This window comes from Dipodomys merriami, unplaced genomic scaffold (genome assembly GCF_024711535.1).
Source record: "Dipodomys merriami isolate MVZ:Mamm:240054 unplaced genomic scaffold, mDipMer1.0.p SCAF_5, whole genome shotgun sequence".
In the NCBI taxonomy this organism is placed as follows: Eukaryota; Metazoa; Chordata; class Mammalia; order Rodentia; family Heteromyidae; genus Dipodomys; species Dipodomys merriami.
The window spans coordinates 13,038,210-13,182,388 of record NW_027206068.1 but is presented as its reverse complement, the minus strand read 5'-3'; the positions used below and the strand labels follow the sequence as shown (position 1 = coordinate 13,182,388).

Here is a 144,179-nt window from a genome sequence, read left to right as displayed (position 1 = left end):
CACTATTTTATTCAAGGACAGAAGCTGCAGGGGTAGGGAGCTGGCACTATTTAGAAAACTTGGCATAAATTCTACTCTCACTCTGCTTGTGCTGCTGGAGATTTTAAACATGAGGCTTAATGTATTTTTTTTGGACACTCTTATTCTATGCTCTTCACAAACATTTGTGTGCTCATGAGAGTAATCAAGACCAAAGGATTTGGCATAGTGAGTTTCATCAAAATATAACTTCCTGAGCCTGGTGTGGTGCACAAGCCTATAATCCCAGCACTCAGGAGACTAGAAGCAGGAGGACCAAGTCTTCCTTAGTGAAGAATTCAAATGAATAGGTCTGGTCTCTTGATTTAGTCTTCTCTCTCTCTCTCTCTCTCTCTCTCTCTCTCTCTCTCTCTCTCTCTCTCTCTAGTAATATAGTTTGGGGGCTTTTTATGGATGGAGAAACATTGGGGAAGTAGCACCATAAATATCAGAACTTGTATAAAGTACTCTTTTTTTTTAACTACCTATGTTAAGCAAAACATTCCATGACATTCTCTTCTTCCCTCTGTTTTATTCAACTGCCCTAAAAATCAGGTCTGTGTAAGATTCTCTTTTGATAGTTTTCTTGGACCTAATAATGATGTTTTGCTTTCTTCTAAACCCAGGGCTTCAGGTATACTAGGCAAGTAGTATATTTCCAGCAACATTTCCAGCCTTCCATTTCCAGCCTTCACAGTGAACAAAATCTTCCCTTAGTTTTCATATCTCTCTTTGACACTGTTTCTTAGTTGGGGAGATATTTGATATTATCCAGAGATATTTGATTGTCACAACTTGGCATTGTGTGTGTGTGTGTGTGTGTGTGTGTGTGTGTGTGTGTGTGTGTGTGTGTGTGTATGGGGTTGCTACTAAGCATATGGTCGGAAGAGACAGGAGATGCTGCAAAAATACAGGACCTCCCCTATAACAAAGGCTAGTCTGGTTAGACACCAGTGGCTACTTAGGAGGCTGAAACCTGAGGATTGCAGCAATTGGGAAATGCCATCTTAGGATGTATCATTCCCATCAACACCCATCTGCTAAGGTGGAGCACCTGGCTATTTCTGTCTATCACATTACTACTCAAAGGGTGTCCAATCTAGGAGGCCTAAGAGGGCTTTATTGCAAGTGCTCTAGTTCTTAGTATTATTTTAAGACAAGAGATAATAGATTTTCTTTTAGCTTCCTCATAAAGCTAGAGTTATTGATTGTAAGTGACTCCCAATTTGTTCATCACAAACTACTAACATTCATGTTTTGATTTTTTTTTAAAATTTTGTTCAGGTCCCTGAGGCTTGAACTCAGTGTCTGGGTGGTGCCTTTAAGCTAGTGCTGTATCACTTGAGCCACATATATATATATATATATATATATATATATATATATATATATATATATATATATATATATATATAAAATTTGTATTGAAGATGAGTCTCACAAACTTCTCTACCAGGGCTGGCTTCAAATCACAATCCTTAGATTTCAATCTCCTGATCAGCTAAGATTACAAGTATGAGCCACTGGTGCCTGGCTGCATTTTTAGACTTTTTTTTTTTTGCTATGTGGTGCTGAGGAATCGAACCCAGGGCCTCATGCATGCAAGGCAAGCGCTCTACCACTGAGCCACCTTCTCAGCCCCATTTTTAGACTTTTGAGACAGTCTTATTATGTATCTTAGGCTGGTCTCAAACCACAACCCTCCTGCCTTAGCCTCCTGAGTCTTGGGATTTCAGGCATGAACCACCACACCTTATTAGTGGCATTCTTTATCAGAGCTTGCTGAAGCTTGCCCAAGTTGGCTAAGGGACCATCACATCTATGGCCTGGCTTGAGTCCATAAACCATACAAAGGTGATTCTCACAACCTGTTTTCCCAACAAACAGCTTTAGTCTTCACTAGGGGCCCTTAGCTTGACTAAAGTCCATTCACCAATTAGCTGAAGAAGGAAAAAAGAGAAAACACCTGGCAAAGAATTGAGATCAAACATCAGTAATTATGTTCCATCTCTAGAGTTTTGACATCGACCAGCGTATTCTAACTTTAGATTCCAAGGGAGCAAGGCAAATCTGAAAACATTCCATTCTTCTACTGGCAAAATGCAAAGCAGCCCTGTGCAGTGCTTGGGAGTGACTCTCTGCCTGTAGTTGGTGGTGTGACCCTTTCACACTCAGGGCAGTCCCACCAGGGCGAGAACATGTTCAAGCAATCCATGCTGTCTGCACAAGGTGATGGCACTTTTCTCTCAAGGGCAGTGATTGGGTAGAGACACCAGAGTCTTGCGGGGGAGGGGTTAGTATCGCGAGAGCTGACAGGGCTGCCTACCTCTCAAGTTGGAGGTGTCCAAGTGCTCTTTTTCATTGTCTTATTCACATGGGCATTTCTCATCTTACACTTCCTTGCATAAAAAAAATACAGCACGTGACCTGTAGTGACAAACAGTATGGAGATGAAGACCAGCATGCCAAACTGCTGTGGCCTCGGGGCCAGCAGGACGAGGACGAAATGAATGAGATCCATAAGGTAGTTCAGAGAGCACTGCACGCCGTTCACAGCCCCTCGCTCTGCTTCTGGAATGTTCTCCTGGAGAAGTTGAGTCACAGTGAGATCAAATGACCAGAGACCTGTAGGACAGCAGTTCCAGGGAAGAATAAATGTGAGTAGGTGAAGAGGACTGGCTAGAGTGATTGCCTTGGTCAGTGTAACTCTGCTGCTCGTCTGGGGAACAGAACTAGATACTCACTCGCTGGAGGATTCCATAGGAGCACTGTAACATGTGCAGCTCTGTGTCTGGCCTTCCTGCATGGGAGTTACTCTCAAAATTTGATGTGTTATAAATTGCTTTGGCTTTGTTTTCTGTGTTTTGAGACAAGAGCTTGCTATATAATTTGAGCTGCCCTTCAGATCTTCCTGCCCCAGCCTTCTGCGTGCTGAGATGATAGACGTGATGCCAAACCCAGCTAAGTGATCTTTGTGAATCACCATCACATCAACCATTATCATATAGGCCCCAACTTCAGCTTAGATGAATTTATTTTTTCCACTTTATTGCAAAATGTTTAGAGACCAAAATCTTGGGATTCAAATCAACTTCAATTCCAGATTTTTCCCCCCCATTTACTCCTGCCTTAGCAGATGAGAAATTGAGCTCCTGACATCTTTCTCCTTTTTTTTTTTTTCACCAGTATTAGGGCTTGAACTCAGGGCCTGGGTGTTGTTTCCTAAGTTTTTCACTCAAGGCTGGTGTTCTACCACTTGAGCCACAGCTTTACTTCCAGCTTTTTGGTGGTTAACTGGAGATAAGAGTCTCATGGTCTTTTCTGCCTAGGCTGGCTTCAAACTGTGATCCTCAGATCTCAGCCTGCTGAGCAGTGAGGACTACAGGTGTGAGCCACCAACCCCTTGTTTCTCCTTCCTATTTTCAAGCATGAAAGGCTACTCATCCAAAGGCTACATTATCATGTTTCTGAAGCAGCCACCAGGACCTGGTTTCCTAGCCAGGATTCCTCTGGCTTTTCCCAAGACTTAGCAGTGGTCTTGGTCCCAGAACTTAGTTCTGGACTTGAATCATTTAGAGGTAATATGCTAGGTCCTCCAGTATCCACCTTTACAGAGAGTTGGCTGGACCCTCTGTTCTCCCAGACAGTTCTAGTTACCCTGCTGTGGCCCCCACCGCATTCCTTACCCAGTCCCTCACCTTCTGGGCTATCCTGGCCTCACTGGAAGCCCCACACTCTCCAAATGGCTCTGCTGAAACCCATGTCCCACACAGCCCAGCTTGGATTACAGCAGAGCCCAGCTGTAAATTCCTTACCCCTGGCCTTTAGCAGGCATGGCTTACAAAATCAGAGACGATTTGTACAATGCTACAATGGTACTACGTGCAGTGCTCCAGGAAGTGAGGGCTAATTATGCACCGAGAATTCTTTCTAAATCAAGGGCATAGAGTTACTGTTCTTAGATGTTAAAAGAAGGGAAGAGGCTTTTAAGCAATGTGCCATTCCTATTGTAGGCAGAAGCAAGTTTGCTTCCATTAGAGTAGAAAAACCACTTCACTGAGCAAAGTCCCAGTGGAGCCTATGCCTGGAGGATACATGGTAAAGACAAGGCTGGCCACAGCGCAACATTGAGAGGACCAGGCATCCATGGCTACCAGGCATGGAAGCTGGCCTTGCCAACAGAGGCATAGCTACTGCATCCTTCTGGGCACCAGTAGTCTGTTTTGTTTTTGTTTTTTTTTTTGTTGTTGTTGGCAGGTCAACACCACACCACCAACCCTAAGGTCATTTATAATCCTAATAGAAACACAGTCTTAAGCATTACCATTTAACACTGTGATTCTCTGTGACTCAGTGCCCTGCCCCTCCCCCAAAGTAGCCCTAGTAAAGCATCAAAATCACAGCTAAAATACAGGGCTGACAGTGGTGACTGAAGATGAGTGTTCCAACCTGTTTTTAACATGTATCTTGTGTTGTCTAAGCACATTACCTATAGGAGTTATCTTGGCAGCTTCTCAGGACCCCCTGGTAGGGAGGTATGTTTGCCCATTACCCGATTACAGATCAGGAAATAGTGAACGAGGCATCCTGGCTGCAGGTCTTGACTGTATCAGCATCAAGAGGAACAAAGCACAAGTGGTTCATGCCTGTAATCTTACTACTCTAGAGGATTGTAGTGTGAAGCTAACCTGGAGAGAAAAGTAAGACTATCTCCAGTTAACCAGCAAAAAAGTAGAACTGGAGGCATGGCTCAAGTAGTAGAGCACCAGCCATGAGCAAGAAAGCTGGGCTGGAGACCAGGAGTTCAAGTCTAGTGTATACATGCACACATACATACATACACACATACATACATACATACATATATATACACACACACATACAGAGTATCAAGAGAGACCTATGTCTTTGGAATTCTCATGCAGGACACAGTGAGAAAAATGCTACTGCCACAGCAAAGGCCAAACTTTCCCAGACTGCAGGCTCTACAGATGCACCCATGTTTGCCAGATGTGGTCATTTCCTTTGCATCAGGAAAGCCAGGGATCTTGGTGGACTGCAGTTCCTGGTAGACTGTTTTGTTTTCCCTTTACAGTGAAATCCTTAATCACATTATAATATGCATTGTATAAATCTTAAGTGGCCAATCTAGTTTTTTATGAGATGAAAAGGTAGACAGACAAATCAAATGCAATAGAAAAGATCATCCTCTCATTAGGTACCTCACTGAAACTATATGTAAGCCAAATACTCTCTAGGTGAAAAAAAATAGGTTTCTAAGTCAGTTGTCTGGTACAATTTCTTTTACATTTCCTTTCCAACAGAGGAATGTGGTTCCAAGCCTAGCCCGTGGTTTTTTGTTTTGTTTTGTTTTTGTTTTTGTTTTTGTAGGTCATGAGGCTTGAACTGTGGGTCTAGGTGCTGTCCCTCAGCTCTTCAGCTCGAGGCTAGCGCTCTACCACTAGAGCCACAGCACCACTTCCTGCTTTTTCTGCTTATATGGTGCTGAGGAATCAAACCCAGGGCCTCGTGCATGCAAGGCAAGTGCTCTACCACTGAGCCACCTTCCCAGACCTTTAGCCTATGTTTTTAAAACTGCTTGATATGGGCCTTCAAAACTCTCATTTCCTCTCTTCTAATCTACAGAACAAGGGATTCATGAATCCATGTTGCAGACATCAGGAATACAATCCTCCCATCCTCCACCATGGCCTCGAGACAAAGAAGATGCTCTAAGACCCTGGGACTTTGTGCTGCATCAGTGCCTGATGTGGTACCCGGGTGAGTATGTGACAAAAGCTTATTGATGGATGGGAAAGACATGCTTGGTCTTCGATCCACATCCTTCACTACCTGCCACCACACTTGGCACTCCTCTGTTTCTGACCTGAGGAAAGGGTGGGAAAGCCCGTGGGGCTGAACTATGCTGTCAGGGAGGGCCTTTGAAGGTGGTGACTTTGCAATTGGATAGTGGGAGACAGGCTTGGGCAAAATAAATGGTACCATTTGAGCTAGGTATAGTGGCTCACTATCACATTGTCCCATCACATTGGAGGCTGAAGCAAGAAGATCTTGAGGTCAAAGTCAGCTTAGGCTACATAATGAGACCCAGTTCACAAAACAAAACAAAACAAAAATATATTTAAGAGATGATACTGTTAGGGTACAAACCCAATTATGTCAAAGAACAAGGCCCAGACCTCCTTTTGTTGTTGTTTTGTGCCAGTGGGGTTTGAACAGGGTCTGGGCACTATCCCTGAGCTCTTTTACTCAAGGCTAGCACTCTATCCCTTGAGCCACAGCTCCACTTCCAGCTTTTTTGTAGCTTAGTGGAGATAAGAGTCTCATGGACTTTCCTGTCCAGACTGGCTTCGAACAGTGATCCTCAGATCTCAACCTCCTGAGTAGCTAGGATTACGGGTATGAACCAACAGCACCCAGTGAGATTTTTTCCATCTCATGATTACTTGATTACATTGATTACAAGAGCTTTTAGTTGCTTTCTGTCACCACCATTTCTCCCCAACAAGTCATTATTGGAGTTGCCAAGCATTGAAGGTCCAATAGTTTTTTATTTAATTTTTTTTGTCAAACCTAGGGCTTGAACTCAGGGCCTGAACTCAGACACTGTCACTGGGATTTTTTTGGCTTATTTTATGTTTATATTTTGTTTTTTGTGGGTTTTTTCTCTCAAGGCTAGCACTCTACCACTTTGAGCTACAGCTCTACTCCATTTTTCTCATGGTTAATTGGAGATAAGAGTCTCATGGACTTTTCCTGCCCATGCTGTTTCCAAAGCCGTGATCCTCAGATCTCAGCCTCCTGAGTAGCTAGGATTACAAGTATGAGCCACTGGCACCCAGCTAGTTTTTCATTTTGTTTTATTAAGCACTCTAATGAAAGCAGGTACATTCCCACCACTAGAAATGAAGGATACAGTAGACAGCAAAGTTCAGAACCCAGGTCTGTGGGGCAGACAAGCTTGTAGCCTCAGTGTCAGGCACCCTATCTTTGAGAAGATTGTCCATCTCCCTCCCCCAAGCAGCATCTTCTCCATGAAATTGCTCTTTCTTCTCTCCTCATCCTAATTCCACCAATATTCAACAGATTTAGGTCAAAACAAACCTTCCACATATACACCATCTGCAGTAGGTAGCATGTATATGCTTGATGCTCAGCAAGTACAATTTTTCAAGTGTGTGTGTGTGTGTGTGTGTGTGTGTGTGTGTGTGTGTGTGTGTGTGTGTGTGTGTGTGTATGCTTGTGCACATGTGCTGGTAATGGGGCTTGAACTCATACCCTTACTTTCCTTTTTCACTCAGGACTGGCATTCTACCACTTAACCTGCACCTCTACTTCTGGATTTCTGGTGATTCATTGGAGATTAGGGTCTCACAGATTTTTGTGCTGAGGCTGACTTCCAACCTTCATCCTCAGATCTCAGCCTCCTGAATAGTTAAGATTATAGGCGAGTGCCAGCAGTGTCTAGCTTACATTCTTTGCAATTTCCAAATCTTTTGCACCTCCACTGTGCACCTCTGGAGCGTCAATGCATGCCCAAACTTGTCCTCCAGGGGCCTTTGATCAGCCTCCCCTACACCAGAAGAAGGCCTCAAGATCCAATTTGGAGTCCCTTGTGTGTGTTTTCCCTTCTCTAACATAGCCCCTCTTGGCCATCGTGCTAACTGTTGTTAGTTACTTACTTACTGGTCTCTAGTTCAGATGGAGAACCCCACAGGACTAAGACCTTGCCTGTATCTCCACCATGTGTGAGAGAATTCTTGTCATATAATAGGCTCTCAGTGGATGATGAAGACTCACACTGGCATAGTGGTTAAGGCTATCACATGCATGGATGGTAAGTTAGCAACATCACAGGCTGCACAATCCCCACCACACACAGCCCACTGCTTACCAATTCTTGCCAGGATCACACCTGAGAAGAGCAAAATGATGGAGATGTAAGACTCAGGCTGCTCAGGGTCCTGCTGTCCATTAAACAGAACGGTGCTGTTGGTCCAGTGGATGGAAGAACGGTCCGGAAGGATGGGTTGGTTCAGGTTTCTTTCAAAGGAGTACACATGTACCTGGTCCTCTTTTAGCAACTCATGGTTTGAAGAAGAATTCTTGTTTAATGGAAGTGAGAAGACAGCCATATCAAAAGGACTTCCAGGAGCAAAGACAGAAAACACACAGAGCGTTAGACATCCTACATGAAGCCAGCTGGAAATGATGCCTGTGGTGACAAGACCATAATGACCCCGGAGCCGGGTGAAGAGAATTGTGCCCAGCAGGCCAGATAAAGCAGAGAGAGCTGTGAGGATGCTAAGCAGAGACCCTCCGATCCCTTGGGTGTAGGCATAGCCAGTGGTGATGCAGTCAAAGCCCAGGACTGTCATGTAGAGGAATGCCAGGCCCAGGCCGGCCAGGAACACGCTCTGCCTGCAGTATGTCTCCCAGCCCTCACGGCATGTGCGGAGCAGCCTACGCATGGTTTGAAGGCAAAGGCGAAACCCACTGGCTGTATTCCACTGTCCTTCAAGGTTAGATCTGTGGTCTTTCGGTTTGTCTAAAGATCTGGATTTGTGGATGAAACCGGCAGTAGTTTCCCAAAAGTCTGTTTCACCTACAATAAAATTGAATAGTAACCCCTTTATACAATTACTAATAATCACACACACACACACACACACACACACACACACACACACAAATCAAACTGAGGCAAACTTGAAGGCCACACCCTGCTATATCCTTCATCCTATCCTTGCCTCATCTGTTTCTGTATTGAGCAGTTCCTACACACTCATGTCTTCCTGTCACCAAGTCTCTGTGTCAGTCTACCTAAAGAGTTCTGTGTAGGTCCTGGAATGTAAGGGGTAGGCTGTGAAAGATCCCTGGTCACAACTTTCACAATGAGTGACATAGGTGCTAAGTAAACAGCCCAGCTTGCCAGGCCATTGATGAGACAATATTCTCTCCCTGCCTCTTCTCTGTGTTTGTGCTGGTCCTGAGGTTTGAGGTCAGGGTCCCTGAGCTTTTTTTTGCTTGAAGCTAGTGCTCTACCATGTGAGCCATATCTTCACTTCCAGCTTTTGGGTGGTTAATTGCAGATAAAAGTCTCAGGGACTTTTTACTTAGGCTTTGAACTGAGGTTTTCAGATCTCTGCCTCCTGACTAGCTTGGATTACAGATGGGATCACCAGTGCCTGAACCTATTTCTGAGCTCCCTCCCACAGTCTCTCAGCAAGTCCCCTCATGCAAAAACTTCTGTGTCACCTCCCATTCCTCCACTAAGTTTCTTGGGGTCTCATTCCAAATAGCTCATCCTCACCCAAAGTTTCAAGAGGAGTTCTTGAGACCACCCAAATGAAGACACAGTACCCCATCAAGAGAGCTGGCATGGGAAACGGAGGTTGGGCAGAGACCTGGGGGAAAACTTGATGTGTTTGAAATTTGTGAATGAGCCCCCAGAAGCAGTGAGAGGTATTTCTTTGAGCTATTATATAGAAGAAGCATATACTTATATGGAGATGTGTGTGTGTGTGTGTGTGTGTGTGTGTGTGTGTGTGTGTGTGAATATCTTTCAGTCTCTTAGGTTATGTCAGACAATGACTATAAGACTGAAAATATATAACTATTGGTGAGAATGATTCCACATAAATGAAGCTAACATCAGCAAAAGTTGAAGCTGACAGGAATCTGAGGGAGGAGAATGTACACGCAGCCAAATACATTACAGTCTGAGAATGAGGTAGTAGGGATAGATTTTCATTACAGGAATTAATTTTTTGCCTGGGCAAGTTGGGGAAAAATCTAGTAAAATAACAAAAGCAATAAAAAAATAGCTAACATTGACAAGATTTACCACATGTCATAAGGCTTTGCATAGACCGTCCTAGTTGATTGTCACAATATCTTGATGAAAACAGTTTCATTGCTGTACTTTACAGACAGACAGAGAATCTAAATAAATTAACCTCACAATGTCATGGAGGCAGTGCATGAGCAGCTAAGAAGGCAAGGGCTTAGGTATCCATCTATCAGCTAAATAGGTATATCTATCTATTTATCTGCACTAATACCCACATGTTTCATTCATGAGGTTGGGTTTTGCTAGGCCTTAATTCAAAACAACCAGGGAGAAAAGAGAATTATTTGTAAAGGGAACTTGAGTCAGAAGCAACTCCTGTACTATGTTGGACCAGTAAAAGGGCAATGTTGTTGATAGTCAGTGATGGTTCCTATGTCGTTGAGAACAAGGATTCTCAATCATCAAATTATCCTGACCAAAGAGTACCCACATTCCTTTCTCCTTAACACACTTGCCTTTCTGTGGTGTGTGTGTGTGTGTGTGTGTGTGTGTGTGTGTGTGTGTGTGTGTGTGTGTGTGTTTGTGTATGTATGTGTGTGTGTGTGAATGTGTGTGTATGCGTGTGTACGTATGCGTGTGTGCGTGTGTGGGCTTAAACTCAGGGCCTAGGTACTGTTCCATAGCTTTTTCCACTCAAGCCTAGAGCTCTGCCACTTGATCCACACCTCCACTTCTGGATTTTTGGTGGTTCATTGGAGATAAGAGTCTCATAGACTTTTCTGTAGGTTGGCTTCAAATCATGATCCTCAGACCTCAGCCTTCTGAGTAGCTAGAGTGACAGGCATGAGCCACCAACATCCAGCCTTCTCTTACTCTAGCATCTTTGATGAAGATGATTATGAAGGAAATAAGAAGGAGTAATCTGCCCTCCAGGACCATAGGATAGGTTGTATATGTTGTACATTACACAAGCCCTAGAGTACTATTTACAATACAGTCTGTCTGAGTAGACTTAGGCAATGCACAATCTGTGTAATTATACAAAATAGCATTGCCTGTCCCCATCAATAAGATCAGTCCTATGACCTGTACAACCAGTGGCATGGCCATTTATCATTTCTCATACATTATCTCATTGGCTTCTCATTTATCACTGTGTCTAGCACATTTCATACCACACGTTAAGCATGTGATTGGACACAAGCTCTGGAAAGCAAAAGGGAAATGCTTACAACAAGAATAAGGAACTAAACAAGAGTTCTCTCTGAATTTGCATTACCTTGGATGTTCACAGCTTCCTGTGGCCGTTCTAGAAAATGCCCCCCTGAGCGTTGCTGGGGTTTTACAGCCAATTGGGGAACTAGTTGATAAACCCTGGACAGAAATAGAAACTCCACAAGAAGTGAAAGCAAGTTCCATCCAAGAATGAAACCACAACCAATTACATGAGATGCCCACGTCATCACCTGTCCCACGGACAGGGGGGCAAATATACTGATGACCTGGTCCAGACGCCGGACGGCTGCATTCATCCCTGGAATGAGAGGAGGAAACATGGCGACTCAATGGATGTACACATCCACAGGTGAATTTACCACCACATATTGGCCAGACTTTCCATTGCTACAGGGTAAAAGATATTGAGAACCAGAAAGACTCTTTGGTTTAACGATAGATTAGGATTCAAACCTGAAAAAACAACTTTGAGATCAGCTCTGGTGGACTAGAACAAGTGGCAGATTAGTAAACTGAGGAACAGAGAGACTAAGTTGCTTTGATTGATTGATTAATTGATTGATTGTGCTGGTACTGAGGATTGAACTCAGGGCCTGGATACTGTCCCTGAGCATTTTTGCTCAAGGTTAGCACTCTACTATTTGAGTCAGTCCTTTGCTTCTGGCTTTTTGCTGATTAATTGGACAGAAGGATCTCAGACTTTTCTTCCCAGGCTGACTTTGAATCATAATCCTCAAATCTCATCTTCCTGAGTAGTTCACATTACAGGTAAGAGCCACTAGTGCCTGGCTAGAGCTAATCATTCTAACTCACATCTCATTGCACTTCACTTACCTTAACAAGGACAATGTTAATAGCCACTATTATGCCTAGTATAGAAATGGGGGGGTAGGGGAACAAGGGAAAAGGAAAGATGAGAATGAGTTGAATTCTTGCTCTGTGCCAGGTACCAAGTTCTAAGCCCTTTATGTAAATTTACTCATTTAGTCCTCATAGCTCAAAGAAATCAATAGAATTTACTCTTAACAAGTCAGGAAGTTACAGTACACGGTGGCACATGCTCCAGGTCTCAGAGAAGGAAATTGGTAGAGCTGAGATTCAAACCTAGTAGTCTTACTCCAAAGCTTGTTTTCTTAAGTATTCCACCATCATTGAAGACTATTTACAAGTTCATTTTCTAAAAATGATAATGACCTGGAACTAGATTCTGTGCTTTACCTTAGATTTCTTTAAAATTAATTAGCAGAGGATAGGAAGCTTTTCTTTACCCAGAGAAAGAGGACATAAGAAGCACCAACACGAGCTCTCACTCTCATAATTGCTTTATTTTGGGTAGTGTTATTTAAGCCACAGAACATCCACATCCGTAAAGTTTAAAAGGAAACATGATTATAAGGGGCTTCTATTCTCTGTGAGACATACACTTTCATCGACTCCCTCTTAATAGCTTCCTTTATGTTGCCCATCAAAACTAGCACAGCACCAAGTGTACAAATACAGGGTAGGGTGAAATCGTCAGCTATAAGTGGGCAATTAGAAGATACTACAATGTGAGCCTCCCAAGTCTTGCAAATGGAAGACAAAGTAAAGATGGTGTCGTACTCTTCCATTGAACACCTTTCCTGGAAAATAATTCTACCTCGGCTGTCTGTTATAACCAACAATCAATCACTTTTTAAGGATAATTTTTGTTTGAAAGGTAAAGCTTTTCACTGCCAGAATTTTAACACCTTAAAATAATTTATTTTTTAGATTTTTGACTTGCCAAGGAACTCTTGCAAATAAAAAGCTCCTCTCAGCCAGACATGGTGGTGCCTGCCTGTAATCCCAACACTCAGGAGGATCAGACAGGAGGGCTATGAGTTGGAGGCCAGCCTGAGCTACATGATGAAATACTGTCTCAAAAAGAAACAGAAAAGAAAACAGATTGCTACCCTGACACACAGTATTATTCTTCAGTAATTAGCAGTGAGCCATTTCTTACTCATTTCCTCTGCAGAAATATTGTTAAACACTTAACAAATAGCAGAAGCCATAAACTCCTTCCTTCCCCAAAGTGAGCTCCAGGGCGGGAAGGAGGGGGGTTGGTGTGTGTGTGTGTGTGTGTGTGTGTGTGTGTGTGTGTGTGTGTGTGTGTGTGTGTGTGTGTATGCATGTGTGTACTACATTAGATGTGCATACGTGTGCATGTTGTGTTGCATGTGAATAGCATATGTGTAGTATGTATATATGTTTATGTGTAAAGTGTGTATATATCCATGTGTCTGTGTGCTTGTGTGTGGTATGTATGTGTATATATATTTGTATATGTGTATGGCATGTGTATATGTGAGTGTGGTAGGGGTATATATTCTGTGGGTTGTATACGTGTGGCATGCATTTATGTACATATCAATATATGTGCATGTGTGTGGTCTATTTGTGAGTGTGTCTGGTATTGTATGTGTATGGCATATACTTATGTGCAAGTGTGTGTTCACTTGCTCCATTCTTTGGAGAGTCGGGCCTGGAGAAGTTAGTAACTTGTCCCAGATAACAAGTAACATGCAGCTGTGAGATGCTTGGCTTGTTTAAGCTGAATTCAGACCCAGATCTGGTTGGCTCCAAATTCTATTTTCCAGACTATGATCCTGCCTCTTAGGAGGTAGCCACACTGTTCTGAGTGGCTCCTCAGCTAATCTGAGGATGGGCCAGGCTCACCAGCCAGCTGGCCTCGGTTGTCACCCGTGAGGCTCACAATCCAGTCCCTCTGAATGGTGATGGTCAGCGCCGTGCCAGCCAGATTTGCCATGGCAGCCAGGGTGATCACCGAAGCGTAGCACACTACCTACCGAAGGAGGGAAAGGAGAGTTTGGAGGCCTTTCCAGCCCACTGTGACACTTTGTTATTTATCTGCCCCCTTGAGCAGCATGTAAATGAACACAAAGACCCTTGCGAGAAAAGGATCGAAGTAAGTCTGAAGCTTAACATTCACTAAAGCTAAGCATTTTCTTCCCCATATACCATTACACCAGATCCCTTGTTAATTCATACCCTGCAGACAGATTCTGCAAGTCTGTTCTGTTGCTTCCATGTCTGAGAGATTTGATTCACAAATTAGAAGTCGGAGGGTGGGGGTGGGGGAGGCATTGGAAGATTAGCCAGCTCCCATGCCAGGGAGCAGGTGGTGCAGAGACGATGGAGGTTTGGTGTGTGTCTGACACTGGTGCTCATGGCACAGGAGGGGAGAGAGACACTCACCGTGAGCCAGCCACGCCAGATTTGCTCCATCTCCCTTTTGTAGGAGAAGACAAGCATCAGAACCACGCAGCAGGCCGTGACAGAGGCATTCTGAATGAAGAGCGAGGCATGAGCAACTGCAAACAGAAACAACACCCAAGATTTGCTCTTGGTTTTAGGAGGCAGGACACAGCTACATGGATATCTAATAAGAGCCACTTCAGTTGACCAGATCCCAGTGGTGACCCTGGCTGGTTCTTCATCAGCAATCACAGGCTTAGGTTGAAAAGCCTTTGCAATCCAATTTAAAAAACAAAAACAAAAACCAGCTTTGTAAGTGAATTAAAACGTACTTGGAAAGCTGGGCACCCAGTGGCTCACACCTGTAATTTTAGCTACTCAGGAAGCTGAGATCTGAGGACTGCAGTTTGAAGCCAGCCCAAGGAGGAAAGTTTATGAGATTTTATCTCCCATTAAGCAGCATAAAAAAAAAGCCAGAAGTGGAACTGTGGCTCACATGGTAGTGCACCAGCCTTGAGCAAAAGAGCCAAGGGACAAAGGTACGGCCCAGGGTTCAAGCCCCAGTACTGCTACCAAAAAAAAAAAAAAAAAAGAATCTTTTCAGAGAAAGATGATATGAGAAACCAGATTCAAGCAAAATTAGAGAATTTGAAATCTTCTACTGCTTGTGATCCTTCTGGATGTAGCTTGTACTATAGTTATCAATTGGGCCTAAAGGGCAACATTCCAGATTTTAATTAAGTTGGGCTTTTCCATGGTGAGGTTCCAACTAATGCCTTTTCTAGCTCCTGAGTAATGTAAAAACAAAACAAAATACCATGATAACTAGTAATCAAATGAATAGACCAGGACTGAGGCATGGCTCATGTGAGAGAACTGCTTGCTTAGCAAAATGTGAGGCCCTGAGTTCAAATCCCATTATCATTCCCAAAAGAGAGAAGATATGACCAAAAGTGAAAAGAAAACAATTTGAGCAAATAAATATCAATTCTAGTTTAGATATGCCATCTGGTACAAAAGACATGATTTACACACAGAAAGTCTGAAATTAAAATAACTCAGATATTATACATAAGTAATATAAGAACATTTACAAGAAAGCATGTTGTGCCAGGTGTAATAGTGCACTCCTAGAAGTTCAGTATTGGAAAGGCTGAAGCAGGAGGAACATGAATTCAAGGCCAGTTTGGGCTTCATAGTGAGACTGTGTCGCAAATATATACATGCATACATACATACAAATATACAGACAGACATACACATATACACACAAATGTTTTTCAGTAATGTAATATTTAAAATGTTCACTCGGTAGTAATCTAAACAACAACAGTAATACTTCTTAAAGGCGAGAGGTGTAGCTCAGTGGTAAAACACCTGCTTAGTATATGTGAGGCTCTGGATTTGATTCCTAATAGCACAAAAAATAAATAGATAAGATTTAAAAAACACATTAAAATACTTGAAATGTGGCTAGGAGTATAGGTTAGGAAGCACAAGGGCCTGGATCAACCCTAGTACCAAACATACACTTATTATATAGCACTGTAGTATAAATATGTCACAGAGTTATATAGTTCCTTCTATGGCATTTTTTGCATAGAATTTTAAAGTTATGCCTACTGCAGTTTAGCTCAGCTCTATTATTTTGTTTCACTAAATAAAACAAATCTCCACAGCTAGTGAGGTCAGAATGTACCACATAATTACATGTATCAGGCAGAAGAATATTACCTTTATTTCTCGGCTTCCTGTCAATCCAGTCACCAATTAAGACCCCAAATATTAACACAGATCCAGCCACCACTAAGCCGAACACTGCCGTTAGAAGGAGGTTTTGTCCGTACAGTTCTATCAGGAACACAGACATGGCAAAGTGCCACATTCGGTCTCCCTGCAGGCAGCAGAAGCAAAGCACACGGTCATCACCAACTAAACTAGATGGAAGCAAGTTAAAATCCAGAACCATGCATTTGTTCCAAAGAACTCAAAACAAAGAAGGTAAAAACTATTTCTTCATGCAGTACAATTATAATTTACCAGTATGCAAAATACATATAACTTGAAAAAGCCCTATTTTTAACAAATGTTTTTAAAAATCTTAAATGCGCCAAAGAGTCAACCAGCTAATGAGAAAAACACCAAACAAACAAATATGTAGGAGAATAAAAGTAGAGAAGGTTTTCTGGAGAATAATCTGCTGATGAGAAGCAAAAACTCTGAAGTAGGCCTGCAGTTCTATGGACCACAGACAAAACAAGCGCATCCTACCCTTAGAGTAAAGAGGGGTATTAGAAGAAAACCTGCTTTCCTAGTCATGATACTTCATCTTCAGGGTCCAGAAAATCCAAGCCTTGAACTAGGATTAATTCTTGAGTTGAACAGCATTATCATTTCCACCAGCAATTGAAGTTTTGTTTTTGTTTTTGTTTTTTCTTTGTTTGGTGCTGGTACTAGGGCTTGAACTCAGGGCCAGAGTGATATCTCTTAGTATTTACTCAAAGCTGGTGCTCTACCACTTGAACCACAGCTCCATTTCTGTCTTGTTAGGTTAATTGGAGATCAGAGTTTCAGGGATTTCCTGCCAGGTTGCCTTCAAGCTGCAATCCTCAGATCTCAGTCTCTTGAGCACCTAGGATTATAGGTGTGAACAGCAGTGCCCAGTAACGATTGCAGTTTCAATCATAGGCAAATGACTGTAACCTTCTATACATCTGAGGGGCCATTCACTAAAGGGAGAAGCTGTTATTTTTGGCCTCAAAGTCCTCCAGCAATAATTCTAAAAGGTGAGATCTAACCAAAGATACCCACTCACATAAGGAAATGGAGCACCAGGAGTAAAATCCAACTAGATAACAGCCAGCAGAGATTGGTCTATTGAGAGCTCTAGTATCTGAATTATCAGACCTGAACTATAAAATCTTAATGCTTACTTACTCTATCTAAAGACATAAATGCCAACTCTGGAAATCTGATCAGGGAATTAGAAAGTACAGAGTGACATGGCCAGTTTCCAAGAAATAGATACAAATTTTAGGACTAATATATATACATATGTATGTATATATATATATATATATATATATGTCCCAGAATATATATATATATTATATAAATATATGTATGAATCACAATAAAAACTTAAAACTAAAACCTCAGTACATAGAAGCTGGGTATACTGGTACATGCCTTAATCCCAGCATTCAGGAAGCTGAGGCAGGGGGACCACGACTTCTGTACCAGATTGAGCTATGCAGTGAGCTCCTGTTTCCAAAAAGAGTGTGGGAATAAACATTGAACAGCAAATGAAACCCAAAGGATAGAAGAAAGGCAGTAATAAAGGTAAGAGCAGAAGACTGAGGGTATAGCTCAGTGGTAGGGCGCTTGTCTAAAATCTAAGCAAGGGCCTGGGTTTTCATCTCCAGTACCATACACATTCAAAAAAGGTCAGACTATCCAGAAAATGGAAACAAGGGTTTTGCTGGTGGTGTTTGTTTTTGCTTTTGGTTTTTGTTCTTTAGTTGGGGCAAAGGGGAAGGCACAGGAAGGGAAGGGTGAACAAATGCAATCATGCTATTCAGTATACACTAGGTGAAGAATGAACTATGTAACTTGTGTGCATGAATGGGAGAGGGAAACCAGTACAAAGTGAAGGGGTAATATTGTCCCCAAAAGAAATGTACATATTACCTGACTTATGAGATGGTAGCCCCTCTGTACTACACCTTAATAATAATAGAATTATATTTTTAAAGGTAAGAGCAAAAATTGTAACTAGAAATTGAACTAGAAAAATAAAGATAATACAAAAAAGAATCAATAAAGTAAAAAAGAAACAACAACACCTGATTGTTCAGAAAGATGAATTAAACCAGCTGTGCAATGAAATACTATATAGTAATGAGAAGTAGCAAACCAGGGATACTTACAACAACATGGGTATACCATGCTGAGCAAAAGACAAAAGGCAAAAATAGAATATTATATAGTCAGATTTCCCAGATATAAAGTTCAAAGACTAAACTTCATCAGTAAAGGATGTCTACAACAGTAGTAAAACAAAAACAATTAAAACACACACACACACACACACACACACACACACACACACACACACACACACAAAAGAAAATCAATGAAGCCAATGCTATAAAATGAGGCCCAGCCAGGTGCCGGTGGCTCACGCTTGTAATCCTAGCTACTCAGGAGGCTGAGATCTGAGGATCGCAGTTTAAAGACAGTCTGGGCACGAAAATCCGTGAGACTTTTATCTCCAGCAAAAACCACCAGAAAACAGGAAGTGGTTCTGTGGCTCAAGTGGTAGACAGCTAGCCTTGAGCTGAAGAGCTAAGGGACAGTGCCCAGGCCAAGAGTTCAAGCCCCATGACCAACCAAAAAAAAAAAAGTGGTCCAGCTGGGCACTGGTGGCTCATGCCTGTAATCCTAGCTACTCAGGAGGCTGAGATTTGAGGATCACAGTTCAAAGCCAGCCTGGGCAGAAAAGTTTCTGTGAGACTTTTATCTCCAATTAACCACTCAAAAACCACAAATGGCACTGTGGCTCAAGTGGTAGAGTGCCAGCCTTGAGCACAAAGAGGCTCAGGGACATTACCTAGGCCCTGACCCCAAGCTGACCCCACCCCCCAAATAAGGCCCATGGTTACTTTTTCTGGCTGAGGAAGGCGATGGGGTGTCCTGGAGGTTGGCTATGGCCTAGCTCCTTGCTGGGGTGGTTCCTTGGTATCCACTTTAACAGTAGGTATCACAATCAGCCTTCCTATGTGCTTTATGCATTTTTCTGTCTGCTCTATAAGCAGAAACATACACACATTTTGCATCCACTATTCTGAGAAATTCTCATATCCTTAATATTACAATTTTCTTAACCATCTAAAACTATAAATTGCATTTTCTTCATCTTACCCAGATCGATAAGGCACAGCTTACATAAATCAAAAATCTTGGACTCATGAGGTAGGTCAAAGTTGCTCCTAAAACACATATCCAAATCACAGGTGTTATTATTCTAAAACATTATCTGTATATATATTTATTTACTTAAGCAAAATTTCCCCAGTAATGCAGAGAAAATTAAATGCTGTTTCACATAACTTTGCATTTGGAAAATAGCCCCATGCTAAATACAAATACAGGTGACAGAAAAGGATAGTTTGCCCAACCAGAGGTTCCTCAGGACTTTTATTTTGTTTCCCTTTGGCTCAAGTGGTAGAATGCTAGCCTTGAGCAAAAAGAAGGTCAGGGACAATGCTGAGGTCCTGAGTTCAAGCTCCATTACTAGTACACATTCTCTCTCTCTCTCTCTCTCTCTCTCTCTCTCTCTCTCTCTCTCTCTCTCTCTCTCTCTCTCCTTCTCTCTCCTCTCCCTGTGTCTCTCTTTCTGCTACCTCCACTACTACTTGTCCCTCTCTCCCCCCACTTTGGCCTCAGCCCACCTACAATCTATCTTTATCATAGCAGCCTGAATGACACCATTAAAAACCTATATCAGGCCATGCAACTCTGTTCAAAACCTCTCACAGGTCTCATCTCATCCAGGAAAAATCCAGTCCTTCCAGGATCTGTTTCTTCTGCTTATTGTTCTTACCCTATCCTTTGCTGCTGTCTTGTCCCCACAGATTGTGCATCCACACACTTGCCTCACCCTCATTCTTGAAAGCACACAGCTCAAACCCATCAGCCCCACCTACTCAGTCAGGTCTTTACTTAAAGAGTTGTCATTTAAGTGCAATATTCTCTGACAACTCAGCTGAAACTTGTATATTGGAGCTGGACATGGTAGTGTTACCTGTACGTAGTCCCAGCTACTCAGGAGGCTGAGATAGCAGGATCACTGAAGACCAGCTAAGGCAACCATAAGAACCTTTCTCAAAAAAAAAACCCAAATATATAAAAATCATGTACCTCTACCAACACTAAATAATGGAACTTTCTGCAATGGTGGGAATTCAGCCTCAGGGCTGAACAGAGTAGCCACTGCCTGGCCACTGAGGACAGGAATTGTCATTGGAGTGACTGAGAAACTACATTTTTAATTAAATCCCAATGTAGCCATACAAGGTCAGCATCTATATTAGCTCCTTTTATTGACTTCTTCCTTACCATTTGTTAACTAAAAACTATGTGATTTCTTTATAATTCACTCTATCTTGCTTACACTTTGCTCTTGTTGCTAGGAAGTAAACTCCATGAGGAGGAAGAAAGCCTTTGTTTTGTTTCCTCCCATACTCCCAGCATGCAGGACCATCCTGGTTCATGATATATACTTGAAAAATGTTTGTTAGGTGAGTGAAAAGAGATCAGTAGAAGAACCTACAACTTCTGGTCCAGGTTTGCTCTGTGAATTTGCTCTAAATCTAAATCTAAATCAGATGCTCTACAGTTCTCTGGCCCTTTTCATTGGCTTGTCCCTCCTTTCAGACACGGTTAGCTAGTTTCCCAGTCGTGTATCTGTCCCTTCACCTCAACACACGACTCTACTGTAGAAGTTAGCTCATCAGTGACGCTTGAAAGCAGCCTTGGCTCTAGCTGCATCTCTTTTTAGTTTATCAGATGCAACAAACGGCCAAGAGACAGAGTAGATCAGGCTTTTTCTGGGCTCAGCATCTAGAGAACAACAGGACACTTCAGAGCAGCACTCTGCGGTCAACCATCGTAATGAGGTAGACCTTAACCACGAAGCTCACATACTAAACACCATCAGACAAGTGGACTGGAAATGAGGGGCTTCTGGATGCTCAAGGACCTTTTGAATGTAGTCATTCCTTTTTATTCCTTTCCAGAATACACAACTGTGCTCACTCCCTCTCCCTCACATCTTTTATCAAAGAAAGTTACTCACCTACGTGTGTGTGTGTGTGTGTGTGTGTGTGTGTGTGTGTGTGTGTGTGTGTGTGTGTGTGTGTGTGTGTGTGTGGGCGGCTGCTGGGGCTTAAAATCAGGCCCTGGCCTTCTTAGTTAGCTTTTTCCACTCAAGGCTACTGCTCTACCACTTGAGCCACAGCTCCACTTCTGTTTTTTAGATGGTTAATTGGAGAAAAGAGTCTCGCAGCCATTCCCACCCAGGCTGGCTTCAAACCACATTCCTCAGATCTCAGCCTTCAGAGTAGCTAGGATTACAGGAGTGAGCTCACTATGCCCCATTACATTTCTGACACTTCTGGCATTTTGGTGGTTAATTGGAGAGAAGAGTTCCATGAACCTTTCTGCCAAGATTGGCTTTGAACCTCAATCCTCAGATCTCCGACTCCTAAGTAACTAAGATTACTGGCATAAACCAGCAGTGCCTGACTAGTGGGGACTGGAGGGAATTATAGAAAAAGTCTAGATATGACTGTTGTCAAATTAATAAGAACAATCCATTTTAAGAACTGGGATGTCTAGAGTTTCCTGTAGTGGGTTCACACAGGCAGGGGAGAAAGAGAAATCAGAGTCGTTATTGAAGCCTTTCAGTTTTCTTTCTTTATTAAGTCTGATGACTCAGACTTAATTTAGGGCTTTTTGTAACAACCAGGCCCATCCTGCTAGCATAAATGAGGGAACTTGTACTTATTTTAGTACCCTACACTTAGAGGACACTTAACAAACTATAGCTAACAATACAAAGAGCAGTCGTATATATTTCATTCTGCTGCATGGAGGCCATTATATTGAGAACAATCTTAAAAGTACATTGAAAGTGAAGTGAGCAGTAGTTTTCATGGACAGTAAAATTTTCCATTTCATTAGGCTAAAGAGGTTCTGCACACAAAGACAAGAAAGCTAAAAAGCCTCTTTTTGTGTCCCATCTATCTTCTGAAACATTAACGTGATTTAGTCAGGACTTCTGTTATCTAGAGAGACAGAAGTAATTCCTTTCTAGAGGAAAATACCATCTGGTTAGCAAAGGGCAATGTGGTCATTTCCTCTTTTTCCTCCTTAACAGGAAGTCGATTTGGGAATCAGTAACAATGCACTCCTACCCCACCAGGAGATGAATCGCAATGCACATCAATCTTTTCAATGGTTCAATTTTCAGACTCCCCTGGAGCTAGGATTTGCACTGGACTGTTCCAGCCACTGAGGAGGAATGAGCAGAAGATTCCTGTGGACTTCTGGGAATGATTTTGTTTTCTGATAGAATAGGTAAAGGCAAGAAGAGAGCTTGCTTTGCTCTTCCTTACCACATCCTGCCTTTGAACGTGGATGTGCTGCCTCAATGCCTGGAGCTGCAGCAGCAGTCTTGTAATCACAGCCTGAACAAGACCGAAGCCAGCCTGCTGAGCAGGCGGGGCTGATGGCAGAATTAGCTGGGGTCTGGTTGGCATCCCAGTCGCTAAACCAACCCTAATGAGGACTACTGAAATTCTCATTGAGTAAAGAACCGATGTTCTTAAGGTTTAATCCCTGGCCAGCTGAGTTTTATTTGCAGCTGGTAGCATTTGCAAGCTGACACATAAAATCTCTACTTACTGGCTCAAAGACTGCCATATACTCAGTATCTAAATCAAACTATTTCCAATATTTACCATATTTGCTTTATCACTGAGTTTATATTGTGTTTCCAATGTATATGGAGAACGAATTTTAGGTCTCATGACACACATCTCCACACATACTGCCTAAAAATAAGAACATCTCCCTCCATCACTACAGTGCTATTATCTTTCCCTAAAATACTAATAACTCCTTTATATCAACTGAGAGTTGGTCCATATTCAGATTTCCCTTTTATCCACAAAGTGTGGCTTTGTAGTTGCAGGGTCTTGCCATTAAAATGTCACAAGGGTAGACCAGAGATAGGGCTTAAGCAGTAGAACCTCTGCCTAGCAAGTGTGAGGCTCCGAGTTCAAACCCAGCAGTGCCCTCTCCCCCAATAAAATATGACAAGGGGGGACTTCAAATTTCATATTCTCGCCCTCCCTCCCTCTCTTTCTCCCTCTCCCCTTTTCTCTGTCCCTCCTCACCTCCCCCAAACCCCCACCCTCTGCTGGTACTAGGGCTTGGGACTCAGAGCCTGAGTACTATCCCTTGGAGTTTTTTTTTTTTTTTTTTTTTTTTTTTTTTTTTTTTTTTTTTTGGTCAAGGCTTGTGCTCCACCACTTGAGCCACAGTTCCACTTTCAGCTTTCTGCTGGTTAATTGGAGATAAGAATTTGTTGGGCTTTCCTGCCTGGGCTGACTTTGATCTTCAGAGTTTAGCTTCCTGAGTAGCTAGGATTGGGGGGGGGGGCAGAGCCCCTGGGGTGATTTGAGAGAAATCATCCAAGTCCCCTGCTCCCATCTTTCCCATTAGGAAACTTAGTTGAGATGGAGCTCCCATGAGAGACAGTGAGGGAAAAGACCTTGAAACTTCTTTGTGGCAGAAGACATGGTCTGTGTGGGGTAGGTATCTTGTTTAGGGATTCTAATTTGATTGTTCCTCCCTAACAACCTTATACACAAACCAAAATTTGTGTGTAACACTGGGAATTCACCAGTAGTTGTGGTACTTACACTAGTTGTATATATGAAATAGTCAACACTGTGTATAATGAAGAAAATTTAAGATATGCCCAAATTCTGGAAGAAAAGAAATAGAAAAATAAAGCCAATTGCCTATAACATTTAAATGAATTAAAAAATATCAGCTGAGTTTTTTTCTAGAACACTGTTACATAAAAGGAGAAATGTTGATTAATTATCTTTTGCTTTTTTTTCTAGCTTTCCATTTTACTTAATTCTGTTTTAGTTAATTAAAGCCACTGTACTCAGAGGAGCTATGTACTTTCATGGTGCTGTGAATACAGCCGGTTGTCCCCACAGGTAGGAGACCCATTCCCAAGGAGAGCTCAGCAATGCAGACCATCCAGAGACTTACCTAAAGGACTCCTCTGGCTCTTCACATCTCTGGTACCCATAGTTTTAGTCTGCTTCTCCCCATTTCCAGAATTTTCAATGTCATTCAATTCTCCCACCATTCCTACATGCTATGAAAAAAACACTTCAAATAATGAAAAATATTTTCAGACTCCTATGCTGTGGTCATAAATAGGGAAAAGTTAACGTGCCTCACTGACATTATTCTGATTGAATTCCTCTACACCATTTCTGTTGTGCTTACTTCAACTGCAGAAAGCTAACTGTGCAATCCATTTGGGGTGATTTATTGCACACTAATAAAGTCACAGCAATTATCCTAGACAGAAAAAGTCCATTAGTAATGCTCAAAAACAATTATTTGGTAGAAACACTCGGCCAGCTATACAGTCAGAGACTCAACAGACGAAACGCGTGCACACACACACACACACACACACACATGCACACACACGCACATGCATACATACATACACACATAAACAGATTAAAGGTCTGTTCGAGCTAAATTATCTGTGTTGCCCTTCAACCCAAGAACAATGGTGGAAGTAATCTTTCCTTCTTCAATGTATTATGTTTTCAACTTGATTTTTTCAACAGGGCAAACTCTCTAAGTTTGGCAACTTATAACGAATACAAGTTAGAAATACATCTTGCATTTTCACTCACATTTTCCTTTTCAACAAAAGAGTAAAGGGTTGTTTTTGCTAATACTTCTTTTACTTGCCCCAAACGTTTCTGGTTTACTTACTGAGCATGGACTGCCGGCCCGTCTGGATCTCTCCCTGGACTCCCAGAGGCTGAATAGAAAGAGGGGTTACAAAGCGGCCTAGCGCTGGGCTCTGAACTACACCCGGGTCTTGCTACCGTGCACCGCTTTGTGTGGAAAGTGCTGGAGGTGCAAATGTGTCCTGGGGGTTGTCGAAAGAGAGGCCAGCAGTTTCTGCCACCCGTGACCGCCCAGCACAATGTGCTCTGGCAGGGGCCCTTCTGGACGGGTAGGTCACTGCAACTCAGGGATACGGAGTTGTAGCCGGTCCTGGGGGCCTGGACAAGATGTGTTAAAAAATGTCCTGCTCAATAAAAACCGGGATACATGAAAGAACATCTATTAGGATGCTTTATCCTTTGAAATATGTCAGAAATCACTTTGAGGCAAATAAGAGCTTGCTCTCTGCTGAGTTAAAGCAATGTGTCTCAGACATGCTCACACTATCCTAGCTGAGCTCAGACTCTCCAGGCCTTTCCAGAACAAAGCTGCTCAGTGCTTCTATTTCTCCCAAAACTTTGGGAAAAGCAGTAGACTCTCAAGTGTAGAGCCTCATCCCCAGGACAACCCCACTGGCTTCAACACCCAGGAATCCCACTCATGTTTCCAGTCACACATAAGGTTTGAGCTTTTCTTCCTTATAAGAGTAGTCAGTACCAGCCTAATCAAAAGAATGCCTTTTTCTAAATGGGGATTTCAGGATCCCATGTTTGTATGGCATGTGTACACTCTTTGGCTCACAGTATAGGTATTATTTAGTAGCAGCTGTGGCCCAACAAAAATCATCTTTCTAGCTGGGATTGCCAGTGGCTCACACCTATAATCCCAACTACTCAGGAGGCTGAGATCTAAGGATCACGGTTCAAAGCCAACCCAAACAGAAAAGTCCATGAGACTCTTAGCTCCATTTAACCAGCAAAAAGCTAGACATGGAGGTGAGGCTCAAATGGTAGTGTGCCAGCCTTGAGTGAAAGAGCTAAGGGAGAGTGCCCTGGGCCTGAGTTCAAGCCCCAGGATGCACATACACACACAAAATAATCTTTCTACCCCAAGCATTCAGTGTTGATTAAAGGATACTGGAGGCTCAGCACAGGGACCTGGGATATTTCTTTCAGACAGGCTTATTGTCCTGGCACTGCCTGGGAGTGGGAAGTGCAGGAATCTTGTTCATAGTTAATGGCAGTTAGTTGAAAAAAAATCAAAATTAACAGGCTTTCAGTTCTTAAGTGTTCTACTGAAGAAATCCAAAAGGATTTAATTAGGCATTCAATTTGATACATTCTAGATACATTATTTAAATTTTGCTGCAAATGCCTCAGCTTAAAATACATGGCTTTGTTTTGCAGAAATGGGTAGCCTACATTTGTCAAAACTCACCCATTTGGAAGTGCTGTAGTCCTGGAAACTGGGGAACTGGGTGGAGCTGAGAGGCCAGCAGGCTGGCAGAGGTGACAGCCCCTCCACGCTGGTGGTGCCTCACATTCACTGAGTCACCATCCCACCTCCGGTCACAGCCACAGGATGGGCACAAAGCAGGCTCTTGAGGAAAGGACACCCATTTCTGCCTTTACAAGGGTGAAATAGGACATGGAGAAGAAACAAAACATGACCCAACTTTACCTTTGGTGCATACATGTGTTACCCCCATGGAAGGAAAAAGGATGAACTGGAGATGTCTTTCCTAAAGACACAAAGTGTATGGAATTATTAGTGCAACTCTGAAAGTACAGAAGATTTCTCTAGGCAGGTAGGATTCAGCAGGAGCCAAAAGACAATTTAACACTAGGCAAAAACATGGGTGTATGGAAAACAGGAGAATTGGAAAGAATCTCATCAAATCTCATCTCATCATATTGCTGCACATGCAACAATAGTCCCATAAGAAAATAGCAGAGCATGGGCTGGGAAGGTGGCTCAGTGGTAGAGCACTTGCCTTGCATGCATGAGGCCCTGGGTTCGATTCCTCAGTACCACATAAGCAAAAAGAAAAAAGAAGTGGCGCTGTGGCTCAAGTGGTAGAGCACTAGCCTTGAGCTGAAGAGCTGAGGGACAGCGCCCAGGCCCAGAGTTCAGGCCCCATGACCGGACCCCAAAAAAAAAGAAAATAGCAGAGCTGAAAAAATGTGTATTGACTGGTAGTATCATAGCCATAGTTTATGTAAATAAACATAATTTATGTAAAAACTCTCTATAAGCCCACACTATAGTACACATGTACATATAAAAATATTTCATCAAGCCAGGCCTGGTGGCTCAGGCAAAGATTGGAAGGATGGTAGTTGGAAGCTAGATGAGGAAAAAATTATTCATCATCCCATCCCAATCAATAAAAAGCTGGATGTAGTGGTGCACACTTGTTACTGCAGCTACACGGGATGCATAAATAGGAGGAGCATGTACCAGGTTGACCCAGTCCTAAAAATGAGACCCAATAGTTACAAAATAATCAAAACTACCCAGGTACCAGTGGCTCATGCCATTTATTGTAGTTACTTGGAAGCTTGAGATCTATTTCCAGGCCAGCCTGATCAGAAAAAGATGCTAGGCTCCATCTCCAAAATAACCAGCAAAAAGCAAGGCTGGAAGTATGCCTCAAGTGGTAGAGCACCAACCTAACAAATAGGAACCTTTGAGTTTAAACCACAGTACTAGGAAGGAAAAAGGAAAGAAAAACAAAAGCTAAAAAGCCTGGGAATGAGGCTCAGGTGGAGATCACCTGCCTAGCAAGGGCAAGATCCTGCATTTAAACCTGCTACCACCAAAAGAAAAAGCAAACGAAAACCTCCATCAAATGAAGTGTTTAATTCTTCTAAAGCTATACAGCCTATATATGATGGTTATATCAAGTTATAAATATATATGCATGTATGCATGTATAATAGTGTTAAAGCAAAACTCTGGAGACAGATTTCTCAAGAATAAAAGGACTATTAGAATGTTACAGATGGTAGCCAGGAAATAGCTGAGTCCTAGGACAAGTTCCACAACTACCAACAGCAGGGTGAGCTAGCAGTTGCAAAAACATTGGAGGACCTAGAGCCTACAGAAATTTTATAGTGAAAATTTGGGAAAGGAAAATACAAAGTTTAGGGGAGAGATAAGACAAGGGGTATGGAGGAAGACAGTCCCTAAGTGGAAGTGTTTGTTCCTTCTAGGCTGTGCAGAATGTTTTTTTTCATAAGTTTGTCTTGGTGGGTCTGGTGATTTAGTAGCTGCTGTTCTAGGCCAGGTTTCAACTTCCATCCCCGTGTATGGAGCAGTCTTTGGTGTCTTCCCCCTACCCAGCTACTAACTGATTCACTTTCATCATGTCTCCTCCTTTGTGTCCTCCAGCACTTGTAATGACACTTAGGGTATCTCAGAGATATTCCCATATTTGTGGGTATATTATAGAGACATATATCTAAATAAATATACATAGATTATATATACATACATATGTATATATGTGTATACATATGTATGTATAATCTATGTATATTTATATATATTATATTACATATATAATATATATACATATATACATATATATATACACACACATGCATATTTATACATCTGCTGGAGCAAAGATTACTATGATCTATCTCAGAGATACGTTGGTGATGAATACAGAATAGCAAAAATAAAAATTAAAAAAATCCCAAAGTTTGGTCAGAGATGGCTAGGGCAGGGGGAGGTAGGGAGAAGTGTTATTTGGCCTAAGTTGACTAGCTTTTTGAAAAGGACCCGTCTCTACATAGACTATAAAAATAATTTCCAAATTTATGCTTTTCATACTTCCAAGTAAAGTAAATTTATGCTTCTCCTATTTCTAAACTAAATTGAAAAGAAGAGAAAAGAGACTATTCACTGATCCCAGTCAGGAAATATATTTCTTAGAGTTTTGTTTGTTTTGTCAGGACCAAGGCTTGAACTCAGGACCTCATATTTACCCTTAGCTTTCTTGCTCAGCTGACTCTCTCCACATCACCAGCCCAGAATTTTGCTGGTTAAATGGAGATGAAATCTCATAGACATTTCTCTCAGGGCTGACTTTGAACTAATTTTCTAAATCTCAATCTCCTAAGTAGCTGGGATTACAGGCACAGGCCACTGTGTTTCTTGTGTTTTTATTTATTATTTTTTGTTTTGTTCTGTTGATTTGTTTTCATTGGCTTGGTTTGTTGAGATAGACTCTCAATATGTCATTTTAATTGGTCTCAAACTCACTATCCTGCTGCTATCTCCCAAGTATTAGATTATAGGCATGAACCACCAGGTTCGTGTTATAGAGAAAATAAACCGGCAGCTGAGTATTTTTTGTTAGACTGTAGATGCTGGGAGATGGTGTTTTATTCTCCAGAGGAGAATCTTCTTTCCTCTCCATATTTCCTGATAGAATTAAGCACTCAACTTCATAACCCAGAGGTGGCAGAAGTCAAGTAAAAAGGCTCATAGCAGCTCAAGGAGAAACCACAGGGAAGCACATTACAAGGATTCTCAAAATCCTGCATTTTCTGACTCAGACTGCATCCTATTTTCCAATATGAACCTCTTCTGGGGACATTGCTGGATGGTGTTTCTCCAGCAAGTGTTTGCTTGTGAGTCCAAGTGAAGACCCTGGAGTCAAACTACCTGGGTCACATCCTGGCTCCTCCATCCACTGGCCATGAGGTCACAGCTTCACCAGTTTTGCTTAAACCTCAGTTTCTGTCTCTGAAATGGGGTGGATAGATAGTAACAATACTTACATCAAGTGTGATGGAGATTGGATAGGAGAAAGAATGTGGGACCTTCCCCAAGTAGGGGACAGCACTGGAGTGCTCAGAGAGCAGTATTTATATAATTCAATTATCAGTATTACTAGTATATTTAAGTTATTAAATAACAATCTATGTGGAAAACAGGGCAATAAATACTTTTGGGGAAGCCAGGCGCTAGTGGCTCACACCTGTAATCCTAGCTACTCAAGAGGCTGAGATCTGAGGTTCGAGGTTCAAAGCCAGCCTGGGCAGGAAAGGCTGTGAGACTCTTATCTCCAATAAACAACCAGAAAACCAGAAGTGGTGCTGTAGCTCAAATGGTAGAGTCCTTGCCCTGAGCTGAAGAGCTGAGGGACAGCTCCCAGGCCCAGAGTTCAAGTCCCATGACACCCTCCCCCCAACACACCCATACACACTCACACAAACTTTTGGGGAAGAGAGGTCAAAACACACCCTCTCTCCTTTCCCTGTATGCCATACTATGACCCCTAGACATCCCCCTGGGATTAGGAGAGCAGTGTGAGTCCCCCAGAGTATGGTCCACTGGGATAGGAATGTGGCCAGTGGAGTGGTATGGAGCCCAACAGTAAATAGAATTTGACCCTTTGGAATTAATGCTTAGGCAATGAATGCACAGATTTTCCTCCCGTTTTTAAAAATAATACTGATAAGGACAATGCCTTTGCCTACCATCTTCAATCCTAGAGCCTTGCACTGATTTTAAGAATCCAAGCTGGGTGCCAGTGGCTCACACCTGTAACCCTAGCTACTTAGAAGGCTGGTATCTGAGGGTCGCGGTTCAACGCCAGCCCGGGCAGGAAAGTCCGTGAGACTCTTATCTCCAATAAACCACCAGAAAACCGGAAATGGTGCTGTGGCTCAAGCGGTAGAGTGCTCGCCTTGAGCTGAAGAGCAGGGACAGTGCCCAAGCCCAGAGTTCAAGCCCCACGGCCAAAAAAAAAAAAAAATCCATCCTTTTGTGCCATACACACTATTTACTCTACATGTGTGTGTGAGTGTGTGTACATGTGCACACCTTTTCTGGGACCTGATCTCAGGCCCGAGGTGCTGTTCTTTAGCTTTTGTGCTCAAGGTTGTACCCTACTACTTCTGGCTTTCTTATGTTGGTTAGAGATTAAGAGTCTCATGGACTTTTCTGCCTGTGCTACCTTTGAACAGTGATCTTCAGATATCAGCTTCCTCAGTAGCTAGGATTACAGATGTGAGCCACTGGCATCCAGCCACTATTCACTTTGATGCTTGTAAATCAGCTTCTACTCTACTTTGTAATTACTTTATTGAATAGTACCTAGAGATGTGTCTATGTTACTAACTATAATAGTTCTACTGCATTCATGCTTTAGTTTGTGTCTATTTCTAATAATCAAAATGAATGGATTCCACAGGACTGGTGAGCATCCATCTTTTGCCTCCTTTTTTTTTTTTTTTTTTTTTTTTTGCCCGTCATGGTGCCTGAACTCAGGGCCTGGGCACTGTCCCTCAGCTCTTCAGCTCAAGGCTAGTGCTCTACCACTTCAGCCACAGCACCACTTCCAGCTTTTTCTGCTTATGTGGTGCTAAAGAATCGAACCGAGGGCTTCATGCATGCAAGGCAAGCACTCTACCACTGAGCCACCTTCCCAGCCCCATCTTTTGCCTCCTTATATCATCCTGGAAGCCATTCATTTTAGGAGAAACATGCCTTAGATACAGATCATTGTTGTCTGGCTAATCCTAAATAGAAGTTAAGACTTTGGTTTAATACGTAAACTGCTCTGAACTTCAACTTGCTTGTGTGAGATATTTGGACCATGTAGTTTCTAAATTTCACTATTTTCAGTTATGGTTAGTGTTTTGGATTTTGAGACACAAAGGCTACCTCTTCCTAATGTCTCAATGAGGAAGATTGTGTGAGTGATGATATCTAAGGAGGTTCTGCTACAAGTAGGAATACGCAGTCCACAGTGTTGGCTCTGTGCAGGTTAGGCTCATTTCATTTTCCTTTTTTTGTTTTTGTTGATTCTAGGATCTCAAGTCAAGGTTTCACTCTTACTTGGCTTGCTTGCCTGGTTGGTACTCTACTACTTGAACCACACCTCCTATTATCTGTCTGTTTTTGTGTCAGTACCAGGACTTGAACTCAGTGCCTGGGCCTTGTCCCTTAGCTTTGCGATGAAGGTTGGCTCTCTACCACTTGAGCCACAGCTCCATATTCAGATTTTTGCTAGTCTTTTTGCTGGTTAATTGGAGAATCTTATAGACTTCCCTGCCAAACCTCACTTTGAACCTTAATTCTTAGATCTTAGACTCTTGGGTAGGTAGAATTGTAAGCATGAGCCACTGATACCCAGCTGGGTTGAAGTTTTTAAGAAGCAAGTTTTTTTTTTTTTTCTGAAGTCCCTCAGATGTCCTCATATTGCTCTTCTAATAATTAATTTGCCTAATTTTTCTTTTTATCCTCAAAACTTTACTGTTGTAATCAGGGAAGATATTGTGATATACCTATGATTCAGCAAGATAGAATTGACTAAAGTTATAAAATTGATGTAAACTGAAAATGAGTTAATTAAACCTAGATTACATGGATACTTTGGAAAACATACTCTTAAGTCATTGTATCTGTGTTAGTCTGAAATCCTCAAAACTGTTTCTATACAGACATGCACTCCTTTTCCAACAAATAATTATATTTACATTAACTTGATATCCCAGATAACTGTGGCATAATCTTAATTTTTCCCTTTAAGTGAAAAATATTTGAATTCTTGAAAATGAATTTCATTTAAATTGAGTTAAAATACATGTGTATGTCATGTGTCTACACATGTGTGTATTTAATTAAGAAATTTCTTCAGAATAACCATTTGTTTTTCACTGTGACTAAGGCCAAGGAATGGTGGAAAGATGAATAAATGAAGTTGGAGAAATACTGTAACTTTGTTTTCCTGATTCTTATTCATTGCAATCAGGCTCTTTCAAATTAATCTACTTGAGCTACTTGTATAAAATGCTATACTGTAAAAATATTTCCAGCTGGATATGGTGGCTCACATTTGTAACCCTAGCTACTCAGGAGGCAGAGATTGGATGAATCACAGTTTGAAACCAGCCTAAGCAAAAACTTCCCAAGTTTCCATCTCAACAGAAAAGACTGGGTGTGATGGCACAGGCCCATTTGTCTCACTGACACTGGAAATGTAAATAGGAGGATCTCAGTCCAGGCCTGCACGGGGAAAAAATCGAGACCTTTCATCAAAAATAAACATCTGGGTGCTGGTTACATACACCTGTAATAATAGCTACTCAGAAGCTGAGCTCTGAGGATCACTGTTTGAAACCAGCCCCAGGGAGGGAAAGTCCATTAGACTCTTATCTCCAATAAATTACTCAGAAAAAGCCAGAAGTAGACAGTACCCAGGCCCTGAGTTCAATCTCCAGGACCACCCCACACCCCCCCAAAAAAAATCAAACAAAAAAGAGGCTGTGGCTGTGGTTCTAGTGATAGAGCACCTCCTTAGCAAGATCAAGGCCTTTAATTCAAACCCTAGTACTACAAATAAATAAAGAAGTCTCTATACATATTAACAAAAATTACAGAGTTGTAAGAAGAAATCAATTAAGCTTGGGGAAGGACTCCATATGTACTGAAAAACCACTGGGTCATCCCTCTGTGAATCCAGACAAATTGCAGTGGCCCATGGACCACCTCATATTAAAAAGCCCCTCTATACCTCTGTCTCTGCCTGTAAGATGCCCTCCCTCCCAACCCCAAACTGAGGCTTGAAATCAGGGCTTCAGACTCTCACTTGGCTTTTTAACTCAAAGCTGATGCTCTGCGACTTGAGCCACATCTTCATTTCCGGCTTTTCATTGGTTAATTGGAGATTAGAGTTTCACAGACTTTGTCCAACAGTAATCCTCATATCTAAGCCTCATCAATAGCTAGGATTACAGCTGTGAGCCACTGGCACCCAGCTTAATTTTTGTCTTAATTCATATATGTCGATCGTAAATTATTTTCTTCACATAGACCTTATCTCCCTCTAACAAACAATAAGCAAAACAACCTTGGAAAATCCTATTGAATGTTACATCCACTGCTTCCTAGCTACTCGTCAGAATTTAATTTTCTTCCCTGTGAATGGATCTCTTACATCACTGCTACCTTTCTAACTAATAGCATGAAGCAACTGTCTTAGGGCAAAGGTAACAACCAACAGCAGCAAGCCGGGGAAGCAGTTTTATTGTAAGGATTTTTCTTCTGTGATCCAGAGTGTGGGATCCACTACATGAGCTATGTGGATTACATTCATCCAAGATAGAAAGATTTCAAGTTCTTTTAAATTTACATTTCCAGAGGCTGTCTTCTTGAATGTCTACATTTTAAAAACCATCTTCTGAAAATTAAGATCGTATTTAAATCGGCCTTGCAAATTCCAGCAAGAAACTGTGTCCACATCACTGAAGGCTCTGTTCTGTCGATTTCCCTTGCTTCCCCCTAGCCAAAAAGAGAATGCATTGAAAAAATATTGAACATTAAAATAATTGTCAAAGTGTTCAATATATAGTGTCCTAGGCTCTTTGAGAGAGAGAGTTATGGTCCAAAGGAAAAAGAGACAAAAAGTTACAATTCTAAGAACTAGACAAGGAGAAAGTAAAACACGGAATATGGATCTAAAGCTAAAAGCTGGGCCCTGGTGGCTCATACCAGTAAACCTAGCTACTCAGGAGGCTGAGATCAGAGGATCACAGTCCAGAGCTAGACCAGGTAGGAAAGACTTGAGACTCATCTCCAATTAGCCACCAAAAAGCCAGAAGTAAAGCTGTGGTAGAAGGCCGCCTTCAGTGAAAAAGCTAAGGGATAGAGCCCAAACAGTCACAAAATTATCATCATCATCATCATCATCATCATCATCACCACCACCATTACCTAAAGTTAGAACAAGATTTGTGTGTGTATGTGGGCTGGTCTTGGGGCTTGAACTCAGGGCGTTGTCCCTGAACGTTTGTGCTGCAGGTTGGCAATGGACCACTTGAGCCACAGCTCCACTCCACTCCCGGCTTTTTGCTTTGGTGGTTAATTGGAGATAAGAGTATCATGGACTTTTCTTCTGAGGCTGGCTTTGAACTATGATCCTCAGATCTCAGCCTCCTTAGTAGCTAGGATTATAGGTGTGAGCCATCTGTGCCCAGCTAACAAGACATATTTTAAAGGGCAGTCTGCAAGGCTTTTGGTTATTTCTAAACTAACCTTGAGTTAACTTGTTCATAATGACTATCAGAGCTGTTTTGAGAGAACAGGGCATACTTACATGAAGTTTACTTTATTTTAATTTTTTTTTATATGACACTAGGCCATGAGGCTAAAGCACAGAGCTATATAGTACAGGAAGAGAGGTGGACTTTGGATCTAATTTACTACAGAGGAACTGAAGTCTTATACCTTGGTTTCATCTCTTACACAGTTCTCTTTGGTTGGTGCATGGATTTAAAAAATAAGAATAAAAGAAGAGGTTCTTCTGAGCATTGCATGGCAGAGACAAAAGGCCTAGAAGACAGAAGCTTCCTAGCTGGTTGTCAGAATTTCATTTCCTGCCCTTTGGATCTCTTGTAAGCCATGCTATTTTTCTAACCAATATTCCATAGAAACTGGAATAGGTCAAAGCAGCAGCCAATAGCAGGAAGCCTGGGGGAGACACAGAGGCCTGGATCCTAGATTTTCTGCCATTTTTTTCTCTTTCCAAACAGGAGTCTTCTCTACTGGGCTCCAGCCCAATTCAGTATAAATCTACTCCTTACTAGTTCTGAATACTGGTAAATGGCTTCATTTTCGAAGTCACATGTATTCAAGATGTACTCTTGAGCCGCTGTGTGCTACATTGTTTTGTAAAGGGTGGGGACCCAGGGGTGACTTAGACAAACCCTTGCTTAATGCACTCAGGTCATTCTGGAAGGAGAAGGAATGTGCAGCAGGATAAAGTGGCATGGCATCTGCCAGCAGGTAGCACCAAGTGTAAAGGATAGTAGGAGAAAGAAAAGAGGCTTTAGAGGGAAGAGGGTTTTTTTGTGTGTTTTATTTTGGGATAGGACAGCACTCACTGAGTGATAAAGTTAGATCAGAGACTATCTGAGGTAAGAGGAGAGTCTGGGAAGTGGCACAGCCATCACAGACTCTGAGGTAGGAATAAGCCTGGCCTGTGCTGAGAATGGCAAAGGAGCTGGTGTGTCTGGATTGACCAATGTGGGCAGAAGGAGATGAAGTCAAGCTGGCCCATAGGGCCAGGGCATAGCTTTCCTGTGGGTCACTGTGGGATGAGTTTGTTCAGTGCCAGGAAGCAACTAGAGAATTTGAGCAGGGGAGTGATGTAATCTGATTTTATTTATGTATTTATTTCTATTTCTTTATTTAAAGGCTTAGGTTGAGTTTGTGGAAAGTGGACTACATAAGGAAAAACATTGCAATCAAAAGATCCTTTGTGATCTTCTGTCTTGTAGTAATGGGGAGGGGGCAGCCAGGGTGACGGCAGCTCACTAATGAATGAACATAATAGTAGCAATAGCCTGGCACTGTTGGGATAATTAAATGAAATATATGTATAAGAGGCTTACCATCATCATAAGAGGCTTGGGTCATCCTCATGCTTGGTATTTTGTGATGGTTCTTCTACCAAACTGTAGCTAACCTTTCTAAGCTTTGATACTTTTATTGTTCAAGGGATCCCAAAAATTCCTCAATCCTCTCCAAACATTTTCTTAAAGTTCCTAGAGCAGCCTTACATACATGAAGGTTTCTGTGCTTGCTCACAAATGTTCAAAATGCTTTGTTAAGGTTCTTTATTCCTATAGTTGTAAATCCTGCTGTTAACAGCTGAAGAGCAACATAGTGGAGAGTAGTGATCAGGCATTGCCTCCAGGGGACAGAGGGTAATATGTGGCCTTTTTTGTAAGTCACAATGACAGGGGAAGGGCAGGGATAGTATTTAGTGTGTGTGAGATCTGGGGCAGGGAGGCTAAGTATGTAGGGACAACTCTGTACAATTAATTTTCCTACCCAAACTTCCCATGCTCTTGCTCTGAAAAGCAGCACTGAGGTAGTAGGGCATTCTTTGCACTGGTTGTACAAGACCCAGCCTCAGGGCACTGGTGCATTTGGGGGAAACAGCATGGAGTTGAGGATCAAGAAACACTCCTAACCCTAACAAGCAGAATGCCTAAAAACAGAGATATTTCACTCATTTTTGTGAAGTTGTAGCATCCTATCCATAAAATAGGAACATTTTCCCTCAGTATCTCCTGGGAGGGCTAAGGGAATTAAATGAGAGGATATGTTTGTGTATTTATTAAATTTTAAATTGTCCTAAGACTAAACAACCCATCTCTCTGCATATACAAGATGCTAATGAGATAGAAAATAGTCTGTGCCCTAGACATTCTAATTAAATCATCACTAATAAAGAGTTATAAGCTCTTATTAGAGAAGAAAGTAGGAAATATGCTTTCAACATTGTAGGCCTGGTTTTCACAAACCAAATATGTTTAACTAGACTTTGCAAATGCCAGCGAAGGAGTTTCCCAAACATATTTTTATTTACTAAAACATACAAAGTCAAAGATACTTAAAACTACTTAGCCATTTTTGTTTCTTTGAGGGAACTCACTGACACGGACCCCCTCTACCCAGATGCTAGGCAAGTGCTCTACCAATAACTTGAGCCATGCCCCAACCCTTACTAGGCTTTTATTTTTTTTTTTTTTTGGTCTGGTTGTGGGGCCTGAACTCTGGGCCTGAGCACTGTCCCTCAGCTCTTCAGCTCAAGGCTAGTGCTCTACCACTTGAGCCACAGCGCCACTTCCGGCTTTTTTCTTTTTGCTTATGTGGTGCTGAGGAATCGAACCCAGGGCCTCAGGCATGCAAGGCAAGCGCTCTACCACTGAGCCAACTTCCCAGCCCCTTACTAGGCTTTTAAAACCAAAATTACAAGTCACATTGTTCGTAGCACCCACCTTCTTATAAAATTGATAAAGGGAACAACTGGGTGAGCCAAATTCATCTTTTTATCTGTCTTGCATTTGTTTTGTTTTTAAAAACTGTGATTGTCTCCTTAATGGAAAAATTATCTCATTGAGAGAAATTCTATTCTTCTAGAGGAAAATTGAAGGTATTCTTCACACATTTCATTTGGGGAATTAGAAACAGTTACAATTTTTACAATTTAGTCAGTGGCTAACAGAAAAGAACTATTATCTACTGTAGGCCAGCTTAAAAACATTAAAAATTTATTCTAAATTTATTTAGCTCAAATCCAAATAAATAACAAAATAAAAATAGGACACATAGGAGCAACAACTACTAAAAGCTAGACTTTGTACAACTCTTAGCAGAAAATAGTATTCCTCAGTTAATAAGTTATTAAAGTGAAATAACAACAAAAAGACCTATGTGTTAAAGTTAGAAATTTGTCAAAGTATTTTAGGCAGATATGGACTATTAATTACTCTACATTCATTTTCCTTCCCTGTTAACACATACCAATTCCTTCAGGTGACAGAGAGAGATCCTTCTATTTTACTGTATATGCATTCCTTCTCTAATTCCAAAATAAGGAATTTTTTTTGCTCATTCTAGGGCTTGAGCCCAGGGCCTAGAAACTGTCCCTGAGTTTCTTTTGCTCAAGGCTGGCGTTCTACCACTTGAGCCACAGTGCCATTTCAAGTCTTTTCTGAGCAGTTTATTGGAGATAAGGGTCTCATAGACTTTTCTGCCCAGGTTAACTTCCCGAGTAGCTAGAATTACAGCCTGAGCTACTAGTCTCAGAATAAGAGTCTTCATTTATCTAATCTAGGCACCACATATGAACAGTAATTGGGCTAAAGGTAGTAATGAGGTGTAGACATCTACAAATTGGGTGTGTTTCCTACATAGCCTTCAATGCATTATATTAAACAGGTAAGCTCTAGTTAGGACTAATTGTAATTCCCAGAGTAACTACTAAAGCAATAATATGAAAAGGTGTAGCTAAAAGTCAATACATAAATTAAAATGGAGTACTAAGAAAAAAATGTAAAGTCCTAAGACTTTAGGAAGCTCTTGCTGGACTGGAAGTATGGCTCAGGTGGTAGAGTGCTAGCTATGAGCAAAGAAGACCAAACATCCAGTTATTCATACACAGTGAAACCAAAGGGTGACACTTTTAGGAGAGGAACACAAAGTCACAATGCCAATGTGCACCTGGTCATATAAAATAATATTTATCAAAATGAATTCCATGAAACAGAAACAAGAGATTTTTTTCTTTGTTGCTGTTTTTGCTTTCTTTTCTTTTTGTCTTGTTTGTTCATTTATGTGTCTTTGTGAGAGCAAGGGGAGACACAGAAATGGAGGGACAGAGAGTGAACAAATGCAGTAGTAGTACTCACTAGATACTATGTGGAAAATGAACTGTACAACTGTGTGGGGAGATGGGAGGAAAAAATGGGGAGAGAGCCAGAGAAGAGGTGACATTGTCCAAAAAATTCACACTTTATCTGACATACGTAACTGCAATCCCTTTGCACATCACCTTTATAACAACAATTAAGAAATTAAATCAGAAAATAGCCTTGAGTTCAAGCCCTGCTGCCAGCATGTGCATGGGTGTGGGAGTGCACATGCACACACACACACACACACACACACACACATGCACCCATAGGCACACACACACAGAGGCATGCACACACACACAGGCCTACACACACAAAATGGAGGTTATCAATGACGAAATTATAACACAGTAAACTTAAAATAACCTATACAAATAATTGCATTAAATGGCAATGACTTAAACATATTATTTATTTATCTTTGGCAGTACTGGAATTTGAAGTAAGGTCTCCTATTTGCTAGGCAAGAGCTTCTTTGCTTTAGCTCGTTTTGGGATAAGGTCTCACATTTCTTCCAGGACAGACTTCAGATCATGACCCTTCTATTTTGGTTCTACAAGTAGATAACATTACAGTGTGCATGTCCAACTTGTTTGTTGAGATAAGGCCACATTAATTGTCTGCTCAGGCTGTCTAGAACCATGATTTTCCTATCTCCCATAAACATATCACTTCAAAGGTCAAGATAATCAGAGTGGATGCAAAAGAAAGATCTAATTATACCCATGTACGTTAAATAAGCATAGCGAATAGTAAGGAATAAAAAAGATATATATGAGTTCTTTCAAAAATAATTAAGCAACTAAAGGAAGTCATAAAGGTAAAACAAATAAACAAAACCCCAAAAATAACAGAAGTAAGGGACTTACTTCTAATTAGAATAAATGTAAATGGTGAAGCACATTAATGTGAAGATCAAGACTGCCAGAACAGATGAAATAACATGATCTAGCTATATGTTATCCACAAGAAACTAATTTCAAATATAAGGGCATTGCTATGGACTGAATATTTGTATCTTGCCTAAATTCATAGGTTGAAAACCTATTCACTAAAGAGATGGTATTTAGGGAAAATCAGCCTAAGGAGGCTAGAGGATATCAGAGTAGGCAATAAGACAAAGACTAGTGTTGAAGGCATGACTTAGTTGGTAGAGTACTAGCCAATGAGCGAAAACATCAGATACCAAGTTTGAATCCCAGTCTTATACCTTAAAAAAGGCAAAAAAATAAAAAGACCAGAGGAAAAAAGGAGCATGTCATAGAGTTAAAGGCAGTAATCCATCAGAATAACATAATAATTATTAATATGTGTATGCCTAATAACAAGAGAATCTTAAAGTACATGAAGAAAAATAACAGAATTAAAGGAAGAAAGATAACATTCAACTATAGAAATAAAAGATTTTAATTTTTTTTGATTGTACTAAAATTTGAACCTCAGGGCCTTATGCTTGCTAGGAAGCACTTAACACTTACGTCATGCCCCAAGCCCTTTTTACCTTAGTTTACTGTTCAGGTAGGGTCTCTCTTTCTTTTTATCTGGGCCTAGCATCACACCATGATTCTTCCACCTTTGCCTTTTGAATAGTTGGGATTATCGTTATATGCTACCACCCCTGGCTTGAGGTAGTCTAAAAATTTCCAAACTAGCCTCATCTGCAATCCTCACATCTCCACTTGTTCAGTAGTTGGGATCACAGGTGTGAGCCCCATACCTGGCTCTATTGTAGTTTATGTTTTTTAGCAACTGATAGAGCAACTAAGTAAAAAGCATTAGGAAAGACAGATTATTTAAATAACACTACAAATTATCTTGATAATAATCAACACATATATTGTCACATCTAATAACTGCAGAATAGGTATTCTCTACAGTGATAGCCTTGAAAAAAACAATAGATAGTGCTCATGCCCTGAGTTTAAGCCCCAGGAATGGCATATGAGTGCGTGCACATGCATGCATGCACGTACATGTGTACACACACACAGAACAGGTATTCCCTACAACTGCACATTCACCAACATAGAACATATGACAACTCAGTAAAATATTAATAACTTTTAATGAACTGATAGCTCATAGAGTATTTATGATTCAAATAGAAATAAATTAGAAACAAGTAAAACAAGTTATCTAGAAAACCTCAAGTATTTGAAAATTAAACATATTTCTAAATAAGCCATGTGCTAAAAAAGAAGCCAGAAGGAAATTTAAAAATCTTTTCATACAGAATGGTAAAAAAAATCCATCACATAAAAATATATGGGACAGCTGGGTATAGCTCATGCCTGTGATTCTAGATGTCAGGTGGCTGAGATCTGAGGATCGAGGTTCAAGGCAAGGCTGGGCAGGAAAGTCTCTGAGGCTCTTATCTCCAATTAACCACTTGTGGCCATAGTGGCAGAGCACTAGCCTTGAGCAAAAGAGCCTCAGAGAACACACACACACACACACACACACACACACACACACACACACACACACACACACACACGAGTCCGCGCTCATGCACACACACACACACACACAGAGGGAATGCAGGGTAAACAGTAACATGTAAAACATGTAGCTTTAAATGCTTCTACTAGAAAATATTTTTTGAAGCGTTAACAGTAAATAACAGTAAACTCAAAATAAGCAAAAGGTAATATAATTAAGCAAAAGTCAGCAAAACAGTAGACAAAAGGAAAACTCAGCAATGCAAAGGTGCAGTCTTTGAAAACATCAGCTACAAAGAATTATTGAAGCTAAAATTTTTTTTTTTTTTTTTTTTTTTTGTCGGTCGTGGGGCTTGAACTCTGGGCCTGGGCGTTGTCCCTCAGCTCTTCAGCTCAAGGCGAGCGCTCTACCACTTGAGCTACAGCGCCACTTCCGGTTTTCTGGTGGTTTATTGGAGATAGGAGTCTCACGGTCTCTCCTGCCCGGGCTGGCTTTGAACCGCGATCCTCAGATCTCAGCCTCCTGAGTAGCTAGGATTACAGGCGTGAGCCACCAGCGCCCGGCTTGAAGCTAAAATTTAAATAATGCTTATAATGAGAATTTCTGAATGCTAATAAGCAACAATAGTTTAGTGTTGGCAAGAGATAGACATCCAGACCAATAGAGCAGAACAGAGCACAAGAATACTATGTGTATATATATATATATATGTAGTCAATTTTTAAGTGATAAAGCACTTAACATTCAATGGGAAAAGGAAAATATTTTGAGCTAATGGTGATGAATGACATGATATCTATATAAGGGAAAAATGCACACTGATCCTTCACTTAAATCATGTACAATTGAATCAAGTTATGCAGCAAACAACTGTAGAACCTAAAGCTATAAACTTTGTAGAAGAAAACATACAAGAAAATCTTTGTAACCTTGGGCTACATATTGTTAGATATACTTAGATATGAATGCTAATATATATATATATTCTAATAGGAGAAAAATTAACATATGCAGATAGACACTTTAATCTTTGTGAAAACTAAAACTGATCACATTTATTAAGTTAGATCAATCTCCAGCAAGAGAAGGGGTGACATTGTCCCAAAAGAAATGTACTCTTTACCTGACTTATTTAACTGTAACTCCTCTGTGCATTATCTTTATAATAACAATAAAAAAATCAATCTCAATCTCCAGCCTACCACTCTTATGAAAAATTTATAAGGATTAGTAAACAAGAATAACATTGAGTGCCATTTTTGATGATGATGATGATGATGATGATGATGATGATGATGATGATGATGATGATGATTGTAATCATGGTAGAGAAGGGTGGGTGGGAGGGGGAAGAGATGGTGATGGATGTTGGTGTTGGTGGTGAAAATGGTGCAGGTGTTGAAGTGGTAATTGTGGCAGAGAGTGGTGGAGGTAATGGTGGTGCTGTTGAAGGACTAGTGAACTTGGTGGTAGGTGAGTGGAGGGAGAGCAGTAGTAACAGTAGTATCTTCATCACCTTCATGCAAGCACCCATCCTCTTTATTTGTTTAAGAATGGCCTCAATACTCACATTAATAAATGTTTTGTCTCCACTGATAGCTTATCCAAGAAGATAAGAATTCTCAAACAGTAATAACTAATGAGAAAGGATGGAAGCTACTTTGATATATCAAAATCTGATGGACTAAGTCACAAAGTAAGCCCAAGTACGTAGCATTATAAATTAGAATTTGTTCTAAAAAATAGGAAAAGTAGACACACACACACACACACACACACACACACACACACACACACACACACACACACACACACACACACATATATATCTCCAGCTATGGAAGAATTGTGCATTATAAAATGGAGTTATTTTCAAACAAACACAAAATATTTAAATGTTGTGCTAGTAAAAAGTAATAAAGAGAAAGTAATCATCTGGGTGTTGGTGGCTTATACCTGTAATCTAGCTACTCAGGAGGCTGAGATCTCAAGATCGTGGTTCAAAGCCAGCCTGGGCAGAAATGTCCCAGTGAGACTCCTATCTACAATTAACCACTCAAAAACCAGAAGTGGCATGGTGGCTCAAAGTGCTTTACGCACTAGCCTTGAGCAAAAGAGTTCAGGAACAGTGTTCAAACCCTGAGTTCAAGCCCCACAACCAATAACAACAACAAGAAAAAAGTAATCAAATGTACTAAGATATGTAATAAACTCCTGATAAAGAAGAATTTCAAAGCTGGATGCCAGTGACTAACACCTGTAATCCTAGCTACTCAGGAGGCTGAAATCTGAGGATCAAGGTTTGAAGACAGCTGAAGCAGAAAAGTCCGTGAGACTTTTATCTCCAATTAACCACGGAAGAAGGAAAGAGGAGGAGAAGAAGGAAGAGGAGGAGGAGGAGGAGGAGGAGGAGGAGGAGGAGGAGGAGGAGGAGGAGGAGGAGGAGGAGGAGGAGGAGGAGGAGAAAGGGAAAGAGAACGAGAAAGAGAAAAAAAGAGAAAGAATTTCAAACGTGTAAACATAATACATGGTTCTACTTGATGTATAATCCATGGAGTAAACTCTTCACACCTGCAGACTTACAGGTATCAAAATACCAAAAGAAAAAGCGAACAATCCTGCTGAGTTTCTTTAATAAAGGAACAATTCAAGGAACAGTTGCATATTATTACATTATGAATTAAGCTCTAGATTGGAAGCACTGGTTGGTGGAAATTGGGGGGCTTACAACAATACATAGTTATATTTTTACCAATTCAGAAAACTGTATACAAATGAATCCTTTGATAGTTCCACTTCATATACAAAAAATGCTTTGAATCAATAGGTCCAAAATATGTTAATTTCATCTACATCTCCTGTTACTGGCATTTACTCCTCCTCCAATGAAACCCCATCATTTTCCATATGATCCTAACCACCTTTCAGCCTCTATATTACACTCCACTCTAGCTAGCTGGATCCCTTGTACTTTCTGTGGTAATGAGTTATTCTTACCCAGAGACTGAGTCTTTTCCCTTAGCTTCTGGAAGGTGATTTCTAGGCCTTTGGAATGTCTTGCTTGATAATGCACTTTAGGAGTAAGGCTTTCAAGCCATAACATATCAGCTTAATCTCTAGTGGGGCTAGCCACCAAGTCAACCATATAGACAGTCAAGCAGATGTCTAAAAGCTGTACACAGAGGCACTGTGTTGTTTCACTTCATTCTGGGAGATATTAGCACTGCCTATGGTTCCACTGGGAGGGACAAGTGAGGATCTCACTCGACAGACTCCTCCTGGACTCTGCCCCATGTGTCATTTCCACCATCTGATTGTAATGTGTGTCCTTTGCTGCAAGAAACCGTAAGTTTCCAGTGAGTTCTGTGGATCCCTCTAGTGAGTTACTGAACCAGATACTCTTGGAGGGTTGCTAACTTGGCAGTCCTGCAAAGCTCTGAAAAACATCAAGATATTCATGCTGAGACTTTTCCTCCTCCAGTTCCTTCAGCCTAATATTCCTTTCTCCATGACCCTCCCCTAAGACTCTTGGAAAACTCCTGGTCTTACATTCGGGATGACTTGAGCAGCTCTTTTGTTAATTATTATCTCTTTTTTAGACTTTCAGTCTTTTCCCTCCCAACTCCATTGTTTTCACAGTTCTGTTAGGATACTCTATACCAATGATCACATCCTTCTCATCCTTACAATCTCAGTGCCCAGCAGAGTTTTGAAAAACGTACGACTTCAATACATCTGTGTTGATTGAATGAAGTAATACAGATATGAGTATTTTTAAATAAAAGGGACATCAGATTACAAAATATGCACAAACAGGAGTAAACATGGAAGCTATTAATAAGGATCGGCCAAAATCCCAACTAATGTCTATTCAGCATTTGATATGCGCTTTTTTTACTGATGTAGGTCAATATTCTTTTAACATGAGAACATAAGAATAGACAGCTACAATAAAAGTTTTTACCTTCAGATGCTGGTGGCTTATTCTTGTAATCCTAGTTACTCAGGAGGCTGAGATCTAGAGGATCATGGTAACTATTTCCAATCAACCAGCATAAAAACTGGAATGGAGGAGAGGTTTAAGTGGTAGAGCCACAGCCATGAGAATGTAAGGCCTTGAGTTCATGTCTCAGTACCAGCATACTTTCTCTCTCTCTCTCTCTCTCTCTCTCTCTCTCTCTCTCTCTCACACACACACACACACACACACACACACACAGAGTTATTTACTGACGAACCACAAGTATATTTACAAGGCTGGGAAACTAAAAATGTGTAGAAATATTACTAACATGCAAAGCTTTCATATTTTAATTCATAAACATTTTAGCAATCCAGTTACTTTTAGCAATAAAACATTTTCCCTTGACCAATGAACTATGGAGTTAGCTTCTAGTGAATTATTACAAGAAAATATTTCAAGACTGCATATTCTTTAAGTTCATTCAATTATAAACAAAGAATTTGTAGAAATTATGTTTCTCTCATTATTTATGTTTTATTATGCTAAAGTAACTAAATAGGATGTATTTCTGTATTTCTCTATTTTGAGCACTTGAGTTTTCATTTAAATAAAGCCTACAGCTGGTAACATTTAAGGACAAAGCTAAAGAAGTTCTTGTTTACAAGGGTTTTAGTTCCCAAAGTGGAGAAAATGACTTTCATGACCTTTTGCTGTATGACAGCATTTGGAAATAATTACTAAAACTGGATCTCAATGATTGCCCTAAGTTTGATGGCCGCTCTGAGGCCCTAATCTTAAAGGGAACAAGGGAATATCTGAGAACAGCATTCATTGTGTTGGGTTTTGTTTTGGCTCATCTATTGCTAGTCATAAGCAATTACGCTGGTTCTAGATTTCTGTTGTTTTTATAGACTTTATTTGATAATCAATCCTTATGTTTTAGAAGTTGTTTAGCAGTGTGATTGACAAGGTATTTCTTTCTTAAAATCATCCAAAAGACCAATCACTTACTTTTCTCATAGTTACATTAAAGTCAAACTTCTTCTATATTGAATTCAAATAAGAACCATTAGAAATACTACAAGCTTGAAGAATATTTTGACTGTTTCTGGTGATGTATTGCTTTATAGGCAAAGTAAAATCTCCATCCTGCTTTTCCAAAATAATTGTCAAGAGCTAGAAGAGACACGGTGTTTGAAGATTGACTAGTGATATTATTATAGCAGGTATTTAAACCCTGCTTTTAAAATAAAAGAAAAAGCTGTTTTTGCTGAGAAGCACAGACTACCTACTCTCTACCATCCCTTCCCTTCCATTCCCTTACATCACCCAGCAGCCAGAAGAACATGATACCTCTTTTTTCCATAGAAATAAAGGTAGAAATTGACATTGAGGAAATTGGTAGAGGAACAGACACCTAGTACATAGTAAATAGGTCACTTCACTAGCTAGCCTCAGTTGCCCAGTTGCTCAAGTCTAGCCTTTCTTTCCCTCCTTCCCTCCCTCCCTCCCTTCCTTCCTCTTCTTTCTTTTTTCTCTCTTTTGCTCTTTCTTCTTCTCTTTCTCTTCTAGCTACTCTCCTCCCCCTCACCTTTTCTAATGGTGGGAAATTCAAGATGAACATTCTCACTGTCATCTTCTAAGCTATCACCTGCTGGCCCATCATGCTCCTTACCTCTAGAGAAGACCGTTTGTTAACCAGATTCAACCTCAAAAGTTGGCCCAAGGACAGACAGTCAGACAAACAGACAAAAATGGACAGTAACAGGAGAAAAGTGATTCTGAAAATTTCCAAGAGTTTTGGACTCTTAAACAAGGAGCGGAAATCCAAGACTTGTGCTTCAGAGATTTTCTTTAGGAGGGCAGCTAGTTTATAGAATAATAGCAACAGTTAAACCACAGGCCAGGTACTTCACAAAAGACCAAGGGAAGTGATAGCTAAGAAATGTTTTCGAGGTATCTGAGCAAGCCAAATACAGTCCTCTGAAATTACCTCCACCCAAGTATAAATGGGGCAGCCCGGGGAACAATTTATTCCCCAGGACAATGTTGAAAATAACAGAGAAGTCAGTTGGTAACTCATGGAGCTTTATCATATCTTGTGACACCAGGTGAGGCAGACAGCTTAACAGAGGAGGTAAATAGTATTCAAACAAAACCAAGCAAATAAAAGATCTAGGCAGAGAAGTGAAAATCAGTATCATAGACCAATAACTCAGTTATATTATAATACATGCCAACAATCAGGAAAAATGACCCATTCATGAGAAAAGAATCTTCATGTGAGAGAGACTGGATAACCAGATACAGAAAACAAAGACTTTGAAATAGCTAGTATACATTTGTACAAAAACCTCAAGGAAATCATGCATTTTAAGTTCTTTTTTCTTTTCTATTTTTCCCCTCTATTGTCTCTGTATTTGATTTCTGTACATTTTGTCTTATATATAAGTTTATCTGATTTGGGGAGGGAAAGGGGAAGCACAGAAACAATGGAACAAAAGGTAAACAAAATCAGCAGTGATACTCACTAGACACTATGTTGGAAATGAACTATACAACTTGGGGGAAAGCAGGGTCAGGAAGGAAAAAATCAGTAGAAAAGGAGGGAAGGGGTGATAACTGTTCAAAAGAAATGTATTCAATACCTGACCTAAGTAACTGTACATCTGTACAACTGTACATCTCTGTACATCACTTTTACAATAAAAAATTAAAGAAAGGAAGAATGTGGAGCCAGGCACTGGTGTCTCATGTCTGTAATCCTAGCTACTCAGGAGGATGAGATCTAAGGATCATGGTTCAAAGCCTGCTCAGGCAGGAAAGTTTGTGAGACTCTTATCTCCAGTTTAGCCACCAAAAAAAGTTGGAAGTGGCGCTGTGGCTTGAATGGTAGAATGCTAGCCTTAAGCATAAAAGCTCAGAGACAGTGCCCAGGCCCCGAGTTTGAGCCTTAGGAGTAGCACCAAAAAAGGAAGGAAGGAAGGAAGGAAGGAAGAAGGAAGGAAGGAAGGAAAGAAGGAAGGAAGGAAGGAAAGAAGGAAGGAAGGAAGGAAGGAAGGAAGGAAGGGAGGGAGGGAGGGAGGGAGGGAGGGAAGGAGGGAGAGAGGGAGGGAGGGAGGGAGAGAGGGAGGGAGAGAGGGAGAGAGGGAGGGAAGGGAGGGAGAAGCTTAGTATCCTTGCTCCCCTTGTAGCAGCACTCACCAAATCCCAGGCTGAGTGAGCCAGGCACATTGGTGTGCTTCATTCCCTCCCAGAACCCACCTCTCCAAGCCCTCCTTCAGGTGTGCCTCCCTTTCTGTAGTACTAATCATTCTTTAATGGAATTAAGTTAATATGAATCTGAAGCTGATTCTGATAACTTAATATGAATATGTCAACTCCAGAACCATCACTAAGGGAAACAATTGTTAAGTGAATTAAAAACATATGGTAGACAAAACTCACTTGAAGCAGGAATATAATAGACAAATATACAAAAAGACATGGGACATATAGCAAACAAACATAAAAGTGGCAAATGTAAATCCAACTACATCAATAACACCAAATGTGAATTATGAAAATATTCAATCAAAATCAGAGATCATCAGACTAGATTTATAACAAGACCTATGAGATGTCTTCAGAATACACATTTCAAATTCAAAGACAAAAAACAGGAAGCAAAAGCACAAGTAAAGATATGCAATACAACTGGCAAAGAATGCTGTAGTAGCTAAAATTATATCATACAAAACATTTTTAAAAATGTTGCAGAGAGACTTATAATGATAAAAGGATCAACCCATCACAAGCCATAGCAATGATAAACATAGGAAGCTCCATTGAGGGACTTGCAGGGCGGACTGCATGCAGTTGATTAGCCACTTCTTAAAATTCATGACCACTTGGACATCTTACTTGTAGATCAACCAAGTTGAAGTTATAGTGGGCTTGAGTGGATCCTAAACCCAATGGCTGGGTTTTTGTAAGGTCATGTGAGGACATACAGGGAGGAAGCCATGAGAAAACAGAAACAGACATTGGAGCAACTCAGATTCAAGTGGAGACATGCCATGAGCCACTAGAAATTAGGAAGAAGGAAAGATTCTCACAGACTCCAGAAGCATGAAAGAATACATTCTTCTGACAGTTTATAATGATGTGTTGTAAGAGCTCTGGGAAACTAATATTCCACCTTGAATTATTGTAACCAATCTGTTTATCTTCTAGCTAGTTACCATATCCATTATGAAAGTGGAGAATTAAGGCTTATATTATCATTCAACTGTCTGTTTCTCCTTTGCATTTGGTCAACTTTTTAATTTCATTTATTTTGAGGCTTTGCTGTAAATGTATAAATGTTTAAAATAGTTATATCTTACAATAGATTGATCTAGATATTATTTTCCAATGTCTCTCTTTATGTCTAAGTAACATTTTGTTTGATTGAAAGTATAATGAGATAGTAGTACAGCCACACTGGCTTTCTTCTGGTTGCTATTTGTATTTTTAAGAATATCTACAATTATATATATAATGCATCAAACTCACACATATGGATATGTATATAGAGAGATGATTGAAATTGTACCCGTTTTATGATAAGAATACATGCTGTCATTGAGCTTTATACTAGCCCCTCTTTTGGGGTATATTTTTATTTCTAACCCATTTAGTCTTGTGTCTGTGAATCTAAAGCATACCTCCTAAGGTCACATTTATAATTAGCTTTTTAAAGTCTAGCCTAATAACAGGGTATGGTGGTATACACTTGTAAAACCAGCAATCAGGAGGCTGAGGCAGGAGGATCACAAGTTCAAAGCTAGCCTAGGCTACGTAGGGAGAACCAGGCCAACCTGGTCTACATAGTGAGACCTTGCTTTAAAAAAATCATCAGGCTTAGAGAGACAAGCAGCACATGTTTTGTCTCATAAGTGGAAGCTAGATCTAAAATATAACTGAATCCGATAACGTATGCAGTTACACGCAAACTGACTAAAGGATGGTACATTTAAGGGAGAAATCAAAGGTGTAATTCGTCTAAACAACTGAAGTACTGTTTATCAAAAGGAATACCGAAGTGGGAACATGTTCTGAGGAGAGGGTAATGGGGGGGCACGTGGAGGGAAGAAGAGTGAGCAAATGAAATAATTTTATTCAATGTACATTATGTAAAAAATGTACTATGAAACTTGAGAGTATGGACTGAGAGAGAAGATGGGAAGAAAATGATGAAAGGGGTGACATTGATCAAGAGACACTGAACTCATAACTTGACTTATGGAACTATAACCTCAACTAGATAATAATAATAATCATAATATCTATTCTCAATGAAAAATAGCAAATCCAACAATTTCTTTGATTGCCAAATCTTTTTTCTAATCTGCTTAAGTATATATTGATATTCTTAATTTCAGGTTTTGTATTTCTCAATTCTAGGATTTTCTTTTCTTTGAGAGAGTATCTTGCTATGTAGCCCAGGCTGGCCTTGAACTGGAAAGCCTCCCAAGTACTAAGATTATAGTTGAGGGCCAGCTCTAAGTGGCTTTATCCCCTTAACTTTATCATTAATTTATCTTTTGTATTAGCTTATGTTGTACAGGGGGTGATATCATTGTTATTGCCATACCAATCTCACTGCTTCACTCACTCTCCATGTTCCCCACCCCTGTCCCCTCAAAAACACATCCCTCACAGATTTTATTATTCTATATTTATAATTACCAGTAATCTACGTAACATCTTCTACCTATTCAACATCTTCATCCTCAAAGATAGTCATCTCCCTTCTATTAGTGCTGAACTATCTTCTTTTCCCACCCCTTCTGAGCAAGAGTTTCATTGAATATCTCCATGCTGCCCCCATCTACCTGGCTTTAAAACAACTGACTGCATTTCTCATGAAATTCTTCATTTGATTAATCAAATGTTTTAAATTATTTTCTGGTACTGGGTCTTATACTTGGCCTGGACACTGTCCTTGAGCTTTTTTCACTCAAGGCCAGCACTTGAAGGCACAGCAACACCTCTGGCTCTTTGGTGGTTAACTGGAGATGAGTCTCAGGGGCAACAAAGGAGGAGGTAACAATGCATGACAGGAAATGTAGTCATTACCTTACTCATGTAACTGTAACCCCTCTGTACAGCATCTTTACAATAAAATATTTTTTTAGAAAAAGAGTTTCATGGGGAGGGGTATTTGGAGATGCAGCTCAGTTGGTAGAGCACTAGCCAAAGCTAGGTTTGATTCCTCAGCACCACATAAACAGAAAAAGCCAGAAGTGGCACTGTGGCTCAAGTGGCAGAGCACTAGCCTTGAGCTGAAGATCTGAGGGACGGACAGCACCCAAGCCCAGAGTTCAAGCCCCACAACTGACAAAAACAAAAACAGAAACAGAAATGGATTACACTATTTCATAGCAAGAAGACAGAGTAGGGCAAGTAGATCATGTTAATCCAATCAATAATTCAGTTCTTTGATATTTTTCATTGAGAATAGATATTATGATTATTATTATTATCTAGTTGAGGTTATAGGACCTCAACAAAAGGACCAGGTACTGAGTTTGAATCCCAGTCTCAAACTGTGATTCTTAGACATTAGCCTAAGTAGTTGAGATTACAGGTATGAGGACCCAGTCCATGGCAATTAAGCTTATTTGTAAGTCTATCTCTGATAACATTAGTAACGAAGTCACCAGTAGATCTGTTTTTATTTAATTTTCATTATTTTTAGCATTCTTCTAATTTTTGACTTAATGTTTGAAATTGTATATGGAATATTTTACAGTCTCTGGTAATTTTCTACAGAAATGGATTACCCTGGGGCTGAGAAGTTGGCTCAGTGGTAGAATGCTTGCCTCACATGCATGAGGCCCTGGGTTTGATTCCTCAGCACCACATAAACAGAAAAAGCTGGAAGTGGCGCTGTGGCTCAAGTGGTAGAGCACTAGCCTTGAGCTGAAGAGCTGAGGGACAGCACCCAAGCCCAGAGTTCAAGCCCCACAACCAACAAAAACAAAAACAGAAATGGATTACCCTATTTCCTAGCAAGAAGACAGAGTAAGGCAAGTAGACCATGTTAATCCAATCAATAATTCAGTTGAGATTTGAACCAGGTTGCAATTTTTATAAGGTTTAATATATGTGGAATCTTCTCTGTTCTAGGGTATACCTCTCTGGAGCTCTGTTTTGTGCTTTTTGCTTGTTATTGGGGATTGTACATGCTACACAAGCCTTCTGCTAGCCTTCTCCAGGGATCATAACTGAGATCCTGGGATGTATGAGTGCCTTTCCCTTTTAAGGAGTTCTCCCATACAAGTTTTGCCTATGCAATGCCTTAATGCAATGCAACAAAAAACTTCCCTCTGGGTTTCCCTAGGTTTCTATGTCTTCCCAAGTTGAACTGTTCTGCTCTAAGGAATTTTATAAATTCAGCAAAGACTCAGGGAGAGAGGGATCTTTGCTTTCTCAAGTGCCTATCAGTTTAGTGGCCCTTAACTTCTTTGTCTCTCCAGTTCTGTGTATGGCTGTCATAATTTGTTGGCTTCTCTGATTCTTAGCAGTATTTTCTTCTTGGGTCATTTGTCCTAATTTGTGTCAAAATATGAACAGAAAGGAAGAAGTAGCTCAAACTTTCTGTTCCTTTCTCTGGTTACCTTCTTTATCAAGCCTTTCAGATCGAATCCCCCACTCCCTCCCTCACCACACCCAATCAGTGATTCCGCAGAAGAAATTCACAGACTCAGCAGTTTTTTCATGGTTTATTACCGCAAAACAATACAAAGCAAAATCAGCAAAGGGGAAAACACACATGGGGTGATATCTGGAGAAAACCTGGCAAAAGCTTCCAATGATCCTTTTTCTGTGGAATCACACAGGATGTGTTAACTCCTCCAGTATTGAATGGTGATGTGTATGAAATCTGATCTGGTAGACACTTATTAAGCCACTTAGTGCCCAGTTTGTGTTGGGAGTTAGTTTTGGAGCTAGCTTATGCTTAGTACATAACTTAAGACTCCCTAAGAAGGCACTGGGCATAAATGAGGTTGTTTGTATAAACAATTGCACAGAAAAAACTACCTGATCACTTTGGGAAGGATGAGAGCATTCTCATAATCCAAGTCCCCAGACACAAGTCAAAGTTCAACCTTGCAAGCTGAGTTATGGATCATGTCTGATAGGTTTGCTCTTTCTTACACATTTGTTCTCTGTTTGGCTCCTAGAGTTGTGATTGAAAGTTCTTGAATGACTCCAAACAGGCTTTAAGCTATTTTATCCAATGTTGCTTGTTTTCACAGGGAGTTGGTCTGCTGCAGGAGTCTGTTTATTTTCCCTTCTCTGTTAAATACTGTATTTGAGAAATGGTAGAATTCAAGGCTTAAGATGATAAGATTCCCCCTACCCCCAGAGCACCTGGGGAATTTCTTTAATACAGTTTTAGAAATTGAGATGATTTAAGGCTTCACTGAATTCCCTGAATATGTTGTGTCTGTGGGAAGAGTTGTACTGTCAATTCACTTTACTCCTGTGGTGAAGTTTTTTAAGGTCCTAACCAAGCATAGACATTTTCTCAGACCTCTCCCATGAATCTACCCAGCAGGCACTAGTATTCAATGTTTTTCTTCCTACTCTCTTGGAACAGTAGAAAGACGGCTTATTGGTTTATTCTTCTAGAATCAGTGTGCTAATGTGGGGCTTGCCTCTTTTGATTTTTCATGTTTTAAAAAGTCTCTATAGAAGAGCAGAGAGAGTATAGTTTCAAATGTTAAGCACTTGCCTAGCAAACTATCGTCAGTTCAATCGTCAGTACTGAAAATAAAAAAAAATCAAAGTAAACAATAAAAGGAAAAAGTTTTGGTTCAGTTTAAATCTACTTGCCAATGGAATATTTGATATTAACTACCTATTACTGAAAGTGAAATTCTATTTTGCCTTATTCTTAACCTTGAAAACAAGGCCCTAACAAGCGATATTTTGTTGAACAGGGTGGTTTTACACCCAGAGGTACTGCACATAGGGAAGGCAAGTCTAAATACAGATTCAGAGGAGGGGTCTATTCCATGAAGTAGCTGCTTCTCCCTGGGAGAAGAGAACTGATAAAAAAAAATTCAGTCTCCCACTAAGCAACTGCCTGGGCACCCTAGATTATGAGATCTTCTGGTTGGTCCTAACAGTGGCAATAATCAAGGCAGCCTTTATGAAAAGAGTTCAGTCTCTGTATAGCCACTTTTTGATAAGCTGATTGAACAGAATAGATACCAAAGATCTCTACTGACATCTTCCATTGTCTTGGCCATCTGCTTATTTAGTACCTCCTTCACAATGGAGCCTTCGTTTAGCATTGATATTGGTGACACATTAGAGTCTGTTTTGAAGAAATCCAATCATACATTTAGCTCCCATATTTTATCATGTATCCTACAATCCCATTACTTCCATGTCTTTAACAACCTGGGTGATGTAAAGGTATACAGTTCTGTACCTTAGGATACCTCTTCTTCTGAGAAAGCAGAAACACTGCTCAAACTTTCCAACTGGAAAGGATCCCTTTTCTCACCTTCATCTAGAACGCTCTTTGATGGGGTTATAATAGTACCCTCTACTCCTAACCAAAGAGGAGCTGACTTGTTTTCTTCTTTAGTGAACTGGAAAATAGATTGTTTCTTAGTGCAGGTATAGTTTATAGATTTTCTTTCTGCCTTGTTCTCTCCTTTCAAACATTTCCTGCCTCATCAAATGCATCTTGGTTGATATAAAGGAATTAAAATTCTTCAGAAATATACATGGAAACAATCTCATCCATTGTTTCAGAACTAATGATTTTCTCTGCACCCATGCTAGTCAGTATTAGTTTCAATCTTCATCAACCTGACAGGTTAAAAAAATTAATTTTTAAAATACAATTTTATTGTTATTATTAAGGTGTTGCACAGAAGGGTTATCATTTTTAATTTGCTTTTAAACCATAGTTTTAGTACCACAATAACCAGCACTAAGCTTAGCAACAAACTGCAAAATAGATAAAGATTTGGTTTTAGAAAGCTTTAGTTTTATTTTACTTTAAAATTTATACGAAATATGGGACAAAAGAATTTCAAATGTAAGTCTTCTTGATAGTACTTACTTGATATCATCCTTTACTAAGTGTTATTTTTAAAATGTGAGAATTCTAAGTGTTTGAGGTTTAGCTTTGCAACAAGGTGACCTCAAGTAGGTCACCTACCCTTTTGAGAGCTTCAGTTTCCTCTTCTGTAAAATGGGGGTTCTACTCATTTTATGATTATTTTGACTACTAAATGAAATCACAATTTTAGTTACAAATATTAGCCATTACTACCACCACAATAATAATGCAAGGGAAATTACTGAATGACTAAGATTGATTATAGTCCTTCTTTATAACTATGTAATAATAACAATGTTAGCAAAATTATATAATACTGGTAATAAACAAGTTAAATCAACTATTTATCAGGAGTTCTGAAGCCACTAGAAGAACTTGCATTTCACAGAGCCTACACACTATGAAATTTGGTCTGGGTCATGTTCTCTATAAGCTTTCTACTCCTCCTCCTCCTCTTCCTTCTATCATTATTATCTATTTTTATTTTCTTATACTTGTCAACAAAGGGAAGACTTTCACATTACATATGTATTTTGTTCTATACCATATGGATAATGCTATACTGACCATTTATACAATAGCTTCTATAAGTCCTCTTCTAAGAGTAACACAGAAAATATTTCCTAAATTATTTAGCTTCTTAGATTAAATGGAATTATCTAAATACATAATCAATTACTCACCAGAATTTTAACAGGATCTTATTTTTAAGTATTTACAATGCAATACATACAATCATTGCAATTTCCTAGTGCAAATAAATGAAATTCTAAAGTAAAATTTCTAAAGTAAAATAATACATTAAAGACTTGTTCTTGATTCATTTCCAAAGCTAATATCAACGCAACTCACTCATTCATTGAATTTCTAAATACCTACCATTTATAAGATCCTTTGCTAGACACCAGGCTACATAATGGCCATACACAAGATAAACTCATATTAAAGTTAAAAGATCAAGAAATGTTATCTAAACTTGCCTGTGTTTCTGGTAGGACAAATAATCAGCCATTGCTGTGTGACCCATGGAGCTCCTCTTCTTTGGATGGGCACTAACTTCTGGTGTTCCTTAGCTCTAGGTCATGTAAACCACAAAGCCAGGAATGAGATGTCACTGTCCTGAGCTTATCCCCAGCAGCTCTCAGTGGCTCAACTCATCTAAGTCTTCCTCCTTTGCTTTCTTTCTCCACATCATGACATTTGCAACTTTTTAGTGTCACTTTTTAATGAATAAAATAATCTGGAAAATATTTTTATAGTTTTTATTTCAATAAAACAAGAGGCAACACTTGATATATGAAGTACTACATATGGAGAACATTTACATCAATGTACAAAACTTCCAAAAAGCTAAACTACAATTTATTCCAGAGCCTAAAAAAGGTCAGGAAAACACATAAAAATACCAAGTAATGTTTATTCTTTAGGAATGTAAAATCTAAGAACACAGAAACAAGTATGCTTGCTGGGAAAAAATATCACTACATGTCTGAGAAGTAGGAAGTACACAAGATGCTCCATAAGAAAAGAAACAACAGTATGTGAAATAGAATCTCGAGGCTAGTAAAAAGCACATATTCAGACACAGGTGCACTAGCATCCTGTTATGAAAAATACATCTTCAAAATGTTCACTACTAGTCTTTTTAGATAAGCACAAGCTACAAAGTAAAAAGACAACATATTAATGTTCTCTGATAAAAATTTAACAATATTAAATGTAAATCTCAATCACTGTAAATATTCAGTATAATTTCACTAAGCAATGTCTAAAGGTATAAATTCATGCTAAAGAATTAGAGAGCTTTAACTTTTCATTCCAAGATTAGGAAGACATTATTATACATTATCCTCTATCTACAATGCTTAATTCAAGTACCTACACAGTTATTTGTGTTTTTTAATTTTTAAAATATTTTTCAGTTACATTATCTAACATATACTTCCTTGATGTGCTTTTCTTTAATATAGATTTACTCTGCCTTTGGGCCCAAATATTTACCTGTCTTAAGTTTTAGTTTAAAATTATGTCTCAAGTTATTTTTTCTAAAATTTAACACTTTAGTTATATTTTTCTAAACATAGTGAAATCTTGTACATTTGGGACCACTTTCACCTATTTTGGCTTAATATATATATATATCTATATATGTCTATATATAGATATATATATATATATCCCTTTAATTCAACTTTTGAAAGAATGAGAGTAAAGTTTGCTGAGCAGTTGCTTCATAGTTAAAAAGGGTGATGGAATATTGCTTTTTCAAAATGAACTTCAGTTATCATGTAAGGACTAAAAACTTATACTTCATAAGTCTACCTTTAAAAGTTCTGGTGGTGTACAAGGGACCTCAGGGGTGCTTATTTGCAGCTTCAGGGAGAGAAAGGTAGACACTTGCCTTGGATATTTTGGGACACTCCTCGCTTGGATTCCAAGAATCTAGTGCTGGGTCCAACACCACTAGAACACCCAGGCAGCTGTTTAAAGTGCCACAGGTTGGGTGCCTTCAAGAATCCATTCAGGTTTAAAATATGGAATGGAGCTGTAATACCTTGATAAATTGGTGTTACTCTGGATACACAAGAGATCTGTGACCATAGCATCGTTATAAGGAAGAGACCTATAAAGCCAGCTCGCCTTTCCAACTTGACAGGTGGAGTAGAAAATGAGTAGTAAGGATAAGAACAAATTTTCAGTTCATAATTTCCAATTTTATAAGTGCTATAAAACTTTCAATGTGTAATCCTCACTGCAAGTGTTATCAAAGGTATTATTATAAAAGGCTTTATTAATATATTCCATGCTCCAAAAAAATCAATTGGTACAAGTCATTTGGAGCAAAAATCAGAATTACTCCAGTGAGTAACTTCAGAGATTTTTTTTAAAAAAAGAATACACACACAAATCTGTTGTGCATTGTGCAAAAATTTAAGTACAAAAGGGGTAAACTTTCATACTTAAAATTGTAGGCATCTAAACATCTGATTTCACTTATGATTAGCAAGAAAAGTACAAAATGTTACATTTTCAACGCAGAAGTAAATGAGAATCATTACAAATTCAGACTTAGAAGATTTAATAAGTCCTTTATCATGTTAGTAAAAAGTTAATTAGCTGTCAAAAACAATGAAGATTATAATGATCTAGTATGTAATATACTTGATCAAGCTGAGAGCCTATGCATTAGACAAGTAATTTGTTTGCACTCTAATACTCTCTTCTCAAATATTAATGTTCATGAAATCAGTTGGATCTAGTTGGAGTACCAATTATGACTCAATAGGTCTGGCCCTTAAATTCTGCATTTTTAACAAGATGCCAGTTGATACCAACTCTACTACTGGCTCTCAGAACACATGACTAGGAAAGACCTAAATTCTAAAAAAATACTAAAATGAGATTTCAATACATCAAAATCTCTCTCATTTGTGCCATCTAATGTTTCTTCAAACCTATTCTTTGTTCCTAAGCACCTAATTTGCTTAAATGCCAATATTTAAATATTTTCTAATAATATCAATTACTAGTAGATAGCTAAGCATAAGGGAATTAAACAATCATAGACAATAGAGATTCACAGCAACATTGCACAGATACTCAAAGTTATACATAGGATTACTATTAATCCAATATCAACTTTCACTGTCCAGTTGCCTTACATTTGTTTACAATAGCTCTTATTCCAGTCTGTTACTGGAACTAAAACTTGCCAAAATTGAATTTGCAAAAAATTTCAGGTCTAATGAATGAAATCTAGTTCTTCATGATTTCTGAAGAATTAGGTTTAAACTGGAAGGCAAAGCAGTTATGGTCAACACTGTTCAGAGTGTAAATGCTTAGTACTCTTCAACACATACAAGTTTTTCATATATTTGAGCTGTGCAAATGCAGGGTTAAGGGGAAAATTCTATCATGTTCTGCCTGTGAGAGACCATGAATAAGGACAACATTGTATATTAGAAGTCAAAGAGCCTGGAAGTGGGCAGCTTCCTATCCTAGACCTACCTCCCCAGAAGCTGATTCTCATCTGCAGCCCAGCTTTTTCTCTCCAGATTATTACTCCAAATTATTTAAATATACTAACTTTACAGGGAAGCTCGATTCTACATGAAATGACCACCACCAGCAAAAACAGAACTTCCTCTTCCTTTTACAGGTCATATAGTTCGTTAGAGCTACATATAAATTTGTTAGCTTCTGCCAGCTGACCTTTACTATTTTTATTTTTTGGTGGAGGTAATTGATGTTCTTCCTACAACATAGCAACTTAAAATACACCTGCTCACAAACAAGAAATATATTTATTTTTATATTAAACTTAAGAACACAATTATAAACAACACTAAGTTAGTTAATATGCAACTGTCTTTGTCCTTATTTCACTACCTTAATTTTCTTTCATTACATTTTATACATGAAAAATGTATCTAATTTCCTTCATTTACTGACAAACAATTCAATATTATACAATTGATACTAGTATCTTGACAGATGTGTTGCAAGATTTATGATGATCTCCAAAAAATCCTTCAGTGACATATACTATAAATTACAGGAATCCAACCTAACTAGGATTTCCAAAATTAAGCAGCAGGATCAGTCTACTTTTTGGCCTATTCCACTCTAGGTACTGAGAGATCTTTTTACCTGCAGAATCCAGATAAAAAAAACTTCAAAATATCTACCATTAATATGACTTTTGACATAAAAATGTTCAAAGATAATAACAGAAATGTACCTACTCATCTCCTGGAATCACACCATAGTTCAGGTACTGAGTTGTTAGGCATTTCCCAGCAGTTTGAACAAACTGTTCTAATCTTAAAGATGATCTGACTACAAATATTTTAATCAGGCACTTTTCATTCTCATCATTTTTGTTTTCTCACAGGCCTGTTTTTCAGGACAGCCTGGAAGGCTAGCTGTGGAATTCTGGAACTGGATCCTCTGCCTCGTGCCTTATAAAAGTTACCTTTATGTGGAGACCCACTTTGACACCTAAGGACATTGGTATAAAAAGCAAACTGACAATCTCACATGGTTGTAACCAACTTGATCAGACAATTTGGCAAAATTTATTGTCACACTGACAACTTGGGGCAACAGTATCAAATAACAAAAGAAAAAGACAAGGACTCAAACCAAGGTGGTAAATACAACCAAGAGATAATAAAACCATATTTAGCTTGCTGCAAACTAGACATTCCCTCATAAAGTCAAGAGAGCCTTTGGAATTTAGGACACCAGGGCTCCTGACAGAAGTAGGCATGAAAGACCAGAGACTTTTTCATAAAGAAGTAGTCATGTTTCTAGATTCCATGTTTCTAGATTCACTGAAGAAAAAAATACGTTACAAATTAATCTGTGGACAGAGTAATGCTAATACTAGGAGGTCTCTGTTGACCTGCTTGATATTTCATTGGAAGTTCAGTCCTTTCTGAAACATAAATAAGCTTTTCTTCTTGGAGACTACAAGCAGAAAACCTATTGGCATCTGTCCCAGAGCCACAACCAACAGTAGATGTTGGGTTATGTGGGACTGTGACACCACTGACTTGTTCAAAGGATTTACTAAATACAGTTGCCGCAGTCTTAGCCAAACCATGGCTACTGGGCTTAGGCAGGGATTGGCTGGTGGTTAAAGTTAGTCTCTTCAAGGAGAGAAGCTCAAGATTCTCACTTTGGGCTCTCTGAGTCTGTTTTCGAGCAAAGTGATCTTTGCAAGATTCCCCAGTAGTTTCTTTTTCTTTTCCTCCAGTTTTGCTTCCTCCTGACCGTCTCTGGTTCTTTCCTACACTTGTCTTGTTACTACAATTGTGACTACTGTTTGATAAACCCGACTGGCTGGTACTAGAGGCAGCCCTGGAATAAAATCCCTCGTCAACTTCAGAAATCTCCATCAGTTCTTCTTGACCTGTTAATTCTGTATTTCCTAAACAAAGAAATGACAAAGATTAATTAACATTAAGTAGCTTATGCCATTTTCTTTAAGAAGATTTATACCAAATCAATTATATTTAAGACAATTATACTTTGAGCATAATTTTACAAAGCATTAGGTTACAGAAAAAAAATCAAGTGATAAATCAAAACATTTTATTAAATGTCAGAATATTTCATTGTAACTTAATAACAGTAATTTATAGTGCACTGAACAAAATACATGCCATAAACCACACCCCACTGTGTTTTTAGAAAGTTTTCCTATTATGCATGCAAAAGATCAGAAACAATTAGAAAAATTGCCATATAGTAAAACTAGGGATAAAGGCTCTATAATAGCAAAGCAGTATAAAATCAAAGCTCTTACCAAGGAACTTTAAAAAATAGTATTACAATATTATGAAGTGGTTTTAGAAGATTGCATTGTCCATTCCAGATTATTTTATGAAATTTTAAAAAGTCAAGATTATAAACATTACAAAATTCTATATACATTATAAAATTATATATACAATCCTTTAATGATACTAATATAATGAAAATAGAATTTTAGATACTAAAACATAAGCAGAAAATTACTTTGGAAGCAATTTTCTGCCTCATTTTCTGAATCAATTTACTTGCAGACAACAATGTAGGTATGACCATTCCAAAGAGCAGTAAGAGTTCATTGAGAGGTTTTGTGATGGATAATTCATGCATTTTTATTATTAGATGACATGCAAATATTTTGTGACTGTGACTGTTGCTTAACATGCATCAGTGGCCCTTTGCTTTGAGATACCTTGGAGTGCAGCTATAAAGTGTTCTGCTAAAACTGCACTCTGCCAGGTGAGTTTATTCCATCCTCCATCAGTTTTCTTACAGATTTTTGCCTCCTGATTTCTGGCAAGCCTTTGCTCTCAGTTCTAGGATCTGTGGTTGTTTCCTGCACACCCTGCATATGCTGAGCATCAATCTCTCCTAGTGTTCTGCCTTTTTCCCCATTCCCGGTTTTCTCTCCAGACACATTTGTGACACTAATCTCAGGAAGGACAAGGATGCCCAGTTCTGAAGTATCATTACTGTTGTCAGGTTGCTCTAGAATTGAAGATGATAAGACAAAATGATGGCTGAAACAAAACAAAATAAAAATGCAAAACAAGAAAAACAAAAGACTCCAAAACACAAATTGGACAACTGATGTTATGAATTAAGCCAGCTACATTGGAGAAAGTTCCACAATTTATAATACACTGACAACACCGGATACCATGGGGCTTTTTAAAGGAAAAAGAAAAGCTTCACAGAGCATTGGTTAATGTTCTGCAATTTTTCACATGCATATTTCACATGGAATATGGAATAGGTTTTTTGTAAATGAAAATAGAATTACTATTGTTTGTTGCCAATTGAACTTATGTCTTGCCTTAGGCAAATGCTCAAAGTTGTATAGGAAAAAACTCTAGTAGCTCTTGGAACCAAGTCACAGAAAATCATTAGAAAACAAGATGCTTAGAAATTCCCCTTTGAATATTTTAAGTATTGAAGTATGAAAACTGACTCAATCAACCATAATATTGGGAAAACTACCTATCTACCTATAATATCATGGTTAGTAATGCCACAGGTTCAGTTTTTGTTTCACAGATCCCCTGTCTTACATAGTGACATGTATCTATCCTAGACTATGTCTACGATAGAATTAAGCAGTCCATTTCTTCAGACTAATACATTTAGTCCAGCTCATAACAGTTCACTACTACACTGGTGAAAAATGAAAATGGATTTGAAAATGGCTTTTAGTCCTTTATGGCAAAAAGAGCCTTGAACAATTGAAACCATGAACAAAACTCCTAACTAATATCTAAAGACATGGCTTTGTGTTTTTTTTTTTTTTTTTTGGGTCCAGTCGTGGGGCCTGAACTCTGGGCCTGGGCGCTGTCCCTCAGCTCTTCAGCTCAAGGCTAGCGCTCTACCACTTGAGCCACAGCACCACTTCCGGCTTTTTTCCTTTTGCTTATGTGGTGCTGAGGAATCGAACCCAGGGCCTCAGGCTTGCAAGGCAAGCGCTTCTACCACTGAGCCAACTTCCCAGCCCATGGCTTTGTGTTTTAAATCACAAAGTATGGTTATAAGTAAAAGCGCTCAAAGAAATATTTGTGACCAAAGGGGAAAAATAACATGAATATAGAATGGACTGGTAGTGAAATTTTAAATTCAAATAAGGCAAGTATATACTTGTGTTATATACACATAAAACAGTATATACTTTAAAAAAATATAGGCCACAAATCTTCTTGAGGGACATTTTCTTTTCAAATTGTTTAACAACAGAGTTGTCAAACTCTACCAGTGCTAAGCCTGAGAAGCAGTATTAGGCAATAAAATAGCAAAGGCTAGAATCATGACTTCCTGAGGTAGTCTACCTTTGTAGTTCAGTGATTATCACCCATGTCTGGCACCCAACCCCAAATATTCTGATTTACAGTTAATTAGTCTGAGGCCATTAATAGTCTGAAAGTTTGGAAACCACTGCTTATTCTGATTCTTTCATATTTTGAAAACTTCAATGTTGTTATGAGTACCCTAAACACTTCCAACAGTCCTCTCCTCAAAGTCCTCTTGCCCTCTACTGGTGAGCTGTTTGCTGGTATAACTATCTCCCTTCAATTTCATGTTTCATACACATTTGACTAAAGGTTCTCTAAGGGAAATTTGGAGAAGGATTTTAGTGAGGCCTGCTGGAGTGCCGATGTTTCTAGATGCTCTCTAATATAGGTTTAATGAGACTAAAATTTCCAACCAAGCCTATTCCAACTGCTAACACCTAACAGCTGTCTTGAAAGACAGGGCAAATAAATTCTTACATGCCAGAGATCACTGTAACAGAAAAATCACCATGGTGCTGTTGGGTGATAGCCAAGATTTGTCCATTTACATTGCAGATGCCATTTCATATAAGAACATTAAAAGGACCTTGAGTCCAAAGGAAAATCATAAATGGTAAAAACTCCAGTCATAAAAATGAGTATTTGGATTTGGTAAAATTTTAAAAGATATACTTAAGCAGTCAGTGTGGAGTTTTTTTGTTTTTAGAGCATGCACGTATCAGTCAATATTCTCAAAATTACCAGTGAGCCTCTAAAGTAGACCAATTGATTCCCATTTACAGAAAAGGAAACTGAAGTTCAGAAAGTGCTGCATAAATATTCAACAAAATAGTGAAATCTTTGACTTCAAATGTTCGTTTTAACAAATTCTAACTCCTCAAATCGTTACCATTAACTTGAGTTAAATAGCCTCTGACATCTCCCAGTTAGATTTAATTTATTTGCTTAGATTCCTGGTCATTTCACAGGAAGTACATAATTTACTTTGGCTAAATAAGAAGCTAGAGAAAATAAATTCTAGAGGAAAATCAAAGTTATAACCCTTAAGGTTTGCTTATTTTTTTATATTTCTTTGCTTTTTTAAAGTTATTCATTTAAAATGGTGCTTCAATGGTGGAAATTTGCAAGAAAACCTAAAAGTGACAAGAATATTACATAAATAGCATTAGACACTGGAGTTGTTAATCACATTTATCAGGATAGTGGTAAAGATCTGCAGCCCAATAAGAAATGATATTAATTATTTTTTAATCATGAAATTAAATGGCATATAGAAGAATGAGATCATGTGTTTTCCCACAAGAACAAATCTTTTACTAATTAACCAATGTATAATAAATATTAACAGTGTAAAATTTTAAACTGCTTATAAATTCATAGACAAGAAAGGCTTGTCATTCTGTGCAGAGCAAGTAAAACCAGAACATAATTCCTGGGGAAATTACAGACTAAAGATAATTATATAATAAAAAAATATCTGCTATATGATCTTTCTCCCTAATGTCTTTTTCACTTCTTCCCCTATGGAAGTCTGGCCAGCCTGTCCACATAGATCATCTCCTAGCTCTCCTCCAGGCATCGCATGTTTCTCCTTGTATGGAAGGATTCATCTCCTCACTTCCTTCAGGTCTTTTCTTAGAACCCAGCAGTTTTAGTACCCTCTATTTTGTTTTTTCCTAGAACTTTTGACTCTCTTAACTTACAGTCACTTTTCTTGTTTTCTAGGTTTTTACTAGGTAGGTATAACTTCCATGAAGGCGGAAATTTTTGTCTGGTTACTGCTACCTAACTAATACCGAGGAAAGTAGCTTGCATATAGTATATAATACATATTTTGAGAAATTGAAAGTCTTCTGTTATTGATGTAATTTTTAATTGTAAAGTTTAAAAAACAGGTAGGAGACAAGAAAAATGTAAACTGTAAACATGCTTTTTTCTAGTTAAATAATGCATAGCATATTCTAATGAACATATATATTTTTTATTTTATTTTTTTGCTGGTTATGGGGCCTGAACTCTGGGCCTGGGCACTGTCCCTCAGCTCTTCAGCTCAAGGCTAGTGCTCTGCCAATTGAGCCACAGTGCCACTTTCAGCTTCTTCTGCTTACGTGTGTTGAAGAATCAAACCCAGGGCCTCATGCATGCAAAGCAAGCACTCTAATACTGAGCCACCTTCCCAGCCCCTAATGAATATATTTTTATGGCAAAGTAAAGGTTCCTTGTTTTGCAAAAGTGAAATAGCCACTATAAATGAAGATTTAATAACATACTAAAAGTAATATAAAAAGAGTAAAGTAATACTAAAAAGATTATTTTGCAAAATCTAGTTTTTTTTGGTTCATTCCCTCAATCCTAGCTACTCAGGAGGCTGATATCTGAGAATCATGGTTCAAAGCCAACTTGGGAAGAAAAATCCATGATATTCTTATCTCCTAAAGCACCAAAAAAGCTAAAAGTGTGTCTGTGGCTCAAGTGATAGAGAGCTAGTCTTAAGCAAAAAAGCTCAGTGCCCAGGTCCTGAGTTGAAGTCTTAGGACCACACACACACACACACACACACACACACACACACACACACACACACACACACACGTGCACACGCACGCACGCACGCACGTGCACACACACACACACACACACACACACGCACGCACGCACGCACGAAAAAAAATCTAGTTCTTTTTAAATTTCATTTTCCAAAAATATAGCTTGGGGGAGACAGTTAAAATCTTTCAAGAAAGGCATATAGAAGATTAGTAAAGAAATACAAATTTAAGAATAGAATTTGTGCTGGGTGACAGTTCTCATGCCTGTAATCCTATCTACTCAGGAGGCCGAGATCTGAGGATAGAAATTCAAAGCAACCCAGGCAAACACATGCCTGAGATGCTCATTTCCAATTAACTAGCAAAAAAATGGAAGTGGATATATAGGTCAAATGGTAGATCACCAGAACATAAAAGCCAAGAGAGAGCTTTCAGCCCTGAGTTCAAGCCCCAGTATCCTATATTTTAATGCTTGCATTATACAATTTTTAACATTGTAAAGCATTTTAGAGGAAATTCCAAGGTAATTCATATATTCCCTTAAAATTTATAATATAGCCATTTTAAATGGTAAAAAATGCCTAAACAATTTATACTCTTTAATCTAGTCATTTTGTCATTCTAGTTAATTTTGTTCAATGGAAGAAAAATATATCTATACTTACTAGGCTATTCCTTGCAGAATTACTTATAATACTGCACATATAATAATAGCATAAAGTTAGAAACAAATACTTTATCAAGAACATGATTAAGTAAATGACAGAGTATCAGCTCAATGTAGTATTATGTAACCACTAAAATAACTGGATTTACTAGAAAAACTTAGGGAAGTGTTTGACCATGTTAAGAAAAATAAAATTTCAATAAAATTTAAATAGATCAAAATTATAAAAATACACATATTTATGAAAAATAAGTCTTTTAAGTGCTAGAATAGTGAATAGCTCCACCTAGTTTACTATCATATTGTTATACTGAATTTCAATAAAGAACAAATAAATCTTTTTATCATTCATTCACTCATACATGTATTCAACTATAATTTGTTGAACACCTATAGTTAGTTAAGTCACACATTGTTTTAGGTACTGTGGGTTCAACAGTCAACAAAATAGCAAAAGACTGCCCTCACTGCAGTGTAGGAACTGAGAAGTTTAGTAAATTTAAATGGCAGAAAATGCAATTAAGAAAACAGTAATGAGGAAAAAGTAAGCACAGTGCTAAGGGACAAAGGCTAGATGGGTAGTCTGGGAAAACATACTTGAGCTGAGATGTGAATGATGGAAAAGTGCTGGCTATACAATAATGTGATTGAATGGGGGGAGGGGAGGGAGGAAGACCTTAAATTGGTTTCTTTTCATTATTCGAATTTCAGCTCTAACATCCCAAATAACGAGACAAAGATTAAGGCAGAAATGATTTAGTGTATTAAAAGGACGGCAAAAAAAGTCTAGTGAATCTGAGTAAAAGGAGTCTTAAAGTAAGATTGAAGCAGTAGGCCACACATGATAGAATATAGTCTGAATTTCATGATTGCAATGGGCAACCACTGAGAGGTACATGGATAAACACTTTGCGTCCCTTGTTAGAATCAATATAAGTCAATAAAGGTCACGTATGTAATTTAAAACACAGAGCATGAAATATGTCCCAAGTGAGAAAGGATAGCACTGTAGCAATGTTCAACTTTAGCTAGTAATTTGCACAGCAGATCAGAGGAATCCAAGCTGTTACAAAAACACAGAATAAGGATCAGTAAGTTAAAAGGCTATACTCAAAGCAAGGGCAAATACAGACTAGGAGGCAGAAATCTGGGTCCTCGAAGGGGGTGGTAGAGCAGACATGTAATCTCAGTTACACTTGAGGCAAAGGAAGGAGGAATTGGGAGTTCAAGGCCAATTTGGGCAGAGTCAGAAAGATGCATAGGCAAATGTAAACAAAAGGGTTGGGGTGAGGCTCAAGTAGCATGGGCTTTGCTTAGCCTAAATGAAGTCCTTGGTTCAATCTCCAGTACCACAAAAAGAAAAAAAAATCTGAGTTTTGAAACCAAAAGTAGATTATCTAGTAAGAAGAAAAACAGTCTGGGTACACAGAAAAAGTCTGTACCAAAATAATTTTTAGACTGTAGAACCATTATTACCAGTTTTCTTAAGAACAATCAAATCTTTTCAATTTGTTGTATACTTAGTAAATAATAGATTTATTGAAGTAGACTCAGACACCCTCATCTTTTTTTAGGTCTCATTTTGAAAAAAAATTCTTTAGCATATGATTGTTGATAAAATTTCAGCATATTGATATTGCTGGATCAGATGAATCCTTTATGATTATTAGAGAACTTCTTGACCAGAGAGACCTAAAACAGGTAAGCTACATCTACTAAAAACCTGTTTATACCAATCTACAAAGGCCTATTTTGTCTTTGTTGTGCAATGTGCTGTGCTTATAAAAAGGTCAAAGGAATAGTGCCTCAAAAATAAATAGCAAGGGCTGGGAAGTTGGCTCAGTGGTAGAGCGCTTGCCTTGCATGCCTGAGGCCCTGGGTTCGATCCCTCAGCACCACATAAGCAAAAAGAAAAAAAGCCGGAAGTGGCGCTGTGGCTCAAGTGGTAGAGCACTAGCCTTGAGCTGAAGAGCTGAGGGACAGCGCCCAGGCCCAGAGTTCAGGCCCCACAACCGGACCCCCCCCAAAAAAATTAAAATAAATAAATAAATAAATAGCAACCTTCTTAAACTACAGCAAGAATTATAAAAGGCTTCCTTAGTAAAATGTAGAACATAGTAATTTTCAAGCAAGGGTGTTTGCCTCATAAGAACAATAATTCTAAACTATCTTGCTTCACTATTTGTAAATTTTTTTACTTCATTGTATCTAGAAATAGAGGGAGTTTTTTGTTTGTTTGATTCTAATCCTGGCTGAGCCAGGTTCTTTCTTTACTCAAATTTTCTTGTGTTATATGGAATTTCACATGTCCAACATATTTTAGCTCTTTGTTTAATATGTTCTTTTTCTTTTTATCATATGATATTTCCCACTATTTTATTTTGCTCACCATGATTGTAAAGTTTTATATAAAAATGCCAGGAAAAATTAATAAAATGCTTGGTCAGAAAGGAGAGGCTCTTTTTTTTGGTCCAAATATTTTATTTATTTATTTCATCTGTATTGACACAGAAAAATTTGTTCCTCAAATAGCAGTTAATATACTGAAAGCAATGGAACTCCTCAAATGATACTAAAAAATTTAAGTCTTTTTATAAAGCTGCCAGCTAGTTTTTTTCTAGATTTCCTTAGTATACATTTTACAGTAAAAACACAAGCATTATAAGTTCCAATTGTAGATACAGAAGTGATTCCAGTAGCTACTTAGTTTAAAATTACTAGCATCTCTTTGTTTTTCAAAATTTTATAAAACAATTAGCAATTTTATTTCTCCTCAATTTAAGGTATTTCTCATAGTCATGAAATCAAATTTGCAAAATAAATATCCCATATCTCTATCTAGATTTATGAATTCACCTTACTTAGTAACTAGAAAATTACACATGTTTTGAAGTATTTATGTGCAATAATTAAAAAATACTTAGCTGAAATTTATCTATGATTCTTTAGATTTGTTCAATAGAAAGTACTTTCTGTGTTATACATCTTATTATGTGATAGAAATTTACTAACATTTTCTAAATCACAAACAGGTTTTTTTGTTTTGTTTTGTTTTGTTTTTCCAGTTGTGGGGTATGAACTCTGGGCCTGGGCACTGACCCTCAGCTCTTCAGCTTAAGGCTAGCATTCTACCACTTGAGCCACAGTGCCACTTCTGGCATTTTTTTCTGCTTATGGGGTGCTGAGGAATCAAACCCAGGGCCTTATGCATGCAAAGCAAGCACTCTACCACTGAGCCACCTTTCCAGCCCCCTCCCTCCCTCCCTCTCTCCCTCCTTGCCACTCTCCTTCTCCCTCTCCCTCTCCCTCTCCCTCTCCCTCTCCCTCTCCCTCTCCCTCTCCCTCTCCCTCTCCCTCTCCCTCTCCTTCTCCCTCTCCCTCTCCCTCTCCCTCTCCTTCCTCCTCCCCTCTCTCTCTTCTGTGGTATACACCTATAATTTCAGCACTTGGAAGCTAAGGCCAGCCTAGGCTACATAACAAGTTCATTGGCTAGCCTGAACTACATAAGGAAACCCTGAATACTTGCCTATAGGTGCAAGCCAAGAATTCCATACCCAGTACCACTAAATAAATAGTAGTGGTGCTACCAAAATAAAACCATTTAACATATGCCTACCAAAATTAGGGAAAAATTCATAGTATCTAATTTATAAAATTATTTTTATTAATATACACATTTGTTGCAAGCAGTTGTAATTATATGTCAATTTCTATTTTGACATTAACTAGAGATTAATATAATAGATATTAAAACAACAGGTTTAAAATCATGACTCTTATAGTGACATAAGTCATACAAGCAAGTTAGAAGAACTATACTTCAGGGCTACAAAAACCAAAACAAAAATCATTAAGCTGATTGTTACCATTATATAACATATATATATATATATATATATATATATATATATATATATATTTCTGTTTTTGATAGTACTCACAAACTGACAATTTTTCTTTTTCTTTTAAGGCTTTTGAGATAGGGTTTCCTGGCCTCAAATTCATGATCCTGCTGTCTCAAATTTCAAGTATTCCAAATTAAGAAAACTTAATAAAATTTTATGAAAGGACTAATCAATCACAGGATCAAATGGTCACATATCCACTTGAGTGGTAAATTAGTTAATAAAAAGTTAAAAACTATAATTGTTGTATAGCTAATAAGATAAACAGAAGTAATTGTGGGGAACAAAAGAAATAGTCCTTAAATTTGCTCTGAAAGATGTACCAGTAAGAATAAAAAGTACAAGGAAATAAGTATGGCTTATATACTAGAATTTTGGTGTGCTAGAAAACCAGTCAAAGACAATAAGTATAATTTTATGTATAAATCAAAAATTTAAATTTATAATTTGAGAATTGTCTAGTTAGAGACAATATCAAAGATACCCATCTTCTCCTAGAAAGCCAATGTCGAATAGAGAGCCTAGAAAAATAATGTGCCCAAACAGGGAGCAGGATCATGAAGGCAGAAAATAGGAATGGTTTCAATTAACTCAGCAGAGCATGGAAATTTAATGAAAAATTACTCTAGGAAGGTGCTATGTGACTTAAATATGGTTTGAGTATGTCTTTGGAGAGTTCATGTGCTGGTATCTTGGTCTCCAGTGTGATGTAACAGGTGGTGGAATCTTCAGATGTGGGGCCTGTTGGGAGATACTTAGGTCATTGGGGATGCTGCCCTTGAAAGTAATTGCTGTAGGGCCTTGGTCAGTAACTTAGAGTGTATTGCTATGAAGCAAGGCCACCTCACAAGCTGACCCCTAGCCTTTCCTACATAGCTGTTTGTTTCCTTTTCCCCACACAGTGTGATCCCACAAGAGTTTTTTGACAAGCCAAACAGATGAAGTTGCTCGACCATACATTAAATAAACTTCCTGATCATATAGTAAATAAACTTCATTTCATTGTAAGTTCTCAACTTTGTGTATTTTGTTATAGGAACAGATCACAGAAGGAAAATCAAGACAACCCTAAAAAGAGAGAACACAAACTACCTGTAGGTAAATAATCATCATCATAGACATGGAATATTTTATAGTCTACAGGATAAAGGGAATTTTCACTATAGAAGAGGGCAAAGAAGGCTAAGCAATATTATGTATCTGATCATACATGTGACTTGGTTTTTCACAGCTTGTTCTCTTCAACATCCTCATTTATGACAATTTTGTTCTCATTAATAGGGCTTGCTCAAGTGTTAAGAGTTGTGAAGACTGAATAAACATAAAGAAGGGTATTTTATGAGGCAATAGCCCTACTACAAAGTACAAACCTCTCAAGTGGCAGCCAAAAAAGAACCTATAAGATATTTAAGAGTCTAATAGATACCCATATATTCGTCTTTTGTTTTGGTAAATTTTCCCACAAAATATTTCTAGAAAATGCTTTCTATTTTATTGCATGGTAAATATTTCCTTCTGTTAAATCCATACCTTGACACACACACATACACACATACACACATGCATGTACACATATACACACCCATATGTATGCACAAATACAAGAGTACTGCAATATTTTTCACATTTTAAACTACACAGCCTATGTCCCCGGCCCCCCAATTCCCAATATGTCCACCTAAACAGCAAGCAGGGAAAGTGGAAAAGGAATTAAAATTTATTCTTATATTTCTAGGGGCAGTAGTTTGCAAGTGATTATGTCCACTGAGCCCAATATAATCTGCAACTATTTTTGGACAGTGATGCCAGAAAAGAAACACTGAACTTTGAGGTATCACTATTTTTGATTAAATTACTTTATACCTGCCATCTAATCTTGTTCAACAGCATGATTTTAACTGAAGAAATTGAAACATACCTAGATATTGGATGTCTTGAATAGTAGTATGATTTGCCTACCTAACAGCAAACGTCCCCACTCCTCTTTTATGTTTCCCTTCTGGACTTTCAGTAACTCACAGTAACTTTTTTTAAAAAACAAGGCCAAGAACAATTACTGGTTAAACTGAGTCATTATTATAGCTAGGGTAATAATTTTATCTTTAGTCTTTTTTTGGTGTACCATCTCCTAGATTCTGGGAGAGAAAAAAATGTAAACTGTTTTCATAGTTAGCTTTCTACATGACTTATTGTTTTCCTTCCCCATTTCCTCTACAGAGCCACAGAGAGTGCTGAAAAGAAATACAGTATGCCAAAGGAAGCTATCATTTTCATCACAGAAATATACACTGGATTTTGTTTTACCCCTAATACATATGTTTGCTTGGAGCAAAGAATGGTTTTGCCTCCAATCCAAAGGTCACCTTCTGAGGAAGGTGACATTAATCCTCTTCTTACACTGATCCTTGCCACTATAACAACTTCTAGATAGAAGAAAGATATAAAAAAAATGCAATTAAATAAGGAATAAATTAAAAGAGAAGGGAGGGTAATAGGGAAGCACTGAAAAGACCATGATAAATAAAATTAACTTCCACTATAATTTAAAATAATAAAATGAAGCAGAAAAGAAGGAATAATAACACAAACAATAAACAATCTTAAAATAAAATATATAAAAAAAGAAATATTTAGTGCTGTCTTTACCAAGTTCAGACAAGATGTTTAAAGTCCCTAGTAGTTCTTCTACTTCAATAGGTAAGTTTACCTGCTAAATAGTTAATTGAAAACTGACAAATATTAAGGAGTATCTGCAAATACTTAACAATAGAAACCCAAAATGTATGACTAATTTTAAAGTGCATTTTCCTTCTTTTCCTACTCTGTTGAAATAAAACTTAAAAGCCTATAGCTTAAAAAACCACATATTTATATGTTATATATATAGGTTCTACATACTTATATATATTATATACACATGTTACATATATGTATGCTGCACCTTCCTTATTGCTCTAGATAATAAATCAGGAGTTAAAGGTAACTTGACAATCTTTTCTTGCAAGCTACTATAGTACTGTTTACTAAAGTTGAAATTTCCAGCATCATAAGCACAAAGAAAAATGTGAACAAGTGAGCAGTACTCTAATTTGAAGAGTTATATATTTCTTACCGTGTCTTTTCCACCTGTGACCTCTTATTGACATGCTGGTTACTGCATTTCTTGATATTCTAGAGGATGTTGGTGTGATTTCAACTTGAATACACCTTGTACCTTCCTTACTAGATTTCAGGGCACCATGAGGCAATGAAGCCTTTATTGCATTAGCAACCTAAAATGGAAAAATATAGTTTAAGACTGACATTAATGGACATATTATTTTACTCTTAGATAAAACAAAAGGTTAAATGTTAACAGGTATAAAAAGAATTTCTCTCTAAGGTATTCATGATACATAAGTCCTCTATAATAAAGAGTAAGAGGCTCAGAAGAAATCTTAAAGAAATCTTAAAAATAATATGTGATGAAATTAAAAATTTCAAAATATTTAATTAGGTTTCCAAATTTTTAATGATAATTAATAAAAGCATCTAAATTCATGTTAAGAAGAACTTCCTGTAACAAAAAGTTTATTTTTATTAAGTTACTAAAAAGTCTAATTTTTTATATATGTCCTTTTTAGTTTTATTATCTTTAAATAGTTGTACAAAGGAGTTGTCATTTATCAAAGCAGTTTATGAATACAATACATCATGATCAATGTCATTCCTTTCAACATTCTCAGCCATCCTATCCAACTTTCTCCTTCCCAAACTTTTCTTAAATTTTGTAGGATATACACCAAATTCTTAACTCCTTTCTCTCCTTCTTTTCACTCCTCATTCCCTTCCCAACCCTTTCAAATGTCCCTTTCCTGGCATTCATTTTGTTACTTTGCCTTTGCTTTTCTAAGGGATCACATTATTTGAATTCTCCCACTATTTGAATAAATGCATTAGGTGGTATGCAAGTATATATTTTTATATAATATAAAATATATGCAAGTATATAAAATATATACTTGCATACCACCTAATGCATTTATTTATTAATTATAGGCTAATTCTAGCTTCCACATATGAAGAAAAACATTCAACATTTCATATAACTTTCAAATATAGTATTTCCTCAATATTGTAGGAGTATGAATCAGTGGCATATTAGTATACCATGAATGACTACTTCTCTACTTATAGATCTAAATTGAAAATTCATAAATTAAAATTTTACATAATTAAGTGAGACACTTACCAGCAGTGGCTCTGGATATAATTCTAGCTGGGCTCTATACATAATATCATCCAATGCTTTTTGAGCTAGATCCCATTCTCCATTGTATCTATTAAATCAAATGAATTAAAGTATTTTTATTTTTAATAAATTAATATAACTGTACAAATATAATGAGAAACTTTAAGGAAAGTAATTGACCGCATTAATACACTGTGTAACATTCTACTCCAGTTAAAAATGTATTTTTAAATATTTGAATTCCTATTATCTGAAAGCCTATTAATGGCAAAGACAATTTTATAGAAGTACATTTCTTTTCTAAAGAACATGACTATTTATAGCACAGAGACCAAAAGCTAGAACAATTTCAAAGCAGCTTATACTTTTAAAGCAAGTCAAAAGATTTTATACATAAAGGGATTTTATATATACATATCTTAGAATAATGCTCAGAACACTTTGTAATCAAATTACTCTGTAATTCCTATGGCTTTTAATACGAATCTACTACACATTAAGATCTTGTATAGTTATTTCTTTACATTCTTTTTTCTCTTTTTTTGGTTCTGGTTCTGGGACTTGAACTGTGTATTTTTTTTTTTTAAATTGTGAACATACTATACAGAGGGGTTACAATTACATGGGCAAGATAATGAGTACATTTCTTATCAAGCATTGTAGCCTCCTCCTTTGTTTACCCTTCACATCCCTTCCCAGCCTTCCCCCGCCCTCCCCACCTCCACCAAAGTTGTAAAGTTCGTTTTCAATATGACAACTTGTACTTCTCATTGTTGCAACGGGTCCACCTGTATCCTTATTTAAACGACTTGTTTTTCCCCTTCCCCTCCACAAATTATACTGACATCAAATACAGTGAAAGCAGGGGTTATACTGTGGGGGAGGGACATACAAAACAACAAAAAAAAATCTTATAAATGCGTTAGAAACAAATGCATGAAAGAAAAAAACATTTAAATACATATCTAAGGGTTCATTTTCCTAACATCACCTTATCTGACCTTTTCTGCTTGACTCAGACATATACTAGATATTGCAAATAAGGGAAACCATGGGACCTATGTTTCTTTGGGCTTGGCTTACTTCACTTAATATAATTTTTTCCAAGTCTTTCCATTTCCTAACAAATGGGGCAATGTCATTCTTTCTGATGGAGGCATAGAATTCCATTGTGTATATATACCACATTTTCTTGATCCATTCATCTATTGAGGGGCATGGGTTGGTTCCATATCTTAGCTATAGTAAATAATGCTGCAATAAACATAGTTGTGCTGGTAGCTTTAGTGTGGTCTTGTTTGTGAACATTTGGGTAAATGCCCAAAAGTGGGATTGCTGGGTCATATGGGAGCTCTACGTGAAGTCTTTTGAGGAACCTCCATACTACTTTCCAAAGTGGTTGAACAAGTTTACACTCTTACCAACAATGAAGTAAGATTCCCTTCTGTCCACATCCCCTCCAGCATCTAATCCCTGCTTTTTGGCTTCAGGCAAGCATTCTACCACTTGAGCCACAGCTCCACTTCTGTTTTGTTTTGTTTTAGTAGTTTATTGGAGATACAAGTTTCATGGACTTCACAGCCCAGGGCTGGCTCCATGATCCTCATATCTCAAACTTCTGAGTAGCTAGGATTGTAGGCATGAGCCATTGGCACCTGACTATTTCTTCACATCCTGAAGGTCATTTAGAAATGTACATAATGGATGCCCTCAGTAGATGAATGGATCAAGAAAATGTGTTTTATACACACACACACACACACACACACACACACACACACACACACACACACACAATGGAATTCTATGCTTCCATCAGAAAGAATGACACTCCCCATTTGTAAGGAAATGGAAAGACTTGCAAAAAAACACATATTAAGTGAAGTAAGCCAGACCAAAAGAAACATAGGTCACGTGGTTTCTCTTATTTGCAATAATTAGAATAATCTTAGCAGATGAGCAGAAAAGCTCAATAGCTATGTACATATGACCACATAAGATGATGCTAAGCAAAATGGACTCCAAGACATGAACACAAGAGGTATTCCTTTGTTGTTGTTTTTAATGTACTATGTAATTTTTTGTTTCTTTTGTATGTTCTTCCTCCTATAGTATGTATTTGATTTTGGTACCCTGGTATTGTATATACATTTATTTGAATTAGGGAAGGGAAGGGGAATACAGAATGGTGAGACAAAGAACCAATGCAACAGCAATATACACAAGACAATATGTTGGAAATGATCTATACAACTTGGGGGTGAAGAGGATGAGAAGGAGGGAAAGTAAGGAGAAAAATAAGGGAAGGGGTAACAAGTTTGACAAGAAATGTATTTATTGCCTTACTTATGTAACTGTAACCCCTCTGTACATCACTTTGACAATAAAAAAAGAAAAAAGAAATGTACATAATGTATATTGTAATTATGAGAGAAATATGATAAGGAAAGTGTATGTGTGGAATATATGCATAATTTTCAAACATATACCAAACTCTTCTTAAATATTAGCTAACTAATAAAAAGTAAAAAGCATACAAAAGGCAATATACTCTGTCTTATGTAACTACAACCCTTCTGTTTTTAGCATTTCTGAATAAATTTTTAAAAAAGTAAACAGCTTGATTATCTGTCAACAAAATTAAGAGATGTAAATTATATCAAAAGTGCAGGTGATGATGGGTAGGGCTCAAGTGAAAGAGCACCTGCCTGGCAAGTTCAAGGCTCTGTGTTCCTGAGTTCAAACCTCAGTACCACCATAAATAAAAAAGCTCAAGTGAATCTGAAGCCTAAAAGACTGGAAAGTGCAGTACACTCATCCTAAAATCAAGATAAATCCAAGTAATCTTCACCACAAGGTAACCTGTCATGACTTCATCAGAGAGTTGGGACCACAGGGCAACTATGTAGCCTAAACCCTAAGGAGAGTAGGCTATGATACAAATGGGTAAGAAAAATCCATTGAAAATTTTTAACAAGTTCCTGAAAGCCAAATTGTTTAAGTTGTCTCACAGGCTAGCAGGAGAGTACAGATCCTCTAGGAGTACATATATGAGAAAAATCACACTTGTCCTTGGCTTCTCCAAGAACCTCCTGCTTCACATGGAAGACGAAATGGCCAAGGACCAAAGAAAGCTGCACTCTGTTTTGCAGGCCTGAGGAACAGAGTGGCCATTCATGTGAGAAATGTACAGAGACACAGCCTAACCATTTCTTCATGTGCAACAAAAGTTTAAAGTTTCTGGGGAGCAAGAAAAAAAGCCTTTTATCCCTAGGAAATAGGTGAAGACAAACTGTAGCTTTAAGGAAAAGAAAAAAAAAGAAATAAGAAAACATCGTTCTCTGATGATATCATTAGGGGTCCCTTACAACTAGAGAAGGAACAGGGACACTGGGAAACTACTATCTCTGAGACACAGGGAACAAGATACTGTCCACAATGGGCCGGACCAAGAGAACAGAGGACACCACTTGCCACCCCCACCATCACCACCAGCCTAGTGTAACAACATCTAGAAACAAGCAAGAGCACTCCTAATGCTAGAAGAGGGCTAAAAACAAGGGGGGACCCTTCCTGAGGGGCAGGCCTTCAGGGAAAGCTGAAACCTGAGAATGGAAAAGGAATATTGAGGAAAACCCTCCAACAATCCAGCTTCTACCCTAAATAAATGCAAGATAACAGCACTATAGGAATTAGAAGTAGAGGCATACACCTGTAATCCTAGCTACTCAGGAGGCTGAGATCTGAGGATCAAGGTTCAAAGCCAGCCCAAGCAGAAAAATCCATGAGACTCTTATCTCCAATAAACCATCAAAAAGCCAGAAGTGGAATTGTGGCTCAAGTGGTTGAGTGCCACCCTTGAGGAAAAAAGCTCAGAGACAGCACCCATGTCCTGAGTTCAAGCCCTGGAACTGGCACACATACACACAAAAAATACTGATTAAGATATTAAATGTTCTAGGGGCTGGAAAGGTGGCTCAGTGGTAGAGCCCTTGCCTTGCATGCATGAGGCCCTGGGTTCGATTCCTCAGCACCACATAAGCAAAAAGAAAAAAGGTGGAAGTGGTGCTGTGGCTCAAGTGGTAGAGCGCTAGCCTTGAGCTGAAGAGCTGAGGGACATTGCCCAGGCCCAGAGTTCAGGCCCCACGACCGGACCCCCCCCCAAAAGATATTAAATGTTCTAGTGGAAAGATAGACAACATTCACAATAGGTGGAAAATTCAGCAGAGATGGGACCTATGATAAAGTCAAATGAAAAGACTAGACCTAAAACAAAAAAGGATGAAGGATGCTTTCAGTGGCTTCCAGTAGACTGTCAAATCAAGGAAAGAATAAGTAAATTGAAGTCAGTTTCACAGACATTATTCAAAATTAAAGACAAATAAAAAAAGGGCATGACTGTGATTTAGTAAAAGTTTACAAAAATATGTAGCAGGCTAGATTTGGCTCACACACCATAAATTTTGCCTTCAGTCAAGAAGCTGATAATGTACCAGAGAAAATAAAACAATCAAGTGAGTATAATACAAAGCACAGTATATGTGTAATAAGCTTCAAACACGCATATTAATGCATAAGTTATTACATAAGACTGAATACCAGTAATTAATAGTAGCAAATGATTTCCTGTTAAAGAGACTCTAAAATGCTTTTGGAGAGGAAAAAAAATTCTGGAAACAGAAAGATATTCAGCAGATGAAAAATCCTTTTTGTAAACTATAGTAAAAAGAGTAATGAATAAAGGGATTGAGTATATTTAAACATCATTCACTTTTATTCTGTCCTTGAATTAACAAAAAAATATCATTTTAGTTGGTTTCTAAGTACTCACTACTTTAAAAGATAAATTTTAAATAATACTATTATCAAGATCTTGATTCTTATTCTTTCATAAAATGCCACTTATCTACTGAGATTTTTAGTAAAAATGAACAAACTATCATATTACAAAAAAGATATACTTTGTATATGAGATAAACTTACAAGGCAAAATAAATTCCTGTTAACATTTGCACCATGAAACCTGAAGAAACTGGTATCCTGTTACTCATGCCTTTGTATTTTCTTACATGTTGTCGAGGATATCCACAAACACAGATTCTGCAAATAAATATAGTTATAAAATTTATATAAATTAGGTAATATTTTTAAATTTTACAAGCCAATAATAACAATACCTATGAAACAAAGAATCATTCCAACCAAAACAGTTGTCTATAACATTTTTCTCAATAAGTAAAACTGAAAAATATTTACAAAGTTAGAGGCATACTGATATCTAATAAGTGAATCACCCTGAGTTCAATCCCCAGTATCACACACTAAAAGAAGCAGAATCTCTTACTGGTTGGCTTACTAACTTGGGTCAATTCAATTATTTGTCTACCACAAAGCTTATCACATGGAATTGTTACAGTATGATCTCTGATTCCTGACAGAATTTGATAAAACTTCAGGATAAAAATATTGTTTACATATATTCTCTAAATTTTATATAATAAATATTTACTTCTTTTAAAACAACAAATTTCTACTTTTTTACTTTATGGATATTATTATCTTCATGCTGCTGTACAAAGGGTGATTTCAATTCAACATGTCTATTTACGTATACAATGCATCTTAATCAGTTTCATCCCATCTGTTCCCAATACAATTCTGAGTTTCATTTTAACATTATTCACCCACTATTTCTCTCTCCATTCATCCATCCCCCTTCCTTACCTCCACCCCCACCCCAATCGTATATGTTTCATCTTTCTGATATTCAGGCTAGGTGTAGTTGTAGTTATTTATGCATGTAATTCAAGCTACTTGGGAGGTGAGACCTGAGCAATTATGGTTCCAGGCTAGTCCAAACCAAAAACAAACAAACAAATAACAAAATAAAACAGTGAAAAACCAAACCTCAAGACCTCATCACAATGAAAACCTGAGTGTACTGGTGCACATCTGTCATTCCAGATACTTAGGAAGTGTAAATAGGAGGACAGTGGTCTAAACTAGTCTGATAAAAGCAAGACCCTATTTGAAAAATAACTAAAGGGGGCAAAAAACATCAGTACGGCTGGGTGCTGGTGGCTCATACCTGTAAACTCTAACTACTTAGGCAGTTGGCATATGTGGATTGTGGTTTGAAACCAGACCAGACAGGAAAGTCTATGAGACTCTATCCAATTAACCACAAAAAAACCCACAAAAAACAAAAACAAAAAAAAACTGGAAGTGGAGCTGTGGCTCCAGTTGTAGAGTGCCAGCCTTAAGCAAAAAAGCTAAGAGACAGCATCTAGCATCTAGACACTAAGTTCAAACCCCAGTATCAGTGCACATGCGCACGCACACACACACACACACACACACACACACACACACACACACACACACACACACACACACACACACACATACACATTGAGCACAAAACTGTGCTGGAGGCCTGGTTCTGTGATAGAGTACCTGCCGGGCAGGCACCAGGTCCTGCATTCAATTCCCAGTAACACACACAAAAATAAACTTCTGGAAAATGTTGTTGATTCAAGCCAACTTTAAAGACTAAATACAAATTCATTTAATATTGAGAGGATCTCAAACCTCTTTGAAACCAAGAATAAAAAATAAGAAGGAAAACAGAAAAACATATTATACTCTAAAAGACGCTTGTCTTACTTTTAGTAACTAAAGAACAAATTTAGAGAATTTTGCTTTCCTATGCCTTCCTTCTTTATGATACAATGGTAGTAAATAATGAAGAGCTACTTATGAAAACAGAGTTTAAAATTTATTCATTTATTTATGCAGTAAAAGCTTATCAGAGAGAGACAGGAGAACAATGTACTTCCTAAAGGGATTCACAATCTAATCATGGAGAATGCTAAGCAAATACTTGCAATGAGCAAGTCCCAGAGGTGGCAAAAGAAAAGAATGAAATTCATGTGGAAAGTAAAAGAGGGATTTTCAGAAAAAGATTCCTCTGAACAGAGCCTTGCAGCAATAGTATTTTTAATATGAAAACACAGAAAAGTTGCAAAAGTAGAGAAGGCATAAAACATCACATTAAAGAGCCTGAGGAAATTTTAGTAGAAAGGATGCTGGGACTCTATAAAATAAGGAAAGCTAGCTAGTGAGAGTCAGATCATAAAATGTCATATAACAAGCTAAGTTTGATCATGTAGGGAAAAAAATGACTAAAGGGGTTTGTTTTGCTTTGAGAAATAAATCAATAAACATCAGATTATTTATTTGACATCATCCTGAGATGGGTAAGAATAGTACTTAGATGATTAATAGCCCAAAATGGTTATACATGTCTATAATTCCAGAAATCAGGCTATTGTAGGAGGATCATGAGTTTGAGGTTAGCCTAGACTATGCAGCAAGACCCTGTCAGAAAAGATCTATCAGATAATGGAAGGGGAAGGGGAAGAGGAAGAGAACAGGACAATATGGTCATTTTCCAAGTAGGTAACAGTTGAACTGAGACCCAAAACATTCTATACTTATCTAGCTGCATAGTTAGCTAATAATGGGATCACTTTTCCTTCTTTAGTAGTTAAGAATGCCCTGATTTGCTTTTCAATTTTCTGATTCTTCTATTCAGGGATATTTATTTTCTCAAGTACACTTCACTTAATTTAAATAAAATTTAAAACAAAAAGAATAATGCTATCTGTCATATGAAGGTCTGCCTCCTCTGTTTATTAGTGTTCTATGTTGAAGTTCTGATTTCCCTGTCACAAATCTAAAACATACAGATTTAACCTTACAAAATAGCAGCTGAGTGGTGTACCTTCTACTTCTATGTTAAGTTTTCTCTGTGGTCACACATATACCTTTGTCAAAATTTTAAGTTATGTTAAAATAAAATCCATTTTGGAATGATGTTAGAAGAAGTTACAGAAATTTATTGGTGAGGAAAACTTGCTGTGATTCTTATTCTCTGTTAAGAGACACTTTCCTTCTTACAGTGAAAGGAAACTCTTGAGATTGTGTTAATATGTGTTAATTAGAAGGCCCATTTCAGTGAGGCAATTTGGGAAGCTTTTAATTCGTGAATATACCAGAACCTTCTTTGAATAAAGAATAGTTTAATATCAGAAATGTTGTAGAATTGCTGGTATAGTAATAGCAAACTAGTGAGAAAAATAGAAAGTAACAGTGCAACCACAGTCAATACATGTTAGTCATCATTAGGGCATGATAATATGATAGTCACTCTTTTCTTTTTCTTTTGTTTTCCTGAATTCTTGGATACAAGACCCAATCTCATGGCATTGGGCATACTAGGCATGCACTCCCACTCCACCACTGAACTACATCTCAAACCTTAGGGAGCTACCATTAAATAGATGTCACCAAAGTGGCCAACAGTGTGTTAAGACATATTGGATGTGTATGTATATATCAAATTTTATTAGTCAGAAGTTTTAATATACAAAATGGCTTTCTCACACAAAAGTGCCCTTGATAGACAGAAACAAGAAGAAATCTGTTCAGGTCAGGAAAATTGTCCTACAAATGAGGGAAGCAGATTTCATAACAGAAACAAATGAATATATTATCAGAAATTCAAAACAGTACATATCCAAGTTAGTCAGCTAGATGACTCAACTCAGCAGTTGAACAAAATAAAGGGATTTCTAGCTAGGCACTGGTGGCTCAGCTACTCAGGAAGCTGAGATCTGAGGTTTGAGGTTCAAAGCTACATGAGCAGGAAAACCCCTGGGACTCTTAGCTCCAATTAACTACAAAAAGCCAGAAGTAGAGCTATGGCTCAAGTGGTAGAATACTAGAATTGAGCACAAAAGCTCAAGGACAATGACACACACACACACACACACACACACACACACACACACACAATGACACACACACACACACACACACGCACACAGTGGGGAGGGGAATTCCCTTAATGGGAGAAAATTAAATGTAATTGCTTAGTATAGTTTCATCTTCAATACTTTATATTCTAGAATGAGGATGTAATTCCATGGTAGAGCACTTGCCTAGTATATGCAAGGACTTGAGTTTGATCCCCAGCATCACAAGAAAGCAAACAAACAGAAAAACTACTTTAATATATTCCACATCAAAAGGCAAGATAGGCCAGCTAAACAGTCATGTATTGAAAGAAGTATCTGACAGAAATAAAATGTAACAATATTGAAATGAATTCCAGGAAATGGAAACAAGAGGTTTTTCTCTTTGTTCTTGTTTCTTTCTCTTTGTTTTGATCTTGTTTGTTTATCTGTGTTTGGAAAGGCAAGGAGGGGGCACAGAATGGAAGGACAAAAGGTGAACAAATGCAGCAATGGTACTCATTAGATACTATGTTGAAAATGAACTACACAACTTTTGGGTGGGAACAGGAGGGGGAAAACAGACAGATGGAGGGAAGGAGTGACACTGCAAAAAGAAATGTACTGAATATCTGACATATAACTATAAACTCTCTGTAAATCACCTTCATAATAACAATAAAAAATTAAAACAAAGAGCAAAAGATGTTGCTAAAAAAGAAATTATTCTTCAAATTTAGAGGACTCTGGTACATTCTAGTAAAATTTCTTTGTCAAGCGCTCTACCAGTGAGCCACCTTCCCAGGCCCTAGTAAAATTTCTTTGTATTCGTGATCAATATAAACATCTTGGTAGTCCCATATAGAGTGATTAGCACTGGCAGAGAAGAAAAATTTGTTCCCTATTACTAGATCTTGTCTTTCAGATCTTTTTTAAATGGTCCATGTATACTACATAGGAAGAAAACACAGGCTATCAATCTGAACCAGGCAGACAAGGCTTAACTGAATTTTCCTCAGTAGAGTGTTTTTTTGTTTTGTTTTTGTTGTTTCAGTCCTGGGGCTTGAACTCAGGGACTAAGCACTGTCCCAGAGATTCTTTGGTCAAGAGATCACTGAACCACTTAAGCCACAGCACACTTCCAGCTTTTTGGTGGTTAATTGGAGATAAGAGTCCCAGAACATTCTTTCCCAGGTTCCAAACCCTGATCCTCAGATGTCAGCCTCCTGAATAGGTAGGATTATAGGCATGAGCCATTGGCACCTGTTAGTAGAGTGTGTGTGTGTGTGTGTGTGTGTGTGTGTGTGTGTGTGTGTGTGTTTTGTGATTGAATACATAGAGGATGGAAGCACCTAAGGTTGTTTTGATTATGACCACCACATTTTGCAACTAGAAGATTTTTAAAAATGGAAAATGTATCATAGAATTTACTTCAGATATTACACGAAATGATTCCTGTATCTATGTATCCTTCATAATAACAACCAATTTGTGCAATAATCTAAAAACTGTCACATGGCCAAAGGACTAGATTGGCTATGAAAACCATGTAATCACTTTCATCTGGCTAGCGCAATCCTAGTACTAGCATCATCAAAGAACATTTAACTATTGAAATCATAATTTATCACCACAGTTTTGTAATCAACTCTTTTCAGCTACAGATGAGATTTATGGAAGTATTTTTCTAATGTATCTTTCTTTTATTTTCTTTCCTTTCTCACTTTCTTGTTTGTTTGTTTGCTTGCTTGCTTATATCCTTTCCTTTCCTTCCTTTTTTCTTTTGTCTTTGTTACTTTCTTTCTTTTGAGACAGCATCTCACTATATATCTTTTGCTGGCCTGGAACTCATGATCCTCTTGCCTCAACTAATTCATCTTTAAAACATTGAAACCTTCTAGGAACCAACTGCTCACTCCTTAATATTAGCTACTCAGGAGACTGAAACTTGGAGGATGATCATGCTTCAAAGACAGTCTGAGTAGCAAAGTCCTCAAGATTTCACCTCTAATCAACCAGAAAAATGTTTAACAGAAGGAATGACTCAAGTTGTAGAGAACTAGCTATAAGCTGAGAGCTGGAAACTCTAACTTCAAGTCCTGATACCAGCATATACACAAAAGAGATACAGACTTGGATAGAATTAGAATGCTTGGATAAATTCTTATGATCCCAGGAGTTAAGATAAATGAATAGTTTGACTTTTCCACTGATATCAGAGTGATACAAAATCTAAAATAAAAAATAAAACTTCACACAAGTAAACAGGACAAAAGTGACAAGTTGACAGAGTTCCTCTTTATATAAGGTCCTGTGGTCTAACAGCTATTATTACTTAAAACAGCCTAAGTCTTTTGAATAACTTCTCCCAGTTGTACTTTCCTACAGCTAGTGAGAAATTATGCATAATTAATTCTTCTTGATAGTATAAATTAATCTAATAAATTTCTACTAAAATCTAGAGTTAAAAATCCTACAGCTGCCAGGCACCAGTGACTCATGCCTGTAATCCTAACTACTCAGGAGGCTGAGATCTGAGGATCAAGGTTCAAAGCCAGCCTGGGCAGGAAAGTCTATGAGATTCTTATCTCCAAAAAACCACCAGAAAACCGGAAGTGGCACTGTGGCTCAAGTGGTAGAGTGCTAGCCTTGAGCTGAGGAGTTGAGGGACAGCGCCCAGGTCCAGAGCTCAAGCCCCAAGACTGACAAAAAATAAAAATAAAAAATAAAAATAAATCCTACAGCTATTTTTAAAGCAATCTATGGCTTCACTTTATTTTTAAAATTGTTTAAGGATTACTCAATTCTTTTACCTGGTTAGGTAAAATTGGTATCTAGCAATTCTCTACCCATAGTGTAAAAATCATTACATTAATGAGGGCCAACTGTGGCTCACAGATGTAGTTCTAGCTACTCAGGAGGCTGAGATGTGAGGCTCTTGGTTCAAAGCCAATCCGGTAGAAAAAACTGAAGAGACTTATATCTCCAATTAAACAGCAAAAACACAGAAATAGAGCTGTGGCTCAAGTGGTAGTGCACCAGCCTTGAGCAAAAAAGCCAAGCAAAAATGAGGCTCTGAGTTCAAGCTCCAGTACCATGTACATGTACACACACACACACACACACACACACACACACACACACACACACACACACACACACACACACACACACACACACACACACCTAATTACTAAAAGGCAGTGTATTCAAATTATAGAGAACAAAAAATCATCAACACATGTTATTTCCTAATTTTTCCAACAGTAATTTCAAGGAAACTTCTATGCTGGATCCTATTAAAGCAGAGTTTTAGAGCACCTATGAAGACTCAAATATACATATTACAAATAAATGTATAAATAATACATACGCACACATGTATTTTTGGATCCAATCATCTCAGATAATGCTTCAGTCCTTAACAGTGGGACCTGGACGTTAATGGGTTTTTTGTTTGCTTGTTTGTTTTTGTGCTGGCCCTACGGCTTGAACTCAGGGCCTGGGCATTGTCCCTGAGATTTTGTGCTGAAGGCTAGGTATAGTGTGTTTTAAGTTCTACAGGTGAAAAATGCTGCATGAATTTATTCCTAAAACTAGTATTCCTGAAAGAATGGCCTTTATAGTTCAGCCTATGACCAAGTTTTCACTGAGCTACAGTGAAATGAGACACAAACAAATTGACCTTATCACATCTTTATCTTATAAATTATTTTTCCCTTCCATCATCCTCTCATTTGGATGTTAAGGAAAAAGAAACTCCCTTGAACTCAAATCCCTTAGAAAGGCAAAGTCAAAGTTCAACAAAATGAATATCAGGAAGCAGGTTTTTGAAAGGGGTGGGGTAGAGTCAAAGAGAAAGGAGTAGATGAATGAAAAAGAAAGGGGGAGAATGAAGTCAAGAATTCTTGGTGGAGGGGGGAGGAGGGTTGTGGGGGGAAGGATGGGATGGGGAGGGGAAACAAAGGAGGAGGCAACAATGCTTGATAAGAAATGTACTCATTATCTTGCCCATGTAATTGTAACCCCTCTGTACAGTATTTTCACAATTTAAAAAAAAAAAAGAATTCAATGTTAAGCCAGGTGCTGGTGACTCATGCCTATAATTTTAGCTACTCAGGAAGCTGAGATCTGAGAATTGTTGTTCAAAGCCAACCCAGGCAAGAAAGTCTATGAGACTTATATCTCCAATAAACCACCAGAAAACTGAAGTGGCACTGTGGCTCAAGTGGTAGAGCATTTGCACTGAGCTGAAGAGTGGAGGGACAGCACCTAAGCCCAGAGTTCAAACCTCATGACTGACAAAAAAAAAAAAAAAGCTGGGCACTGGTGGCACATGCCTTTAATCCTAGCTACTCAGGAGGCTGAGATCTTGAGATCTGAGGATCTCAGTTTGAAGCCAGCTGAGTCCCTGAGACTCTTATTGCCAATTAACTACTCCGAGAAGCCAGAAGTGATGCTGAGGCTCAGTGGTAGAGTGCTAGCCTTAAGTACAAAGAGACTCAGGGACAGCACCCAGGCCCTGAGTTCCATCCCCAGGATTGGTTAAAAAAAAAAGTAAAAGAAGATTTAACACAAAAATATCTCATTCTAGATGTGTTTTAATATTATATTACATATAGAAATAATATGTTCAATATACTATGCTAGTAAAACATATCATTTGCTGGGTGCAGGTGGCTTACACATGTAATCCTAGCTACTCAGAGGAGGCTGACATCTGATGATTGCAAATCAAAGCCAGTCCAGGCAGAAAAGTTTATGAGACTCTTATCTCCAATTAGCCACAAAAAGCTGGAAGTGGAGCTGTGGCTCAAGTGTTAGCCTTGAGCACAAAAGCTCAAGGGACAGTGTCCAGGCCCAAAATTCAAGCCCTAAGACTGGCAAAATAATAACAATAATAATAACTATTCTTACTTTTTAAAACACATAAAAATTTAAAAACGTCTCCATTGGCATTAGTTTCTAGCTCAGCAATTAGAGTGCTTGTCTAATGTGTTGAGGCCTCTAGGTTCATACCCAGCATCTCAAAACAATTAAAATAGAAAGACTTGGTAAGTAAGAGGTGTAACACTTGGTAGACTGTTCTTGAAATAGTAAGGTCGTCCAACTCAGGAACATCTGAAAGACTCTATTTCTCAACTTCTCTAACATGCACCCTCTTCTTGTTTTCTTTCTCTATGTGATCTTCAAGGCTTTCAGTTCCATTTTGTGTCAAATTCTGCTTCTTTTAAATTTTGTTTTAATTTGATTGATAAGTGTTGCTCAGTGGATCCTTTGTGAGAAAAACTGTCTTTTCTATGGAAGTGTGGTCCTTAAAAGTTCCTGTTGAAATGTAAATTGTTTCTTTATAGATAGAATTAAGATGCATCTCAGATTGTTCAAGAAATAGCAGAGGGTATGGGTGTATTTTGAGGCTATTTGTATTCTGTTAATCTTATTTCAATGTCAACGTAAATACATTTTACCCAATTCAAACTAGCCAGTCATGAGCAGACTGTGAACTGGAGCTCAACTAATCTGAGCAGAGGAGCAGGGCCTGCTGTGTTAAGGATAAACGGGAGCAGCCTTCCTGCTCTGTGTACTTGCTTGCCAGATTTTTGACTGATGGGACATCCTTCCCCAGAAATCAATTTTGCCTTGTTAAAACAACTCTTTATTTTTGTGTCTATTGTTATGATTCCAATGGTTCTTGGACAGCATATTTATAACAACTTCTCTGGCTAAGTTTCATTCTCTAAATAAACTCTCCAAATATGAATTTCTTATAACTTCTATAATGCCATAACAGTTACCTTATTTACTTGAATCATGAAAGGCAATAATCATTTTGTTTTGTTTCTTTTTAAAAAAAAAACAAAAGGAAAGGTAATATATTTATCACAAAATTAAAACATCATGCAAAATTGCAAAGGAGAAAATTTTAAATAAATCATAATTCTACAAATTAGGCATTAAGTATTGTTAATGTTTTGGTCACTCAATAAACACAGGAGTCATAATATACCATATGGTCTATATGGTTAGTACCATAGCAAATATGCTATTGAATGTTTGAATATTATTAAATGCTTGCTTATGTATTTATTTATTTACATATTTATTTTACTTGAAGTACTGGGCAAGTGCTTTTAGCACTTGTTCTCAGCCAAGTTCTTATCTCTTAAATGCACTTAAAAAACAATTTAATGTTTTTGTTTACTTATTTGTTTGTCTGTGATATTAGGGCTTGAACTCCAGGTCTTGCACTTATTAGTCAAGTGCTCTGCCACTTAAGCCACATGTTTAGCTTGTTTTGCTGTAGTTATTTAGTTATTTATTTATTTTGTCAGTCATGGGGTTTGGACTCAGACTGAGCACTGTCCCTGAGCTCTTCAAGCTCAAGGCGAGAGTTCTACCACTTGAGCCACAGCGCCACTTCCATTTGTGTGTGTGTGTGTGTGTGTGGTTTATTGGAGTTTCACAGCCTTTTCTACCTGGGCTGACTTTGAACATGATCCTTAGATCTCTGCCTCCTGAATAGCTAGGATTACAGCTGTGAGCCACTGGTGCCTTGCTGCTGTATTTTTTAGATATAGTCTTTTGTTTTTTCCTAGGTTAGGCTGGACCACAATTCTCTTGCCTACATTTCCTATGAAGCTGGGACCAGTGATGCATGCCACCATGCCTGGCTTATTGTTGAGATGGGGTATAGTTTTTTTGCCCAAGCTGGTCTCAAACTACAATACTCCAGATGTCTGCCTCCCAGCAGTTGAAATTATAGTTATAGGCTAATGTACCCAGGCATTAAATACTATTTTAAACCAATAAATGTTTAAGGTTCACATAATTATAGTTTATTTAACCAACAGTGCAGGACAATTTTTAAAGAAAAACTTAAAAACATGTATTTCTTATTTAGTTCTTGGCACCAAGTTATAGCACAGTACAAAGTAAGCAAACAACAAGAACAACAAAAACCCAACCACATTCCAAAAGATTAAAAAGATCACAACCAGTCCATCCTTTTAGATACACAGCATCATCTTTTTTTGGGTTAAATATTCCATTAAAATGTTATACAGTTTCATATTCTTCATCATATTTTTTGGGTATCATTTGTAAGGGGCTTTCTATGTGCTGAGTAGGCTAGGCTTTGTATCAGCTTTGCATTAGTTAATATTTTAAACATGATTATACAAAAGGAGCTTGGATTTGTAACTAACAATCCTAGATTTACATATTTCAATGTTAAAAACATTTGAATTTGAATTTACCTTGAACAAATTTGACACAATGATTGAAGAGAAACACTGGGCATATAGGTTAAGGCAGCATTGTAACACAATAAAAGGAATGTCAACACTTCAAACCTGAAGACAAATCAAAGAAACATTAACAAATCTTTAGAATTCTAAAAAGCTAACCATAATAGAGGAGAGAACAGTTTTATTCAAAGGTATTTTGTATTAGAACAGGCTTCTACAGTAATGCATACCAATAACTAAAGGGAAAAGAAGACTTGACAACTAACAAAGCCTCCTTAAATATTCAATTTCCCCTTACTTATGTAACTGTAACCCCCCCTGTTCATCGCCTGAACAATAAATTTTTAAAAAAATATTCGTTTCCAGTTGACATTTGAAGCAAATTACAGTGACAAGTCTAGATGTGTTCCTGTCCTACAAATGACTCTGTATGCAAATAAATTGGTCCATTTAACTCATCACACACACTATTATTGTAAAGCTATTAAAATAAATTTTTAATCAATGTGATAGGATTGAAGTTGTATCTGCAGAATATACCTGTTCTGTGCAGTCAGCATCTCCCTCTGAGGGTGAGGCCCACTGTACACGACTTTTGACAAACCATGCTGCGACAGTGCACTCTCAGTCAGAGCCATGGAGCCAATGCTGGACGGCTAAAGAAAAAGATATTTGAAGAAAAACACAGCTATTCTGCTGAAGATGTGACATTTAAAATATACAGAGCACCAAGGATGGCTACCAGCAACATCACACATCTTAAAAATATTCAGACTACCTAACAAAAATTTAAAACGAAACTATTAGTGATTAGTAAGTTTAATTTCTTAAACTTGTACTATGAGATTGAACAATTCATATACACATACACAGAGTCTTCTCTATCACAAAAGATAGATAAAAACATTCTAAATATTCAAAAGGGATACTTTTTTTGAGATTTATTTGCAATATTTATTTGCCATCTGAAGGAATAAAACAAGGCATCTTAGGAACTCCTGTGGAGATTGACTTTATTTTTTTAAATACTGTACAGAGGAGGGGTTACAGTTACATGAGCAAGGTAATGAGTACATTTCCTATCAAGCATTGTTGTCTCCTCCTTTGTTTTTCCCCTACCATCTCTTCCCTCGCATCTCTAGATACTTTCTTTGTATTGCTTTTCAAGGCAAAATTTTGCTATATAGCTCAGCTTGGCTTCACATTCACTAAGTAGTGGAGCTGGCCTTAAACTCTGGAGACTTCAGCATCCAACTACTTCATGCTAGGATTATAGGCATGTCCTCCTACACCCAGAGGGGAAAGATACTTTTAATAGTTTTCTCATCATCAAATATCAGTTTAGATGTCTTTTTTTTTTCCCCAGGGCTGAGAACCGAACCCAGGGCCTTGCGCGCGCCAGGCGGGCGCCCTTCCCCTGGGCTAAACCTCCAGCTCCATCAAATATCAGTTTAAAGTGTAATAATTTTCACTTTTCATTTCATGTGGGAAATAGTACACTTAGTGTGGTACTTTGTAATTTTTGAAGTACTAATAAACTTATCCTTTTCCTTTTGCACTCCCTAATATATAGCACTATCAATGATTAGGATACAATGAACTCATTTTGATAAAATGTCACTTACTTCATGATAGACAGATGGTTTGGATAAAGATGGAATCGTAAAACTCAACACTTTGCTATGTCCCTGTTTGTCAACTATTTCCTATAAAAGTGAAAGAGAATATCTTAAAATATTTACCTTTTCACAAATAAAATTAAATTAAAAAAATATTTACCTTTTCACATATAATGTCACTTAAAAATTAAAATTTTAGACTAGTTTTTTAAAAAAGAAAACCTGAGTACAAAGAAATGTTAAAATCAATTTAAAATCTTAAATATACATAATCTACTATTCATTATTCATAAGCACCAGTAGTTACAATGTACATTTTGTTCCACCTTTAAAATAAAGGAGAGCCTGGAGGATGTAGCTCAGTGGTATAGCATACCTTTGGGATCAGGGGATTAGTCACTAGCACTGTTTACAAAAAAGAACACTGAAAGAAAACTAACATTGTTTTCAGTATGGCTTACACACAGATACACAAGCTTAGTTACTATTGAACCTCATGTAAAAAGTTATATTTTCTAAATTAGTGATTTAAAAATGAAATCTGACAAGAAAAGGATCCTAAATTTCTACTTTAGTATAAACCTTAAGTATAGGACATCATAATTAATATACAAACTACTAGTAATGCAAACTATATGTTAAACAAATGGTGCTAACTCTGGAGATAATCCAGATTTTATGGACCATGGTTGGTAAATATTAGACTACATCTTTCCCACTAATTTTTTGTGACTATCAGAAAAAAAACTCATAGATAAGTTTAAATGGACTTCTTTAAGTTTAAATTTTTTCAATGCTACACTGTGACTTTTCAGTTACCTTTATAAAAACATTAAAATGGTTCTGATGTTCAGCCTTCCATCAGTCTAGAAGGATATATCTACATAATTACATGTATGCTTTTCTCCATAAACAGTTATTTCCAGGAGAATGCATAGAAAACAACTATTAACTTTTACTAATATTAGCTTTACTAAATTAAAAGCAATTGCAAACATTATGCATTTGATTTTATCAAAAAAAAATTTTTAGCACACTAAATACAAACCAAATTGTAAACTCCTAGGAGAAGAGCTTCAATGCATCCACTGCTATGCACATTTCTGCTGGCTGAGACTGCAAGGTAGCACCAAATCAGTTCTGGGAGAAACTGCAGTGTAAATCGAAGCAACTGTTCCTCTCCACTACGATAGAATTCAAAGAGCTGGTGACAGACAGGTTCTAGCAACTGGAAAAGAGACAAATTATTAATTCAAGAACTAGACTACGTTTGAATGATACTGTTATACAAAATATAAAAGTTTCTCAGATTGGTAATTATTATGTAAACATTTTAATATTTTTGAATCAATCTATTCTGTGCCAAGTTATTTAATACAGTTTTTAACCACTGATGGGAAGACTGTGCAATATAATTACAAAAAGAAGCATCTATAAACTAAAATATTCTATAACTCTACAGAATTATTGATTTTTAAACCATGTCTTTTGTTTTGGTTTTTGGTTTTTAAATTTTATTTTATTGTAAAGATGCTGTACAGAGGAGCTACATTTATCTGAGTAAAGTACATTTCTCATTGAACATCGTTACCAACTCCATTGTTGTTCTCCCACTATCCCTTCCCTCCCCCCACAAAGTTGTAAAGTTCATTTTCGACATAGTGTCCTGTGAGTATCATTGTTGCAACGGGTTATCTTTTGTACTTCATTCAACAAAATGCATTTTGTTATTTCCCTTCCCTTCTCCCAAGCAGATAAATGCATATACAAGATGGGCGATACCAGAATCAAAGACAGAGATTGCCAGGGATAAACCAATGGAACAAGAAAAATGAAATCAAATAAGAAGAAAGAACTAGAGGGCTGGGAATGTGGCTCAGTGGCAGAGCTTGCCTTGCATGCCTGAGGCCCTTGGTTCGATTCCTCAGCACCACATAAGCATAAAGAAAAAAACCAGAAGTGGCGCTGTGACTCAAGTGGTAGAGCGCTAACCTTGAGCTGAAGAACTGAGGGACAGTGCCCAGGCCCAGAGTTCAGGCCCCACGACCGGACCCCCCCCCCAAAAAAGAAAGAAAGAACTAGATACAGTACATTGGTGACATCAAGGTTGACAGCTGAAAAAAAAAATCTGTTGTTTCTGTGTCTTGGAGTTCATTTTAATTAACATCATTTTATATGGCCATATATACATAGCTCTTGACCTACTATGATTCTCTGTCAGCACTAACTTAGGCATATACCAGTTTTTATAAATGAGGGAAACCATAGAGCCTATGTTTCTTTCGGTCTAGCTTATTTCCCTGAATACCATTTTTTTCAAGTCTTTCCATTTCCTTATGAAAGGGGCAATGTCATTCTTTCTGATAGAAGCATAAAATTCCATTGTGTAAATATAACACATTTTCTTGATCCATTCATCTACTGAGGGGCATCTGGGTTGGTTCCATATCTTAGCTATGATAAATAATGCTGCAATGAACATAGTTGTGCTGGTAGCTCTAGTGTAGTCTAGTTTGAGATCATTTGAATAAATACCCAGGAGTGGGGTTGTTGGCTCATAAGGGAGTTCTATGTTTAGTCTTTTGAGGAAGCTCCATACTGCCTACCAGAATGGTTGAACCAGCTTACATTCCCACCAATAGTGCTGCAGTGTTCCCTTTTGGCCATATCCCAGCCAGCATCTGTTATTATTTGTTTTTTGATAATGGCCATTCTAACTGGGGTGAAGTGGTTTTGATTTGCATTTCTTTTATGGCTAGCGACACTGAGCATTTCTTCATGTGTCTATTGGCCATTCTTATTTTCTCTCCAGAGAAGTCTCTTTTTAATTCTTTAACCCCTTATTAATGGGGTGGTTGTTTCTCTGGGGATGTGTTATGGGGGGTAATTTTTTGAGCTCTAGGTATATTTTTGATATGAGACCTTTGTCTGTTGTATAGCTAGTGAAGATCTTCTCCCAATCTGTGGGCTTTCTATTTATCTTGCTAGCTATGTCCTTTGCCATACAGAAGCTTTGCAGTTTAATGCAATCCCATTTATCCAGACTTTTTTGATTTATTGTTAAACATGTCTTTTTAATTGTGTGTACGCACACATGCAAGCACACCCTGGAAACTCAAGGCTTGGGCACTGTCCCTGAGCTTTGTGTGGTCAAGGCTAACACTCTGCTGCTTCATTTCTGGCTTTTTGGTAGTTAGTTGAAGATAAAGAGTTTCACAGGCTTTCCTGCATGGGCTGGCTTTGAGCCACGATCCTTAGATCTTAAGTCTCCTGAGTAGCTAGGATCACAGGCATGAGCCACTAGTGCCTGGCTTTTTAAATTATTTAAAACATAGCTAAATTATGGCAAGTTTTGTCTTTAATGTCCTTTCTTTCTAGAATATTATCTTCAAATCTGTAAATGATTAGCTACAATGTAAAAAAATTGAAATTGGAACTCTTCTGGAGCTTATCATTTGGCAGCATGTGACAACAATGACTGCAATATAGCATGGCTGAGAAATAACTACAGAGTCCCTAGTACTAGAGCTCTATTGTAACCATAATTAATTGCCCTTTGACAAGCTAAACACTGTAATTTTATTTTAAGATGTAGTATGGAATTATCTTCTTTCCCTCTCCCAAAAAATAGTACATACAAAACCAGTAACTTTTCAGCAATGAATAGGCTGAGAAAGAAATCAGGAAACAGTGATATTCACAATAGCTTCCAAAAACTATCTACAAATAAATTTAATTAAGGAGGTGGAAAAGCTTTACAATGAACCATAAAACCTTGAAGAAGACATCAGAAGAAAGACTTCTCATGTCCATGGGATGGCAGAAGTAATATTGTGAAATTGGCTGTATTACCAGGCGCAATCTACAGATTTAGTGTGAAACCTATCAAAATCCTAATGATATTCTTCATAAAAACAGAAAAAAATCAATCCTAAAGTTCATATGAAAACATAAAAGTCCCTGAATAGAAAAAGTCATCCTCAGCAAAAAGATCAACAATGGAGGTATCACAATGTTAAATTTTAATCTATACTACAATGTCATAGTCACAAAAACGGCATTGTATACTGGCACAAAAGCAGGTAGGAAGATAAACTTAAACAGAATATATGATCTAAAATAAGTCTACACAACTACAGCCATCTGACTTGTGATGAAAAAGCCAAACTTATACACAAACCCATCAACAAAAATGGTTATTTACATGTAGGAAACTGGAACTAGACCCATATCTTACTCTGTACAACAATTAATTCAAAATGGATCAAAAATTTTAATGAAGACTTGAAACTTTGAAATTGTAACAGGAAAACAATAGAAGATATAAGTATAAGCAATTATTTTCTGAATAGGACTCTAATTGCCAAAGAAATAAGAACAAGAACTGACTAATTGAATTGTATTAAATTAAAAAGCTTCTGTACATCAAAGGAAACAAATATCACAAGAGACAACCTGCAGAATGGAAGAAAATCTTTATCAGCTACTGAATATATAAAAGATTAATATCTAGGGTATACAAAAAGTTAAAAAAAATGAAACAGCAAAAGAACAAATAATCTAATTAAAATGGGCAAATTGTAATAAATATATAAAGAAATGTTCAAAACTTTTAGCTATAAGGAGATGCAAATCCAAACTACACTGAGGTTCATCTTACACCAGTCAGGATGGTGTTCATCAAAACAAACAAACAAACAAACAAGAAATGCTGGCAAGAAAACAGGGAAAAATAAACACTGAAGGCAAGATGGTCAACTAGTCCAACCATTATGGACATTCATAAAACATAAAAATAAAAATAGACCAACATATGATCCTGTTTCAACTCTTGATCTTAGTTCCAAAGCAGTGTAAATCAACATATGAGAGATACTTGCAAACTCATGCTTAATTCAGTACTGTTCACAATAGTCAAGTTGTAAATAGGCTTACATTCCCAACAACTGACGCATGGATAAAGAAAATGTGGCAAGCACTGCTAGCTATGCCTGTAATCTGCCTGTAATCCTAGCTACTCAGGAGGCTGAGATCTGAGGATCACAGTTTGAAGGCAGCCCAGGCAGGAATGTCCGTGAGACTCTTATCTCCAATTAACCACCAGAAAACTGGAAGTAACGCTATGGCTCAAATGGTAGAGTGCTATATCACAGGGACAGCACCCAGGCCTAGAGTTCAAGGCCCACAACAGACAAAAAAAAAAAAAATAAAATGTGGGATATGTAAATTATAAAATTACATAAAGAGGGCTGGGAAGGTGGTTCAGTGGTAGAGTGCTTGCCTTACATGCACGAGGCCCTGGGTTCGATTCCTCAGCACCACATAAGCAAAAAGAAAAAAGCTGGAAGTGGCACTGTGGCTCAAGTAGTACAGTGCTAGCCTTGAGCTAAAGAGCTGAGGGACAGCGCCCAGGCCCAGAGTTCAGGCCCCACGACCAGAACCACTCCCCCCAAAAAATTACATAAAGAATGAAATCGTGTTATTTACAGGAAAATGGATATGACTGGAGAGCATCATGTTGAGCAAGACGAACCAAGCTCAAAAACACAATATTGCATGTTTTAGCAATGTAGAATCTAGACCTAAAATGACAATAATAGTAATAGTATTAATGACAGAGTGTGAATGTTAAAAGATACACTTGGGGAGCAAAAACCAAGTGATGAGGGCTGGGAAGGTGGCTCAGTGGTAGAGCGCTTGCCTTGCATGCATGAGGCCCTGGGTTCGATTCCTCAGCACCACGTAAGCAGAAAAAGCTGGAAGTGGCGCTGTAGCTCAAGTGGTAGAGTGCTAGACTTGAGCTGAAGAGCTGAGTTCAAAGGAAGCTAGGGAAAAAATATGAGATAATCTTATTTTCAATTAACCACAAAAATTCAGAATTAGAGGTGTGGGTGGTAGAGTACCAGATATGAGTGAAAAAGCTGAGCGAGAATGCGCAAGACCTTGAGTTCAAGCCTAAGTACTGATACAAAATAAAAAGAAAAAAATGTTATGCATATATAAAAGATAGCAAACATTAGAAAAATCACAATGAAACTCCCTCATACTATTAGTGTGCTAATAAAAATAGTTTAAAAGGGGCTGGGAAGGTAGCTCAGTGGTAGAGTGATTGCCTTGCATGCATGAAGCCCTGGGTTTGATTCCTCAGCACCACATAAGCAGGAAAAGCCGGAAGTGGTGCTGTGGCTTAAGTGGTAGAGCGCTAGCCTTGAGCTGAAGAGCTGAGGGACAGCGCCCAGGCCCAGAGTTCACCCCACGACTGACCAAAAAAAAAAAGTTTAAACAGTCTACCTATACATTCCATTCAGTATTGTAGAGGGGGAAAAGAGCAAGCCAAACACAATTGTTTATTCCAGTTATCGTTCATTTCCAAATCAATATAATGCCTTCAACATCTAGAATTTACAACGTATTTTTAGTTAAAATAGAATCTAGCTATTTTATGCCTTCCTCCATGAGAGATTAACTACTCAAATAACTGGATAGTTTTGTTCCAAAGGTACATGGATCTATTTAGACCTGTACTCCGGGGGTATATTACCTTACCATTGAATAATGAGATTAATGGTATTAGAAACCATTATATCATCCACCAAACTCAACTACAAAAGTAATTGTGCAACTCAGATCCCATCTCTCTCCATCTCTGCTCTTTCCACATTTAAGTTCTCAACATTTCTTTCCTAGACTGTTATCATATCTTCTTGCTTTAAAAATTTTCCATTCCTCACTCTAAAACACTAATCTACTCAAAGCATTTTTTTCAGTACAAAAACATCCAAACAGTTTGAGAAAGAATTAGACATAGGTCTTAAACTCTCCAACCTTATCCTTTGCTTGTTAACTATTCTATTAGCCTATTTTTCTTTTTCTAAATGCCATGCATTTAGAAAAAATTAGTATGTTCCATACTAATTCCTGTCCTTTTCTATATCTACTATGAATGATGATATTTTTAAAAACCAGAATTTGTAGTATAGATTATTACCTTTAAAATATATTGAAACAAAGGAGGAGGCTACAATGCTTGATAAGAAATGTACTCATTATCTTGCCCATGTACTTGTAACCCCTCTGTACAGTATTTTCACAATAAAAATAAATAAATTAATTAATTAAAAAATATATTGGCGGTCTTAAAATGAAAAGAAGGAGGGAGAAAGGTGGCAGACAGACCAAACTATCTGCTATTCCTTACAGAGACTATCCCTACAGCTTGGGTTGTTTGGTTTGGTTTTAACTTACTACCAACAATATGTGTTCATTCATTGTCTATTCTGTGTTGCTTTAACAAATCATCACAAACTGGGTAATTTATGAACATCAGAAATGTGTTCCCTCAGTTTGACAGGCTGGCAAGTTCAAGACCAAGGGATTTCTTCCTGCATCATCCCACAGCAGAAAGTAGAAAAGCAAAAGATATAGACAGGTATACATAAATAGTTTATATTTCACCATTAACAAAAAAATCAACCAACTGAATATCACTAAAATAATAAACTATAGGAGTACTTACCTCACTTTGTGGCTCCTGGATAACTTTATAGAGAGATGAAACTAAAGAATTCTTGTCTTTCAGATTTGTAGCATAATTTTGTAAAGATGTTTCTGGTAGTGTCTAAACAAATTTAAAAATTACGTTTATTTTTATGAAATTCCAAAATATACAAAGTCATACAGATATGTCAGAGACTGACTGTGTAAGGAAAGATTGGGAATAATTAACAGTTAAGGAGTTTCATTCTCTCTTGCTTCTGTCTTTTCCTTCCTTCCTTCCTTCCTTCTTTTTTTATTCCTTCCTTCCCTCTTTCTTTCCTCCCTCCCTCCCTTCCCCCACCTGTCTCTCTCTGTCTCTCTGTCTCTGTCTCTGTCTCTGTCTCTCTCTCTCTCTTGTGCCAGTCCTGGGGCTTAAACTCTGGGCCTAGGCACTGTCTCTGAGACTTCCAACCTTCTTGATAGTTAATTGAGGATGAGTGTTCTAGGCTTTCCTGCCTGGCCTGGCTTCAAACTTTGATCCTCAGATCTCAGCCCCCTGAGTAGTTAGTATTACAGGAGTGAGCCACCAGTGCCAGCTAAGGAGTTTCTAAGTGTTGGAAATGTTTTGGAATTGGATGCAATACTGTGAATATACAAAAACCATGTTGACTAAAAATAGTGAATTCAATGTGATATGAGTTAGATCTCAGCAAAAATTTAAAATAAAATTTAAAATATATCTCATACTTTTATCTTCAAAAGGGACAAAAATCAACATAACAATTTCATCTTTAATCACAGTTTGGGATTAGAAATGACACATGAGTCACACTGGTACCAGTGACTAAGGTCTGTAATCCTCAGGAAGCTGAGATTTGAGGATGGAAGTTCAGAGCCCACTGGGTCAAATAAATAAGAGACTTTCATCTCCAATTAACCACCAAAAGCTGAACATTAAAGTATGGTTCAAGTGATAGAGCACAAGACTTCAAGCTCCTGTCCTAACCAAAACAGAAATAAAAAAATAAAGGAAGGAAGAAAGGAGGGAGGGAAAGAAGGAAGGAAGGAAGGAAGGAAGGAAGGAAGGAAGGAAGGAAGGAAGGAAGGAAGGAAGGAAGGAAGGAAGGAAGGAAGGAAGGAAAAGAATACATAAATCATGTCTAATGCTAGAGATTTATTTTTGTAGAATCATGAGTAATAAATCTTATTAGCTATATTGATGCTGCTTATTATATGAAGATCCAATAATGCTTCTAACTTAAAAGCCACAGGAGATCACCTGATCAATAACTCTGAGTTCCATATTAACTGTAAAGCCTGATAAGGCTACTCTATCCTATGAATTGGGCAAAAACCAAACTTTCTCAGAACTGAAAAAAATGATATCCACATTACCAAAAAACTGCTTCTCCAACTATCATTTTAAATACAGACAGTTAAAGCTTGCCAGCACCACCTATCTAGACAGAAAACTATGACTAGAGAGGACAGAGGACTGAAAAGATACAGCTTTGGGTGGAAAAAAAAGCAGTAAACTAATTTTTTTCATCATCATCATCATCATCATCATCATCATCATCATCATCATCATCATCATCGCCTATCCTTCTAAAGCATAACTCTTGTTATAAGGATATCTGTCTCGTAAGTCATTTTTCTTTTTCACCCAGATTCCTTCCTGCCTTTAATCAACATCATATTTCAAGATATTCCTCAGTCACTATTTCTTATATAGCTTATAACCTATCATTTCATCAGTTAACATGGGTTTTGTGCATAAGTAGGCATAAAGAAATAAACTATGAAAAATTTTATAATAAGGATATTTGATACATTTTTACTTTGCTGTGAGCTTCTAGGGGTACAAAGCCATCCACATCACCCAGCCAAAGCCTCACACTCACACATGCTGAGGAAGAGAACAAGAAATAAAAACTGCCACTCTTTGCACTCCAGAAGATTTCTTAAAAATAAGTCATAATTTATTTTAGGTTATGTAAGAGAATAGATTTTTCTAATGTAAGAGAGTTCTGTTTGCCAGAATAGTAAGTAAATGGGAACCTTTCCCCATTCTCCAGAACAAAAAAGTATGTTCACTGCACTGTTCACATAGAGAAGAGATTAGAGCATTCTTCAATATTTCAAAAGCAAGTAACAGAAGATCTCCAGGCAACATTCCATTTCCGTTATTTGATCAAGAGTAATGTAATACTGGAGAAATTTATATAAAAGGGAGTAGTAGTCAAGAATAGATTTCTAATCCCTTGAATATAAATGAATCTAAATTATATGCATAAAATATATAGTCTACATAACACATTAAACATCTAATATATAGAGAATGATGCAAAATTTAAGAATGGAAAATTTAAGAATAAGTGAATTCAAATAAAAATTTTTAAAAATTTACAAGTAAAATAGCCAAGGGCAAAAAGACAGCTCTTTTTGAAAAGTCAAGATCTAGAAACTATCCAGGACTGAGTCTACTATAGCTAAATGAGAGGAAGAGTATCTTTAAAAATCAGTACAGTGACTATTACATTTTAATCATAATTCTATCTCATTATTTCAACTTATGGATGTGGAATATATCACTTTTGTCTGTAGATGGGGAGGGGATATAGCTATTATGTTTACAAATGGTGCTTTGAAAATACTTAAGATCTAAAAAGGCCAAATAAAATTAAGTACTGTTTAAATTTCCACTAGTATATTAGTAGTATATTAATTCCAAGGTATTGGCCTTCTTAATTACCAGCTACAGTTTCTTAGGCTTTAGAGGCTGAAGTGGAAATAAAAAGTAATAATGGGAAATTGTGTTGAAATGTTCTTGGAAAAAAATTGAAGATGGATGTTTCACACTGAAGTATCATTTGGGCAGATGGATTTTCAAAAATGTAAAGTGATATGGGTTGCATGAAAGAGAATTAATGAAGATGGACAGATGGGTGAAAAACCAATAAGTAAAACAGCCCTGTTCAACAATATCATACATAAGACTGGATTTTAAGTAACATATTGCAACACAGTGACTGTAAGAAAAAGGAAAATTAGGCATCTAGACATCTGTTAGATAAATGTGTACACAGCATGAAGAAAAACATAAAACAATCTAAAAGTTAATATTGTACAACTGAGTCATTGAAAAAATAGATATTACTAATAAAATCTTAAATATTAATCACTGTTGACAGATAAGGTAAACAGTAATTGGAAAAACTAACTAGTTAGAGAATGAATAGCTTCTCTAAGGGCAAATATTTTAAATTTTTTAAATTTGCACAAAGAAAATTATATTGTTTCTGTGTTTTTGAGAGATTGTTGAGTAATATTATGAGGTTCAGAGTTCAAACTGCAACCACAGAACAACGTAAAGATAAAATCAACTTCAATTTCAATTTTTTCTGAAGGTACTGAGGCCTGGAGAGCCTATACAATTTGCCCAAAGCCAAAAAACTAAAACAAACTAGTAGGTGAGTCAGGATTCAGAGGTAGCTGACTCTTACCTGCTTAACTGATCATGATGATCTTGTCTTTATTAGCACCATAGTTGTATTAAACCAAACAGACCTTTGTAAAAGTATGTACATATCTCAAAACTTCCTTTCTTAAACTTTGTAACTATGTATTATTTTAACATCATGATATTTTCAAAAGACAACATACTCTAATTTCCAAAGTACTTGAGCAGATTTGTTCTCAAGCTTTTTTCTACCTTATGTTACCTCTGGTATATTGCTGATTTAGCCTAGATAATCTTGTTCTCTTTATTAAGCACACTCATATTAACACGAATCAGAATTAACATTCAAAATCATTTTCACAAAGGCCTACCAAACTAACCAAGAAATAGGAAGTACCTTGCCTGGAGCTAGTTATAATATAACTTGAAGATAATTTAAAACACTCATTTAAAATTCCCATTTTTTATATCAACAATGATTAAACAAGGCTTTCATATTAAGATTTTGTAAATAGTTTAATTTATGTCTTTTCAATGATTTGTTGATTGAAAACTGAATGCAATTAAACCTGAGAGCTTAGGGAGAAACTAAATTTTTTTAGTTCCATGTAGCTTGTCATTTCACTTCCTCTTCCCAATGATAAAGTATCCTCCTTACCATTGCAATAATTTTATTTAGAATCTTAATAATATATTGCTACCCAAATTACAATAATATATGCCTTAATGAAAAAATAGCTAGATAATACTTTTATGCATTCATACCTTGGTTTTCTTGTAAGTTTTTTATTGTGAAAATATTGTACAGAGGGGTTACAGTTACATGAGCAAGGTAATGAGTACATTTCTTATCAAGCATTGTTGCCTCCTCCTTTGTTTTTCCCCTACCATACCTTTCTTCCATCTCTACAATTACACTCCCACCCTCCTTGGTTATTTTTTTTTTTAAGTGAAAGATGGTATTTATAAAACAAGACCTAGGTGCTTGGAGCACTCATTGCTACTGAGATGCCAATTTCTGTGTCCTCTCTGTGAACAATGCTAGGAAATATATGCATCCATGCATGTACCTACACATATGTGTATCGTATACAAATTTAGAACCTATAGATTCATATTGACTCTTTCAATTCCAATCTAACACCTTATTTCTAGACAATCATACCCATTCCATGTTTGTAATTCTTTTCTCAGACAGGAACATAATTCCATCATCCTCAGTATCTATGCTTTTTACCCAATTAACTTATTAACTAATATAACCAATCTACCAATACAACGTCTCTAGGTAGCTCCTGTACTTGCCGGTTTTGTAGCCTTTCTCCCCAACTACCCATTCTCTTTCTTCAGCTTAAAGGCATATCACTGTCAATATTGCTAGACTATTCTTTTTTTCTCCCCACTGCACTTGCTACCGTGTCTCTATCCCAGGGTATTAGTGAGAAAGAATAAACAAACAGATGGATAAGGAAGAGAAGCAGTCATGATTTTCAGTTATTTGCCTTCGTAGGTAATCCCTACCTTGTGACTGCCCCTCTCTGCCTTTAACATATCTTCTTTCTATACCTCTCATCTTAAGGAATGATATATTTGCTTTTTGAAAATTTGACTTCACTACTAAATATAGGAGTTCCGTACAAAGAAATGATAATCATTAAACTTAACAATTCCATCATCAACCTGCCATACACACACAAAAATCATGAAACTGTGTAGCAAACCATATTAAAGTCCTTTGAAGCAGGAAAAAAACTTTAACATAAGTAGGAGAGATGCACATACAAAAATCTAATCATACAGTTAGTAATACATAGAAAGTACTATAGACACTGAACCTTTATAGTATTCACATTACTTCATGATAACTTATAGAGTACACAGAAAGATGCTCAATTCATGATTAATAAAAGCTGAGAAAGCTAAAATCTACCTAACCTAGAAAATATTGCCTCTACTAAGGACATACTCCAACTAAAAAATTTCATAACCACCTCTTTTATTTTTTTTAGAGAAACTACTATATTTCTTTTTCACTAAGAAGACTTGTTGTCTAAAATCGTAGATTATCAAAATTTTGTTGTTTGAACATGTATCAGTAAGAATGAAAAACTCTACTTGTCTGCAGACTCTTAAGTCATTCTGACATAGACAAGAGGTTTTGGTTTCCATTATAACTACAAGGGCTTCAGATAAAGGGTTTCTGAACACAAATTCCAAATCCATGTTACCTTTATATCTTCAGGACAATAGGATCCAGGGTCCTCTTTAAAGTTTACCCCATTACATACAGCTCTGCTTTGTTTTGAGTACTATCCTTCCAAAAGCAGTACTAACTTTCTCTTTTGTCTGATGAGATATACCCATTACAACTGTTGTATGAAGTCTCTCTTATTTTATCAAACCTGTAAATTTGATACTATGCTGGATGTTTGTCCCCAATATCTTAGGTTGATTGGACCAGACAAAATCAAAGTGACATTTGCTGCCCATTTCTTTTTTTTTTATTGTGAAAATACCATATAGAGGGGTTAGGCAGGGGAAACAAAGGAACTTGCTGCCCATTTCTTAACTTCTGTGGTCTATGATCATGAATTTCCCCTAATTACATGTCACCATAAGAACAGAAAAAATGAATTGGTTGGTTTAAGAAATATAATTTTAACTATCATAGAGAAGTAATGAGAAAAAAAGCATATAAATTTTACTTTTTCAGCATTGAATCAAAGGTTCTACATAAATATTGAGGTAGCCAATGAAAGACTCATGAGTAAAAAGTTGGGCAGATATCTTTCCATCATCTCCTCATTGTTAATCAGGGCCAGTTCCATTGCCCTTACTCCCACTCTGGGAAGGATATTTTGACAATAAATCATTGATCATCATTAGAGAGTGACATCAACATTCATAACCATTCTTGGTGGTGGTACCCAGAGAGAATAAACAAACTAATGAATGAACCCTTTGAACAGTTTGGAAGAACAAGGAATTAATTTACTAGAAATGATTACTAAATAGATCCCCATTCAGATATATTAGAACATTCTTCTTTCATGGCTAGTTTTTCAGTCATAAAATTTTAAAACAACTTTCTTTAGAATACAATTATTAAAGCAAGTCAATATTACCTTATACTCTGATAACCATTCCTCCACAATCCCTTTCTCTGAAGTGAACATCTTTCCACATCTGTTCCAAACCTTCAACCTGAAAATTACCATAGAAAAATGTTACAAATCTGAATATATTTTAGTTATGATCAGATAACTATGTATAGAAGTACTCTTTGAAGTTATCTTTTATTTTGAAATTGACATATTTTCCAATATAAATTACCCATTCATTTTAAAACCAGTGAGTACAAACAAGTCATAAATAAAAGAATTTTAACATGCATGTGTGTGTGCCTGTGCTGGGACTTTAACTTAGGGCCTAGATGCTATCCTTGATCTTTTATGCTTGATTAGCACTCTACCACTAGAGTCATAGCTTCACTTTCAATTTTTGGTGGTTAATCAGAGATAAGAATCTCAAGCCCGGCACCGGTGGCTCACGCCTGTAATCCTAGCTCTTCAGGAGACTGAGATCTGAGCATCTCAGTTCAAAGCCAGCCTGGGGAAGAAAAGTCCTTGAGACTCTTATCTCCAATAAACCACTAGAAAACCAGAAGTGGTGCTGTAGTTCAAGTGGTAGAGTGCTCATCTTGAGCTGAAGAGCTGAGGGACAGCACCTAGGCCCAGAGTTCAAGTTTCACAACCGACACACACACACAAACACACACACACAAGTCTCAGTCTTTTCTGGCTGGCTTCAAACCTCAATCCTCCTTCAATCTCAGCCTCCTGAGTAGCTAGTATTACAGATGTGAGCCATTGGCACCCAGTCTTAAAAACAAGAATTTTAACAAAATTATAAATATAGTATGATGAAAGTAGCTCAAAATTTTTTATTCAACTCTCCGGAATGCCAGCTAAAACATACAATGAAAATTTTCCACACTTTTAATTAAATAATTTCAAAGAGATCATTCATAGTAAATTTTCATAAGACATTCAGAAACAACGCAAATATAAAAAGAGATTCACTCAAAATTAGCCTAAGAGTATTGGCATTAAAATGACTTAAATTTATTTTCCAGTTCTTTACTTTGACAGTTATCAAGGCTAGCCACTTGCCTTGCTAGATTAATATTAGTTTTTAAAAAGTAAAAGAGACAATACCTAGGATACTGATTCTATTCAACAATATTTATTCAGAGGGCTGGTCTTTCCTTAAATATAAACATGAAATAAAAGCAAGCTAAATGAAATATACAGCATTTCTTTTTTATTATTATTGTGAAAATACTATACAGAGGGGTTACAATTACATGGGTAAGGTAATGAATACATTTCGTATCAAGCATTGTTGTCTCCTCCTTTGTTTCCCCTTCCCATCCCTTCCCATCTCCCTTCCAACCCCCCCCCTCGGTGCTCCCCCTTGTCCCCCACCAAAGTTGTAAAGTTTGTTTTTCAACATAACATTTTGTACATGTCATTGTTGCAATGGGTCCACCTGTATCCCTATTTAAATAATTTGTTTTTTCCCTTCTCCTCGACAAATTATACCAACATCAAATACAGTGAAAACTGGGGTTATACCATGGGGAAGGGACATACAAAGCAACAAAGAAATAATCTTATAAATATGTTAGAAATGATCGCAAGAAAGAAACAAACATTTGAATCATTATCTTGGGGTTCATTTCACCTAACATCAACTTATCTGACCTTTTCTGCTTGACTCAGCCATACACTAGTTATTGCAAATAAGGGAAACCATGGGACCTATGTTCCTTTGGGCCTGGCTTACTTCATTTAATATAATTTTTTCTAAGTCTTTCCATTTCCTAACAAATGGGGTAATGTCATTCTTTCTGATGGAGGCATAGAATTCCATTGTGTATATAGATCACATTTTCTTGATCCATTCATCTACTGAGGGGCATCTGGGTTGGTTCCATATCTTAGCTATGGTAAATAATGCTGCAATAAACATAGTTGTGTTGATAGCTTTAGTATGGTCTTGTTTGTGATCATTTCGGTAAATGCCCAAAAGTGGGCTTGCTGGGTTATAGGGGAGCTCTATGTGGAGTCTTTTGAGGAACCTCCATACTACTTTCCAAAGTGGTTGAACAAGTTTACACTCCCACCAACAATGCAGTAAGTTTCCCTTCTGTCCATATCCCCTCCAGCATCTGTTGTCTTTAGAGTTCTTGATTATAGCCATTCTAACTGGGGTCAGGTGGTATGTCAATGTTGTTTTGATTTGCATTTCTTTTTAAAAATTTTTTTTAATTTCTTTTTTTTTATTGTGAAAATACCATACAGAGGGGTTACAATTACATGGGCAAGATGATGAGTACATTTCTTATCAAGCATTGTTGCCTCCTCATTATTTCCCCTTCCCATCCCTTCCCAAACTCCCCCCACCCGATCGTCCCCCCTCCCACCAAAGTTGTAAAGTTCATTTTTTGACATAACGACTTGTACATATCATTGTTGCAATGGGTCCACCTGCATCCCTAGTTAATGATTTGCATTTCTTTTATGGCTAGAGATGTTGAGCATTTCTTCATGTGTCTATTGGCCATCCTTCTTTCCTCTTCAGAGAAGTTTCTCTTTCAGTTTTTAGTCCACTTATTTATTGGGCAGTTGTTTCTTTGGAGATTTATTGTTGGGGGATTTAATTTTTTGAGTTCCAGGTATATTTTAGATATGAGACCCTTGTCTGTTTATGGCTAGTAAAGATCTTCTCCCAATCTGTGGGCTTTCTATTGATCTTGCTAGCTATGTCCTTTGCCATGCAGAAGCTCTGCAATTTCATGCAATCCCATTTGTCCAACCTGTCTTTGATTTGTTGTGTTTTTAACAAAATTTCATCTCAAGTAAAAACTGTATCATCTCCTTTTCTAAATGAATCCATCTATATAAGAGTAAACCTAGAAACTTGTTTTATGGAGAAAAACTTTATACTTCTTAGCTGCTGAGGTACAAATTCTACATTAAGTTTCTTAATTTCCATCAATATTTTACTATAGCAGAAACTGTGGCAGAACTGCCAAAAACCTTGATTCTATTGCTTACTTTTATTATAATTTGGGGCAAGGTACTTACTTATCTTTTCATCAATGAAAAAGGGATAATCATAAAAAAAACTATTTCTTAGAATTACTGTGAGGGTTAAATTTTAAAATGCAGAGTAACAAAATAGAAGTTATTCATAATTGTATATACTAGTCACATATGTCATATATATGACAGTCTCATAAACAGATCATATAAAGAATACTTACAAATTGTTAAGAAAAAGGCAGAAAACACAATAGAAAAAAAAACTTAATAAGGTGGAAACAACACATAAAAAGGTGCTCAACTTTGTTAAAAAATATATTAAGACATGCAGTAAATTTCACTGTGCAAACACACACATGAACACACAAATACACATATACTCCAAAGCAGGGCTGGAATAAAAGACAGATAATACCAAGTGTTGAAAAGACAAAGAATGATCAGAGTACTTGCACATAATGAATGTAAATTAGTACAGCATTTTGGAACTCTGACAGTTCATATCCTCTAAATTGTAATACATATATGTTCTATGTACCAACAATTTAATTCACAAAAATATCCACAATAAAAATGTGCATTGATGCACTCTGAAACATGTTCGGGAATGTCCATAGGAAAAGTACATACATTTGGTGGAAATTCATCAGGGCATATACATATGACTTGTGCATTTTTCTGTATGTACATTGTTCACTAGTAATCTAAGCCTCTTATCTTCTACCTGATAGAGGTCAAACGCATTATCCTCTTTGTATTCAGGAAGAGTTTTCCATGAATGCAGAAATGAATATTAACGTCTTTAGAGTTTGCTTGTTTAGCAGCTTTGCAAGAGAGCAAAGGAATCAGAGAAGTGCCTCCCATCCAGAAACTGTCAGTCTTACCACCATCTGCCTAAATCCACTAGTACTACAGTTATAATTTCCTTCATCCTGCTGATGCCAGATACTACAAAAAGCTATAGACCTCCAGACCACACCCATCTCTCCCACACACATATTCCCATATCTCTTTGCACATCCTGGGATGAGGAAGTATCTCCATGGTGTCCTCTGGAATTAACAACATAGTGAAACACTCAGCATCTTCACTAGATGTGATAGTTGATTTCTTTTCTTTTCTTTTCTTTTCTTTTTTCTTTCCCTGCCTGAAGCCTTCTTAAAGAGATTGCCAGGCCAAGCACATTGGCTCAAACCTGTAATCCCAGCTACTCAGGAGGCCATATGTAGGAGGATCACAGTCTAAATTTGGTCCTAGGCAATGAAGGAGGTCCTATCCAAAAATAACCTAAAGCAAAAAGGACTAGAGATTGTTATAACACTGGACTACCAAGAGCAAGAGACTGAGCTCAAATACCAGAGTGCCAAGAATAATTGCCTTTCTTCTTTTTGTTTTTTCTTTCTCCTCCCTTTGTAATATCATTCCAGAACATTCTCCCTCTCCCTGCTTCAAACTAATATTGATCAGTCCATCCCCCTCCACACCTGCTCTGTTCTTCTTCCTCTCTATATGTTAGCTTCTGTGACACTATTACTCTTTCATGCTATGCCTAATAAAGTCCTAAATGACTTTTTTCTTACCCTAATCTCTTAATTCCTGGAACTCTCTTCCATCAATATTGTCTTTCTTGCTGCCTCATCTACTCAATCTTATGATCATAAAGAGTCAAGTTGTTTTCAAACATTTGGCCCATGCTGAATAATTAGAATATAACAAATAATGTAATGTTGACTTATAACCAAAAGTATAAATATATGAGACTTTATGTAATTAATAGCTAAATAAGTAAGAAATGAAACTTCTTTACAGAATACAAATAAAACATGAATAAATGTAGATACACTCTTCAGAAGGCAACTTCTCCATTGAAGGTGGTTGGACAGTGATTCACTTCCAAATTAAAGAGTATGGGCAAACTCTACTATAAAGCTATAGTAATCAAAACAGCTTGGTACTGGAACAAGAACAGACCTCAGGACCAATGGAATAGAATTAAAAACCCAGAAATGAACCTACAGACCTATAGTCATCTAATCTTCGATAAGGGAGCTAAAAATAGAATGGAAGAAAGACAGCCTCTTCAGTAAATGGTGCTGGCAAAATTGGTTAACTACTTGTAGAAAACTAAAGCTAGATCCTTATATATCACCCTGCACCAGAATCAACTCCAAATGGATCAAAGACATCGGAGTCAAAGTAGACACTCTGAAAATATTACAGGATGGAATAGGAGAAACCCTAGGTCTTCTTGGCACAGGCCAAAATTTTCTTAATAGAGACCCTGAAACACAACAAATCAAAGAAAGGTTGGACAAATGGGATTGCATGAAATTGCAGAGCTTCTGCATGGCAAAGGACATAGCTAGCAAGATCAATAGAAAGCCCACAGATTGGGAGAAGATCTTCACTAGCCATACAACAGACAAGGGTCTCATATCTAAAATATACTTGGAACTCAAAAAATTAAATCCCCCAACAACAAATTTCCAAAGAAACAACTGCCCAATAAATAAGTGGGCTAAAGACTTAAAGAGAAACTTCTCTGAAGAGGAAAGAAGGATGGCCAATAGACACATGAAGAAATGCTCAACCTTCCTAGCAATAAAAGAAATGCAAATCAAAACAACATTGAGATACCACCTCACCCCAGTTAGAATGGCTAGAGTCAAGAACTCTAATAACAACAGATACTGGAGGGGATGTGGACAGAAGGGAACTCTACTGCATTGTTGGTGGGAGTGTAAACTTGTTCAACCACTTTGGAAAGCAGTATGGAGGTTCCTCAAAAGACTCCACATAGAGCTCCTCTATGACCCAGCAATCCCACTTTTGGGCATTTACCCAAATGTTCACAAATAAGACCACACTAAAGCTACCAGCACAACTATGTTTATTGCAGCATTATTTACCATAGCTAAGATATGGAACCAACCCAGATGCCCCTCAGTAGATGAATGGATCAAGAATATGTGGTATATATACACAATGGAATTCTATGCCTCCATCAGAAAGAATGACATTACCCCATTTGTTAGGAAATGGAAAGACTGGAAAAAAATTATATTAAGTGAAGTAAGCCAGGCCCAAAGGAACATAGGTCCCATGGTTTCCCTTATTTGCAATAACTAGTGTATGGCTGAGTCAAGCAGAAAAGGTCAGATAAGTTGATGTTAGGGAAATGAACCCTAAGATATGTATTCAAATTTTTTTTCTTTCATGTAATTGTTTCTAACACATTTATAAGATTATTTCTTTGTTGCTTTGCATGTCCCTCCCCCACGGTATAACCCCTGATTTCACTGTATTTGATGTTGTTATAGGGATACAGGTGGACCCATTGCAACAATGAGACGTACAAGTCGTTATGTCGAAAACGAATTTTACAACTTTGGTGGGGGGGGGGAGGATTGGGTGAGGGTGAGGGGAGGATGGCATGGGAAGGGTAAACAAAGGAGGAGGCTACAATGCTTGATAAGAAATGTACTCATTATCTTGCCCATGTAATTGTAACCCCTCTGTATAGTATTTTCACAATAAAAAATAAAAATTAAAAAAAGAAACCCAAATTAAAGAGTATGGGAAGTATAGCAAGTGTATAGTGGCGTAAACTGGTAAATACTATTGTGATCAAAGATGGTAAAATCAGATATAAAATCATATGAATATCATATACAATATATGAGAGGGGTACTTCTATGATATTCTTTCCACTGATAAACCCAAAATCAAAACTGGCTGAGTGCTGATGACTTATCTCTATAATCCTAGCCGCTCAGGCTGAGACCTGAGAATTCAGTTCAAAGCCAGCCCAGTCAAAAAAGTCCATGAGACTCTTACATTCAATTAACCACCAAAAAGCTGAAAGTGGAGCTGTGACTCAACTGGTTGAGCACTAATTTTGAGCAAAAAAAGCCCAGGGAGAGCACTCAGGTCCTGAATTCAAGCCTCAGGACTAACACAAAATAAAATTTAAAAAATAAAAACCTGATAGTCATGAAAAACAAGACCAAGAAACTCTCAAATACTTTATTAGGATCTCATCAGGTGTTTCATTATTGTTCTTATTGAATCATGGAATCCAGTATAGGGTACTTCATTGCATTTCATTGTTAGTACATTTATCCAGGCATGTACACCTGAAATGTACACCTGAAACTCATGAGGCTGAGATAAGAGGTTTATGAGTTACAGGCCAGCCTGGGATACTTACATAATGAGATCCTGTTTGTCTTTTGTTTTTTTTAAGCAAGCATATTGACTCATGCCTGTAACCCCAGCTACTCTAGAAGAGAAATTAAGAAGACTGAGATCCAAGGCCAGCCCATCCAAAGCTTTCCAGGACCCAGCTAAAAAAAAAAAAGATCTGGACATGGTGTTAGGTACCTGTCAAGACAGCTAAATGGGAGATATAGTAGAAGTATCATAATCCAGACCAGAGCAAGAAAAAGCAATAACCTCTCTAAAGATTAACTAAAGGAAAAAGGGCTGGAGATGTGGCTCAAGTGTTAGTGTTTGTCTACCAAGTGCAAAACTGTAAGTTTAAACAGCAGTATCAAAGAAAAATAAGAGGAGGAGGAGAAACATAATAAATACAGTAGCAGGATGCCTGTAAATGCATCTTAAGAAATCTACAGTTTCTTCCTTCATATATCAGTATTTCCTTCCTTTTCAAGTCCAGCTGTCATTCTTTTTTTGTTTTTTGGTCAGTTGTGGGGCCTGAACTCTGGGCCTGAGTGCTGTCCCTCAGCTCTTCAGCTCAAGACTAGCGCTCTATCACTTGAGCCACAGCACCCACTTCAGGCTTTTTCTGCTTATATGGTGCTGAGGAATCGAACCCAGGGCCTCATGCATGCAAGGCAAGCACTCTACCACTGAGCCATCTTCCCAGCCCCCCAGCTGTCATTCTTTATGAGGCAAGATCACCATGGAAGGTTGCATGGAACAGCCATGGAGGACCCTGCTGAAGTCAGCTGAGAGCAGTACCAAGCACCAACTTAGACATCCCAGCCAACTCAAGCCTCTAGATGACTACAGCTTCAACTACCAAGAAACTGCAGATCTACCAGGCTAAATTCACTACACATCATATTTATGAGAGAAAATAGTTGCTACTAGAACCCATTAAGTTTGAGGATGATTTGATAAGCAGCAAGAGATAACCAAACATTTAGAATATGCCATTTTTGCACCAGGCATTGGAGGGTATTAAGTAAATCAACAACCTAGTCCTGCCATCAAGGAATCAGATTATTTTTCTGTGACAACTCATTGTTAACAGGACATTTTAAACAATCACTGAATTCTCAAGTTAAGGGGATCACATTCTACTGATGTATACTTCCTTATTTTGTTTAGTCACGATGGTAACAATAACAGGCATTGTGAAATGGTTGGCTAGAATTCAAAATTTGGAGAAGTCCATAGCCACAGAACAAAACAAAACTCGCTGACCAATAACCATAATTTTAATAACTATAATTTTAATCAACAGAGCAAATATACCAACTGTCATTATTTTATATAAATGTTTTAAATTTATTAAGTATAAACACTCTTATTGCATATAATCCTGATGCCAGCTCCACAGAATTATACCAGATATCAAACGATTTTATTTAACTTTTTAATCAAGACAAACAATGTCTTGATTTTTGTTTGCTGTATTAAATCTTTAATTTTTATGTAATTATTAAAATTTGTTCAAAATAAACACATAGAACTTAGGGTTGATAGAATAACAATCTATAATTGGGAATTTCAGTAAAAAGTAAGTTAGTAAGAGAAACCATAAAATTTCAAAGTTTTTTAATAATGTCTTAAAATTTTTTCAGCTGTCTGAGATGGTTTAAGTTAAACTAAGGAAAATTAGTGAATAAGCTAATTTTAAAGTCTCTGTTCATCCAACATCTTCCTATAAAAATAAATTATTCAAGCCGGGCACCAGTGGCTCACGCCTGTAATCCTAGCTATTCAGGAGGCTGAGAGCTGAGAATCACAGTTCGAAGCCAGCCTGGGCAGGAAAGTCCATGAAACTCTTATCTCCAATAAACCACCAGAAAACTGGAAGTGGTGCTGTAGCTCAAGTGATAGAGCGCTAGCCTTGAGCTGAAGAGCTGAGGGACAACGCCCAAGCCCAGAGTTCAAGCCCCACGACCGACTAAATAAATAAATAAATTGAAAGCAAGGTGAATAGAATGTGAAATACAAAATAAAACTTATTATAAACATTTTCACTATGTAGCACTTCAATATTACAGTGAGAAATTCATGTACAAGACCTTAAAATCCATATTATCAATACCCAGACTGCCTCAAAGCACAGGATGAATATACAGGCTACTTTCATAATGTTTATATTTTTTAAACATATAATTTTTATTAATTTAATGTCAAAATCCAGAACACTCACAGCTGACACTCTACCACTTGAGTCACACCTCCAGTCCAAGAAACCTAAAAACTGATCATTTTCCTTAGTAATCAAATATGACAGAGTTCATATAGGGCTTAGAATGAGCAAAATCCTCAAAATCTTTTTCATACAAACAGCTTCTAAATTAGGTTACTCGTGTAAACAATCAGGCTTTTACCTTCTAAGTTACAACGTAGCCTTGTTAAATTGGCTCACAAGTAACAGATATATAAACATTTATTCAGTGAATGAAAAAAAAAGAACATACTTAGAAATCCTTGCTCATTTGGGCCCTGAATTCCAGAATTTTTTCCATTTATTTATTTATTTTTATTTATTTATTTTTTTATTGTGCCAGTACTGGGGCTTGAACTCAAGGCCTGGGTGCTGTCTCTTCACATTTTTGTTCAAGGTTGGTACTCCATTTGAATCACTCCTCTGCTTATGTTTTTTTTGCTGATTAATTGGAGATAGGAGTCTCATGGACATTCCTGCTCAGGCTGGCTTTGAACCATGATCCTCAGATCTCAGTCTCGTGAGTAGCTATGATTACAGGCATGAGCCACAGCTGCCCGGCTCCATTTTTAACTTTTAATATGTATTTATTTCATTAATTAGTAACATAATAGCATGAAATAAAAGTTATCCTGGAAGCAAGGAATGTATATTAGAGGAAAGAGCAGGGAATTAGAGTTAAAGACATTCTATAAAGTCATCCATGTGCAAGTAATAGTACAATAACAGAAAAATGATTTTTCCCAAAGTGGATACAGTCTAACTATAAGAGCTTCAAACAAATTATATATACATGATAAAAATTCATATCTTAACATACTCATATGAGAAAGGAATGGAAGTCTACGAATTAGAAATCTATGAGTTAGATAGGATAAATATCAAAGAGAAAAGCAATTAAATGTGTCTATAAATGATCAAAAAGAACCTAGTATCCAGGAAGATAATACAGAAAACAAAATTATTTCAATGAAATAAAAATCACTGAAGGCCAAGTTTTCTAAGCTGTAATGAAGAGATTAATGAAAGCAATGGTATAGGTAAACCAAATAAAATTTACAATTATAAGGTAAGAAAAATCTATTACAGCTTATTGTAAATGAAGACAATAGTGTTAATGGTGAAATTTCACATTTAACGTTCTCATCAACAAACTGAGATGTAAGTTACTTGTAACATGATGATTGACTATTCCAACATGCAAACTATTATATAGCAATCACCATTACTTAAAGAACACATTCTTATAAGGATGGCTTAGGTGGTTCTTTGAGTGGATTCATACATAATTTATATTCAGCTTTAACTAGAGAAAATGACTTTGAACTTAAAGTACTTTTCAGTTTCTTTGAAACTTTCTAACACCTACTTTAAGCATTGTTTGATGTAGAACTCATATTTACAAGCTGTTAAAAAAACCTATGATACAAAGTCATAGTGCAAGACTAGTGGCTTTTTTATGCATTAGAACATTTGTAACCATTCAAGACTATAAATGCAAGTTTTCTTCAAAAATATAGCTCTCTCCAGTTGGGAGTATAGCTCAGTGGTAGAGTACTTGCCTAGAATCCACAAGATCCTGGGTTCCAAACACCTAGGTCCTAGCGTTTCAGAACAAAACAAAAGATTAAAATTAAAGCTGTCTGATCAAGAAACTTCCCTTTTCTTGCCAGAAGATTTCTTCCACATATGATTAAGTGACTGCCTTTCAATTTGTTAATCATATAATCTATAAAATACTTAGGAAAACTAAGGAATAAATGTTTGCCTTTCATTTTTGAAAGTCTTGTAATATTGTTTTTAAATCAAAAACCCCCAGAAAATATTAACAACTTCATAATACATACATAATTTTATAGTATATTTTGAAGTCATTTTGTCAAATAAAAACTATATAACTATTATAAAGTTCAAAACTGTGTTAGAGATTACAGCCGAAGTTCAGTTTAGGTATAATTAACATAAATTCCATATACCACATAATAAATAAATGTTGAATAAAGGAATAAATTTCACCCTTCACATTGCTTGTTAAATTTTACCATCTGCTCTCCATCTCCACAGCAACACTGTGAGCCTGGACCTTTATTGCCTCTGCTTAGGCTGCAACAGGCAGCCCTCCTGCTGCTCCTCTCCTCCCTTTTCAGTGCACCATGTACATTACTGACCTACTATTCTCCCTGAAAGACAACTCTTCTGTGAACATAGCACATCAGATCTGTCAGATCTGCCACACCAAACTCCCTAGCCTATTATATGTCCATCTATCTAACTTACCTAATGTAATGAGTATCGTAGTCTCTAAAATACCAGGCCACTTCAATCTCCTGCTACTTCTCTTTATTAATTAATTGATCTTTCCATGTGTGTGGAGGGGAAGAGGGGCTCCTGAGGCTTGCATTCAGGACCCATACTTTGTCCCTGAGCTATTTTGCTCATGATTGGTACTCTACCACTTGAGCCACACCTCCACTTTGGGCTTTTTGCTGGTTAATTAGAAATAAGAGACTCATGCCCAAGCTAGCTTTGAAACATGATCCTCAGATCTCAGTCCATGGATTTAAGTTATGTGTTTCACTAAATATAAAAATGTCACAAATGATGTAAAATGGAATATTGGGTAGAAATCTAAAGAACAATGATTAACTAAAGATACATGTTTATGCCATCTTATTAAAAATATATTCACAAGCCGGGCACTGGTGGCTCATGCCTGTAATCCTAGCTACTCAGGAGGCTGAGATCTGAAGATTGCAGTTCAAAACCAGACAGGGTAAGGAAAGTCCCTGAGACTCATCTCCAATAAACCATCAGAAAACCAGAAGTGGCGGTGTGGCTCAAGTGGTAGAGCACTAGCCTTGAGCTGAAGAGCTGAGGGACAGCGTCCAGGCCCAGACTTCAAGCCCCATGACTGACAATGTGTGTGTGTGTGTGTGTGTGTGTGTGTGTGTGTGTGTGTGTGTGTGTGTGTGTGTGTGTGTGTGTGTGTGTGTGTGTGTGTGTGTGTGTGTGTGTGTGTGTGTGTGTGTGTGTGTGTGTGTGTGTGTGTGTATTCACAGTATATGGTAAATGATTCAAATATTGCCTCTGCAAATTGAAGTTCATTAAGTTCATTTCTGGCAACTAAGACACAAAAATTATAAAGTTTATGTTAACAGATTTTATGAAATTGCTGTGAAACTAAATCAGGCATCGTGATGCACACCTGTAATTCCTGCTCTTCAAGGGCAAATCTAAGTTATATAGCAATACGTAGCCCAAAAAAAAGAAAGAAAGAAAGAACTAAATGCACAGCAACTCACAACTATAATCCCAGCTACTTGGGTGGCAGAGATAAAAGGTTCAAGGCCAAATAACTAAAATGAAATTATGAAAGTAAAAAGGGCTAGAGGCCTGGCTCAAGTTATAGCCACTCTAAATTCAAGCTCTACTACTACCAAAAAGATTTTTTGAACTATAAAAATTACCTCGACAGCAATTATTATGAAGATGCATGGTTTAAGGATTGATTAAGGATTAAGGATTGATTAAGAAATGATTTTACTTATTCACAAGATCAGGACCTTAAATTGACAGGTTAGTTATTTGATCCCTGTCAAGCTCATACAATTTATGTAGAGTACTGACTGGCAGAACCAAAGTAGGATCAAAGAAAGAGAACAATACTAGGTTAAAACAACATAGACTGGGAGGTCATATAAATGGATAATGCATTTAATATTTTATATATGCAAAATCAATATTACCATATATTCAAATCGCAGCAATAATAACTCAACAAGCCCTTGAGTGTTTGCTGACTACAATGCAAAAAGTGTTTTTATTACTTTGCACTATTGACAAAGGAACAGTTAAATATGGTCTATGTCCTTAAGGAGCAAATAAGAGACATACACAAGGAGAAAGTAAATCAAGGTAGTACTAGACATTTTCTAGATTACTAATCTCATGATAAAATTGTGAGAAATAAAATCAATAGCGTTTCAAACAAGGGTTCTGCTGAAACTTCTACTGAAAAGAGAAAATAAACACAAAACTACGAACACTTTGGCAGAACATCTACCTTCCATCTTCACTAATTCTTTTCCTTATTAGAAGTTTTTCTTTGCATTGCTACACTTAAATCCTTTGCACATAATTAAAAGAAATATACAACTTCTCATGCTCTTATCCCAATTATTTTTCTATACTAACAGTAGTTCTCAAAACTTTACCATTAAAAATCCCTAATATGAAGCCAGGCATGGTGACATACCTCTGTAATCCAGCATTTGGAAGGTTGAGGCAAGAGGAGCTCAAGTTTGAGGCCAGCTTAGGCTACGTGGTAATATGCTGTCCACAAACAATAAAAAGGGAAGAAAGAAAAGAAATCTAACTATGATTTTAAAAATTAGGTAACTATCACATCACAAGAAGAATTATATATATATATATATATATATATATATATATATATAATTTATTTATTTATTGTCAGTCGTTGGGCTTGAACTCTGGGCCTGAGCGCTGTCCCTCAGCTCTTCAGCTCAAGGTGAGCACTCTACTACTTGAGCTACAGCATCACTTCCAGTTTTCTGAGTGTTTATTGGAGAGAAGAGTTTCATGGACTTTCCTGCCTGAGCTGGCTTTGAACCGTGATCCTCAGATCTCAGCCTCCTGAGTAGCTAGGATTACAGGCATGAGCCACGGCTCCCTGCTTCAAAATATATTTTTAACATTGGTATGTACCACCATGCCCAGCTAACTGATATAATTGATTGAGCATATATGCATATATTCTGAGGGCAGACAGGTTGAAAACTATAGGGTTACAAGAAGTACATGATAGAGTACTAGGAAGAAAGTTCCCTATTCACAGGTAGACATCTGATTTTAAAGAAGATAGTTTCTGTATTTTCCACACTACTAGTACTATAATGCTGGGAGTAAAGCTCATTGGTGGAGTATATGCTCACCATGCACAACACCTAGCATCAATCAATCACACACACAGTGGCTACAACCCAGCAACAAACATTCTCCAAAAGCGTACAGAAGCAACTTAAGTTTAAATCCCCAAATTAGATCAAAATCCATGCTTCCTCATAATTTTGTGTTCTACTTTACTGGATAATAAACACAATTTTGCCCTCTCCTGAGGTTTTTAATCCATTCTGTAATCTGGTTTCCCATACTTTCAAAACTTGTAAAATTCCATCTAAATAATAAAAGAACAGATGTCTTAACTTTTGTGTATGTTCAAAATCTTCATATCCAGTAAAGTATCTCAAAACACTGTAAGAATTGATTAAACACAGAACTATTGATATGTGACTCAATTTTAAAACAACAAAAAGGGGCTGGGAAGGTGGCTCAGTGGTAGAGCACTTGCCTTGCATGCCTGAGGCCCTGGATTTGATTCCTCAGCACCACATAAGCAGAAAAAAAAAAGTCAGAAGTGGTGCTATGGCTCAATTGGTAGCGCGCTAGCCTTTAGCTGAAGAGCTGAGGGACAGCGCCCGGGCCCAGAGTTCAGACCCCACGACTGGACTCCCCCCCCCAAAAAAAAATAAATAAAACAACAAAAAGTAATCACTGGTAAAAATTGTGCATATATTTAGCTTATGGCTAAAGCATATATTAAAAAAATACCAAAAACACCTATAGCAGCTCAGTATGACTGTGCCTACCAAAGGGTATGGAAACAATCAAAGAAATGATTATGAACCAACAGTGGTATGTGCTACCACTGTTGATCATAACATCGGTAGAATAATGTATCTAATATCATGTACATGCATCTAGCTCAAATTAACATCATATTAAAATTATCCTATTCTGCTTTCTTCCATTTTTTTACTTTCAAAAACCCAACCAACTCTGTTGGCAGAGCATCTTGAACACAAATGCCCAAAAACACTTTCTCCTTGCCAAACTGAACAAATTGAGTTGAAATAAGGAATTAGCCAGCTGCTTGTCACTGACTGTATTGAAAGAAAATAGGAGAGGAGGCAGTTACTACTCTCTCTACTAAGATATGCAAGTATTCATCTCTCATATTCTTTAGAATATATAAAAGGTTTTTCAATTTTGGCACTAAGTTTGGCAATCTGTCATGTAGGAATAGGCAACTTAAGAGCACTGGAGATTTTGCTGGGTCCCAATACACAAGCCATCTATATTACTTAGCTAAGGCTGTTGTAACAGACTGAGTGGATTACACACAGAAATTTATGCTCTCAAAGTTCTCTAGGCAAGAAGTGTGAGATCAAAATATCAGCAGATTTGATTCTTTTAAGAGCTATGAATGAGAGATCTGTTTCCAACCTTCCTCCTTGCCTTGTAGGTGGCTACCTTCTTCCTATGACTTCACACTGTCTTTTTCTCAACCATAGTATTATTTACATTTTATATCCTTCCAGTGACTCTAGTCATCTCGAATCAGGGCTCACCCTGACCTGATTTTGTCTTAATTATTCTGGAAAGACCCTACTGCTAAATATAGAAACCTTCTGAGGTGCTAAGGGTGAAGGAGGGGACATAAGTCAGCCCCTCACAGCATCAAAACAATACAACAGTAAATATGGCTCTTTTCTTCTTTTCTTTTCTTTTTTTGTGCAGTCATGGGACTTGAATTCAAGGCTTCAAGGTCTCAATTGGCTTTTTCACTTACAGCTGGCACTCTACTGCTTGAGCCATACCTACACTTCTGACTTTTTACTGGTTAACTGGAGATGAGAGTCTCAGATTTGTCTGCTGGGGCTGTCTCAGAACCATGATTCTCATATCTCAGCCTTCTGAGTAGTTAGGATCATCAGCATCCAGCCTGGCTCTTCTTTTCTTACACTAAACTGCTTAAGTATCATCCACTTATTCATAAACTATTGTATGTCTGTGTTATAGTTGGATGACATAGTAGCTGACCTAAGGAATTCACTGTCTATTAAAGGAGACAAACCTAAAACCAACAGAACTGATGTCCCTAAATCCCTTTTGAAATGAATCAAGACAAATCAGAGTATAAACAACAAAATAATTAAAATAAATGCTATATGGAAAATGAGGAAGAACATAAATGAAAACATGGTTCATTTAGCTATTAATAATTCCTCTTTCCTCTCACTTTCCCAAACATAATAGCATACAAAAATGTACTTTCCAAAGCACAGCTCTACTTCAATTTCTTAAAGCCTTTTGCATTCTCGGTGGCAGTTTTCCTGGCTGCAATGTTGGGGACAAAGAAAAAGAGAAATGTCAAGAGAGCCAAATTCCAATTAACTTGTGGGTTGATGTTTTAGCATGAGTCACTGCTCTTTAATAAACTGGAATGAATTTCCACCAATAAAGAAGTCTGCCAATAGAGATCACAGAAAATGGTGGGCAAAGCGGTGGGTGTGGGGGGGGAGGGAATTGCAACCAAAAAATGCAAGTAAACACTATTAATGGCAGCAATGCCACAATTAGGGCACAGCAATAACAGTATCAAATCTGGACCACTTGATCTCAATAGTATACATAGCACTTACCTAGTCTATGTGAGACACACACACACACACATACACACACACACACACACACACACACACACACACACACACAGAGATCTTGACTGTACAAACTTCTATTTGATTCTTCCCAATCAGAAACTTGATAGATCTCATTAATATAGTTAATTTTCTACATTTGAAAAAAGATATAGAAGACATAAATAATATAATCATGTTGACTTATTTTGACTAGGGTAATAGTCGATTTGTCTTACCATAGGCTAAATTAGAAAATTAAAGTTTTCAATAATATTAAATCTTACACTAGTATAACAAAACATGTATCCTAGACATTGCTTTATATTTAATAATGAAACTAAAATTGGCACAGCAAAAAAATCTATTTTAGTTCCACCCATACTTGAAAGTCCTATAAAAATTGTTAATCCTTACAGTATTATATAAGTATTTCTTTTTCAATTGTGCACTGTTACTGAAAAAAGGTTTATTACCCCAAAAAATCTGTTTGAATCCCTTCACTAATAATTCCTGATGGATGGAATTCAAATTTAATAATCCATATTGTATTATAATAAACTCTTTTGAGATTTATGATGTGACATCAAGAATATCTGTTCCAGTAATTATCTGTGATCTATTCACAATGATTCCACAAAAAGGCTGGCTCTTTAAAGGAAACTACTATGTATTTGTAGTCCTCATACAGATCATAAGTTTTACTCTTATTTTCTTTAAATATATTTTATTGTTATTGTAGAGGTGATATACAGAGGTACTCTTATTTATATGCTCTTTTTTGCCTTGTCCTTTTCTTCTCAACCTAACATTATCACTGATAAAAAGAATATCTCATCTTCAAGTAATGGCAATTGTTAAAAATTATATAAGCATTTATTAAAAGGAGTGTGTGTGCACATGCATGCACATGCACATGCCTGTCCTAGAGCTTTTTCTGGGTAGTTTATTGGAGATAAGAGTCACAGACTTTACTGCCAAGGCTGGCTTCTAACCACAATCCTCAAATCTCAGCCTCCTGAGTAGCTTACGGGCATGAGTCACCAGGATCTGGCTGAAAGGACACTCTTGAGTAAAAACAGCTAAGAGAAAATGTGAGAACCAGAGTTTAATAGTATAGTTGTATATGCTAGCACACACACACACACACACACACACACACACACACACACACACACACAGAGTTTAAATAGAAAATACAGTTTATATAAAACATTTACACCAACCTTAACTCAGATTTCTAAATCTCTTCCCTTCTTTTTTTGATAGCCACCAGATTATATTTATCTTAGTTTTTGTTATCTTTAAATAGTTGTAGAAAGAAATTTCAATTCAATATGTCAATTTGTGAGTACATGTATCTTTAAAGAAGAATCTGATCTGATAACTCCACTTTTACCTCCCCCATAGTGGTTAAACACAGTTCAATAAATAGAGCATGGCATAAGAAAACAAATGTTAACTTTGGAAACCAAAAAAACTCAAGACACTTTCCAGCATGTTATTTAATCTTTCTAAGTTTCAGCTTCCTCAATCATAAAAAGTGAGTGATAACATCCATCATATAGGAATTTTTTAAGGATTAAACTTAAATGAGGAATGATGGGTAAAATCTCAATGTACATATGTTAAAAATAGAATTGAAGAGTAGGCCTGGACGTGTGGTTGAAGTGTAGAGTGCCAGCCAATGAGCAAAAGCACCAGACACCAAGTTTGAGTCCTGGTCTTGGACCAAAAAAAGAAAAGGAAAAACAGAATTAGGAAACTTGCAGGACCAATGGAGTTGCATAGATGGGGTGGGAGAATGATGAAGAGTAACACTGAGCAAGAATCATTGTATACATAAATTAACATTGTGAATTGAAAACACAAATTTCTATCAAAAACAAATTTTTATCAAACATTATTATCAATAATAATAATAATAATATAAGCAAGGCACTGACATGGTGTACTCAAAGATTTAATGTTACTAACAAAATGTTTATCATTTGGACAATTAAGAATGAAATCAGGATCTTACCATTTCCAAAGTATCATATATTAATTCTATACTGAGTAACCCTTTAGTACAGTAGCCTTATCTACTCCATTGGCTCACTACAAACTTGCTCCTTAACCCCCTTTTTAAATGTAGTTTTCATCATATACAATCTATGATTTATCAGCTCTTTTTCAGTGTTCATTCTTTAACTTTGCAGCAAGTATCTTCTCTTCTCTTCTGAAACTCTACTTCTCAACCATACTGACTCCATTATTCTTTTTTTTTTTTTTTTCAGTTGTGGGACTTGAACTCTGGGCCTGGGGGGTATCCCTGAGCTCTTCAGCTCAAGGCTAGTGTTCTACCACTTGAGCCACAACTCCACTTCCAGTTTTCTGATGGTTAATTAGAGATAAGAGTCTCAGGGACTTTCCTGCCCAGGCTGGCTTTGAACCTCAATCCTCAGATCTCAGCCTCCTTAGTAGCTAGGATTAGAGGCATGAGCCACCAGTGCCCAGTTTTCTATACTTCTATAACATTCTGATTTGCATGTCTTAGTTGATGTTTTTGCTCCATACATTCCTAAGATACTGTCACCTCCATTCCCTATCAGGATCCATCTGAAATTCTGTAATTTCCCAAAACAGTCCCTCCCCCCCCCCCCCGCCCCCGCACCTGCCCGGCCCACCACCTCCTCTCCTCCTCCCCTTCCTCCTCCTCCTCCTCCCCCTCCCCCTCCCCTCCTCCTCCTCCTCCCCCTCCTCCTCCTCTTCCTCCTCCTCCTCAGTTTTAGCAAGAACTTATTTTAGTGTATCAGAGCTAAAATAGAGAGAAATGGAAAAAAGAAGCCTTTCCTGCTCCCTGTGAGGGAAATATAATTTAAAGATGCAAAATGATGTTTTCTATCTGTAGCTGTGTATGTGTGCTCTCTCCTCTCCCCTCTCTCTCCCCTGTGAACTAAACTTACAAGTATATATTGCTTTAGGGACTGTGTTGTCACTTTGGCCACAGTAATATCTATGAATGAATCACCAGGAACCTTGAAAATTAGATGAATGTTATGTTTCTAGCAAGCGAGGTCAGATGGCACTTTTTATGTCTTCAATGGGAGGAGATAGGGAGTACATTGTATTAATTGAACCCAATATCCAATCTGTATTAATTAAGTGTCAATTATGTTTTAAAAGGGAAGAGGAGTCCAGGCATGGCATCGATAAACCCAGTTATCCCAGCTACTCAGGAAGTACAGATCAGGAGGATCAGAGTTCAGGGCCAGCCTGGGCAAAAAAAAGTTAGCAAGATTACATCTCAACCAATAAACCAGGCATGGTAGTGAATATGTACCTCTATTCCCACTACTTAGGAAGTAGTTGAAGGTTGACCTGAGCGACAAACATAAGAGACCCTATCTTTAAAAATAACTAAAGCAAAAAAAATTGAAAACATGGCTCAAGTGGTAGAGTGTTTGCCTAGTAGGCTTAAGGCCCTAAATTTAAACTCCAGTACAATAAAAAAAAGAGAGGAAGAAAACACAGAGTTCAAAAAGAGCCCTAACTGAATTAATTATTTTAAAAGAGGGAAAACAAGAGTTTAAAAAGAAAAATGGAGTTCATATTGTTTGCCCAATTTAGGTACTTTTATGGATTACACTTTTATTCTCTTCAGTGCCCAAGCCTATATATCTCTTTTTTTTTTTTTTTTTTTTTTTTTTTGCTTTTTTGGGACAATGTGCCACTGTCTTTGGCTTTAATGCATCACTTTCTACCCCCAAAAAAAGTAAATGTAAATATTCCAATAGCTGAAACCTAAATTAATTTTCATAGTAAAATTTAAGAACATATACATAAATTTTTATTAAGCCAAGTACAAATGACCTTAGTTATATGAGAAAGCAACTACTGTTTACCAACTAATCAAAAGACTCTTTAAAAAAGCATACAGTAAACAAATATTATTTAACATTTACTACTATAAGGCCATTCTAATGCAAGGCTTAAAAATGACAAATACAGGAAAAATATTGTGTTGCAAAAGCTCCTTAATCTCTTATATTTTATATACTTAACATAACATTCTTTATGACATACATATATGATCTATAAACACAAATTAATCTTGAGGACCCAAAAATTTTAATGTGAATTATATTAAGTACAATAGATAAATATCACTGTTAAATCTCCTCATCTCATCTCACCCCACTTCAGGATCATCCACCATGACCATACTAGGCAATATTTATTAAAATAGAAGAAGATATATCATCCCAGAACAAACTATTAATTTAAATAATTATGCAAAAAGAAAAAGTTTAAAATACGTATATAAACAATTATATTCACTTCTGAGTGGCAGAAAGTGAGGAAAATATCCTAATTAAGAAAAAAATTCAGCAACTTATTTTAAAATATGGACTGTCATCAAAAAGGAATTTGAAACTGTACACTTAGGAGATGTTGATCTTGAATAAGCCATAACTTCTTCATCTCAGTTTCTTTATTATTTCTATATAGAAATATTTTGTTGTTGTTGTTGTTTGTCATGGGGCTTGAACTCAGGGCCTGGAATACCACTTTGAGCCACAGCTCCACTTCTGGTTTTCTGGTAGTTCATTGGAGATAAAACTCTGATGGACTTTCCTGCCCGGGCTGGCTTTGAACCGTGATCCCCAGATGTTAGCCTCCTGAGTAGCTAGGATTACAGGTATGAACCACAGGCACCTGGCTTAGACATAATAATCTTTACTTCATAAAGTTATGTAATTAAATAAAACTGTGCCATATACTAAGAAAGTATTTAAGCACAAATTAAATCTCAATAAATTTTATTAAAAAGTAGACATTTTTAGAATTAAAATATTTCAAAACTCCAAGGAAGACATAAATTGCTAGATCACAGGAAGATGAAAACTGCTCCCTCTCTGTTCCTCTCTCTCTCTCCCTCTCTTTTTCTCTCTCACACACACATAGAGCTAGAAAACCAATCATTTAAAAAGGTAATACAAAAGGGGAAAATAACACTACTATACCACTCTCATATAGCAAATCAAATATACCATTATTTTAAAAAGATAAATTATTGAGTTTTGTTTTGCTTTTTCCCCCCAAAGAGCAATACTTGGTAAAATCTACTAGGAAATTTAATATAATTCATAAAGCAACAGGTTAAAAAAATGAAAAAATGGACATCAAGTTTAGTATCTCCGTTCTAAAACAGTTAAGGAATAGAAGACTATTTTCTTAACATACCATAAAAAAAAAAAACTGTGATGGTTCACACCTGTAATGTCAGCTACTTGGGAGGCAGAGATAGGATGACCCAAGTTCAAAGGCAAGCTGAGAAAAACATTAGTAAAAACCTTTCTCAAATAAAACAAAAACAAAACCCTCAGATAGCTGGGTGCCAGTGGCTCACACTTGTAATGCTAGTTTCTCAAGAGACTGGGATCTGAGAATCACAACTCAAAACAAGCCTGGGCAGACAAGAGGAAACTCAGCTTTACTTAGCTAACAAAAGGCCAGAAGTGGAACTGTACCTCAAGTAGTAGAGTGACAGTCTTGACTGAAAAAGCTAAGTGAGAAAGTACAAGTTCTGAGTTTTGTTTCAGTACATCAAAAACTAAACAAAAACAAAGAACAAAAAATGTATGGTAGTACATAATTCCAGCCACATGAGAGGCATAGTAGTCACAGGACAATAGTCCAACGCCAGCTTCAGGTAAAAACTTTAGAGCCTGTTTGAAAACTAAGGCAAAAAGGACTGAGATATAACTCAACTGGTAGACCACCTACCCAGCAAACTTAAGGCACTGAATCAAAAGCTCAGTAGAGTAACCCTCCCCAAAATTTTAATACACAACTATGAAATGCTAAAAGCATTCTTATTCAAGTGAGAAATAAGCCAAGTATACCTATAATCATTACTATAATATTATTCTTGACTTCCAATCAATGCAATCAATAAAAAGAATTACATGTGTCTGGATGTGGTGGAGCAAAACTGTAATCCTAGTAGTCTTAGGAGGCTGAAGCAGAAGGATCTCAGGTTTGAGGCCAGCCTGGGATATGTACAAAAACCTATCCTCCAGAAAAGAAATTAGTGACTTACAACTCTACATTAGAAAACACTGAATACAAATAAGTTAAAGATGTGAGTGCTAAAAAGAAACTGAGAAATTAATATAGAAAACAAAAGTAGGTATTACATAGAGAATGGGAAAAGTGCTCTCTAAGCAAGCAGAAACTACACAAACGTGGTAGATGGAATCATATTTAAAAGGTTAAAAAATGGTTGCTACCCAGGAGGCTGAGATCTGAGGATTCCAGTTCAAAGCCAGCCCAAGTAGGAAAGTATGTGAGACTCCTATCTCCAATTAATCACCAGGGAACCAGAAGTAGAACAGTGGCTCAAAGTGATAGAGAGCTAGTCTTATGCAAAAAAGCGCAGGGACAGGGCCTAGTTCCTGTGTTCAAGCCCCACAACTACTAAAAGAAAAAAAAAGGGTAAAAAATAATAAAAACACATATGCACACTAGATCTAAAACACAATGGACATGATAAATTATACAAGACTCTAGGCACTCACACACAGTGAGACTACAAGGAGAATAGTCTTAGGAGAGGAACAAAAAGGCACAATGCCTATGTGCCTCTGATCATATAAACTGATAATTATCAAAATTAACTTCGGGAAATCAAAGCAAAAGGGTTTATTTTCTTTGTTGTTGGGTTTTCTTTTCTTTTTGTCTTGTTTATCTGTCTTTGGGAGGATAAAGACAGACACAGAAATGGGGGTACAAAGGGTGAACAAATACAACAGTTGTACCACTAGACTCTATGTTGAAAAGTAACTGTACAACTTATAGGAAGGAACAGGAGGAAAAAACTTAGAATGAGGAAAGGTGACATTGTCCAAAAAGAAATATACTTTTTACCTGACTTACATAACTGTAACCCCTCTGTATATCACCTTTCTAATTACTTTTGTGTGTGGGGGGAGGTTATGGGGCTTGAACTCTGAGGCCTGTGCTCTACCACTTGAGCCATAGTGTCACTTCCAGTTTTCTGGTGGTTTACTGGCAATAAGAGTTTCACAGCTTTTCCTGCCCAGGCTGACTTTGAACCTTGATCCTCAGATATCAGCCTCCTGAATAACTAGGATTACAGGCATGAGCCACCGGTGCCCAGCTAATTTTTTTTAATTTTAAAAAAAGAAAACACACACCAGTAACAAAATTAGAATGTAAATGACTAGAGAAGATGCAATGTTATTTGACAAACACTAATAATAATTATATATGCAAAAGAAATGTACACATCAATTCGTTTAAAGTCTCTAGCATCATAACAGGCAAAAGATAATTCAAACACACACATATACACATACATATATAAAGAAAACCATACATGGTAGCACATGCCTGTAACTAGCACTGAAGCAGAAGGATTTTAAGTTTGAGACCAAACTAGGCTGTGTAGCAAGCTTAAGGACATTCTGGAATACACAGAAGAACCCAGTCTTAAAAAAAAAAAAAAGAAAAGAGGGATGGGAAGGTGGCTCAGTAGTAGAGTGTTTGCCTTGCATGCATGAGGCCCTGGGTTCAATTCATCAGCACCACATAAGCAGAAAAAGTCAGAAGTGGTGCTGTGGCTCAAGTGGTAGAGTGCTAGCCTTGAGCTGAAGAGCTGAGGGACAGCACCCAAGCCCAGAGTTCAGGCCCCACTACCAAAAAAGAAAGAAAAGAGGGAAGAAAGAATGGATGGAAGTAAGGCCGGAAAGAGAAGGGGAGAGAGGAGAGAAGAGGAGAGGAGGACAGAGAAGGGGGAGAGGGGAAAGGAAGGGAGAGGGAGAGGAGAGGGGAGGAGAAGGAAAAAGAAGGCAGGGAGGAGAGGAGAGGAGAGAGTGGAGAGGAGGGGAGGGGAGAGAGGAAAGGAGGGAAGAGGAGGGAAGAGGAGGGGAGAGGAGGGAAGAGGAGAGGAGAGAGAGGAGAAGAGAGGAGAAAGAGGAGAGGAGGAGAGAAGAAAGGAGAGGAGGGGAGGGAAAAGGAGGAGAGAGAGGAGAGGAGGGGAGAGAGAGGAGGAGAGAGGAGGGGAGAAGAAAGGAGAGGGAAGAAAGAGGAGCGGAGGGGGGGAAATGAGAGGGGAGGGGAGAAAGGGGGAGGAGAGAGAGAGGAGGAGGGGAGAGGAGAGGAGAGGAGGGGAGGGCAGAGGATAGAATATAACCATGTCACTATCAATTAATTGAAAACAAACACTTATGAAAGATATAACTTTCATATCAAAATGGAATTGAATTGCTAGTGCTTCATATAGAGAGGGCACTGGTATTCAAGCACAACTAAAAAAGATAAATATTAATTGAGCCTGTCTGATAGGCGATCCACTAATATTTTTTGAAATTGTTAAAATGCCTGAAGTAACAGTTTATAACTTCAGGTCTAGCCTAAGGAAATAAAGATATAGGCAGTGATTAATCTGTCAAGAATCTAACTACTATCTATTCATCCAATGAAAAAAATTATAGGAAAGAGCTTAAATTATCAACAATCACTATGATGCTTAAGTAAATTATGGTAAAACATATCCCAAAATATTGGATGCACTTTTAAATGTTATATTATAAAGGATAATATTTTATTGCCTTGGGTAAACATTTATTATCTGTTAACTGAAAATAAGCTAGTTACTGGCACATACTAATTTTTAATGCAAAAAATGGAATGGTTTGTGCTTAAAAAAAAGTAAGTACCCATTTTTAAAGGCATAAGAATTGACTTTCCCAAAAGTCCAAAAAGTGCTCTTCTCCACCTCATTTTGTAGACAGAGGAATTATTATTATTTTTTGGACAGAGGAATTATTTTCTCCTCCAACAATTTATAAGACAATATCCAAAGGTCAAGCAAGCAGAATTTCTTCTGAGCAAAGCTGCTTTAAACAGGAAATTTTCAAGTGTTAAATGTTCTCTTTTCTCAGTGTAGATAAGCCTAACTCTGAGAAGGCAAAAGACTCTGGCAGTATATGTAGATACGCCTAACTCTGAGAAGGCAAAAGACTCTGGCAGTACCTGGCTCTCAACAATAGGCAATAGACAAACTGTTAATTCCATCTGTACCTCTTGAAAAAAAAAAAAAAAAAGACCAAGTATTACATGATAAAAGTAGGGAGTCTCGGGCTACAAATAAATGTTTTTTCTGAGGGTCAGCTAATTTCAGCATTCAGATTCTAATTTTTTGGATTACCTACAAGGTGCTGTATAGAATCACTGTTGATACTACATGTCAATGACGTGGAACAATGTTAACAACCAAGTGTACAACCCTTCACAACGTATTCCTTGTTAAGAGATGTTGCTTCCAGAATTCTTGCTTACTGGTCAAAGCTCTAAATACCTTCTACTTCATCTGCAGGACTTAGTTCAAATAATTTTCTCATCTTTCCTAAATTACATATCTCCTGTCTCTTCTCTCACTTTGTTTGTGAATGTAAACAAATAAATACGACATTCCTAATATATTCTTCTACAGTGGTTTTCAACCATACCTGCATATTGAAAATATCTAGGAAACTGTAAAACAAACACCAATGCAAATAATCTATACCAACAGAAAGCAGGCCAGCTGTTTCCTGGAGGTGAAAAGAAAAGATCACAAAGAACATAAGCAAACTTTACACTATAGATGTATTAATTATTTTAATTGTGGTAATAGTTTTACAAGTGTAAACATATGTCAAACATTAAACTGCAGAGTTTAAGTATGTACAGGTCATTATATACCAATTATACTTAAAAAAGCTCTTGTTAAACAAATACTTATGTCTGGGTCCCATCCTGCCCTCATTGGAACAGAGGTGAGTTCCTTCTGGAAATAAAAATTCTTAAAGATTGTGAATGTGGGGGCGGGGGGGGGGGGAGGCTGGGAAGGGATGTGAAGGGTAAACAAAGGAGGAGGCTACAATGCTCGATAAGAAATGTACTCATTATCTTGCCCATGTAATTGTAACCCCTCTGTACAGTATGTTCACAATAAAAAAAAAAGATTGTGAATGTGTAGCTAATAATGAGAACCATTGATCTACAAACGTCATCTTCTTCTTCACTCAGTTTTCTTGAAAAGCTCCACTCAAGCTCATCTACTTTTATCATCTCCCATTCTTTTTTTTTCTTTTGCCAGTCATGAAGCCTGAACTCTGGGTCTGGGCGCTGTCCCTCAGCTCTTCAGCTCAAGGCTAGTGTTCTACCACTGGAGCCACAGCGCCACTTCCGGCTTTTTCTGTTTATGTGGTGCTGAGGAATCGAACCCAGGGCCTCATGCTTGCAAGGCATGCACTCTACCGCTGAGCTACCTTCCCAGCCCCCCATTCTTTTTCTATCTTCTGAAAACTGGTTCTGAACTACTCCTCAGCTCAAACTGTACCTGGTAAAGTCACCAGTGAATTCCTGACTGTTACAGGAGTCTTCTCCTTACTTAATATTGCATTACCATGTTCAAAATCGCTGGTTTGTTCTTCCTCCAGTTGAAAATCTCTTTACCCTTAGCAATTCTCCTGCTGTTCATCCAACCTTTCTAACTAATAATTTTTCAGATGTATGTATCTACCTATTTCTACTATTTATCAGTATGTTCTCATGCTGTTGCATTTGCCATGCTAAAAACTTTCCCTAAGTCAAAACCTAATCATCTGGAGGTTGAATGTCTCTTCTCTTCTCTCCTGATTTTCTTTGTACATTCCACATCCATAGGTACAAACATCTCTCAGTATCTACCCTGACTGTCGAACTGATTCTTCAAGTTCAACACATGGTTTGCTCATTTCCAATCAACAGAACAAAGTCATATCATCAAAGACTTTCTTCCTTTCTTCCCATCAGTGATTAGGAACCATCATATTTACCTAACTCTGCCAGAATAAATCTAAAATATAAACCATAAATGGTTGCTCATCCATCATCTTTAATTCAATCCCTTTAAGCTAAGGTTCTGGCCCTCTACCGCCTGCCTTACCCTTATTTTTTATCTTTTCCCTATTAACTCTGAATTAAGCCATGTCAAAGTCAATTATACTGATTTTGTCAACTAACACTGTTAACTGACACTTAATGTCAGCAAATTCTCTAACTGCAGTGGTTTCTGTCCATCCTTTGCCTTCTTATTATGCCATCTTCTTGGAACGTTACTCACTTACCTCTTACACTTCAAAACTCCACCTACATCCAAAGTGAGCTAACCATCTCTTATCCTAAGCATACTGCTGCTCACATTTAGTACATGGTATTATAAAGGTTACCTTACTGTGATGTTACAAACACCTTGTACTTTAGACAACTAATTCTTTAAAGAGAGATGTCATTCATTGCTCTATCTATAGTATCTACTCAGATTGGAAAAATACATAGTAAATTTATGTTGGAAATAATGTCAAATATTTACAAAATGTAAACCTAATATCTCCAAAAAGGGCTTGAATACTAAAATAAAAAAAAATGTTTAAAGACTTCTAAGGATTCATTATAAAATAAATATTATGAAACAAGATGTTGAATAAAAAAGGTAAAACTTTAACTCACTGTCAAAATATACCACTACTCTTAAAAAATGCAAAAAAAGAGCAGATTTCATAAAAGAGAAAAGAAGCAGAGAAAGGTGGTGCAGCAGGAACAAAACACTGATTGCCCATCCCTCATCTGGTGTCTGTAACCACATGCTGTTAATGCTGATTGCTAAGAGGATTTCTAATCCTTCTCTGGAAATAATTTTAATAAGTTAAATAAGGGGCAAAACGAGCTAACTCCAGAGTTTCTTTTTCTAAATATGTGACGGTCTTCTCCCTTGCCACTCTGTTGAAATGAAGATTTGGATATCTGGCTTTGAAGCTACTCTTGATCAAGTAGCTCTTAAAAATTGCTCTTTGTTATCTTTCCATTCCAAAAATATGGTGCATTCCAATATTCATCTTGTAAACCTCGAAATTTATTAACTTAAGGAGGGAAACAAGGCTTACAAATGATGGGGGAAGGGCTGTGGATGCTAGCAACAGAACGTTCTCATGGTAAACATACCTCCAGGGCCTGTCACATGGACTCAAGGTTACACCAATCCTAAGAAACTTTATGCAGATAAGATTTTAAAAACTGAAAACATCAAACTATAAAGTGTCACGTGCACCAAAACGAGGTGACATAGCTGCTCCCAACCGCCTTGGGTAACCCAAAGGACAAAGAATCTGGCCCTACTGCCTGTAGTGGAGTCAGAGGTAAGTCAGAGTAAGTAGTAGCTGCTAGTGGAACAACTCCCCCTACCTGAAGAGCCAGCGGCTGCCAACGTGTGATAGTGTATCAGAGAACGGATTCGGTGCGGTAGGAAACCACTAGGGTCACATTAAAATCTTTCAGGAATGTCTGAACTCTGAGGGTACAGAACACACATGTTCACACCCAAGTTCACACCCAAGCGTGCAAACTTGTGTGTGTGTGTGTGTGTGTGTGTGTGTGTGTGCGGGGGGAGGGGCATCTTTTAATAACAATTCTTTTCAGCTGAAACCCTGATGATTCTCGAGTATGGTTTAAAAAAAAAATCAGCCTCGGGAGAAGAATAATTCATGGAACGAAGCGGGCAGGGGCTTGACGAGCAAGTCTCTGGTACCGTACACCACCAAGGAAGGAATCTGCGGGCTCAACCTCTGCTCCCCGCTCGGGACCACGGAGGAACGGGGGTGCCAGTGACCATTTTGGCCACCAGACTGGACGGATGGCGGCGCCTGGCGAGGGTGGGAGAGGCCGGAGCACCGGCTGAGACGGGCGGGGGGGGGTGGGCAGGGGTCCCTCCCTAGGCCGACCCCGCGAAGGGGCCCCGGACCGCGGCCCCCGGGTCACGCCCGCAGGCTGGACCGCTCCTCCCGGCGAAGGAGAGACCCGAGCCCGCGCCCGAAGCTGCCGCCCTCCAGGCGGCTCGCGGGCTGCGCCCAACTTCGGGGCCAGCAGCCGCCGGCCGCAGCCCACCCATCCGGTCCCGCCGCCCCCCGCGCCCAGCGCCGCCCCGCGCCCACCCGCGCCGCCTCGCGCGGGAGCCGTTACCCCCAACGAAGCCGCGGCTCCAGGGACAAAGTCCGGTCCGCTACCCGCCGTCGCCGCACCTCGGCTCCTCCCTGACAAAAAAGTTCTCGGTCACCGGCCGCCTGGGGGGCCCGGCGTGAGCCGCTCAGCCCGCGCTTACCAGAGCAGCTCCGGGAGCTACAGCGGCAGAACCTCGACCTGTGCGCCTCACGAACGACCGCGACGGCGGCTGCTCGGCTTTCTCTCAGTAGCAGCACTCCCAGCCCCTCTTCTTCCTAACAGAACGGGTCCTGGCGAGCCATCTTCCCCCTCCTCTCACTGACTGACAAGCCAGCCCCGAGAGCTGCCACTGCCGCCAGCCACTCTGACAGGCACGACCAGGGACCCGTCCCCAAGCAGCCAACCACCACCGCCCCACGCCAGTTCAGCCTATTGCCGCCCCCCGGGGTGGAACCAGAACAACTTCTCCGCCAATGAGAAGCTACCTCTGCTGGGTCTGGGGCGGAGTCATGAAGAGGGCGGGAGGGCGACTTGAGTGGGCGTGGTCTTAGCAATGGGCGTGGCCGGGCTTTCACAGATGATGATTGACTGTAGGGTTTGTGGTAACCTCAAGGCTACAGTGATCAAAGCAGATCTCTAATTTAGACTCCAAATTCTGAAATCATGTGGCCACCTCGGCGGAAATAAGCCCTACTGGGTGATGTGAAATGTAATCAGGAAGACAAAACAAATTGGCATTTATTTACTGGGCAGAAGGATTTACTTCTCAGTAATTCAATTCACAAGAATTTGCTGAGAGGGAAATGTACATTTTTGCTAATGATAATAAAAAATGTTTAAATCCTCCTAATTATATCATTGCTCTTGGCCATAACATTGACATTTTAAATAGATTTCAATAATTTCATTTTCATTAACCATTTTTTCTCTGTTTTCCATCTGTACCCTCAAACATGCATTGCATAGTGTGTATAAGTATTGGAACCTGACCTCATCTGAACCAGCTCCCCCATATGTCCTCACCTAAAAGAAAAGAAGTCATTGTAGTATGATACATAGTATGTAGTATCATACATAGTATGATAAATGGGAAGGATTTCTGTAAAAGCACTAAGTGATCTTTTCAAACACTCCAAACAGAGAGGGAGAGGAAGAGGGAGAGGGAGGGAGGAGAGGGAGAGAGGAGGAGACAGAGAATTACATCGAAAGGGTATAAAATTTCAGAGAAGATTCCTAAAAAGACAGAAGCCTCCAAGATCATTATGAAGACTTATAAGAAAATGATAGAACCAAGGTTCAATGAGCAAGGAGAATGGAGGGCAAGAAAGATTGTGTTTAAGCAAGTTGAACTTCATAAGAAGGAAGAGTGAGTCATTCCTGAAAAGATAAATAGGGGCAGTTGTGCTATGACACCTGTGATCCCAGTTACTCATGAGGCTGCTACGGGAGGGTTGCAAATTTAAGGCAAGCTTGGGCAATTTAGTGAAACCTGTGTAGGAAAAATTAAAGAGCTGGGGGTGTGCTTCAGTGGTAGAACTAGCATGTAAAAAGAGCTCTGGATCTAATGTTCAGTATCAAAAAAATTTTTAATGATTTTTCTAGGGAAAAGGGAGAGCAATATGGAAGAACAGAGTGATTGGTTAGCCCTGAGAAAATGTGTGGGCAAATAGGTGGGGCCAAAGGATGAAGAATGATTTTTTTTTATTATACTAAAAGTAAATGGTTGAGGTTGAAACCTAAAAAGTGTTGAGATGAAACCTAAAAAGTGTCAGGGGTTTGTGAAAATATGTAGACGATCACCAACAGTGCTTTTTGCAAAAGAGAAGGGGATATACACGAGTAACACATAGTTACTGACATCAGTCATGTGAGCTACTGATGTATTAGCCAGAGTATCTGGTGGTAGGAAAGCCAGTCAGGACCAGGAGCTGAAGAGCTAAACCATGCTTGTGGAAATGGGAATGGCAGACAGAAGGAAATATTTATTTCCTGAACTTTGCAAGGTTCTTCATTTGTAAAAGAGAAACTGAAGATTATAGCATGTACAACTAGATAATGAACAGGTGGAAAGCTAAGCAGAGATTAATCATTTAATATAATAGTAGAAGAGATAACAGTGCAGAATTTTCTTGACTGATAGTTCAAATAATTTTCTAGCAGAGGGAGTAAGAATCTCCAGTCAAGCCTACTAATTTAAGGTGGGCAGGGAAGGCTTTAGAAAAAAGATTTAAAACTGAGCTGGATCCTGAAAACTAAGGAGAAATTTAAGTCAGAAAAACTGATGAAGGGAACTTCTGAAATTTCTGTGGATAGTAATGTACCTTGCGTGTAGGCACAAATATTCTGAAGGAAAATATTTCCTTTAACCTCATGGCTTCCTACCGTCTCATTAAAATCACTTAGAATGCTTTCCAAAAATATTACTGCTCAAACCACATGCCACATCAAATCATAATAGTGAGAAGAGGGGAAGGGACTGAATATATGGATCTTTTTAAGGCTTTCCAACTGTGATAATGTACAAGAAAGATTACGATCAGGGCTTGTCTTTTGTAACATTTTACTAACACATAGGATGGATCCAGTAAAGAGAAGCTAAAATCTCCTAAGCATATTTATAGATAATGTTTTCTTCCAGCAAGAAGACAGGAAGCAGTTTGCTGCCTAACTTCACTTCCTGTTTTTTAGTAGTAAGACAATAGAAAAATTTAAGTTGTCTCCTTCTAAGAGTAAAACCAATGTATGCATTCATGTTTGCAATCTACTTTCTATCATAATTTATATGAAAATGAAATAATTTCTGACAATAACAGTCTTCAGGTAACTGCTACACATAATCATATTTTAATTGCAAAATACCAGGAAAATGCCTAAGAGAACATTCTGTTTCAAAAGGAAATGCTTTTAACCTACTTTATTAAAAGTCAGCATATTCTATCCCTTTCCTGTCCTTCTTTGTTAGTCTTTAACAGCTGAATACACATGTCTACATTAACTGAAAAAATAAACTTACTTTCTTGAAGGTAAGTTTATAAAAAGTCCAGTTGATCATAATGTGACATGAATATTTTCCCTATGTTAAACTTTAGCAACATTAGGGAAAATTAGCTCCAATATATTTTTATTTAAGTCAACTGGTAATGTGACTATTTAAAATGAAACAGAGAACTTCGTATTGAAAAACAAAAAAAATTCAAGTATTAACTCTAATGGTATATTAAACATATTAAAAGAAAAAAAACTCCTTGGCACAGGCCAAAATTTTCTTAATAGAGACCCAGAAACACAACACATCAAAGAAAGGTTGGACAAATGGGATTTCAGGAAGTTTCAGAGCTTCTGCATGGCAAAGGACATAGCTAGCAAGATCAATAGAAAGCCCACAGATTGGGAGAAGATCTTCACTAGCCATACAACAGACAAGGGTTTCATATCTAAAATATACCTGCAACTCAAAAAGTTAAAGCCCCCAACAACAAATCCTCAAAGAAACAACTGCCCAATAAATAGGTGGGCTAAAGACTTAAAGAGAAAGTTCTCTGAAGAGGAAATAAGAATGGCCAATAGGCACATGAAGAAATGCTCAATCTCCCTAGCCATAAAAGAAATGCAAATCAACATTGAGATACCACCTGACCCCAATTAGAATGGCTAAAATCAAGAACTTTAATAACAACAGATGCTGAAGGGGATGTGGACAGAAGGGAACTCTACTGCATTGTTGGTGGGAGTGTAAATTTGTTCAACCACTTTGTAAAGCAGTATGGAGGTTCCTCAAAAGACTCCACATAGAGCTCTCCTATGACCCAGCAATCCCACTTTTGGGCATTTACCCAAATGATCACAAACAAGACCATACTAAAGCTATCAGCACAACTATGTTTATTGCAGCATTATTTACCATAGCTAAGATATGGAACCAACCCAGATGCTCCTCAGTAGATGAATGGATCAAGAAAATGTGGTATATATACACAATGGAATTCTATGCCTCCATCAGAAAGAATAACATTGCCCCATTTGTTAGGAAATGGAAAGACTTGGAAAAAATTATACTAAGTGAAGTAAGCCAGGCCCAAAGAAACATAGGTCTCATGGTTTCCCTTATTTGTAATAACTTGTATATATCTGAGACAAGCAGAAAAGTTCAGATAAGATGATGTTAGGTGAAATGAACTGCAAGATAAGGATTCAAATGTTTTTTTTACTTTCATGCAATTGTTTCTAACATATTTATAAGATGATTTCTTTGTTGTTTTGTATGTCCCTCCCCCACAGTATAACCCCTGCTTCCACTGTATTTGATGTTGGTATAATTTGTAGAGGGGAAGGGAAAAAACAAATCGTTTAAATAGGGATGCAGGTGGACCCATTACAACAATGAGATGTACAAGTCGTTATGTCGAAAAACGAACTTTACAACTTTGGCAGAGTGGGGGGCGAAGGGAATAGATAGGGGGAGGAGATATGGGAAGGGATAGGAAGGGGAAACAAAGGAGGAGGCAACAATGCTTGATAAGAAATGTACTCATTATCTTGCCCATGTAATTGTGACTCCTCTGTACGGTATTTTCATAATAAAAATTTTTTTTAAAAAAGATAATGTTAAGCGAAATGAGCCCCAAGATAAGGACACAGTGGTTTTTATCTTTCTTGGTATGTTTCTAACGTATTTAAAAGGTACCTCATGATTTTTGTGTGTGTGTGTTGCCTTGTATGCTCCTCCCCCACAGTATAACTCCTTTTTTCACTGTATTTGATGTTGGTATAATTTGGGGAGCAGAAGGGAAAAAACAAATTGTTTAAATAGGGATACAGGATGACCCATTGCAACAATGAGATGTACAAGATGCTAAGTCGAAAAGCGAACTTTACAATTTAGGCGGGGAGGGGGGGGAGGGGGGGCGGGAGGGGGCGGGAGAAGGAGTGTAGTGGTGGAGATGGGAGGGCAGGGATGGTAGGGAAAAAACAAAGAAAGGAGGAGGCAACAATGCCTGATGAGAAATGTACTCATTACCTTGCTCATGTGATTATAACCCCTCTGTACAGTATTTTCACAATTAAAAACTTATTTTTAAAAAAATAAAATAAATTCAGAAATCTCTATTAAAAAAGAAAAGAAATGAAAGAGTATGCCTAAAAGCTCATTGAAGGGCTTGTTATGCAAGTGTCCGTTTTAAGGGAACTACCCTGGCCAAAGCCCCCAGCTCAGGAAGCAAGAGTACCCAAACCATGTTGTATGGTGTACAGCCTCCTTTGTAGGCCCAGATTAAAAGGTGACCTGACAGGAACACTCCATCCCAACAGAGGGGGCAGTGACTACCTACACCCATTCCCTTTTAACTACTTTAATTGGAAATGGGAAGAGAAAAATCAGTAACCATATGGGAGCAAAAGCAAGTCAGGCAATATAAGGAAGACTTGAGAAGCACTCAGTGAAGAGTAAAGAGGTTAGCCATAGAGGCACAGAAGTAGAAACAAGATAGAAAGAGTCATTATCATAAAAATAGACACAGCAAAATCCTGTCACACGGGAGCAATGGGATGACCCCTTTCCTTCAGCTGCTCTGGATAGGCCTTGAAGATTCCCAACTCCATCACCTTAGGTATTCAACATGACTGCTCAGGTTGTCCATCCCTGTAAAACCCAGTAAGTATATTTCCACAGCTACGGACTCTGATATTATGATACATATTTTGGTTTGGTTTCCATCCAGGTTCCTAGCTCATAACTCCTATAACTCTGGTTATTCTCTAAATAACTAGAGCAATAAAGTATTTGGCCCTTTGTCTGCTTCCCGAAACAGCTTTGGAACAGTGTCAGAAGGGCAAAGGTGAAGAACACTCACTTGTTGTAATATCAAAAGCAAAATAAAAATCTGTCTTTCTAATTCTTTTGGTTGCCTATCCTCTGCTCCCCCCAACTACCACCAGTGGCAGGCCATAGAAATTAGAAATATATTTTCATCTTTCCTTGCCTTTGTCTTAGAGATGACCATAAAGAAATTCTCTGACCTATCTTGTCTAACTGTAGATTAGAAGACCCCTATTTCAGAAGGGGTCTACTCTCTAACCATAGAGAAAGGAATGTTGCACAGAGAGATCAAGAAGAATCTGAACAGACAGGCTCGGCTAGGTTTCCCATTCAGTCTATTATTAGTATTAGATCATACCTTTTTGTCCAATCAAATTGCTACACAGTTGTCCATACTTCAATCACACTTATGCAATGAAATTCCCCATAAAAACCAAAAAAGGGTTTAGATTGCTTCTGGACATATGAGCACGTCAAGGCCTGCAGAATAGTAAACAAGAATCACCCCTTCACTCTGGTAAGAATAAAACAAAAAAAGAAAACTTAGCCATGTGCAGGACAGACCAACTACACAGGGACTAAAGCTCCTATACTGCACGTCCTTCCAGATCTTGCTACTTATCTGTATTCCTTAAAATACCCTTTATAAACTAATAAACAAGGAGTGTTTTCCTGAGCTCTATGAGCAATTTTAGTAAGTTGATCAAGTTTGAAAGAGGGAGATAAGGCCCCAGTTTGCAGCAAATAATTCAGAAATTCCCAAAGTCTAGACTAGTGACTCATATCTGAGCCTCTCAACCTCTGGGATCAGATTCTGTCTCCAAGTAGACAAAGTCAGACTTGAATTGAATTAGAGGGAGCCCAACTAGTGTCCACTACACAGTTGCTTGCTGGCTTGCCAGTGGGAGAAATCCCCACACATTTGGGATCTCAGAAGTGATCTATGCTATGTGTATGTAGGAAGAGAAAGTGAGTTTGTTTTTTTTGGTTTTCTCACAGGGATGGAGTGAAAAAAAATGGACCAACTGTATTTTGTGAAGAGAATTTTTTCTTTCAAGGCTGGTTATAGGTTTTTCTAGAAATCACATCCCTAGACAAAAGAAAACATCTCCACTCTTAAATATTCCCCATTCATAAATTAACAAACATTTGAAAAAGAAAGATATGCTATTCTTGTCTTTTAAGAGTTGGTGGTGTGTGGGGGGAGGGGGGAGGCGGGGAAGGGAAGTGAAGGGTAAACAAAGGAGGAGGCTGCAATGCTTGGTAAGAAATGTATGCATTATCCTGCCCATGTAATTGTAGCCCCTCTGTACAGTATGTTCTCAAATAAAATAAAATACAATTAAAAAAAATAAAAAAAAGAGTTGGTGGCTCATATTTATCAGCAAACGGTACATAGGGTGA

The 144,179-nt window shown here is 37.8% G+C and overlaps 1 protein-coding gene across 4 annotated transcripts; it reads right to left on the bottom strand.

The window, feature by feature from the left end:
• Positions 1–33,902: 33,902 nt before the first annotated feature.
• Positions 33,903–137,347, bottom strand: Hycc1 (hyccin PI4KA lipid kinase complex subunit 1). Of its 4 annotated transcripts, XR_011366881.1 has the most exons (13): positions 137,121–137,346; positions 107,015–107,093; positions 100,467–100,568; positions 93,999–94,178; positions 92,957–93,037; positions 91,872–91,987; positions 91,341–91,436; positions 80,270–80,386; positions 75,287–75,374; positions 74,168–74,327; positions 61,303–61,554; positions 56,600–56,859; positions 34,094–34,174 (listed from the first exon to the last, which is right to left on the bottom strand). XR_011366881.1 is itself a non-coding variant. In XM_069996103.1 (12 exons), exons 2-11 carry the CDS (start codon positions 107,063–107,065, stop codon positions 62,377–62,379), a joined length of 1,260 nt encoding a protein of 419 aa, XP_069852204.1. In that variant the 5' UTR covers positions 107,066–107,093; positions 137,121–137,347; the 3' UTR covers positions 61,466–61,554; positions 62,350–62,376. The 4 variants fall into 4 exon arrangements, 3 of the variants coding, with proteins under 3 accessions (XP_069852205.1, XP_069852203.1, XP_069852204.1); XM_069996103.1 differs by lacking the exons at positions 34,094–34,174; positions 56,600–56,859 and adding an exon at positions 62,350–62,645 and having other exon boundaries at positions 61,466–61,554; positions 137,121–137,347; XM_069996104.1 differs by lacking the exons at positions 56,600–56,859; positions 61,303–61,554 and having other exon boundaries at positions 33,903–34,174; positions 137,121–137,347.
• Between the last annotated feature and the right edge of the window lie 6,832 nt (positions 137,348–144,179).

Excerpts from the sequence above, each read along its gene's own strand:
- Hycc1 (XM_069996102.1), bottom strand. The coding sequence starts at position 107,065 with ATGTTCACTTCAGAGAAAGGGATTGTGGAGGAATGGTTATCAGAGTAT. Across the intron at positions 91,988-92,956 it reads AACCATCTGTCTATCATGAA|CCGTCCAGCATTGGCTCCAT; the intron begins GTAAGTGACATT and ends CTTTTTCTTTAG. Across the intron at positions 80,387-91,340 it reads TTGTGTCAAATTTGTTCAAG|AATCTGTGTTTGTGGATATC; the intron begins GTAAATTCAAAT and ends ATTTATTTGCAG.